This window comes from Pelodiscus sinensis, chromosome 18, assembly GCF_049634645.1.
Source record: "Pelodiscus sinensis isolate JC-2024 chromosome 18, ASM4963464v1, whole genome shotgun sequence".
Lineage (NCBI taxonomy): Eukaryota > Metazoa > Chordata > Testudines > Trionychidae > Pelodiscus > Pelodiscus sinensis.
In genome coordinates, this window is record NC_134728.1 from 1 (window position 1) to 110,799 (window position 110,799).

Consider the following 110,799-nt stretch of genomic DNA (forward strand, 5'->3'; position numbering starts at 1 on the left):
GTGCTCACTGGCACGTAGCGAGTTCGCCGGCGGGGGGCCGACTGCGCTGGCTGCAGGGAGCGCCCGGCGCACTCACTGCTGTGCCGGCAGCGCGCGGTCGCTTAGTAACCCACGCCGGGGGCGGGGCCACTGACCCACAGCAGAATCAGGCAGGCGGGCGGCAGCTGGAGCCAGCCCAGGCTCCCCAATGCTGGGGGGGTCCCATGTGCCAGGGCTGGATCCAGGCGAGCCGGGACTGCACCCTGCCCTGCACACACGGAAACCAGAACGTAGCAACCCCCCCGGGGTAGAGAACCGAGTGCCCCGTGGGTCTGAGCCCAGCGGGGACCCCGCCGTGGGGCGGGCACAGGCTGGTGGGCTGGCTCACCTCCCTCGCTAGGGCAGCCGCTCAGTGACCTCCTCTCGGCGCTCCGCCCGGGGCCAGGAGCACTGACCCGCCCGTCTCCCCGCAGGCCTGCAGAACATGCTGCTTGCTGGGCTGCGGCAGCCGCTGGCGGGGCCCGAGGAGCGGCTGGAGCTGGAGCGGCTGTGGGTGCTGTCCCTCTCGGCCCTGGAGCTCTTCCACCAAGACCTGTGCAGAGCCCATCACCTCTGCCAGCTCTTCCCCCTGCAGGGGGGCGGGGCGCCGCTGCTCCGCACCGGGCTCCCAGGGAAGGGCCCGGAGACCGGGCACAAGCCCTGGCGGAGGCCAAGCCGCAAGGGCGCCAGGAGCACGGAGCAGCTGGGTGGCCCTCCTGGCCTGGAGGAGCAGGTTGAGCAAGCGGGGGCCTTGCTGCTGGAGATGGAGACCAGAGTCAATGTCCCCGTCTGGACAGTGGAGGCCACGGACGAGGCCTGGCCTGAGAGCAGCGAGGCCTGTGAGGGGCTGGGCAGTGAGGCCTGGGCTGCAGAGGGGGCGGTGGGCCCCAGGGGCTGTGGGCAGAACCAGGGCTGGCCCGCACCCTGCTGCAGGCTGTGCTGAGCAGCACCCGCCCGGGGGGAACCCAGCACGGGCCCCTCAGCCGGGAGAAGCGAGTCCCTCGGCGCACACGGAGCCCAGGGAAGAGGGCCCTGGCTTGGGGCCAAGGGACCAGCTGGTGATGGTGGTGGGGGGGACTGCGGGGGAATAAACGCCGCTGCTCCCTCACTCGAGTCGGTCCCTTGCAGAGCCTGTTGGCCAAGGCCCCCGCCAGGGACATTCCCACCCCACAGCAGCAGTGGGGAAGGGGGTGCCTGGCGCGCGGAGGTTCGGGTGCCAAGGCGGGGCCAGGCCGAGGGGTCACCACGGCCCAACACCGGCAGCCACATGCACGAGCTGCGCCACGCCCAAGTAAAAACCGAGAGTTTATTTATACAGTCGCTGCGGGCCCCACCGCCAGAGTGAATGGAAAAGAGCCTATGATACAGAGTCCTGTACAGAGCAGGCAAGGACAGGTCCAGAGAGCGCAGACAGGGACGGACGGACAGACAGACAGACAGCTGCAGCTCAGGCAGGCCTCAGGTCTCCTGGCTCTTCGCCTGCTTGGCGTGGGTTTCCTGCAGGTATTTCTTGAAGGCTGGGGAGGGAGGGAGGGCAGAGCTGTGGGGAGCAGCGAACTCCAGGCCCCCGGGGCGCTCGGCCTGGGCTCTCCGCTCGGCCATTGTGGCTGCGCACGCGGCTGGCCAGAGCAGCCTTCGCAGGGCCCAGGAACTCACCCGGTCCCGGCAGGGCCAGGCTGAGCCCCCGGGGCCGTCCCTGGGGAGGGTGACGTCACCCACGCTGGTCTGAAGGCAGCTCAGCCAGCAGAGCGCGGACCGGACGGGAGACACTCACCTGCCTGGTTCTTCCAGAGTTCGGCCGCGTGCGTGTTCAGGGGGCTTTCAATGTTCGGCTCTGGCGGGTGAGAGACAGAGCGTCAGCGCGCAGCCAGGAGCCAGCTGGCTTCTTGTGCAGCATCACCCCCCCGCCACTCCACCCGCGCACCTGCCCCCCCCGCGGCTAGCTGCAGCGGCCAGTCTACCACAGCAGCGCTGAGGAGCCCAGGCGCGGAGGCCTCGCACACCCGACCGCTGGCCCTGCCCCTGAGCGCACGCGGGCAGACGGGGCGCAAGGACGCGATGCCGCCCAGCCCGCGGGCAAGGCGCAGCCAGAGCCTCGGCGCTGCGAAGCCCACGCAGCCTCACCGCCCAGCAGGCTCTGAATGGACAGCAGGATGGTCCGGACGTCGTAGAGCGCAGACCACTTGTCCTTGAGGATGTCCAGGCAGATGTTGCCCTGCGTGTCCACGTTGGGGTGGTAGCAGGGGGTGAGGAACTTGACCGTGGGGGCGTTGTAGGGGTACCCGTCGGGAAACTCCAGGGAAAGCTTGTACCTCAGGTCCTCATACACCTAGGGCAAGGCAGGTCAAAGCACGGTGAACGCAGGCCCCTGTGCGCCCCAAAGCAGAAACCCAGCCTCAGTGCCCACCCCATGGGGCTCTCGCTCGCCTGCCCCCCGCCCAACCCCCCTGGGCTCACCGTGCCAGCGGCGCCATCAATGGTTCCGATCCATCTGAAGAGATTGTCCGACTCGGGGAAGGCAGAAATCCCTTTGTCGCCAGCCATCTGAGCAGAGAGGGCGCAGGGTTACGAGCCCCGGGGGCGCTTGCACAAGGGGACAGGGGGACAGCGGCCCTCCCCCTCAGCAGGCCGGGCCCAAAGGAGCTCTGGAGCTGCAGCAGCAGACACAGCACCCCAGGGTGGGCCTGGGGCCACCTGCCATGGGCCCCGCAGCCTCAGGGTGAGACCAGCCCCCGCCAAGGTACCAGGGAGCCCCTGCTCCACCAGCCTTCTGACAGACGAGAACCCAGGCCCCCGCCCGCTCCGTGTCAGCGGCAGGGAGGGTCCGCTTGTGACCGGCTGCTCAGGTGGGGGGGGACCTCTGGGAGTCAGCTGAGCCCCCGCAGGGAGCGGGGTGGGGCGGGCCAGAACCCCCCCAGCCTGGACCAGCATCCAGCAGTGCCTGCTCACCATCAGCGTCATCAGCTCCTGCTGCAGCCTGCGGGGGAGAGTGGGCTCAGGTCAGTGGGCGTGGCCAGCAGCCCCCCAATTCACCATGCGCATGGCCAGCAGCGCCCCCTCCACTTCCCCCTCCCAGGGCGGCCCACAGTCCCTGCATCGGTCCCCTCACCCCTACGGGGCAGCCCGCAGCCCCCCCCTGGTCTCTCCCCCTCCCCCAATGACCTGCAGCCCCCCCCGGTCTCTCCCCCTCCCCGTCAGCCCCCCCCCCGGTCTCTCCCCCTCCCCCAATGACCCGCAGCCTCCCCGGTCTCTCCCCCTCCCCGTCAGCCCCCCCCCCGGTCTCTCCCCCTCCCCCAATGACCCGCAGCCCCCCCGGTCTCTCCCCCTCCCCGTCAGCCCCCCCGGTCTCTCCCCCTCCCCGTCAGCCCCCCCGGTCTCTCCCCCTCCCCCAATGACCCGCAGCCTCCCCGGTCTCTCCCCCTCCCCGTCAGCCCCCCCCCGGTCTCTCCCCCTCCCCCAATGACCCGCAGCCCCCCCGGTCTCTCCCCCTCCCCGTCAGCCCCCCCGGTCTCTCCCCCTCCCCGTCAGCCCCCCCGGTCTCTCCCCCTCCCCGTCAGCCCCCCCCGGTCTCTCCCCCTCCCCCAATGACCTGCAGCCCCCCCCCTGGTCTCTCCCCCTCCCCGTCAGCCCCCCCCCGGTCTCTCCCCCTCCCCCAATGACCCGCAGCCTCCCCGGTCTCTCCCCCTCCCCGTCAGCCCCCCCCGGTCTGTCCCCCTCCCCCAATGACCCGAAGCCCCCCCCGGTCTCTCCCCCTCCCCGTCAGCCCCCCCCGTCTCTCCCCCTCCCCCAATGACCCGCAGCCCCCCGGGTCTCGCCCCCCTCCAATGACCCGCGGCCCCCCCCCCGGGTCTCGCCCCCCCCATGACCCGCGGCCCCCCCCCGGGTCTCGCCCCCCTCCAATGACCCGCGGCCCCCCCCCGGGTCTCGCCCCCCCCCCAATGACCCGCGCCCCCCCCGGGTCTCGCCCCCCCCAATGACCCGCGGCCCCCCCCATGACCCGCGCCCCCCCGGGTCTCGCCCCCCCCAATGACCCGCGCCCCCCCCGGGTCTCGCCCCCCCCCCAATGACCCGCGGCCCCCCCCGGGTCTCGCCCCCCCCATGACCCGCGCCCCCCCGGGTCTCGCCCCCCCCAATGACCCGCGCCCCCCCCGGGTCTCGCCCCCCCGGTCACCTCCTGCCCACGGGCCCGCGCGTGGCGGCGCTGCCGGGCTCGGGCCCCTTGCGGGCGGGGGGCCGGGCGGGATCCGCGTTCTGCGAGGCCATGGCGGAGCCGCTGCCCCTCCCGCGCCCGCGCCGCGTTTGAATGTTTCAAACCTCCGGGCGCTCGGCCAATCAGCGGCCCCCTCCGCTCCGCGCCGGCCAATCGCGGCTCGCCGGAGACGCATCGCCCTGGCAACCGGCCTGCGGCTCGATCGGCCCCCGGACTGGCCCGACGGCCCGTCAATTACCGGGCTGGGCGGCGAGTGGGCACGCAACAGCCAATCGGCCGGAGGGGCGGGGCCGGGCCTTTAAAGGGCCAGGAACCAGCAGCGCCGGCGACTCTTGCAGCCACGTGCCCCCCCCCCCCCGTGTCTTGAAGTGTAAGGGGGGGGGGGGGGGAGAGGAGACACGGCTGCGGGCGCAGGGACTCGTGAGACACGCGCGTGTGCAAGGGCGTGACACTCCTGCAGGCACCAGCGGGCGTGTTACACGTGGGCGTGCACGGCAGGACGAGAGCTCGCTCGCCAGTGCCCCTGCTCTCTGCCGGGTGTCTGCGAGGGGACCCCGGAGCCGGGGCGCTGACCCCCCCCCCCCAGGGGCGCCGACCCCTTGTCCCCCCCCCAGGGGCGCCGACCCCTTGTCCCCCCCCCCCCCCCCCCAGGAACTAGGTCAGGCAGGATGCGCCGGCCGCAGGCGGTTTGAAATCCCAAGCAGGAAGCAGGGCGGCGCTTTCACGCTGAGGGAGGGCAGCAGCCCGGCTGGAATAGGGCAGGCCTGGAATTCTACTACAGAAACTTTGCCCCAAGGAGGCAGGAGCAGCTCCTGGGGCCTCTTGCCCAGCTCCCAGAAGTGTGTGTGTGGGGGGGTCTCACTTCCTCATTAGCTCCATGTAAGCAACAGGTCCATACACCCTTTTTCCCGGACAGCGACCCCCCCCCAGTAAATGCCTTTGCATAGACACAGCAGGTGTATTTATTACAAATCAGTTTGTACAGGGAGAGGATCCAAAACAGGAAGTTCACACAAGCGAAAGCTCAGCTCTGATGAGAAGCAGGAAACCGCCAGTGACTCTGCTTTCTGTGCCAGCCACCACCAATTAGGGGACTGGCCCCAACAGCTCCCAGGAGGTTCAATTACAGCTGCTACCCTGCTTTCCCCTGGGGGCAGCTTGCTGGTACCCAGGCCACTGAAACCACAGCCCCTCTGCCTTGTGAAACACAGGAAAATGAGGACGCTCCTGCGCCAGTCCATGCCGTGACACCGTGTGGGAGGGAGGGCGAGGCTTCTTATGTTTCATGAGTTCCCTCTGGAGGCTGCGGGTCCCCTTCCCGGCGAAGCGTCTCCATGTACTTCTGCATCTTTTCAGTCATCCATGCAGGCGGGATAAAAGGTTTTAGTTCCTCCAGCTTCAAGTCAACAGAGTCCCTGGCGAGCAAGCGGGAGACAGGAGTGACCGTGGGGGGAGGGACAGACAGTTCAGCCCCACGCCCTGGGAGAACCCCAACGTTCAGGAGAGCTCAGCAGCCTGTGTGTGCCCATGATGCCGCATCCCAGTGGCGAGTGTGGGCACAAGGCCAGCGGGCAGAGCACAGTCCTCGGCAGGGTCGCTTGGCTGCCTGGCCCCCTCCCCTCCGCTCCCCAGCTGTTGGTTTGGTAAGAAAAGAGGGCAAGAGGTCAGCACCGCTAAGTCTTGGCTCCTCGCCTCACCTGTAATCGTCACTGGCAGCCAGGTCCTGAATATCCTCCTCTAGGAGGAGGTAAGCCTGCAGCAAGGGCAAACGAGAGATGGTTGGAGCCGTTCCACTGGGCTACTCAGACAGATCTGCTGGCACCAGCTCTCTACATAGCACCCGCCCCCCACACCTCTTAAGAGACTGGGCCTGCTGTGAGCAGCACTGCTCCCGCCACTCCAGGGGAAGTGGGCTCTCCGCATTCGCTCGCACAGCCACCACGGCACAACGGACGCCTGCCCGGGCTGGAGCCCCAGGAGACGAGGCGCAGAGAGCAGCCTCACAGATGGCGCTGGGACGCGCCCGTCAGCTCACTGGGGACCCTGGAATCCCTGGCTTCTGCTGATTTGTACCCTTCGATTCTGAGCTGGCTTCCGATTCTCTCCCCGTCCCCACCCAGGTCGGGCCACACTCACCATCTTGCCCCCCGTGGCCCGCATGTGCTGCTGTTCTGCCAGCCAATGCTTGTCCTGTGGATCGGCCGCATACTGCAACAGAGCAGCCAGGTCAGAGCCCCACAGTGCCCTCCGTAGCCCCACCACGGGCCAACGCCCGTGAGAGACACAGGGCCAGGGCCAGGCCTTTGGGGAAACCTGGGCAACCCCATGCCTCCCAGGAAGAGAGCTGCCTACGAACAAGGACTTGGCCCCCTCTTGCTTACGCCTCAAAGCAAAGCCTCCCGTGCCAGGCAAATACACCAGACTGCTGCTGTGTGATGCCAGCTCTGGTGTGAGCTGCCACCCACAACGAGCTGGAGTCCCTGCCCCAGGGGGCAGCCAGCAACGCGGGGAGGGCAGAACGTACGAGCGCAAACACACACCTCCCCCACCCAGAGCACGTCTGGAGCAGTCCCCCTCCCCCACCGCAGCATGTCCCGAGCAACAGCTCCCCCCCCCCCCGAGCAAACCCCAAAGGAGGAAGTGGTGCGCTGCCATTACTGACCTTAAAGAGGTGGGGGTGCTTGATGTAGAGTCGCCCTCTGGTCCCGCCCATCCCAAGAGCCCTGAAACAGGAACATGGGGGGGGGGGTAGGGTTAGGCCTGTGCAGCAGGGCAGCTCAGCTGGGGGATACGGAGGCTTCCTCCCCCCCAGAGCCGTGTCCCGCCTGCTCTGCTCCGGCACAGAGAGATGTGACTCGGGAGGGAGCAGCCCCCCGCCCCCAGACCCACGGGGCACAGAGCCCGCCCCCCGCCGAAGCCTCCTTACTTGTTTGCTCGGGATCCCAGCACAAAAGTCGTGGACTCAGTCAGTCGGGATGGATCCCACTACAGTGCCATTGGGAAAGGGGCAGAGATTAGAAACCCAACAGATCCCGCACCTGCTCTGGGAGCCTGAGATTTCTGGAGGAAACTCCAGCAGGGGCCCCACTGGTTTGGGGGGTAGGGGGGTCTGACTAGCTGCAGGCTCAAGGGTTCCATGGAGGGAAAATACAGCTCTACCTATCGACCAGGCTGGGCGGTTCTCTGGCCCTCCCAGCAGAACGCGCTGCCCTGGGACAGCTCAGTCAGGAGGGGGCCAGATGCTGCACTGGGGACTGCTCGCAGGCTGTGGGCATGGGCACAGCAAACAAAGGCCTCTGCCCAGCCCCACACTCTCCCCCTATGGGCGATGACCTCTATCCTAGCCCCCCTTAGTCTCCTAAGCCCCAGTCTTTTGAATCTCTCTCCATACGGGACCCGTGGCAAACCCCTTGTCACTTTGTTGCCCTTTTCCAGTGCCAAGAGATCTTCTCTGAGATGAGGTGACCACGTCTGGACGCAGGATTCCAGATGTGGGCAGCCCCTGGTTTTATACAGAGGCAATAAGATATTCTCTGTCTTATTCTATCATTTTTGAAGGACTCCTCACATTCTATGTGCTCGTTTGCTCGTTTGCTCGCTGCTGCGAGGATGTTCCCAGAGAACTGTCCGGAGGCTCCAGGATCTCTCCTGAGCAGCTGTAGCTACATGGCTCCCCACCCTTGCTATGCCTACTTTGCCAATGTCATCTGCCATTGGGGCCCAATCACTTCGCCTGCCGAGATCTTTGTGCAGCTCCTCAGGCGGTTTTGGCCTCTGGCCCTGTGGGTGGCAGGACGATCACAGCAGAGGCAAAGGGAGAAGCGGGGCTCCACAGAGCTCTGCTGAGCCAAGCCCAGGGCCAAGCCTGCCGGCTGCACACCGTACCTTCGGCCCCTCCCGCCGCACTGGCTCACAGGACTTGAGCTTCCATCTGTTGGAGAAAAACCCAATAGCACCGAATTCCCAGGGGCTTGTGCTGAGAGGCTGGAGTTTGAATCAACCCTGGCTCAGACCCTGTGGGGCGGGAGCTGCCAGCCTTCGATTTTACTAAGCTAGGCTGCCTACAGCCTAACGCGATCCTGCTCTCCCCAGAGAGGCCGGTCACGCCTGCCCACTTCTCTGAGGCTGGCATCTCCATCGCCCCATGAGACTCACAGCCCCTGCGCTCTGCCTGCAGCCTAACCCTGCCAACACAGCCACGCGGACGTCAGCCCCTCCAAGCCCGGCCTTCCGGAGGAAAAGCTGCGATGGCCTTGCCCCCAGAACTGCACGTGTGGGCCAGGAGGAGTCTGAGCCGAGCCAGACACCTTGCCGAGTGCCACCCCCACCAGGAGTTTTCCTCCACATCCCTTGTGGCTGCAAATCTGCCAGTGCCAGCGGCCCAAGTCCTACGCGGGCCCCACTGTCTCGCCGAGCTTCGTCCCCTCCACTTCTGGAGTTTCTCTCTCTACGGCTTCTCCTGTCTCCAGCACGTGTGCTGGGATTCTGCCTTCTGGACAGGGAGCGGGGCCACGGCCCCCAGCCACAGGCTCCTCACTGGCGTGTCTGAGCTGCCACTGGAACCCCTCCGTGGCCAGGCTCCCGCCAACGCGTCTTCCCTTCCCTCGCCTGAGCCTCCCGCTTGCCAACATGCACGAGTGCACCTCAGCCACGACCCTCCCCCTGCGCGGAGCTGCCTCCCGGGAGGGCTTGAACTCAGGGGGGACAAGTCACCCTCAGCCGAGAGCGTCTCCCCCACTTGGCCACCCATTCGCCAGAGGCACCAGGAGAGCGGGGCTGCCCACCCCGTTCTCAGCCAGCCCCGGGCCTCTGTTCTCCGAGAGCATCTCCCCCACTTGGCCACCCATTCGCCAGAGGCACCAGGAGAGCGGGGCTGCCCGCCCCGTTCTCAGCCAGCCCCGGGCCTCTGTTCTCCGAGAGCGTCTCCCCCACTTGGCCACCCATTCGCCAGAGGCACCAGGAGAGCGGGGCTGCCCGCCCTGTTCTCAGCCAGCCCCGGGCCTCTGTTCTCGGGCTCTCACTTACGCAGCCACACCCGAAGCTCCACGATCGTTCTGCAGGCTCTGCCCTGGAGGCCGCCCCTTCCTCTGCAGGAGAGAAGTCCCCCGTTAACGCCTCTCTCAGCAGGCCCCGAGGAGCTGGAGCAGCTAGGAGAGCTGGGCCTGGGCCGAAGGAACCAGCACTGCTGAGCAGGGTGATGGCCACAGGTCGCCCTGGGGGCTGCCCCTTCCCAGCACCCAGGAGGGAGCCACCGTGAGGCCTGCGCAAGGAACAAGGGCCAGGCTTCCCCACGGGGCAGTGCCGGGGTGGCCTCCTTACCTTTTTGGGAACAGGGCTTCCTCGCCGACTCACTTCCTCTTCCGCCTGCCGGGCACGCTGGCAAAGCAACGAGCAACAGGATGAACGCGGCCCCTGTCCATCCCAGGAGCGCCCCGGCCACTCTTCCCGTGCACCGAGAAGCGCCCGGCGCTCGAGAGGGACAGCAGCCCACCCTGATCCAGGAGACGGGCGCTCGGGTCCCATCTGCCGTAGGGAGGCCAGACCTGGGTGCCTCCCTGCTCCGGCCAAGCCCCCTGCTCTCCCCAGGCCATTTCCTTATGGAGACTAGGAACCCACTTACCCAGGGGCGTGACGAAGGACAGACTGGCTAGGAGATGCCTGCCCGCCCCACTGGTCTCTAGCAGATAAGAACCCAGTCCTGCTCTGGGGCTCTCCTAGCTCCTGCCAAGCCCCTGCTAGAGAAAGGGGGTGAGAAGCCCAGCCCCCATGGCCCAGCCCGCATCCCTACCTTTGGCACTGACTGCTCATGGCTCAGTCTGGGGATCACCTTCTTGCCATCCGAGAACAGCAGCTTCGCCTGCGGAGAGGGAAAGGAATCGTCCTCCAGCAGCTGCTGCAAGGAGGCGGCCGGACGCGGCATTCCCAGCTGCTTTGATTCCCATGACCTCATCTCTGGGGCGGCGCACACATTTCTGCTGAGCCAGGCCACACGCACAGTGCTTGCTTGCTCCAGATGGCTCAGGCCTTTCCCTTCGTGCCGCCCCTCGATCCGTGCGCCACCCGCAAACTCGACCAGTGGGATTTCAGGCTGCCTTTCGGGTCGTGGGTATAAACGTTAAACATGTGGGGCCAGGAACCAATCCCTGTGGCATGCCCCGAAAAGCACAGCCCTTGAGGAGGAGCCTGCTTAGTGCTGCGCGTTGGTCTGACGTCCACTCGTGGGCACCACACTGCCTCGGAGAATCCTCGTCTCAATCAAAACGCGTGGTGCCCAGTCAGACTCCTTCCCGCCACACCAGTCCCCTTATCCTTCCCAGCCAGACCCGGAGCCTCCTCCAAGGAGATGGCACGCCAGGCCCAGGCCCTAGTCCGTACAGGCCCACGCTGCCGGGCGGGGTCCCAAGGAGGGCCTGATGATAGAAACAAGCCCGCGCTGCAGCCCCTCAGTCCACCCCACCCCCCGCAGAGATGAAGCTGTGCTTCAGTGCAGGGAGCGGCAGCCCCGCTGGGTGCAGCAAGGAGGAAGCGCTCTCCAGGTTTCGGGCGCTCTGGCTGCTCTCCTGGGAGCTTACAGCGCCTCGCTTCCTGGCATTGGGAAATCCAATTAAGAGCCAGGTACTGAGAGAACAGAGACGCCTCCCCCGGAACGCAGGCGCCCCAACTGGTAATTAGCATCACAGCCCGGCCTGAGCAGCATTAATCATCCGGCCAAGAGGCAGGCAGCCACCTCCCCACCACGCCCTCAGTCAGGGAAGCAGAAGCCCCGCCCCTCCAGAGGACTGGGCCTGGGCCTCCAGGCTCACAACCCAAGAGCAAGTTCCAGAGTCCCAGGCTCTCAGACCGTGCCCTGCCAGCCGCCCTCTGTGCTCTGTACCTAAGGGAATCCGGCGGAGCGCCCCCCCGCAGAGGCTGAGGGAGACATGTTGATCCCCAAGACAAGGCCAGTCACAGCCACAGTGCCCTGTAGGCTGCACCTAAGTATTTAAGACCCGCCCACCTCGTTAGCAGAGCCCTTCAGCAGTGTTCCTGCAGCCCTGCACCCATGAGCACTGCTGGCACCGGAGCTGGAAGTGGGAACAGGTCGGGGGGGGAACAGAGGAAGCTGCTTTACAAAAAGCCCGGGCAGCCGCTCAGGCAGCTCTATGTCCCCTGCCCTCTGCCGCGTGTTTTGTTGGGCTGCTTTAAAAAAAGGCTCCTCTGCCCCCTTCCCTTTCCCCCAGGTAACTCCAGCTGCTTGGCTCCTGTTCAGAGTGCAAGGCAGGAAGGCCCCTAAGAGAGCAATCCGCATCTGAGAACAACTCGACTCCGTGCTAACCTGCTGCTACAGTGAAGCTCGTTGTCCACCCATGCGATTCAGACACTGCTCAGGTGCAGAAATAAAACTTAACGAATAAAACCCGAGGAAGGATTTCATTCCTCTTTCCACAGAGCTGAGTTACGCCAGACTTGTGACGTGTAAACCACTGAAATATTAAAAACCCTGTTTCCTAGATAATAAGGGAGCAATATGTGCACAAAAGTCCTTGGAAATGAGCCCATTACGTAACCATCTTTAATTTCAAGCATAAAGTGTAACAACCAGTGCTTTTTTTGTGACAGCACGCACCTTTTTGGGAGCACTCGCGCCACACCGGAAGGAAGCCCACTAGGGACGTCCAGCAATTAAAGGAGCCACGACCGCATTTTGGCCGTTCACCCCCCCCCTTTTATTTGCTTGACAAAACCATTGGTAACCCTATTACCGGCACACATACGTATATATATATATATATATATAAAAAATGTATTTTTAACAAAAAAAAAGCACTGGTAACAACTATTTCATTGCATGTATCAATACTAATCAAAATATTTTGTTTGCTCTATCAAGAAAATGGACAATTTTATTTTATGCCTCAAAGGAAAAGATACATGTAAGATACCAAATGGCTACTGAACATTTTGCAGTATTAATTTTAGAGAGATCTATCTATTTGCTAGTAACCGGCAGGTGCTGCGGCGGCACATATGACCTCAATATTGGTGCACATAACGAAACTCCCTCTAAGGTTATCCATCCGTGAGTGGAGTGAACACTGGTCTGAGGCTACTTACTGCTGCGGAAGTAATACCTAGCACCTTAGTGTTCACATAGAGACCGACGGGGCAGCATGGGTCACATGCTCCCGGAGACGTGCCCCGCTCAGGAAGCAAGTGGCTGCATTCTGCACCAGTGCCAGCCTCCGGCCAGCTCTAACAGACATCCCACACAGGGCTCATTGCAATAGTCTGAAACTGGTGCCAGGCCTGGAGAACAGCACCAAGGGTGGGACGTGAGAGGGAAGGTGCCACCCTCCGGCCAGGCACTGAAGGTGTATGGCTGTATGGGTTACAGCTGTGACTGCATCTCCCACCGCTGCTGCGGCCTAGAACCACCCCTGGAATTCCTTGTTGCTTGGCTTTGCATAGCAAAGGAGTAGGAGACAAGCAGCTCTGTGCTGGCTCTATGCCCCGGCCCCTCAGCCGTGCCACACTTGCAGCCCACATCAGCTCAGTGGGAGAGGAGCACGTAGTGCCTCCCGTCAGACCCGCTGCTGACTGAGCCATACAACCACCTCTCCCCAGGCCGGCAGCTCTCAGATGTCCATGCTTCAGGAGCCAAATTACCCGAGAGCTGCAGCAGCGTGAACTCACTGCACAAGTCACACAGCAAAGTGACCGACCAATGCCAGTCGGTTACTGACACTGTAGAAACATCCCGACTAACAACGAAACCACACGCATTTTAATACCACGGCTGCCCCGAGCCGCTGGGGCATGTTAGGGAGTGGCAGCCCGCGTATCACTGACCTGAATCCAAAAGCCTGTTTCCAGGGACTCTTTGCACTGTGAGGTCCTGGGAAGCCAGCCTGTAATGCTCTGCACCCCCAGGAGACCATGCAGCAGGTATTTCCTTGCAAGGCTGGTCCCAGAGGGCGGTGGCAGCAGGTGTGTGGCGCTGGCACATGCCTACCTGTTCTAGGCAGCTCCGACACGTTTCCTGGATGAGCTGCTCTGGATCCACGTCCTCCCCGACGTTCTCTCTCACGTTACCTGCTGCCTTCTGGAAAAACTGGGAAGGGGCCCAAGGAGAGAGTTAGCATGACGCTGGCTGCTCTCAGCTCTTTCCACAGAAGGCTGCCTCCTTGGGACAAGGCTGTTCTCTGCACAGACAAAAGCAGGGTCTGGCAATTCCAGGGTCCACCTCTGCTCATGCCACAACCTAATACCATCAGGGTCAGCACTGAGAACACGGGACGTAGTCCCATTCGGAAGCTCCATATCCTTTGGGAGAAGACTCCATGCTCTCTGGTCCCTCAGTGCCCTCCAGCAGAACTCACTTTTACAGTTCTGTGGATTTCAGACCAGGAGTCCTGGAGTGGGACCCTTTCAGGGTTAGGCAGAGCAGCCTTCACCTGCCCCTCTTATTCAGTTCACAGGGTTGGGTTGTGTATGTGACTTGGCCTATGGGGCAGGGCTTTCACAGTGGCAGCACCTTCCAGCACAGGCTAGAGGCAGGGGAAGGATGATGTCCGTCCAAGAAATTTCCCTCTTCCTGTGAGCTTTACCTTCATGTATTTATTGAAGACAGTCTGGATCTCCTCATTAATACTAGGCTGCAGAACAGCTCGCAGCAAATCCATGGAGACAGCAGGGTCTGTAAAGCTGAATGAGAGAGAAATGACTCCACCTGGCTTTCCTGCCACACCTAGCACACCACCCAGACAGTCCCCAAAGCCCCACGCGGCAGTGCTCTCCCGAATGCTCTCACCCACGTGAGTGTCCGCCAGAGTTTACAGGCGTCTGCAAAGGACACAACACAGGCTGCAAGCTGATTTCCACTCCAAAGCCAGCAGCGGAATTACCCACTGATTCCAACTCTAAGTCTCCCAGCAGAGGAGAACACAAAGTGCCTCTGGCTCCAAGTGTCAGCCCGAGAGGAGTGTGGTTTGCACGCAAGTGATGTAAACACACAACTGGGTTCAACAAAGAACGAGATCGGTTCCCAGAGCACAGGCCGATCTCTGGCTATTAGCCGAGATGATCCTAACCCTCGTAACTGCCAGAAGCTGGGCCTGGATGACAGGGATGGATCACTCGATACATTGGCCTGTTCTGTTCACTGCCTCGGATACATCTGGCACTGGCCACAAGCTGAAAGCCAGGACACTTGGGCAGACAGATCTTTGGCTTGGCCCAGTATGAGCATTCTGATGAATCCCCCACTTCACCAGGATCAAACAACCTGCCACGGCCCCTAGAACGCCGGATATCTCACAGTGTGGCCTCAACCCCTTAGCAGCTAGGGAGCATTTCCAGCCCCAAAGAATATCAGTTCCGTGGGTAGCGAGCCCCACTATACAGATCGAGCGCCCCACATTGTGGCTGGCCCAGGGAGCGGGTGGCAGAGGCAGGACCAGACTTCACACGGAGCCTTTCTCTGGCCCCGGCATGGCCCTGGCAGGAGCCTTGCCCGCTGGGATCACACAGCGGGTGTCAGAGGAGACTTGTGCTGCTGGGAGCGCGGCCAGGGCAGCTGTTACCTCGTGGCCATCTGGGAGCGTCGCCCGCGCCGCTGCACCTGCCGGTGCTTGATCATGATGTTCCAGGGGCTCTGCGGGAGGAGAGGCAGGGTGAGCTCGCAGGGCTCGCCAGGCAACCCCCCCCGCCTCCCCCGGGGGGCTCGCCAGGCAACCCCCCCCGCCTCCCCCGGGGGGCTCGCCAGGCAACCCCCCCCGCCTCCCCCGGGGGGCTCGCCAGGCAACCCCCCCCGCCTCCCCCGGGGGGCTCGCCAGGCAACCCCCCCCGCCTCCCCCCGGGGGGGGGCTCGCCAGGCAACCCCCCCCGCCACCCCCTGGGGGCTCGCCAGGCAACCCCCCCCCGCCACCCCCCGGGGCTCGCCAGGCGGCCCCTCCGCCCGCGCTCACCGGCTGCCCATCCCCCTCCTCGAGGCCCCCTTCCCCCGGCGCCTGCTGCTCCGGGTCCCGGGCCGCCCCCATCGCGGATCCCGCAGCGCCCCCGGCCCGCCGCACCCGGAAGCAGCCGAACGGGCCTGACGTCATCACGCCTGCGACGCCGCTCCAGGAGGAAGCGCGACGGCTGCTATGGCAACCGGCCGCCATCTTGTTCTGCGAGGGGCGGGGCGGGCTCCTCCCCACGGGCACGCGCCGGGCCGGAGCCGCGCGCTGCCGCCGCGACGTGCCCCCCCCCCCCCCCCCGCCCGAGCCACACCCCGCTGGCCCGCCCCCGGGGGCCGCGCGCTCCCACGTGCCCCTGCGGCTGCCTGAGCCCCGGGCCGCCCCGTGGCCCCAGACCCTGCACGAGGGCCCGGCCCGGCCTCAGCCGCCGTGGGGGGGGCCCGGCCTGGGGGGGGCCCGGCCCGGCCTCAGCCGCCGTGGGGGGGGCCCTGCCGGGGGGGGCCCGGCCCGGCCTCAGCCGCCGTGGGGGGGGCCCTGCCTGGGGGGGCCCGGCCCGGCCTCAGCCGCCGTGGGGGGGGCCCTGCCTGGGGGGGCCCGGCCCGGCCTCAGCCGCCGTGGGGGGGGCCCTGCCTGGGGGCCCCGGCCCGGCCTCAGCCGCCGTGGGGGGGGCCCTGCCTGGGGGGGCCCGGCCCGGCCCTTCCCCCCCCGCTCCGCGCCTGCGTCTTGTCTCAGGCCCCAAGGGGCAGAGCCGCGGGGGGGGGCAATGGCTGCCCCAGCGTGGGAGGAGGGAGGCTGCCCTGGCAGGGCCCTGGGCCGTGGTCCCCAGCGTGGCGCCCGTGGGTGTTTGTGTCCCCGTGGAATGGTGTGGGCGGCCCTGCCCACGGCGTGTGCGGTGCTGGCTCCTGGACCATGGCGCGTGGGCGGCCCCGCCACCCGGCACGTGGCCCGGGCACGGCCGCCCCCCCAGCCCGGCAACCCCCCACTGCCCTAGGGTGACACGCTCCAGTCCAGTCCGTTCCTTCTGGCAGTCTGATGACCTTGGGCCTGTCCCTGTGCTCAGGCGGTGCCGCAGTCAGGGTCCCAGCTAGTGCGTCATGTTGGGGAGCGGGGTTTGATGAAGCGCTCGCTTTCGTTTTCTGCATAGCCAAGCCCACTTGTTTCCATTTACTCGACAGGAAGTTTAGGGGGCACAGGTACTCCTGCGACTGCAAGCTGCCCAGACCATGCAGATCCTGTGCTTGGGTGAGTCCTCCTCATTAGACGTTTATTCACCTGCCTGCGCTTTCTTTCTCTCGTCTTTGGCAGCACCATGCCAAGAGGGTGTAGAGTGAGCTCCCAACAGGCTGTGTGGCCCAGCAAGGGGAGAGACTGACAGTGCATCTGATCAGTACAATGTGAAATAGAATTCCCTGTGAGGACGTGAATTCAGTTGCTTATTTTTATGTTCCAGGAGAATGTTATTACTTGTCTGCGTAGCTGTAACTTGGAAGGGAGTGAAATTTATTCTTAAAACCAAATGAAGTCTTCGCCTCTCCTCTAATAGTGTCCTCTGTTATGACTCTTTTTGCATCCTGTCGGTGCCAATAATACGCTACAGACATGGGGAGACACAGCCTCTGCCCCAAGTGTCTCTGAAAGAAAGACGCAAGATGATTTTGTGGTTAAGAAGATTTAAGTTCTGTTCCTGGCTGTTCAACAGACTCAATTTGAGACCTCGGGCAAGTTGCTTAATCTCACCTAGGCTCGGTATCCCCAACTGGAAAATGGGGATAATATTTTTCTAGCTCCAGGGAGGTTGTAAGATGAATACATTAACGTTTGTGATGTATTCAGGGCTCTACACTATGAAACGCTTAGTGCGAGGTCTGTGTGGCCTGTTAGTGCCTGACAGGCTGTGCTGTAGATTTGCACCCTGGCCTGCCATTTGCTCAGGTGCATCTACATTTGGAGCTGCAGTGATAGTTCTCAACTCAAGGAAACATACCTATGCTTGCTCTGATGGAGCTTGCATACTAAAAATAGAGTGTTGCTGAAGCTGCGTGACTGGCAGGAAGGGCTGGCGGCCCTGAGTGAGATCCCTCCAGGACACACGGTGCATATTCTGAGTAGCTAGCTCCACTCACCGTGTGTTCCGCTCTGGCTACACTCTTGTTTAAGTACACTAACTCACTTTGAGCTAGCCTAGGGCTGGCTCCATGAACTGGGGAATTTACACTTCTAGCTCAAAGCATAGACTCAGTCTCCATGTAAACAAGACGCACGATGCAATTCCTTGCTCAGCCACAGACTTCCTGTGTGATGTGGAGCAGGTCACAGTCTCTGTGCTTTAATTGCCTGAAGTTTCTTTCAAATAAACTCATGGCATCTCAGAGAAACAGCAGTCACTTTTCTGCAGCTCCTCTGAAAGCTCAGCAAAAGGACTCAGGGACAAGGTGTCTCACAGAGCTGGAGAAGGTGTACTGGACCCTTTGAGCACCAGTAAGTGCAGGAGGTATATAAGTAGGCAGGCATAGAACTAACAAGAAATCCTCCCAAGGTGACCTCGGTTCCAGCCCCAGTGGAAACAGCTCCTGTTATAAGGAATTCAGAAGCGGATTTATCAGTGGCTTTTCCTGGATATAAGCAGCGAGGAGTCCTGTGGCACCTTATAGACATCTGACGAAGTGGGTCTTTGCCCACGAAAGCTTATGCTCCTACACTTCAGTTAGTCTATAAGGCGCCACAGGACTCCTCGCTGCTTTTGCAGATTCAGACTAACACTGCTACCCCTCTGATACCTGGATATAAGTCTCTCTTGAGAATACCGGTGTGTGTGTGTGTGTGGGGGGGGGGACGGGACGGCACGGCACGGCAGTAGACTACTCAGAACCCTGATTCTCTCCTTTCTAGCTCTTTGTTGCCTGTGGCTTCTCCTGCAAAGAACAGCTGTGGCAGCTGGGTCTGTAAGAGCCCAGTGTGGGGAAACTGCACTCCTACCATGTCCCACTGCTGCTGGAGGGATGCACAACTACTGGGCCATTGGCTGGTACAAGGTAACTGTTTTATTAACCGTCCTGGAAAGTCGCAACCTTTCTGAGCAGCAGCAAATTTCATTATGAGCTTCTCGTGGCCAGCAAACCAGGGGTCCTGTCCTCCCTACCTTATTTCACGTGCCATGACTTGTGGGGTGGGCAGGCACAGACCCAGAGGGGTGTGACAGTGCTGCTTTCTGTCTTACTCCTGGAGGAAGTGGTAGTTTCTCCAGACAGCTGCTATGGACTCTCCCTTCAGCAACAGGAAAGTCTGCCTCTTCATGTCCAGCTTCCAGGTTTGAGACCATTTTAGCGGGTTGTCGCCAATTGGGCTGCACCTGTTTCCCATGAAAGAAACATTGAGCTTTGCTAGCAGGGGACTCAGTACCTAATTTATACATGCAAACGGGGCATTGGTGTGCATAAAACGGGGTCACCCACATTAATGCCACGGCTGCTCATGCCAATGTTTGCACAAGTAGAAGTCAGATGTTTGGGATCGGTGGCAGCATAGTCCACAGCTTGTCGCTGATCGCTGTTGACGTGCTCACAGGGCTTCTGTTGGGGCATTGCAGGTAGCCAACGAGAGTCATGAAATGGGGCTGATCCGGAGACATGAGAATAGCACCCGCCTGTATTCAGGGACCCAGCGGGAGTTCCTGATGGATGAGCAGCAATCCTTGGTCATTCCTGAGGTCCAGCCGGAGGACTCTGGCGCCTACCGCTGTTCCCTGTGGGCCAGAGTTGGGCATTTCAATCAGCAGGCAGACATCATCCTGCAGGTAGCAGGTGAGGCGGCAGCGCAGTGTTTGGATCACAGTCAGACTTCACGGGGATACAAAAGGGTTTAGACAAAAGACGTTGTGCCCTCCCCCAGCCAAAGGCAATGGGCCACGCAAATGAGTGAGACTCGGATTGATCACAAGGTGCAGGGGCAGAAAGGAGGTTCATTGTAGTTCCCAGGGCTGGACAGCCTTTCACCTCAGCAGTACAGAGCTGTGCTCTCCAGCAAGGTCCTGTGATTCGGGGACTCTTCAGTCCTCTTCTGCTCCCCCTCTTGCAGTTGGGCGGGGGAGGAGGGATTTGAACTGTGATACCACTTGAGCATGCAGCTTGTTGCTCCCTCATGCCTGACCAGGCTCCAGAACTCTGCTCACTTGCTCCTGGATGCTGCCTCTACTCTGTCCCTGAACCTGGTCCCCTGAAGGTCCCCCACAGGTGGGAGGCCTTGCTCTCCTGCATAGCTATGCAGAACCAGGGAACAGTCTCGCCCTGTGCTAGTGAGATCAAGGTGCTGCTAGATTCAGCACTCCGTAAGGAAACGGTTGTTTGAATTCTAGAGCTTCTAACGCACAAAAAGCATTCACAGAGGTTCCAGACTGTTCCCATGTGCACAAGTGGGAAAAGGGTGCAGGCGGCAAGCCTGTGACTGGCTCCTGGCACTGCAGGATTGTGCCCTCCCAGGGAAGGGCCCTTGGACTCCTTTGTGGGACTGTCCCCCGAGCGGCCAAGTGCAGCCCTGGTGTAAGTGAGTGCCACGTCATGGAAATCAGTGAGTCACATCTGCTCAGGGCTGAATTTGGCCCCGTGTCTTTGTTTGTTGCATGACTAACTTGTGAAAGTGCCCTGGGGCAGGCGGAAGGAGTTGGATTTGGGTTCCAAGATGTCATTTCCCCAGAAGACACATGCAGCCAAGCTTGCATCAGAAATCTCCGTACCACTTTCTAGTCACCAGTGACGCAGCACAACAAATACCTGATTCATTTGAAAATCCAGGTGGGAATCCAGGGAGTCAGGATGGAATTCCCTGCTTTGGAATTTGGCCAAGAAGCCAAGGCAAACACCCCTTCTCTTAAGAAAAGGGTCCAGGGAAGAAGGAAAATCCAGGGAACTATAAACCCATCAGCCTTACCTCAGTCCCCAGAAAAATCATGGAGGGGAGCCTCAAGGAATCCATTTTGAAGCACATGGAAGAGGGGAAAGTGATCAGGAACAGTCAGCATGGATTCACCAAGGGCAAGTCGTGCCTGACCAACCTGATTAGCTTCTCTGACAAGGTAACTGGCTCTGTGGACATGGGGAAGTCAGTGAATGTGATAGACCTTGACTTGAGCAAAGCTTTTGATACGGTCTCCCACAAGTGAAGGAAGTATGGATTGGATAAATGGACTGTAAGGCGGACAGAAAGCTGGCTAGATTATCAGGCCCAACAGGTAAGCAATCAACGGCTCGACATCTGGTTGGCAGTCATTTTCAAGAGGAGTGCCCCAAGGAACAGTTCTAGGGCCGGTTTTGTTAAACATCTTTATTAATGACTTGGATGACGGAATGGATTGCACCCTCAGCAAGTTTGTGGATGACACTAAGCTAGGAGGAGAGGTAGATACACTGGAGGGCAGGGATAGGGTCCAGAGTGACCTAGGCAAATTGGAGGATTGGGCCAAAAGAAATCTGATGAGGTTCAACAAGGACAAGTGTAGAGTCCTGCACTTGAGACAGAAGAATCCCAAACATTGGTACAGGCTGGGGACCGACTGGCTAAGCAGCACTTCAGCAGTAAAGGACCTGGGGATTACAGTGGATCAGAAGCTGAATAAGAGTCAACATGGCACCCTTGTAGCCAAGAAGGCCAATGGCACATTAGGTTGTACTAGGAGAAGCATTGCCAGCAGATCTAGAGAAGTTATCCCCCTATATTCGGCACTGGTAAGGCCACATGTAGAGTTTTGCGTCCAGTTCTGGGCCTCCATTATAGAAAGGATGTGGACACGTTGGAGAGGGGCCAGCGGCGGGCAACCAGAATGATGAGGGGGCTGGAGCATATGACCTAGGAGAGGGGGCTGAGGGATCTGGGCTTATTTAGTCTGCAGAAGAGAAGAGTGAGGGGGGATTTGAGAGGAGCCTTCAGCTTCCTGAAGGGAGGTTCCAAGGCTGTTGTCGGTGGCAGGTGGCGGAACAAGGAGTAATGGTCTCAAGTGGGGGAGATCTAGGTTGGATATTAGGACAAACAATTTCCCTAGGAAGGTGGGGAAGCGCTGGGCTGGGTTCCCTAAGGAGGGGTTGGAATCTGCATCCCTAGAGGTTTTTAAGTCCTGGCTTGACAAAGCCCTGGCTGGGATGATTGAGTTTGGGTTGGTCCTACATTGGGCAGGGGGCGGGACTCGACTCATGAGGGCTCTGCCCGCCCTTGGATTCTGCGATTCTATAGGGACCTCCAAGGATGGAGCCTGAGTTCTGAACTGATCCAGAAGGAAAAGTATCATTACTCCTGCCACTTCCTGCAGCTCCTGGGTTCTCTTGGGGGTTTCTCATCCAAGTAGTGACCCGGCCAGGCCATGTTTAGCTCTGAGATCTAGCACCGTGCCTCAGGAGTGTGGCTTCAGGCTGTGGAGTCTCATTACGTTGAAGCCCGATGGTGTGAGCCATTGCTGGGGTAGTTTGACATTTCAGCCCAGGAGCTGCCTGTGTCCAGAGCAAGCTTTTATTTGCTGCAGTTGCCGCCTCCCAGAGCCTCAACCAACTAGCTGGAGGAATTAACTCAGTGGTGTTTTCAGTCCGGCAATGATGATAACAGCCGGGCAGGACAAACAACCGACTGTCTGGGATGAAAGCTCTGAAGCTGCAAGGTGTGGATACTGGAAATGCAATAGAAGAAGGTGGATCACTCTGTGCTGGCACCAGAATTGAGCCACAGCTGGGAAGTGAGGTAAACCTGTACTTAAAACCTGCTTCTTGCAAGGAGCCTTCCCACAGAGATTTCCCCAGCAGCCTCCCACGCTGAGTTGCTCTGCCTCTCACTGAGTCTGACTGCAAGCGCTTTGAGGCAGGGATCTTGTCTTTCTAGGCTTCACGGGAAGAGCCGCATACTGGTTCGGAGGTTAGAGAACTAATCCTGGACAGTGGGGAGGCTGGCACCCCACCCATACTCCAGCCTCTTTCCCATGGGTAGTGTTCTGCGAAGGGGTCTGGCAAGCTGGGAGCTTTTCACTTGTGAGCGAACAGATCCACTCTGGGGCAGACTCCCCAGGCTGCGCCAGCCTGCCGCGAGAGCCTGCAGGAGCGGTCAGAATCGCCATAGGAAGAGGGGAGGAGTTGGAATAATGTCCAGTTCCGACCAATTTCCCTGCATCCCTTGCTGCTCAGGGTTGGGGGGAATAAGAACGATTGGCAGCCAAGTTGCAGCTTTCACACTTCAGCCATTTCTGAGCCTGGTGTCCAGTCTCCTTGTGCCGGCGTGTTTGTGTCCTGTGCACGCTGACCACTAGGCCCTTCTGCTGTGTCTCACCATTCTCTCACCCACCCTCCTATTGGCGGGAGGGATGTTTTCTCTACGTGTCTGACCCCCAAATGCTCTGGGTCAGAGTCTGGTTTGAGTCACACTTGTGTAAACCTGGAGTAACTCCATTTCCACCAGTGAATGTCCCATAACGGAAGCCATGGTCTGACCCTCTAATGGGTACGGCTTGGAGATACCCCTTGGCCTGAAATCTCCCTCAAGGAAAAGGAGGCTCAGTTTGGGGAGGGGACATTTAATTGTTAATAGACTCACGAATAACGAGCCACCAGGTTCCCTGGTGGTGATTAGAGGTGGGGATGCTGCCACACTTGTTGCGGTTTGTCTCTAGCGTGTGGCAGTCCCATGGAGAGTCCAGCTCCATGGAACTCTCTCCCCCCAGCGGGAAGTGTCGCTGTCTGTGGGAGGGGTGGAGGAAGTCTGTCTGACGCCGCCTGTGCCTGGCCTTTTGTCTTCCAGAGTGCTCAACTGCCCGGTCGATCTCATCACCCAGGGGGACTATGCTGCTGGTTTCAGAGCAAGGAAGCAGCGTGAGCCCTAATTCCACCTGCTGCTGGGGGAAACCGGTTCCTGTCCTTGCTACTGCCCTGGGGCTGTTGGCTCTCAACCTGGGGAAAGGGCTGCTCAGCCTTGCCTTCACTCCGGTGAGTCCTTGGAGCCTGGAGGGTTTTACAGCGCCAGCTGCCCTGGGCGTGAAGGTGGGAAGGAGAACTCTCACCTCATCCCTCTGCAAGGGATTCCCAGCCGAATGGGAATGAGTCTCCACTTAGCTTGGCTAGAGGAGGCCAGGGAGCAGCTTGCTGGTGGGATTTGAGAACATCATAAACATGCTGCACTTGGAATCAACTTGCAGACGGGATGCAGCTGCTCAGCCCCCTCGCCCGGGCTGCCCAGAGATGGTGCCTCCTGGAGGGGTTGGTAGAATGGCTGGCCTGTGGGGGTAGGTGTTTCTCCCCTGGGTGCTGCACTACAGCCGGGGGGCTCAGACGGGCAGCATGGAGAGGACAAGTAGGGAGGGCGTTGGGGATTCACTGCTGCAGGATAACCTTTGTCCTCATTAATCCAGAAGCCAAAGCTCAGGGGTTGCAGCAGCAAAGTGTCTCTCAGCCTGGAATGCTCTGGGCGGGCTGAGGCGAGTCTCACATGGAGGGCCCTGGTTTCCAAAAGGGGCTTTCATCTTGTAAATGCCAAACTACGGTAAGAGCTGCTTGGACGTGGAACCACAACATAAATGCAAAGGTGACTTGCCTTTGCCAGTGGGCGAATTAGGCTTCAGCATCCGGCTCTGCCTGTGCAAATACGCTCTTACCCAGAATCTGAGGGTGAGTGGAACCAGCTGAGCGTGTAGCCTTTAAGGCTGAGGCCGTAATCTCAGGAGTTACTGATCTCTCTGCTTTAATGATTCTCTTTAGGTGATTGTCGTCATGCTGAAAGGAAAGAGAGGGAACAAAGCGGGAGAGAGCTTCTAAGTGTGAAGATGATGGAAAGAGAGAGATTTGCTTTGACCGAGAATTTGCAGCTTGTGTGCAGGAACTAGGAGCAGCTGCATTTGTAGCTTGAGCCTTGAGCAGTGAAAGGAGGATCAGAGCTTGAATGATTCCAGAAGCTTGGAATGACGTCAGGTGCACTACATGGCCCGTAGCCGCTCTCTGCTGCCACAGGCCCCCAGCACTGCTCCTTTTCTCTCTCCCTCCCCATGTCCTTTGCCTTGTTCGATACAGTGGGGTGTAGTTCCTGGGCTCCAGTTAGACTGTAAGATCAGGGCAGAGGCTGTCTTAGTCTGTGCTTGAAAAGAGCCCAGCACATGGGTGATGTTTGGCCTGAAACACCAGCTCTTCAGACAACTACAAGCCTACTTTTAGTACATCCCTTTGGGAAACGCTGCCTCTGTCTTGAAGGACCCAACTTGAAGCTCAGGTCTTGGGTGATGTGCAGATCCTGTACAGCCAGACCAAGACTCTCAGCTGCCTTGGGGCGGGGTGAACATGACCTGCAGAGAAGTGGGCAAAATTGGAGAATGAGAGTGGAGCTATCTGCTCTGTGGGACGTGGCCTGTGGGGGCTTTTCTCAGTTCTGTGTATTGTTTTAAAATACAACTGCTTTCCTGAACATGTGAGAGCCGGCATGTGCATGTCTGAGTACTGGTCACAGCGCTCTCCCAGGGCAGCTGGGCAGCACCTCGGGGTGGGGGGGGCGCACTCTGCTTTGGGGGTAACGCTACACTGGCTTGCCTCCTTCAGAAGCCTCTCTGCACTTCCTTTGCACTGGTAGGTCACGTTTGTATCACCTCCCCCTCCGAATGGTCCCAGGGAGTGGGAGAGACACACTGGAGCTAGGGGGCCTGCCCAGAGCTGTCTGGGTACCCCATGGAGTGCTGGCCAGAGTCGCCAGGACAGCCCTGTCTGTCGAGGTTTGATGGCGCAACCATTGCTCTTCGCATGTCTTCGGGCCCCTCTGTCCAATGCATTCATTGGAGGAAACCTGCCCCTGGATGCCAGACCCAATGTGAGCAGAGCTCGCGTTGCCTCAGTTTAAATGAGGGAACGAATAAACCAGGAAACTACAAGTCAGTGAATCTAAATTCAGTTCTCAGTGAAACTCCGAGACATAAGAAGGGGGGAGGGAAAAGGTTGAAGGGACAAAAATTATTAGCAGAAACTAATTTGGTACATGACAGAGTCAGGGCCATCCCTGCTGACACACAAAACTCGCAGCTGCAGGGGGCACCACAAAGACGAGGCACTAAATTGCCTCATGTCAGGGTGTCCCCATGCTCTGGCCAGCCCCTCTGCCCCGTGCTCTGCCAGCTCCATCCCTCAACTCCACCCCACGGCCGGGCTCCCCCCGCAGGCTGCGCCCAGCCCCTGCTCCCCAGGTGGCAGTGAATGGCGCGAGCATGGGCCGGAGGTCTCAGGAGGAGCAGTGGGCGTCCACACAGTCAGTGGTGGGAAAGTCCCCTTCAGAGCACCACTTCTCTCCTGCCGGCTGCACAGCCTCTCTGCTCCAATGGCCTGTGCATGTGCTGTTTGCTGCCACCCACACTTCCTGCCTGCTTCCTGAGGAGGAGGTGAGCCTCCCCCCCTCCCTGTCTCTGCCTAGGGTAGCCAACCAGTCACATCCCTATTCCGAGCTAGACGGGCCAGATGCCATTTCTGGCAGTGGTGTCCGATTGGGGAGAGTCGGCAGCCCCCTGTCCCTCTCAGAGTGGCTGTCCCCCCTGTGACGGCGCGTTGGGGGTCCCCTGCCTCCTGCACCCCCGAAATGGCACGAACAGACTCCGCCAGCCAGTAGAATAGAGGTGGTTTATTGCTTCTCCGGGATACTGCACAGCACAGATGTCATCAGGTTACAGGGCAGGCCTAGGATGCCTCAGCCCCCCTTGATATGGGGGGGGTCTCGGCTTCTAAACCCCCCAGCCTGTTGCTGAGGCTGCTTCCTCCATGCTCCCAGACAGAAACGAAACTAACTCTCCTCCAGCCCTGCCCCCCAGCCAGGGGCAGCATCCACCTTCCTTTGTTTCTCCCCATGGGGGGTAGCTGGTCAGACAGGTTTGGAGCCCCCTTTGCATAATGACCAGACAGCAGAGGTCGCCACAGCCCTAGCAAGGCCCCCCCACTACATCACCCCCCATGAGGAGTGGGGGGTGCTGGTGCTGGGCTGCCTAGGGCACCAGCGCCGATAGCATTGAACAGCCCTGGGGAGAGTGATGTAATCTCCTGTTGAACAGGCCCAAGAGGCTACTATTGAGGGGAATGTGGATAATGCTGGTTATTGAACGTTGTCTTGGGTTTTCTTTGTCTGTTGACTTCACTGGGGCACTGCTCCAGGGCTGCGAGGTCTGGCCCCTAGATGCAGGCGTTAGTCGACGTGCCTCACAGCCTGCACACGTCAGTCGACGTGCCTCACAGCCTGCACACGTCAGTCTGGGAGCAGAAGTCAGGCATGTAAACGGGATTGCGGAAGCACCGTTGGATGGATGACAGTGGCAGGAGAAGGCCCTGTGAATAGCACCAGCTCTTACAGCAGAACGGCCACAGCCACTGTCCAGAAGATTTCAACCCGTTACAGGGAGAGTCTAGGCAAGAGCTGCTGGGCATAACAGGCAGAAACAGGCAGTCATCCATGTGGACGAAGGATAACCTTGAAAGGGACTCCGGGGATTACGTTCGCGTAGCCGGCTGCTGCTCGCTCAGCTGCAGCCCGAAACACCGAGGACTGTATTCTGCATCAGAAGGAGCATTGCAAAGCAGGCAAGACATGGTATAAAGTCCTGGCTGACAGGCCCCTCCTGGATTCCTGCATCCAGTTCAGGGCACATCATCACCCCAGGGAATCCCACGTTCAGGAGAAGAGCTGCTGAACTGATCAATCTATGCAGAGTTAGTTCTGAGCACAGGCTGGCGATAAGAAGGCAGTGGTGGGCAACCTATAGCCTGTTGGGTTCTGGGGGAGGCCCGACATCTTGTGTACTGTTGCCCATGCAGGGTTGCCATATTTTGCTGGTTTCCATCCACATGGGATTTTTTTCCTACTGCTATTACAAAAGTGGCATGTGTGTAGATCAAGGGCACATGGAGTGAGGTACGTCCGATTGCTCACATCAATCCAGTCCCAGCACTGCTGCGGTTCTCTTGGCACCCTGTGCGTTCTAGGTGGGCAAGCAGGAGACCGACTTGGTTACGACAGTCCTGCAGCCCCCTCCCGCGGCCACTGTCTAGCCTTGGTTGCCCATGGCTGTGCCAGGGTGTGGGAAGGAGAATGTGATAGTGTTTCAGCACCTTCCAAGTACTCGGGTGAGGACGGGGGTCTCCTGGAGATACCTGCCATTAGGAATGCCAAAGAAATGATACGTGCAGTAAACATGCACCGAGAGCTTTTGCTCTTTCCAAGCCTCAGCCCGGGGCAGCACTAACAGAATCCATCCGACTGGGCCTCAAGGGAAGCGGACAATGGTACGAGTGCCTCTCAGTCCTCAGATGGGATCAGTATCCTAATCTGTGCATGACCCAGTGCAAGACAGTATGGTTCTTGCTGCTTCAGAAGAAGTTCCCTGCAGGAGCATTGGAGGTCTGAAGCCAGGCCTGTCTGTTGGACTCAGGTGGGTCTAGTCTATACGACCCGTTCTCTGCCCTCACCAATGGCCTTAGGTATTGATGGGTCTCAGTCCCTCTACTTTCCTCCTGAGGGCTCTTTGCTTTGCCTTCCAGGGCAATTTCTAAACATGACCAAGTGCTGATTATACCCTTCTGTGTGGGCAGGGACAGATACCTGGAGCTGGCTCCTTGAAACATTGAATTAGACTTAAACATGGGAGGTGCTTCTAGATCACCGTGCGCTGCTTCCTCCCACGCTTGAACCAGCTCCACCTGGGTGTGACTTTAAATTGCAGACTGGCTCCACTCTGGGCACTCAGACCCAGCTCTGGCAGTACCATGAAGTCAGGGGGCCTCTTTCTCCTCCTGGGGCTCGTCACCCTCTGGACAGCACTACAGGGGGCACCTACAGAAAGTGAGTATAGGGAGCGCAGGGCCTAGAGGGGAGCCCTAGGGGAGGGGGCATGGGCAGTGGGAGTGGGGGCTTGGAAATACCAGACACGTTAGGGAGTGGGTTGGTTTGTCTCCTCAGTGACCCGATTCAGGGGCCAGTAGAAACACATCTCCACTGTGGGTGGCACAGGGACAGGGCTGCCATTCCCTCGGAGCAGCAGACGGAATTACAGACCATCTGGACCGGCCAGACTCTGCAATTCATGTGTTGCTGAGGGGCAGGCGTTGGAGGGGCAGGCTGGCAGCTCTGGACTGCTTTAGCTGGAGACTTATCGTCTAAATATTAGGTGCCCAACCTCTGCACGACAGCATCCCAATGACACCTTGATTTCCTTGTGGGGGATGATGGTGTAGAAACTCTTAATATCCATGGTAAAAAGAAGACAATCATTGAATTTGTTAAATTCTTTGAAATCTTAAAGAATTTGTAGAAAAGGTCCTTCACTTACGTAGATAAAGATTCAACAAGAGGTTGAAATGTATTCGAAATTTGGAAATTATTTCTGTTGGGTACGAACAAGCAGACACTATAGGTTCTAGGTAAGCTGTAAACTGCATAATCCTCTTGAAGCACTTAGATGTAACTTGCATGATGGTAAGTTTGCAGTGATTGTATGTATGTATGTGTGTGTGTGTGTGTGTGTGTGTGTGTGTATAAATATATATATGTACACAGATCTTTTCAGTGTGTAATTTACAATACCTTGGAAAGGTAAACCACAATGTTATTTCTTACCTTGCATGTTACAGTTTTTGACTCAGTGGGACTTTTGGCAATCCTTGTTTTCAACGATCCTCTTAAAATCTGGCTTGTGTTCGGTTGAGGCCATCGAAGTAATTCCCTCACGTGTGTGTTAGAACAGATCGATGCTTCGATTTCACACGTTTCAATGTAGAAAAAACTGACTCACAAAGGTATGTTGATCCAAACATTGACAGTAGTCTGAGCGCAGCCTGTTTAATATTGTGGTTTTTTCCCATCGGTTCAGTTTTCCAGAATTCAAGTGTTCTTTCCTTTAGAAAAGACTTCAATCTATCGTCTTCTGACAGTTCAGTCAGCTCAATCTGAGAAGTTGCTTCATCTGTGACCAACAGGGCTTTCAAACAGTCAGACTCCGCAGTGAAATGGTCGACCAGGAATGAAATCTGTGGCCTTTTCAATTGTAGATCATAGAATCTTTCTACACAACTATCCTGAAGTTTTTCAACAATGTTGCATACTGTGCTGTGCTTTTTTTCCAGGCCTCAGCTGCTTGTTGACCGCATTTAACAACGAGGGAAAATGTGTCAGTTCCTGCCTTTGAAGTTGTGCCTTGAATAGCTTGAGTTTATTGGCAAACACAAATACACTTTGCACCAGGTCAGGCAGCATCTTTAATTTCCTTTGTAGTAGGTCAGGTTAAGTCTGTCCAGATGACCCAGTGTGTCCACCAGAAACGCCAAATCTAAAACCCAATGTGGGTCTGAGAGTTTGCGATATTCCTTATGCTTCTCTACCATGAACAGTTTCACGGCATCCAAAAGTTTAAAAAAACCGAAACAGCACTTTGCCTTTCAAAAGCCATCTTACAGTACAGTGCAGTGGCAAGTCTCCTGGAAGACCTTGGTTGAGCTCCGCAATGAGATTCTTGCATTCTGTGGTTAAGAGCATGTATACGAATTTAACTGACCATTTCTAGGACGGGTTTTGTTACATGGTCTAAATTCAGGTTTTTAGACACCAGTTGCTCCCGATGGATGATGCAGTGAAATGTCCAGTACTCAGGAAACCTGTCGTCAGCTCTACATAGCCCCACAAGTCCATTCACAGATCCAAGTTATTTACTTGCTCCCATAACACAAGAACTAGGAGTCACCAAATGAAATTAATAGATAGCAGTTTAAAAACAAACAAAAAGAAAGTATTGCTTCACACAACCCAGAGTCAACCTGTGGAACTCCTTGCCAGAGGAGGTTGTGAAGACCAGGACTTTAACAGGGTTCCAACCCCCCACCCCCCAAAAATAAAAACTAGATAAATTCAGAGGATAGAATCATAGGGCTGGAAGAGACCTCAGGAGGTCATCGAGTCCAGCCCCCTGCCCAAAGCAAGACCAATCCCAACTATCTTTGTCGAGCCGAGTGTGGCGCAGTGGGGGGTGTCTGCTCTGTGACCCGGGTCCCCCTGCGCTGGGATGGGAGATTCTCACTGACTCTCACAAATGTGGATTAACCCAGACACCCAGGCTCAGCCTCCCAGGGAGGGAGACAAAGGAAGGAGGGCGAGACCAGCACCTGGCTGGGGGCAGGGCTGGAAGAGAGGTTTTTTTTAGTTTCTGTCTGGTATCATGGGGGGAAGCAGCCTAAGCAAGGGGCTGGGATTTAGGGGCCCAGGCTCCCCCATCTCAAGGGGGCTGAGGCATCCTAGCCCAGCTCTGTGACCAGATTCCATCTGTGCTGTGCTGTATCCTGGAGAAGCAATAAACTCCCTCTGTTCTACCGGCTGGTGGAGTCTGTTCGTGCCACTTCGGGGTGCAGGAGTTGGGGGACCCCGACTCGCTGTCACACCGAGACTTAAAAACTTCTAGGGATGAAGATTCCACCACCTCCCTAGGGAACCCATCCCAGTGCCTCAACATCCTCCTAGGGAAATCATTTCTTCTAATATCCTAGGAACCTCCCTCACTGCAACGTGAGCCCATTGCTCCTTGTTCTGCATCCGTCACTACTGAGAACAGCCTCTCTCCAGCCTCTTTGGACCCTCCCTTCAGGAAGATGAAGGCTGCTCTCAAATCCCCCCTCACTCTTCGCTTCTGCGGACTAAATAAGCCCAAATCCCTCAGCCTCTCCTCGTCGGTCATGTGCTCCAGCCTCATAATTATTCTGGTTGCCCCCCGCTGGACTCTCTGTAGCGCGTCCACATCCCTCTGTAATGAGAGGCCCAGCATTGGACGCAATACTCCAGATGGGTCCATCGATGGCTGCTAGCCAGGAGGAGTAGGGATGGTGTCCATAGACTGTTTGGGAAGGTGACAGGATTCCCTGTTCTGTTCATTCCCTTTGGGGGGCACCTGGCATTGGCCGCTGTGGGCGACAGGACCCTGGGCTGGATGGTTCTTTGGTCTGACCCAGTGTGTTCTCCACCAGAAGTGGTAGGAGTCTGACGCTGAGGCCTCTGAGACTGGAGACCGTGGCGGAACTGAGGTTCACGTCATTGAGCGCTTGGGGGGTGCCGAGACTCTCCACCTGAATGGGCTGGTGCGGAAGGATGTGGAGAGGGAGCATGGCTGGACACCATTGCTGGCCTCACTCTACTGCACTTGCGGGGGGTGGTCCTGCCAGTTCTGGAGGTTCCTGCCACTGCCTAGAGGGCAAGAGTGTCACTGGAAGGGGCAGCAGGTCCTAAGTGGTTTCAAACTCTTCCAGTGCTGAAGGAAGTGGCAGCTGCTGGCTCCTTGGGACCGGTGAATGGGGGGGGGGGTCCAAACTCAACTGCCTTGTCTGGACAGGAGTCAACGTGGCCCTAACGGGATCTCAAACTGGCCCACCAGGATCTCACTTCCTTAGATTTGGCTGGAAGTGACCAACAGCCCAGCTGCTTCTTTTTTTTTCCTGGGGCACCAGCGACTGAGACCAGAGCTTGCTCCCCACCAGGCCTCAGGAGGCGCCATGCTGGTGCTAAGCATCTCGGGACAAGTCTTTTCTCAGCACTGACCTTGATGATGGAGCCAGAGTGCTCTGTGCCAATGGGAAAATACTAGGAGCCAAGTCCCCTGGACGAAGGTCAGAATGGGGGCTGTGCCAGGGTCAGGCCAGAGGGGTACAGGAGAGTAGTAAAAGGGAAGTATATTAACCCTAGACTGAGTGGCTACGTCTAGACTGGCAGGATTTCCCAGAAATGCTTTTAACGGAAAAGTTTTCCGTTAAAAGCATTTCCGGAACAGAGCGTCTAGATTGTCTCGGACGCTTTTCTGCTAAAGCACTTTTTGTGGAAATGTGTCTGTGCCAATCTAGACGCGCTTTTCCGCAAAAAAGCCCCAATCGCCATTTTCGCCATCGGGGCTTTTTTGCGGAAAACAAATCTGAGCTGTCTACACTGGCCCTTTTGTGCAAAAGGACTTTTGCCTGAACGGGAGCAGAATAGTATTTCCGCAAGAAGCACTGATTTCAGACAGTAGGAAGTCAGTGCTTTTGTGGAAATTCAAGTGGCCGGTATAGACAGCTGGCAAGTTTTCCGGAAAAGCGGCTGATTTTCCAGAAAAACTGGCCAGTCTAGACACAGCCAAGAAGTCTCTGTCCTCAGGGTAAACTAACAAAGCCTAATTCAGAACCAGCAGGAACTTTCCAGAACCAATTGGGGCAATTAAGTCATCTGGAGCCAATTAGGATGTTTACAGAGTCAAGTGAATCAGACTATTTAGACCACCTGGGGCCAATGAAGAATCAGTTGAGACCAGTTAAAAAGGGCTCCTCTTCAGTTAGCGTGCAAGGAGTCTGAGGAGAGTCCGGAAGAGAAAGTGCAAGCAGGTACCAGGAGGAAGAACGTGTGGTAAGGTTGTTGCTGGGGAAGGCGGTGGAGAAGTGGCCCAAGGATCGTAGCTGTCACACAGCGGTTACCAGAGACATTACAGACAGCTGCTATCACAGGGTCTCTGGACTGGAGCTCAGCATAGAGGTTGGGCCCCGGGTTCCCTCCTCCCCAACACCAAGTCCCCATTCCAGCACTACAGAGACTGGCTTTGGTACAAGTGCATGTCCTACCCTGTATCACTAGGAGGAGCCACCGAGCCTATTTCCCTCTTTTCCCTGTGCTGGCCACGGATGAGAGTAGCTCAGCAAAACAGCAAGTCAGTGTCTAAACTGAGGGCTGCTGGGATCCTCTGAGCCAAGTAATCCACCTGAAAGTGTGGGACTTAAGAACATCAGAGCGGCCAGACGGGGTCAGACCAAAGGTCCATCCAGCCCAGCGTCCTGTCTGCCCACAGCGGCCAGCGCCAGGTGCCCCAGAGGGAGGGAACCGAACGGGTAATGACCAAGCCACCTCTCTCCTGCCATCCAACTCCACCCTCTGACACACAGCGCTAGGGACCGTTCCTACCCATCCTGGCTAACAGCCATTAATGGACTTAATCTCCATGAATTTAGAGACCAATCAAGACTAAGGAGGAGCTTTGTCACAGGGTGTAGGCTGCCTCCATGAGGATCACTTGAAGCCACTGCCCTCTATCTCTGAGAGGTCCAGGGCAGAACTTGCAGCAGGTCTTCCAGTGATCCTTTGGGTGACCCTACCAAATGCGGATCACTCTTTGGCATGTGCTTCACGCAGACCACACATTCTAAAGTCTAGCCACTAGGACATGCCACGAGCCTGGGGATCAGAAGGGGATAGAGACCCCCACAACTCTACCTACTACTTAGATAAACGACGTACAAACCAGGTGAACGTGCTTGTTAAATGAAGGGCTATGGGAAGTTCCAGTTTGCTGTCACTGATGGTAAGAAGGAACTGAGGGAGGAGCAGGTTGGCAGGGTTCTATGTTGAGTGCCATGATCCACGGGGCCTGTGGACTGACCTGACAGATGATGCTATGGGGAAGATCTTCCCACTACCATGTACAAATGCGCACACCTGATTGGAGTCAACGTGAACAAGCACTCGAAGAAAACCCCCATTTTTTCTTGCACTCAAATACCATCTAAAGGCCAGAAAATGCATGTGGGCATGGCTGAGAAAACTGGCTATCAGGGAGCCCGTCACAGCTCCCCGGTCCTAGTCTTGGTCCTGTGCTCTCCCCCATCTTGCTTAGAGCAGCTCCCTTTCTCTTCTCGGGACTGCTGGAGCACAGAGATCTCTGGTCATGCCCCTTTCTGGGCCCACAATACCACCTAGGAGAAGGGATATAGAAATTCCTCGAGGTGGAGATCCAGCAATTTCTGTGCCTGGGTTGAGCCTCCCTGGTCTGGTATTCTTGGGACCTGACCAGTCCCGAACCAGGGAATTTGCTGAACCAAGGGAGGTCAATGCTGGCCCCCAGGGTGTTGGGGCTCACTCCCAGCCAACAGCTCTGGGGTGCAGCGGCTCTGCTCCTGGCTGCCAGCCCTTAGGGGATGGGGCTCCACTGTTCCCTACTCCTGCAATGTTCCTGGTCCCAGCCCATCAGGTTTTCCCTGTGAGTGCTCCCTCCCAGAGCATCCTGACGATGTCGGACCAGGGGTGTTGCTGAATTAGGGACATCCGGATTACAGAGGTTCAGTATGTAACACTAGGTGTATTTTTAAAAGCTCATACATGCATCCCATTGCAGAGAGATGCTCTGATGGCAGTGCCCTTTGGAATCTGTCCTCTCCAAACACCAGAATCCATCTTCCCCGCAGCCCCTTCACAGAACACGCTAATCTGGACTGTCCCTTGTTCCTGACTTGCTGAATTCTAGTTTTTAAAGTCTCTTCAGGACAAGAGGAAATTAACTCCGTGCCCCACTGAGCATTGAAGATTTCTGTCCACATCCTGCTATGGCCCTGGATTCCCACTGAAAACTCACACGGAGTTATCTTGCTCTAGGTTTCCTGTGGACTGGGAATAGAAGGCCTCCTATATGTGGAGTCCATGATCTCCTAGGAGGCGAATGGTGCCCTGTCGAAGCAGAGGGGCATGTTGAAGCAGAGGCTGAATAGTGAAGGAAAGGTCCTGGGTGGAGAGGGGCTGGAGGGCGAAAAGCAGGAACTTGGATGTACGATGGTGCCAACATGCCTGATGCAGATACAGCTGGAGCTCTACCGTATGGCGCTGTGATGACGTGGAGTCAATGGGCATGGCTCAGGTGTAATGTAGCTATAACTTGGGTCTGAATTCGGCAGCAAACTAGAAACCCTGTAGCCAATTGTGAAAACCTCCATTGCAGAATTCCCATGTGTAGTGCCGTCCGTGTAGCATTCCTTGGGTTCTTATTTCGATACTGAACTCGGTTTTACTCTGATTTTCCGTTTTCAGTGTCCCACGGACTTTTGTACCGTCACTCAGTACGTGTAGGAAGTGCACGCCCAGTAGAATACGTTGCAGGTAGACGGAGGCTTTGACAGTTGCAACAGAGATGACATGTCAGGTTTATTTTTGATCATCTAAACTGCAGTTGACACTAGGGGCCTGGGGAAAGACACTAGGGGGCCATCTACTCTCACCACCCTCTTTCGGGCAGGTTTGGACGGGGAATGGAGAGGCTTCCGTTCATCCCCCACCCCAGCCAGCAGCCCTGGACAAGCTGTCCCACTGCACTCCACGGTAGTGTCTGCCACTATCAGATGATGTCAGATAAGCACATTAATCTGATGCTTCTGCTTAAGTGACCACCCTGGAGTAGATGTGAAGATTGGAATTTAGTGTGTTCTCACTGGGACTTAGAAGGAACCTACCTCAAGATTAACAGGTACAGTTCAGATTGCTCAGCAGCAGCATTTCAAGCTCCCTGCAGACATGAGAGTGAAGCTTTTGACATTTGCTGCCTGTGTGTGAGGCAGAGTGGGCTGGTGGGAGTGGGAAGGAGGGGTCGGATGTTTGGCCTTTTCATTTCCTCTGAAGCAGCGCAGCCTCCTGCTAGGAAAGGCCTTACTAACTAACTCGCACAGAAGGCAGGAGGAGAAAAGATCACCTACATCCAGGAAGTCTTGGGCTGCAGGGGTCTGATCCCCTCGAGCCAGCGAAGAACCAACCTGCCTCCATGAGCTCAGCACATTCATGCCACAAGCACGGGATGCCCTGAAGGAGACTTGAGCAAAGACCTGGGAGTTTGATGCTTGTCCTTCCTGGCGGCTAAAAGAGGCCACAAGTCACAGGTGCCTCTCCTGACTGAAGCAGCTAGTGCCTCCTGTACAGAGGAATTCTCCCCTCCCCCTTGCAAAGTCACAAGAGTCCAGCTGGCACTAAAGAAACCTCGTGGATGTTAAGCTCTCTCAAGGCAGCGCCTCCAAGTCACAGTTCCTGCTGTCTTGGATGGTCTAGGAGACTCCTTGCCATCTTTACAGATGAGGACTGGGTCTCAACCTCACTTCAGTGTGTCCAAATGGGTATTTCCTATAACATTTATATGAATCTGCTATACATCCGTTTCCCCCACATGCTGCATTGTTACCAAGTAAGGGGGAAAGGATTGTCTGCTCCCCGTGCAAGCTAAAAACATACATAGGAAAGTTGTCTCGCTCTCTGGGCCTCAGTGCCCAGATCAGTGGAGTACTGAAGAAAACAGTGGAAAATGCAGTTACCAAGTCATAGACACCTGGCGATCAATGATGCAGAGGGATATAGAGTTCTCCATCTCTCATCAGGAAAGCTGAGCACAATTCCAGAGCTGGAGAATGAAGGACTGCAGAGATGTGAGGCAGGGGATAAAAGTTGGCAGCTGCAAGCAGTTGGGGCTCTCCTCTAGAGTCTGGCCAATGGGCCAAACAGAGACAGTCAAGGTTTGAGCAACAGGTGTCAATTGCATTGCTAACTGCACTTCTGAAAGGTGTTCTGATAACATGGGGATGGGTGCAGTGTAAGAACCTGACTAGAATAGAATTGGGTACCGTCTGTGTCACTACATAGTGTCTATCCCAGTGAAGAGGCAGTGCCGATACCCTATAGACAGGTTGCTGCAGCATGAAGAAGGTATATAGGGTGGATTGGGAGCAGACATGTGCCAGGCATATTTGGGTCTCTAACTTTCCTGTTTTCTCTGCTATTTTTAGAAATCCCTGGCACAGCTTCTCCTGTCCATGGCAATGACCCAGGGAAGCACACATCAGAAGCTGAGCTGAAAGAAAAACCTGTATTGGGGGTGTCTGGAGCAGAACCTGTGTCGAGTGCAAATCCTGTACCCAGTGAAATACCTGTGACTGCTGTAAAATCTGGATCTGATGAGCATCCTGTGTCTGGTGGAGAAGATGATGATGCCTATGGTGGGAGTGAGGAAGACTCTTTCCTGAGGGATAATGGCTTGGATGGGAATGACAGTTTCATCGGAGGAGATATTTCTGACCCAAGGAATAGTGACTTTCCTTGGGCTGATGACTTTGCTGGGGGAGATGAATCTGATATGAGGAATGGTGATTTTCCTGGGACTGATGACTTTGTCAGGGGAAATGAATCTGAAGTAAGCAATGGTGACGTTGCCGGGGCCGATGGCGTAGCCGAGGGAGATGATGGTGCTGACCTGAAGAAGGACGTCTGTGCCGAGGGAGATGATGACACTAAAATAAATGAGGATGACATTGCCGAGGGAGATGACACTGACCTGAGTGAGGATGACTTTGCTGAGGAAGATGATGGTGCTGACCCGAATGAGGATGACTTTGCTGAAGGAGAGGATGAGGATGACTTTTCTGAGGGAGATGATGACACTGACCTGAGGGACTAGGGATCTGATGATGTTGACTCGACAGATAAGTTTGCCAGGGGAGTTGACTTTGATGGGGCTGATGACCTCGATGGGGGAGATGATGATTCTTCCCTGAGGAATAGAAGCTCTGTTGGGACTGATGGTTGTGCTAAGTGAGATGATTATGAGTTAAGGGATGGTGACACTAAAGCAGCTGATGGTGAGGAAACCTTCTGATATAAGATCGACCTGCAAACATGTTCCTAACGACAGCAGCCTTTCTTTCCTCTTTGATGTTTTCCAGCTTTCCCTTCTCTTTTATTGGTGGTTGACTGGCAACATACTGCTTCATCAAATGACGGGGTTACTGCCCAGCGACTGGTCTTTGGATAAAGGAAACCAGTGTTCAGGGGTCTGTGTAGGGTGCAAAGGGACAGTAGGGTTCTCTCTCTAGGTTCTTACTCTAAGCTCATCACCATAGTATCTGAGTACTTTGATTCAGTTTCCAGATACTTTTTTTCTTGATACATTTTTTTTCTTATTACATCTTTCCAGATGGGTTAGCCTGGGCCTTCACATTGATGTTATCCACTCCTAGCAGTGTTCCAGGTTCAGGCCAAATTCTTCTGAAATATGTGTCCCATCGGATTGTGCACCCAGAGCCATACCCTCTGGACATCTTCAGGCTGGGTTTGGGGACAGTATTCTCATTTGGGAGATGGAATTCTGAGCGGAAGGAAAACTCCTTTAGTGAAACATTTCCCTTCTGCTGTGGCTTCCTCTGCCCCGAGACCTTCTGGCTAAGAGTAATCTGTGATGGGTTGAACCACAGAAGTCCCCTTAGGGTTATCCCCTGATGTACTGATCATGCCTCTGATGCCTGCCTTCCTGCTCTGTGGGGCTCCCCACCTCCTTGTCCTGCAGGGCCATATCCTCTGGTATCCCTCCTGACAAAACACAGAATTGGGGTTAGTGTATCCTTGCAGAGCAACACAGACACAACCAGTTCAGGAAACCCCAGAAACCAGTCTGCAAAAAGAACCAAAATCCCCAATAAATCCATATTACCCTGTATAAAAGTTTTATACAGAGAAAGCTTACAAAGTCAGCTCCTTTTATCAATGAAAGAGAGAGATGCACCATGGTTGTTCCCCCTGCAGGTAACATGTGATGGGCTGGACTAGGCCCCAACGCACCCTACAGGAGGCTAGCAGCCTTGCCGCCCCCCATCCCAGCAGGAGGAATAGAGAAGAGGTCCTCCAGACATTATAGAATGCCTGTCTCTGTGGCAGCCAATCAGGACCCAGCAGAGGAGTATAAAAGAAACTGCAGGACTGGGGCCTGCCAGTTCCCTTCAGGAGCTTGACCCAGCCAGGACTATACCCTGGGGGATCAGCACTATGGCTAGCTTCCAGTGTGAGCTGAGCCTAGATCTGGGTAAAACCCAGACCCACTGGCAAAAGACCAGCCACAAGCAGAGACTTACTAGCACCGTGGACAGGGCTAGTCAGGCCTGGTTCCAGGACTTTGAGGGCAACCAGGTAAGGATCCTGCACAGCACCACTTGGCTGCGGTAGGGCACTCACCAGCCGGTGGGCCCGTTACGTAAGAATTATTTACACTAGGCTTGATAAGAAACAAAAATGTTTTTATTAAGTACAAAAAATAGGATTTAAGTGATTGCAAGTGAGATCAAAGTAAGTTACTAAATTAAAATGAAAAAATTGCTTAGCTAGTTCTAATCCAGTAAGAAACCTGTTACATGCAAATTCCTAACTTAAACAGCTGTTCTTATCTCAGGTAAAGAACTTCCAGTCAGAGTTGATCTTTACTCTGGCTTGGGTCTACAGCTTTTCAGAGTTCTTTAAGTATCCTCTTGGGCCAGGTAGTTTCAAAGGCCAACTGAAGACCAAAGGTGATGGCTTCTCGTTGCTTAAACACACTTTTTCCCAGGGTGGGAACCCTTTGTTCAATATACCCCATCCTCATTGAAAAATATCAGATTCAAGATGGATTCCAATACTAGGTGGCATGGCTGCATGTCTTTCTAGGACCAACTACAGTTTAGGCTTACAGGACAAAGAAGACAATTCACATGTCCTTGGTTTGAATATGAGTCATTAGGTACCTGAATTATCACTAAGGGGCCTCTTTAGTACATTTAGAACTATAAACAGATTCACGCTTCATATTTCTAACTTCATATGCAAGAACGATAGATGCACAAAAATAGGATACACAGATACAGCAGATTACCACAGTAAATTGATGTTAAATGAACTGTTTTGCATAAAGAATCTTCATTACAAATGAGTAGTTCTGTGGCACCTTAGAGACTAACACCAAAAGCAATCATTTTTTAAAGTTACAGACTAACATGGCTACCCGTCTGAGACTTCGAGTTATGCATATTCATAAGCCAATTTTCATAAATCATAAGGGGGCTGTAACATAATCATAGCCTTTTTAGTGACTAATGCTCAGCTGGCGCCCCGTGGAGTGAATGGGCGAATGAGTCTCCAGTTACTGTGTCTCTCCGTGTTCTCGGTAAAGGCAGCACTATTGCCACTCATACCAAACAGTCGTCCCCACTGGCTGTGTCGTACAGCCCCACTCGCTAGCAGTGCAGCAGGTCACTCTAATGCTGCACTGTCCTTGTCAATGGCAGCTACAACAAAGACGCCCACATGCCTAAAGCCATGTTTTAAGACGGCCCCTCCCACTGTCTAGTCAGCTGCTCTCAAGCAATGTGGTCTGAGCACGTCAGAACGTAGGGAGCCGCAGCAGCAGTCCGGAGATTTTTCTGGACAAATTGCAGGGTTCTGCCTGGGACTAATTCTGCTGCGATAATCCACACTGAGAAGGCTCAGCACCATCTGTGGAGTCTGGAACCAGCAGCAGGTGCCACAGAGCCCCACTGAAATGCCTCGACAAACCTGGAAGACTGAAGAGAATTCCACTGAGCCTTGACCTGCTACCAACTCACTCCACTAGCTCGTCACACTCATTCCGTGCTAAGCTGCTCTCCAGGACGTAGGCCCAGGAGACAGTCCATTGCCAGAAAGCATCTTCTCTGGCCCCTCCACAGGTCTGAGTACTTACCTGTGGGAGGTTTCTAGCAAGTTCCCTCTCGTGCTGCCCCTCATGACAGGAGCATGTGTGGCTCTGGAACTCTAGAACTGGAGGTTTGGCTTTTGAAACCATTTGTGCAGCTTGGGTGGGCCTCTGCTGATCCATTCTCCTGGGGACAATGTAGCCCTGAGGTAGCATGTTGGAAGCCATACGTATGGCTGAGTTACACAGCTGTGCACATAAAAACTGAGGTCCATTTCTGGAAGGGCACGGAGAAAGGACTGTGGAGTGAGCAAGTGGCACCCGACGCCAAGATTAACTATGTGTTTTAAGTCACGTCTTTACTCAACATGCCAAAAGAGAGGCAGCATGGCCTCGTGGAGGATTGGCACTGGGTATGTCCCTCTGTGCTCTGCTTGTGTTTGTAATCTCAGCTGAGCCCATGTGTAACTGTCTGGACATTGCCTCTGGGGATAGGTTTCCCCAGGTGTGGAATGGGGACCTACCTCGTGCGGCTATGAGGAGTCACCAGTGCGGCTACCAGAAGGTAGGGGAGGAAACTGTGTAGGGCTGATTCTCCACAGTTCCCCAGCCCAACACTAGATGCAGTTGCAGGCTGCCTGTTTTCCATGCACAAACGTCGAGGACGTACCTTCAAGCTGCGCCAATGGCCAGCTGGGTGTTGACATGGCAGGCTAATCTCCATGCTTTGCATGGGCAGGCACCCTAAGGCAGCCTGCAGAGTAGGGGCACAAATGTGCAGGTGCCTAGGCTAGCAGGCCATATGCAGGAATTTCTGGTATGTGTGTGTATGTGTGCGCGTGTGTGTGTGTGTGTGTATGTGTGCGCGTGTGTATGTGTGTGTGCGTGTGTATGTGTGTGCGTGTGCGTGCGCGTATGTGTGTGCGTGTGTGCGCGTGCTTTTTTTTATAAATGTGGAATGCAATTTTTAAAAATATAGTTTAAAATATATACTTCCTACTGCTGTTTTCCCTCATAGCAATATTTAAATCTGTTTGGAATAAAAACCATCACAATTGGAATATAAGGGACCATTTCTTGTAAGGGGTTTTATTTTTAAATAGTTTTCATTTAAATTTAAAATGGTCCCTTATTTTCCAGTTAAATTCCAGTTGTGCCTAAAAACCAATTTAAAAAATAAATACTAATTTAAACTAGAATACTATTAATATAAGGAATCATCCTAGTTGCAGTGAAATTGCCTGTATACAGCCATTTCAAAATAAACCATCAGTGCTGGAAAGCTAACGCGAAAGTTTCATCAGTTTGTCTACTGTTGCTTTATATTGGCATCCTAACTGGTAGCCATCTTTGCAATGAAAAGAACAACAATCTGCTACCAAGCAGCACTAATTGCCTGTGGGACGCCTCGCAGGGCCCAATTATATCCTGTATCTTGGGTATCCAAGACATCGATCACAGTTGACTGGTTGATGTCAAGCAGATACCGGGAAGAATCACAAGGAGGAACGAGCGACAAAGGAGGACCCCTGACTTGAATGGAGAAGGTCGGGCAATCAACTGGCTATCTAAGGGGTTTGTACACAAATGCAAGAAGCCTGGGAAACAAACAGGAAGAATTAGAAGCCCTGGCCCAGTTAAAGAACTATGATTTGATTAGAATAACGGAGACTTAGTGGGATGACTCTCATGACTGGAGTCATGCAAGGGGATAAACTGTTCAGGAAGAACAGGCAGGGGAGAAAAGGAGGAGGAGTTGCACTGGATGTAAGAGAGCAGTAGGATTTCTCAAAGCTCCAGTATTTAGAGGGAGAAAAGCCTGTTGAGACTCTATAGGTTAAGTTTAGAGGTGGAAGCAACAGGGGTGATGTTGTGGTTGGTGTCTGTTATAGACCACTGGATCAGGTGGATGAGGTAGACGAGGCTTCCTTTGGACAATTGAGAGAAGCTTCCAGATCGCAGGCCCTGGTTCTCGTGGGGGACTTTAACCACCCTGACATCTGTTGGGAGACCAATACAGCAGGACACAGACAATCCAGGAAGTTTTTGGAGAATGTTGGGAATAATTTCTTGGTACAAGAGCTGAAGGAACCAGCCAGGGGCCATGCACAGCTTGACCTGCTGCTCACAAATGGAGGAACTAGTAGGGGAAGTAGAGGTGGGTGACAACCTGGGCAGCAGTGATCATGAGATGGTCGAGTTCAGGATCCTGACCAAAGGAAGAAAGGAGAGTAGCAAAATACACACCCTGGACTTCAGAAAAGCAGACTGTGACTCCCCCCGATAACTGATGGGCAGGATTCTCTGGGATGTAACATGAAGGGGAGAGGAGTCCAGGGGAGCGAGCAGTATTTTAAAGAAGCCTTATTGAAGGCACAGGAAGAAACCATCCTGATGTGCAGCAAGAAAAGCAAATATGGTAGGCGACCAGATTAGCTTACCAGGGACATCCTTGGTGAGCTTACACACAAAAGGGAAGCTTACAAGAAGTGGAAACTTGGACGGATGACTAGGGAGGAGTATAAATCTATTGCTCGAGAATGCAGGGGAGTGATCAGGAAAGTGAAAGCGCAATTGGAATTGCAGCTGGCAAGGGATGTGAAGGGGAACAGGAAAGGTTTCTCCAGGCATGTTAGCAAGAAGAGGTGATCAGAGAGGGTGTGGGGCCCTTACTGGCTGAGGGAGGTAACCTGGTGGGAAAAGCTGAAGTACTCGATGCTTTCTTTGTCTCTGTCTTCACGCACAAGGTCAGCTCCCAGACTAATGCAGTAGGCAAGGCAGTATGGGAAGGAGGTGATAGAAATGTAGCCGTGTTAGTCTGGGGTAGTTGAAGCAAAATGCAGGACAATGTAGCACTTTAAAGACTAACAAGATGGTTTATTAGATGATGAGCTTTCGTGGGCCAGACCCACTTCCTCAGATCAAATCTGGTGGCAGCCATCGGTGGGGAAAGAACAAGTTAGGAACAATTTAGAAAAGCTAAACATGCACAAATCCATGGGCCCAGATTTAATGCATCCGAGGGCACTGAGGGAGTTGGCAATTGTCGTTTTGGAGCTTTTGGCCATTAGCTTTGAAAACTCGTGGAAACTGGGAGAGATCCTGGATGATTGGAAAAAGGCAAATGTGGTGCCCATCTTTAAAAAAGGGAAGAAGGGTTTGGGGTTCCGTAGGTGTCCAGCCCATGGCTCCCCTGGGAGCTGCCCTCCCTCCAGACTGAGTCCCCGTGGGTGCAAAGCCCCGAAGGGCCCCGAGCCCCCAACTGCCTCCTGCGCGTGCAGGGTCCTGAGCCCCATGTCGCCTCCTCTCACTGCTGGCACACACGGTGCAGCCCAGCCTGCTGCTGGGGGAGGGGGCGTGCTGGCTGCTTGTGTGCCACGAGAGTCCCCCTCTACCGGCTGAGTCCTGTGCAGCCCAACCGGCCGCCTGCCCTGCGGGACCAACTGAGGGATGCGCCGCTCTGACCTGGCAGCGGCGCTCCTCCACGCGTAGCTCCGTGGCCCGCACAGGCTGTGCGTGAGTTTGCTGCCTGTCTGCTGGCTGGAGCTGGTGCTGCAGCCTCACAGCCGTGTGCCAACCACGAGGCGGCAGCGCGGGCTCCCTGCTGCACGGGGGAGGAGAGGGTGGTGAGCTCCCACCACGAACCACCTGGGAAGCGGCCGCAAGTCACTAGTGATCCGTGGACTGCACTTGAAGAGCCACCGGCCTAGGGTAAAGGCGAGAATGCTGTCTCCAAAGGCCGGGAGGCACCAGTCTCTACCAGAGGGGGAACAGACTGAGGGAATGGACTCAGACACGAGTCAAGATGGCACGAAGATGGGCCCATGTTAAAGGTGTGCGACTCAGGGCGTGCGACTCAGGGCGTGCGACTCAGGGCGTGCGACTCAGGGCGTGCGACTCAGGGCGTGCGATTCAGGGCGTGCGATTCAGCCGGAGGGCTGAGTTGCTGAAGAGGCTTCAAACCAGAGTGCGCTTAGTGGTCTAGCCGTGAGCAAAGCTTTCACCCTTCCCTTCCCAAACAATATGGACGGTGCAGCGCACAGCGATACCCAGAGGGATGTTACCGTCGGCCAAGTCCAGATTCCCATACGAACATCCCCAGTGGGCCTACAGTTGGCCAAAAGCACATTCCAGTCATTTTTCACCTGCTCAGCCTGTTATTGAACTGCTGCTTGATACTGTCAAGGCTCCTCGTGCAGGGCTTCATGAGCCACGGCACTACAGGGTAGGAAGGGTCTCCAAGAACCACAGTGGCATCTCCACTTCCCCCACTGTGATCTGGTTTGGGAAGAAAGGCCTCGCTTGCAGCTTCCTGAACAGGCCAGTGTGTGTCATGCACCTTTCCGGACCAGCCTGGGTGAATGTCTGTGAAATGCTGACAGTGAGCCCCAAGTGCCTGCAGAACCATGAAGAAATACTCCTTGAGGTTAATGTACAAGATGGTCTGGTGCCAAAATTGGACGGTGCATGGCCATTTACTGCTACACCACAGTTTGGGAAAGTCAAACCACAATTTCACGCATGTTGCCCAGAGTCACGGTGTTTTGGAGCATGATGCGATTGGTGACCCTGCACACTTCCATCAGCACAAGCCTAACGGTCGACTTTCCCACTCCAAAATGGTTGGCGACCCAAGCGAAAGCTGTCTGGAGTAGCCAGCTTCCACAGTGTGATCACTTTCAAGAGCCTTTGTAAGTCCCGGCCTGACAAAGCCCTGGCTGGGAAGATGCAGATGGAACTGGCCCTGCTTTGGGCAGGGCGTTGGATGAGGTCTCTTCCAGCCCTGGGATTCTCCACTGGCCGGGCAGCCTTTATTTGCACGTCCTTGTGCTGCTGGGTGGGGTGAGCTCAGCCACGGCCCCATGAAAGTGACTTTCCTCATCTGAAAGTTGTGCAGCTCCTGCTTGTCATCCCAGGCTTGCACGACTGTGTGATCCACCCTCAGTGCTTGTTTCCCGAGCCCAGAAGGGGGTCAGCACCTCTGTGAATGCCCCAAGAAATCGTGTGTTGTGCAAATTCTGCTCCGACTCCCCATTGTCGCTTTGCAGATTCCGGAATAACTCGAGGGCCATGCACGATGTGCTAGTGAGACCCATCAGCATCGCAGGGCTGCTGGGTTGCAAAGCGATGCACCATGGGTCATTGGGGCAGGACCCAGGATGCCCTGCCTCTCCACAAGCCTCTGCAGCAGCAGAGGAAGAGCTGCTCCGTGGCACAGATGCCCAGAATGCACCACTCCAAAAGGCACTGCAAGCCCTGTGAGTGTGGTCACCCTAATGCGCTTCCAGCTGATGGCGTGGACACCCCAGAGCATTTTCCTGTGGTTACTACTAGGGCTTGGCATCTGCCAGCGTGGACATGACCTCCGCTTGCTCCATTCCCTCCATAGTAGTTGCCCTCGGGGCGGATGGAATAATTGCAACGGGAGGTTGCCCGTCTCTTTTTGCAAGTAATGTGTCACTAATGTCAGCATCCTGCAGTTGGGCTTTTGCTAGTCAGCAGAATTGAGCCTGCGCAATGGAGATTGGCCCAGCACAATATAATTCACTGAGGCAGATGGCCCGCTCTCAGAGGGCAGGACCACTGGCTCTGCAACGCAGCCATGAAGACTCTTGTGGGCCTCTAACTTCCATTGCAGATAGTGTTTATACCATCCATAGGAATCACAGGGATTTCCAATGGCAGCAGCGGATGGGGCGTGTCTGCATCTCCCTGACTGGGGATGAATGCTGAACTCGTAGCTAGCCCAGGCGGCCTCCCATCTCTACCCCGCAGCATCCAGTGTAGCACTTGTCAACACGTACGTCAGTGGATTGTTGTCTGTCCACACCATACGAGCAGCAACCTGGCATCTGCACGTGGGGTGAATGGCTTGCTTGGGTCAGCAAAGACTAAGACAGGAGCATGAGTCAGGCAGTTAACGATTTCTCAAAAATCCCTCTCACGGCTCTTGTCCCATCGTGGTCTAAGGACTCTGGAGCCTAGTGCTTCTGCTTGGGAGACCTCCCCTGACCTTTGAACTTATACTTGTGCTTGCTGGATGGGTATCCCCTAGGAAGATCATTTAGAGGCTTCAAAACGGCAGCATAATTCTTCACAAACCTGCGACAGTGTGACGGCGCGTCGGGGGTTCCCCGTCTCCTGCACCCCGAAATGGCACAAACAGACTGCACCAGCCAGTGGAATTGAGGGTGGTTTATTGCTCCTCCAGCACAGCGCAGCACAGATGGAATCTGGTTACAGGAACTGGGGCTAAGAGGCCTCAGTGCCCCCCCTTGAGATAGGGGAGTCCCAGCCCCCTCCCCAGCTCCTTATTCCCTGCCTTCCAGATAGGAACTAACTAACCCTCTCCAAGCCCTGCCCCCCAGCCAGGGCAGCATCCACCTTCCTTTGTTCCTCTCCATGGGGGGTGTCTGGCCACTGGTTCAACAAGTTTGGCATTACCTCTGCCTAGTGAGGTTTTCCCTGCTGGGTCTTGCTCCAGACAGCAGGGGTCACCACAGCCCAGCAAGTACCCCCACTACGTCACAGACAGTAACCACTAAATCCGAGGAAGGTCGTAAGCTCCCTGTAAGTGCTGGGGCATGGCCATGCTTCTATTTTACCTGGATCCGTACTCAGACCTCACTCATACTGATGTTCTGCAGAACTGGCTCCTAGCAATGGAAAGTGCTGGTCCATAGGCTTCCGACATGTCCTGCCCTTAAGAAATCGTCCTTCATGTTCCTCCAAGGTTCTTGCAAATCCATCCCCATTCCCTGTGGCAGTTTCCTGGCCCCTCCCAACTGATCCTCAGCTTTCCATACACTAAGCAGGGATTTTCCTCATTACAGCAATTGGCAGCACTGTGCCCATCTTGACCACACGGTAGCAGAACTGTGCTTTCCCCTTTGCCTGGCTCTAAATGTGGACTTCTCCATCGTCACAGCCTGGGACTCCTTGTTTCTGGACATCTTAGTGTGGTCCATGGTGTGTTACGATTCAGCCATCCGTTCTGTTAGGGCTTACGCTTGCTGGGCGAGTTCCTCTCTGGTGCTCACCATCAGTACACCGGCTGTTTGCAGGGGAGCTGTGCTGGCTGGCTCAGATGTCAGGGCTTCCCACGACTCACTGGCGGCCTTTCTTCCTCCTCTCTGACCTCTTGTATTAGCTGGGGTAGCCTGGGGGGCATCCCCGTGAGTCTCTTAGCTGTTCTTCTCGGCCTCTTAGCCGGAGAAGTAGTAGAACTGGGTTCCGATCTTGAGTTCCTCTTACAATCTGAAAACAACAAGCGGTCCCGCGGCACCTCAGAGACTGACATGTTAGGTCATGATCTTCCGGGGGTAGAGGCGTTGAGTGGACACTCAGAATCCAGTGACCTGCAGGACCTGTGTTAATGAAGCTAGTTGTCAGGCTGGACGTGTTCCATTCCTAGCTTCTGATCTGGAAATACGAATATCAAAGGCGGGGGAATCCAAACCACGAGATGCAGTGACCCAGAGCCTCTCTGGGACACCAGCCTGGCAGGGCAAGAGCAGCCCCACAGGGCGGGGGGCCTGGGCATCTGAGGGACTGGCCTGACCTGCCCACGCTGGCCGGGGCCCTGCTGGCACCCCATGCGCTCACCCTTCCCGAGAGACTCGCCCGCCTGGACTCAGCCTGAACTCAGACACCTGGAGAAGGTGCCTGACTCACCTGGCAATGGCACCCAGGCCTGATCCCCACAGCTGGCCTTGCTGGGGAGAGGGGACACAGGCTCTGAGCTGGGTCTGCCCTACCTGAATGACACCCCCCCAGCTATGGGGAGGGGCTGATGGGAAAAATCCACCCCAACCCTTCCCCTCCAAATCCCTATTCCATAGACAGTCTGGAGTGTGTCCCTGGACCCCATCTCAGAGGTGCTGCCTGGGGTGCTGCGGAGATAGCCCTGCTCCCCCAGGGTGTGGACGGACTGTGCCCCCCCCCCCCCAGTAATACATGACACAGGACCAGCCCAGCCTCTGGGGCTTAAGAAAGACAGAGTCCCAGGGCTGGCAGAGACCTCGGGAGTCACCGGGTCCAGCCCCCGGCCCAGAGCAGGACCAGCCCAACTCAACCAGCCCCGCCAGGGCTTTGTCCAGCCAGGACTTAAACACCTCTAGGGATGGAGATTCCACCCCCTCCCTCGGGAACCCAGCCCAGCGCTTCCCCACCCACCTGGGGAAATAGTTTTTCCTAATCTCCAACCTAGACCTCCCCACTGCAACTTGAGCCCATTGCTCCTGGTTCTGCCACCTGCCCCCACTGAGAACAGCCTCTCGCCAGCCTCTCTGGACCCCCCTGCAGGGAGTTGCAGGCTGCTCTCAAATCCCCCCTCACTCTGCTCTTGTGCAGACTGAACAAGCCCAACTCCCTCAGACTCTCCTCACTAGTGAAGTGCTCCAGCCCCTAATCATTTTGGTTGCCTCTGCTGGCCCCTCTCCAATGCGTCCACATCCTTTCTGTAATGGGGGGCCCAGTTCTGGATGCAACACTCCAGATGTGGCCTCACCAGAGCTGAATAAAGGGGAATAATCACTTCCCTAGATCTGCTGGCAATGCTCCTCCTAATGCATCTTAATATGCCATTAGCCTTCTTGGCTACAAGGGCCCCTGTTGACTCATCTCCAGCTTCTCCTCCACTGGAACCCCCGGGGCCTTTTCTGCAGAACTGCTGCTCAGCCAGTCGCAGTTAAACACAGGAACACCCCCAGCGTCTCCCACAGGCAACTCGGCATCTCTCTCTGGATTCCATCTGGCCCAGAACTGGCCGGCCCAGTCCCGAGGTGGAGGGGAGGAGGCAGAGATGCAGGAGAAGGACAGAGCTGCTCAGGGTGTGGCACTGAGACCCTGTGCCAGCAGCTGGTCTAACCCCACTGTGCTGCTGGTGGTGATGGCCACGGCCCCCGTCTGTGATGTGGCAGACGGGATTGGGGGTCACCCGGGGAGAGCACACAGGGCTGGATGGCCGGAGGAGCACACACGGAGAGTCCTGCCTCCCCAGGAGCCACTGTCAGAGGGGGGTGCCCCTAGATAAGTGGGGTACCCCCACCCACCCGTTGTGCACCCCACTCCGTCCAGAGCTTGTATTCTCTCCCACATGTTCCTGCCCTGCCCTCTAATTACCTTCCCTCTGTAGCCCCCTAACTTCCTCCCAGAGCCTGCACCCAGACTCCACCCCAGAGCCAGCATCCCTCACCTTGTCCTGCACTCACATTCCCTCCCAGAGCCTGCCCCTCAGGCCCCCTAGAGCTCCACCCCTCACTCCTCTGCACCCAGACTCCCTCCCAAAGCCCATGTCCCTTCCCACCAAGCTCCCCCTCAGCCTCAGGCAGCTGGTGGTGGGGCGGAGAGTCTGAGTTAGGGAGGGGTGCGGGCTTTGCACATTCTGGACACCGCGAAAGCTTTTGCAAACCTGCCACCCCCGATGGCATCATCTCTCTAGGCCAGAGCTTGACCGGAGCAGGAACAAGGGTCCTGGCCCGCAGAGAAACGCTCCCGCCAGCTGTAGAGAGGTGCTGGCGTCGGGGAGCTGGGAGCGGCGGGGTCGGTCGGACTGTGCAGCGGAGCCTGCAGTGCATGGCTCTCCGGGGATGGTGCAGCTGAGGGCCCTGCACAGCTCCTGAGCAGCAACTACACCTAGAAACTCCCAGATGCAGGTGGTGGCTCGGCCCGGAGGGAGGGGAGCCCTAGGAGGAGAAATCTGCCCCTTGACTGCATGGTGCTGCGGGAGTGTAGCCGTGCTGTGGCCGTCTGGCCTGGGACAAAGGTGATCCCTGAAGTAAGGCTGGTCCCAGGCTGGTTTGGGTGGCAGAGAGCGACAGGCAGCCGGTGCTGATCGCGGAGCAGGGGTCTCACGCTCCCGGAGACGTGCCCCGCTCAGGAAGCAGGTGGCTGCGTTCTGCACCAGTGCCAGCCTCCGGCCGGCTCTAAGGCGCACCCCACACAGGGCTCGCTGCAATAGCCTGAGACTGGTGCCAACCTGGGGAGCAGCGCCCAGGGCGGGACGTGAGAGGGACGGTGCCACCCTCCGGCCAGGCACTGCAGGTGTGTGGCTGTCTGGGTTACAGCTGCGCCTGCGTCTCCCGCCGCTGCTGCGGCCTAGAACCACCCCGGCAAGTCATAGATGACTCTCCCTGCATTAAAGGCAAGATGTCTCTTCTGTCGGCTTCTCCCCCATTCAGCGCTGCCTGGGCTGGGCCGCAGCCGGCGCCTCTCCTCAGGCCCCAGGCTCAATGGGATCTGACTGCGGAGTGAACTGCTCTGTCCATGGCAGGCGAGGCAGAGACCTTCACTGGGTGCCCCAGGCCAGGGGCTGCCAGGGCTCCGGTGTTGACCCGGACAGTCTGGGATTTGTGCTACTGCCCGGTAAAGGAATTGAGAAAACGCCAGCCATAGGCAACGGGGGGGGGGGCAGGGGAGCAGCCCGGCAATTAACGGGGCTGCGACTTCATTTTGGCAGCCAGACGCTTTTTTTGGGGGGTGTCCGGTGTTTTTGGTGACACCATCCGGCAGCCCTACCCAGGCCTCCTCCTTCTCCCACTGGCCTCAGGCTGGGCAGGAGCAGGGGCTACAGAATGCCCCCGGGCAGCAGCCTGCACTGGGAAGGGAGTGATTGTCCACCACGAACGGCTGAGACCCCAGAGTCAGGAGCAAAGCCAGCGGTGAGCAGCCCCCCAGACTGCAGAGGTGGGTCAGCAGCACCTCGGTCTGATCGTCCAGCCCCGACCCTCGAGCTCCATTTCTTGGCAGGAGCTGACCCAGGAGCAGTGCGGGCTCTGCGCCGGAGCCACGGCTGGGTAGCTCAAATGCAGCCTTATGCAATGGAGTGTGCCTCAGTGTACCTGGCCATCCATCCGTCCCCATTAGCAGAAAGGTCTGGCCCAGCGCTGTGTTTGCTATTAGTGTGAAGAAAGGAGGGGGCCTCATGACTCACTACTGCCCTGAGACCCGTCCAAAGTCATCACTGTGACATCATTAGCAGGACGGTGTGCGTGTGCGCGTGTGTGCGCGCGTGTGTGTGCGTGTGAGCGTGTGCGCGTGTGTGTGCGCGTGCGTGTGCGTGCGTGTGTGCGTATGCGTGTGCGTGTGAGCGTGCACACGCGTTCACTTTTTACTTTGTATTCTCAATAAATGTGGTGTGTTGCCTTTCCCCCACAAGGATCCCGTGTGCAGCAGGGGCAGCAGGGAGACGGGGCGAGAGTTTTCTCACTGCATCAGGGTCCAAAGAGGAAAATGTGACCCCAGGCCAGGACGGGGCGAGCCGCCAGCCAGGGGCTGCGCTGATGCTCCTTCAAAATCTCTTCAATGAGCAGCGCTGCCCCGGTTCCTGAGTAAAGGGCCCTGCCAAGAAGGATGTGGGTTGTGGGGCAAAGGCCTCTCGGCACCTCTAGAACCTCAGGGAGCAGCATCTGCCGGCTCCCATCCGGCGGGCCAGGGCTCGTGTGAAATCCTGGAGGGCTGGTGTCCTTGTCGCCTCCCGAACAGGCACTGCTCCCCAGGAGGCAGAGGCTGGGCTCCAGCTCAGGACGACTGCCCCGCTTCCAAAGGGGAGCTCTTGAAGCTGAAGGCAGGCCACCTCTTCTCCCCACTTCCTTGTTCTCCCGGCCATCTCCCCCGCCCACTGGCAGGAGGGTGAGGAATGAGGCCCCCACCCAGTGCCGACCTGTTCCCATTATTCCACCTCCACAGCCACCTGAGAATGAAAGCACACCTCCCACTGGGAGCAGGATTTGCATGCATTGCACATTCGTCCTCCGGGCCAGGCGGCCAGGCCAGGAACTAGGGCACCGAGTTTCACCTGGCAGGACGGCTCTGCCCTCAGCCGAGTCCCCTCGCGAGTGACGTGTCACGGCTGCTCCCCCGCTCGTGTGCCCACCACGGCTGAGGTGTGAGTGCCGCGCACCCCTGCCCTGGGAGATCCGGCCTGGCTCCTCCCGGGAGAGCCGCTAGCAGGGAGCGAGCCGAGAGAAGGCGCCGCAGGCTGCCCTGGTGCTGCGGCTGGCCGGCTGGCAGCGCCGTCGCTGGGTCTGGGAGCTGGCTCCGAGGCGGCACTGCCCAAGCTTCAGCCCAGCTCCAGGGACCAGACTTGTTGGGGGTCCCCCTGTGGCTAGAAATGTGTTTCCAGCACGGGGGCGTCCCGGCGGGTGGGGCTGGGCTGCGAGCAGGAAGCCGTCTCGTCAGGGCAGGAACCAAACAGGGAGGCAGTTTCCCCGGCCCCAGGACTCCGCTGAAGAGAGACGCAGGAAAGGCCCCCAGGTCTCTGGGGACACTTGCCAAGTCCCTGTTGTCGCTGGCAGGGGAGGGAGCTCACCCCCTGGGGCTCGGCAGCGCAGGGGAGACGTGTCCCAGGCCGGGGAGGGGAGCTCCCCTCAGAGGGCAGAGCTGCCTCCCACCCGGTCCCGTCCAGGAGAACAAGGGGCCAAGAGATCCCAGAAAGAGGAATTGGCCCTTCGCCCCGCGGGGGCAGCCGGGTTTCCAGCCATGCCACCTGTGTCTGGTGAAGGGGAGGGAGGGAGCTGCAGAGCGGCGCAGCCTCCCCACCCGCCAGAACTTTCCCGTCCGCCCACACAGGGTGCGGCTTTCTCCACCAATTTCCTCCACTCTCTGCATGGCCGGTTTTCTCCCTGCCACGTCCTAGCGTCTCTATTCCACTGCCATGTCCAATGGACTCTCGTGGCCAGGCCACGGTGTTTTAGTGTTGGCTAGTATTGGTCAGGAGACTAAGTGTGATGCCCGATGATTTGAGGTTATAAGTTCTGTAGCTTCTCTCTCTCTGTCTCTCACGATTAGATAATGTCCCTGGAAGGCCTTGCTCCCTCTTAGCATTACAAATTGAGTCTTACTCCTTGTCTGTGTCACCAAGTTGTGTCATTTAGTAACTATTCTTGTCTGAAACTGCTCAGTTGTGTGGTGTGAGTGGAGGGGGGGTGAGTGTGGCAGCCAGCACGGATGCCCAGGTAATCAAGAAGAAGTGGAAACTTAGAAGATAAGGAGGAAACAGCCCTTGTGTCTGTGGCTGAATTACATGAGCAGCACTGACAACCCCGGACACAGGCAGAGACCCCCCGCACCCCGCGAGTGAGACACCGCTGGGCAGCCGACAGTCCTCGCAAAGGATAACTCTGGAAAGACAGACTGACTCCCCAAGGATGGAGGGTTGCAGCCTGACACTGCACCCACAGCCCCAACCGGGAATGTACCTGAGAAGAAGGGGGGCTCTGGCCATTGGGACTCTGGGTTCAGTCCTGCAAGCCGAGCCTCAGAAGAGTCAGAGGAACCCCGACCCCTCGCTCTGTCAGCCTGGCCTGGCCAGTGACACTGACTTGAGCCATGACAGACTGGTAACTACGCACCATCTGAAGGACCCGTCTCTCTCTCTCTCTCTCTCTCTCTCTCTCTCTCTCTGTGTGTGTGTGTGTGTGTGTGTGTGTGTGTGTGTGTGTGTAGACTACATGGCTCATCAACGGAGCCATGTAGGTTAGTTTACTAGACATAGCAAACTGAAGCGGTGATTTAAATAATTGCCGCTTCATTTACATCAACATGGCCGCCGCGCTGTGCCGATCAGCTGTTTGGCGGCACAGCGTGGTAGTCTGGACGCGCCGCGGTTGACCAGGGAAGTCCACGAGGCATAATGGGGCGGTTGACAAGGGCTTCCCTAGTCAACCACGGCGCGTCCAGACTACTGCACTGTGCCGCCAAACAGCTGATCGGCTCAACGCGGCGGCCATTTTGATGTAAATGAAGTGGCGATGATTATTTAAATCGCTGCTTCATTTTGCTATGTCTAGAAACCTAATCTACATGGCTCCGGCGATGGAGCCATGTAGTCTAGACACACCCTATGGCTACGTCGACACTGGCATGATTTTCCAAAAATGCTTTTAATGGAAAACTTTTCCATTAAAAGCATTTTCGGAAAAGCGCGTCTAGATTGGCAGGATGCTTTTCCACAAAAGCACTTTTTGCGGAAAAGCATCCATGGCCAATCTAGACGCGCTTTTCCGCAAAAAAGCCCCGATCGCCATTTTCGTGATCGGGCCTTTTTTGCGGAAAACAAATCTCTGCTGTCTACACTGGCCCTTTTGCGCAAAAGTCTTTCGGAAAAAGACTTTTGCCCGAACGGGAGCAGCACAGCATGTCCGGAAAAGCACTGATGATTTTACAGGAGATCGTCAGTGCTCTTCCGGAAATTCAAGCGGCCAGTGTAGACAGCTGATTTTCTGGAAAATCTTGCCAGTCTAGACACAGCCTAGATGTATGTGTGGGCTTGTCTTTATGCTAACGGCTTCGCCACTGTCTTTTCAATAAATGTGGTGTATTGCCTTTTCCCCTGAAAAAGATCCCTTGTGCTTCTTATAAGCTTACCACCGGTGTGGCTGCCCTGCGGTGGGGTTCATGCCCTTCTGGACAGCTTGGGTCTGCCCCTGCCAGGGCTGCTGGGCTCTGGATAAGCTCACCTTGGTAGAGTCAAAGGGACTCTGAAAGGAGTCATGCAGGGAGGGGACCCTCTCTGCCAGCGCTCTCAGGTTTCTTCCCCTCCCGCCGGTCCGTGGGGAGCAGTGGCTACACCAAGCCCAGAGGGGCAGCCTCAGTGTGCTTGCTGCCTTCGGCGTGGGGTCCCAGGGCAGTCTGCTGGGCGCCACGCTGGGCGGTCAATGCCAACCCAGAGGTCTGAGTTCTCAGAGGGTCGTGAGCTCACCGGGGGTGCCCAGCAGCAGCACAGCTTGCAGAGACCCAGCGCGACTGGCCCTGCTCCAGCCGTGTGTCTGGAGGGTGAAGCTGAGCGTAGGGTAAAACGAGGAAGTTTGAACGGCCTGTCCACGCGGCTCAGCAGCTTGCAGCCTATCTCCCTGCATTCCAGGTGCTCGCGGATCCCATCACCACCAGCCCCTCCAGGGACATGGCCCCGCTGGCTCCAGTCTCGCTGCTTACGAAACCTCTTCCCCCCTTCACAAACGTGCACCTTAAGACAAGGCTCCGACAACCAGCCCCCACCCTGTGCCCCTTCCGCCAGCCGCTGCTGGCGCTGAGCCGAGCCGGGGTCCTGTCTTTACCACATTCTCAGCTGCTTACAGTCTGCTCTCAGCAGGCAGCCCCATGGAAGCCACCTGTCTCTATCTCCCTTCCTCCGGCTCCAGCAAACCACGATCCCTGTGGCATCGCTCCTCCCTCCCTGTGGGGCTGGCCTCCGGCTGCTTCTGCAGCTGCATTCGGGCTGGGCTCTATCCTTGGGGGCTTGCAGGGCAGCGGGGCTGCTGCTGGCTGGTAAGTGTCTCCTGAGCCTTCGTATCTCTTGTCTCCCGCATGCCGTGGGGGCTGCTGCACCCCCCGAATATGGTCCTGGTGTCCCGCTAAAGTCTGGCTCCCCACCGCAGTGCCCATCTCCAAAGCTGGCGGGTGACTGGCTGGCCCGTCATACCCCACTGCCTATTTGCTCTGATTGTTGGCTCTCCCCTCGGTGGAATCTCCCCCCTGCAACAGGTCTTCCCACATTGGCACCACGGGGTGGGCCTTTTGCCCGTCAGTGTCTGTGCTGGACGGTTTGGATCCCCTGTGAAGAGACATTCCTGTGTCCACAATGTTAACGAGGGGCCTGAGCCAGAAGAAACAGCTTGTGTGAGGGTCTCTTAGCTCTTATAGCCGAGTTGATCTGTGCATTCCCCGGAGGAGACGTGCTGGTTAAATTCCCATTTGTGGGCAAACTTCCTGATTTCTTCCTAGGCAAACTGGGATCTGGTGTAGTGAATGCCGTGTCTGGAATAGCATCTCTCACCAAACGGGCCTTCAGTTTGCCAGGCACCGAATGACTTCTTGTATCGGGCAAGGCACTGACCTCCCGCAATATGGATAGCAGCTGGTGTTTAACTTGCAGGTAAATAACTCAGCTCCCACACTCTGCTGGCAATTATCCCACAACTGGCCGTGCCACGCCCCGCTGCGGAGGAGCAGAGCTGAGCACGCGGTCCTGGCCAGCAAGCACTCTCTACGCCCATCCAGAGAGCTGCCAGTGCTCAGGCGTGAGGCATGTGTTGTTTGCACGACAGCCCTCCGTTCGGAGGCTCTCTGTGCACAGTGCGATTCCAGCCCACACGCTCAGCTGGGTTTTAATTTGAAAATGCCCTTCTGCTCCTCCGGGCCCTGGTGAGGATCCTCTCCGGGCTGCTTGTGGCTGGATGCCTGAGTCTGTAGCCACCTTCATTTCCAGCAGTAGAAAGTGGGAGATCATGCAGCCTGACCCCCTTCCCGCAGCTCACCCAGGGGCACTGGGCCGCTTGCTCAGGGTGTCACTAGCAGCAGTGGCCATCCTGAACCATGCTTGCTTTCTGCCACCAGCACAGGCGGTGTGTCAACACGTGCAGCAATCTATTGGTGCACTAAGGCAGGGCCTTGCCAGATGGTCCCTGGGTTTGGTGGGCTGCCGGTGCTATTGCTGGCTGGCTGTAGCTGTGCTCGTGGAGCTGTTTTCCCCGGGGCAGTGGGGCGTCTAGGGCAGCCTGCGGCAGGGCTCTGCGGGCACAAGCCATCAACTGCTCCTGAGAAAGAGCCGCCCTGAGCCCTTGCCTGAAGCATCTTCTGGAGCATCCGTGGCTCTTCTGGTGGGCAGCAGCGCCGCACAGACACGGCCCTTCGCAGTTGGTTCGGCACGTCCCAGGCTTGCTGCTGGGGGCGTGTCCAGAGCCGCCCTCATCCTGCCTCGGGAGCTGACATCTTGGTTCCCCTTCAGCAGCTGGGTGTGGACAGAACTTGGGCAGAAAATGGATCATGCCTACGAAGGGCCGAGTCCCTGTCACGCCCACCTTCGCCCAGGCCCATGTGCCCAACCCCCACCTTCGCCCAGGCCCATGTGCCCAACCCCCATGGGTCACGTCTCCGACGCAACGATTCTGGCTGTGGCGAGGGCCATCAGCTCTGGGCAGTGGTTAGCGGCCTCTAGTCAGTGCCTGGTTCAGAGGCTACGATTCCGGCAGGTGCATAGTCTCCCTGATGGCGTCTTTGCCTCCCCCATGTTGCTTACCCAGGTTGTACTGGAGCAACGATCCCTTGGCTCTGCAGCTTTCGAGCTCCTTATGTACTGAACAGCGTAGAGCCATGGCAGATTGGAGGGAGGGCTCCAATGGGCTTCTACAGGCTTCTGTTTTGGGTACAGCCTTGTTTAAAATCTGAATTCATGACCAGGATGGAGATCTAAAGAGCAGACTGATCAAATTTGCCAATGACATAGAGCCAGGGAGGGGGGGTTGCCAATACTTTGGAGGACAGAGCTAAACTTCAAAGGGGTTTTGATAGGCAGGAGAATGGGGCTAGAGACGGCAAAAGGAAATTCAACAAAGACAAAGGTAAGGTGCCTGTTTCGGGACGGAAAGCCAAGCACACAAAGACAGACCGGGGAGAGCCGGGCGTGGCTGCCGCGTGGCTGACAGGAGCCGGGCGTTGTCATGGGTCACTGTCTCGGCACACGGCAGCACGGCGATGCTGTTGCAAAAGAAAGCAAAGGCAAGTCTGGCTGCATTGACAGCGGCCCAGTCCTGGGAGGTGACTGTACCGCGCAGCATGGCACTGGCGAGGCCTTGGCTGCAGTAGTGTCCAGTTTTGGTCCCCAGTGTCTACGAAGGGCGTAGAGGAACTGCAAAGGGCCCAGAGGCGAGTGACAAGGAAGATCAAAGGGATGGATGCTGCCGGAGGAGGAGAGGCTGCAGTCACTGGGCCTGTTTAGTTTAGTAAAGAGGAGATGAAGCGGGGGGGGGGGGGGTAGAGGGTCTTCAGCTGGTTGAAAGGCTGCTCCAGGAAAGCCGGCGAGCCGTTGCTCTCGCTTGCCACAGAGGGCGGCCAAGAGGCAGCGGGGTCCAACCGCTGCACAGCAGGGAGAGGAAATCTCAGGGGAACGGCCCAGCTGTGAGAACAGGAGGCCCATGGGACAGATGCTTGGGGAGGGCACCGCGGCTCCTTCCCTGGAAGGCTCAGAGGAGGCTGGAGCCGCCTGTGGGATGGTTAAGACACAACAGATCCTGCATCCCGGCAGGGGGTTAGATTATATATCCCTTGCAGCAGGGCTGACAGCCACTGCAGGCCCTGGGGCAAGGTGGGAGGGGCCCTGGCTCCATGCCCCGAAGGAGCAAGGCCAAGGGTGTAAGGGGCAGGGCCTAGGACAATCAGCCCTTAGCGCCGCCTGGACCAAGGCACTGTCCCCCCCAGCCATCAAAGCCACGGTTCAAAGGGGCCTGGGCTTCCAGTCACCACGGCTGCTGAAGTAGCAGCAGCAGCAGCTGGGAGCTCCGGGCCCCTTTGAAATGCCAGGCCCGTGCAATTGCCCCCTTTGGCCCCCCACTTCCCCATCGGTGGCCTGCTCTTTTGTGGGTCCTCCTAACCCTACGGTTCTAAGCGCACAGATTCCCTGTGGGGTCTATTTCCAAATGCAGCTTTCCTTCGAAGCACCTGCTGCCTTTAAACATATCCCCAGATGCTTTCAAAATGGCGTCCATTGTTCATGGGGCTGCTCCTTTGCTTCTTGCACTGCAGCTATAACATTCTGGGGCTGTTGGTTGGATTAAATTGGAGGAAATCTACGGGCCCAAAGTGTTAACCGTGTTTAACGATCCAGTCTCAATCCAACATTAAAACCATCGTAAACAACCTGCTTATACCATTACTGATACTCCTTGTAACTTTTCTTAAAGATACTGTTAAGGAGGAAAAACACTTACAGCCATTGAAAGCAACATATTGAACAAGGCCTCCATTTTCACCGCATCCCTTGTTCCCTTCCCCTGTAGAAGGGGAGAGTTTTTGGAAGGAACCCCCTTTGTCTGACAATCTCTTACCTGAAAAAACTTAAAAAACAACCAATGGTCCTGCAGTACCTAAGGGTCTGTCTACACTAGGCACCCTAGTTCGAACTAGGGTGGCTAATGTAGGCATTCGAACTTGCAAATGAAGCCTGGGATTTAAATATCCTCCTTGCAGGAGGAATAACGGTAGTTCGAATTAGGAGCTGTAATTCGAACTACCTAGTCCGTGCTGCGTGTCGCCGTGGGCAGGGAGTTCGAACTACGGGGCATTTAAAAATGGTGGCACCCGGGAACATGCAAATGAAGCCCGGGATATTTAAATCCTGGGCTTCATTTGCAAGTTCGAATGCCGACATTAGCCACATTAGTTCGAAGTAGGGTGGCAGTGTACACATACCCAAAGAGACTCACAAAAAATGTAGCTGGTATCATGAGCTTTCATGGGGACAACCCACTATCATTCTTCCGCTCTGCTCTGCGCTGATCAGGCCTCAGTTGGGGGATTGTGTCCAGTTCTGGGCATCGCATTTCAAGAAGGATGTGGAGAAATTGGAGAGGGCGCAGAGAAGAGCAACACGAATGATGAAAGGTCTAGAGAACATGACCCATGAAGGAAGGCTGAAAGAACTGGGCTTGTTTAGTTTAGAAAAGAAAAGCCAGGGTGTGGCTCAGTGTGCTCCCAGGTAGATGGAGGAGCTGGCGGACTTGACTGTAAACAGGAGGTGGTGGGAACTGACAATAAACGCACGGGTGACTGCACCAGACCCAGGGGCCTGAGCGGGGACTCCACCCCAGCCAGGCATTGCTCTCTCCATGTGGGTGAGCTGCTTTCAGCCCAACGTGCCCATTCCACAGACTTTCTGGGGAACACGGGTCTCTGGTCCCAGTTCCACTCGCCATGGCATAGCTCAGGCATGGCCATGTCCTGTCAGACTGGTGCTCAGCCTGTTTTACACACCGGCACTTCTAGCAGGGTGTTCTGCCGGCTGCAGTGCCCAGCACCTGATGTTCCACATGAAGGTGAAATGCACTATGGCAGCTGAGCAGCACCACACCAGCCTCCTTTAGGTAACGGCAGAGACCAGGCATTGCTGGGGAAACACAGGGGCTACGTCTAGACTGGCGTGATTTTCCGGAAATGCTTTTAACGGAAATTTTTTTCCGTTAAAAGTATTTCCACAAAAGCGCGTCTAGATTGGCAAGGATGCTTTTCCGGAAAAGCGCTTTTGCACAAAAGCATCCGTGCCAATCTAGACGCGCTTTTGCGCAAGGAAGCCCCGATCGCCATTTTAGCCATCGGGCTTTCTTGCGCAAAAATGTAGGTGCCTGTCTACACTGGTCCTCTTGCGCAAGTATTCTTGCACAAGCGGGCTTATCCCTGAGCGGTAGCGTGAAAGTATTTGTGCAAGAAGCACTGATTTGGTACATTACAAAGTCAGTGCTCTTGCGCAAATTCAAGCGGCCAGTGTAGACAACTAGCAAGTTTTTGCACCAAAGCAGGCACTTTTGCACAAAATCTTGCCAGTCTAGATGCACCCAGGTATTGCATCCACCTGTACACTGCTGTTCTGGGACTTCCTCGTTAACATCACAAAAGTAGAACTGCTAGCAGTCAAGATTCATATTGTGTGTTACAGGGTCACGGTCCTGGGCCTTGCACGCAGGCAGCGCTGTGGTGCTGACATATCTCAAGGGAGCAGAAAGCAGTTTTTCTATTAACCGTGACATGACGTCTGTTATCCAAATACCCTAACCTTAAAACACACAGAGAGTGAGCTGTCCCCAAACACAAGAAGCCTCCTGGCACTGCAGGATTGTGCCCTCCCAGGGAAGGGCCTTTGGACTCCTTTGTGGGCCCAGTGCAGCCCTGGTGTAAGTGAGTGCCACGTCATGGAAATCAGTGAGTCACATCTGCTCAGGGCTGAATTTGGTCCCGTGTCTTTGGTTGTTGCACGACTAACTTGTGAAAGTGCCCTGGGGCAGGCGGAAGGAGTTGGATTTGGGTTCCAGATTATGGAAATGGTAGTCTAATTACTACCACCAAGCGCTGACTTCTGATAACATTTGTCATACAATGCGCTTGACGGACAGTTTAGGCCAGTATAGGAACATAGATGGATGTCACGTCCACAGGAGCCCTGTGCAGCCAAGCCTGCATCAGAAAGCTCGGTATCACTTTCTATTCACCAGTGACACTGCACAACAAATACTTGGTTCATCTGAAAATCCAGGTGGGAATTCAGGGAGTCAGGATGGGATTTCCTGCCTTGGAATTTGGCCAAGAAACAAAGACAAACACCCCTGCTCTTAAGAAAAGAGTCCAGGGACCTCCAAGGATGGAGCCTGGGTTCTGAACTGATCCAGAAGGTAAAGTATCATTACTCCTGCCACTTCCTGCAGCTCCTGGGTTCTCTTGGGGGTTTCTCATCCAAGTAGTGACCCGGCCAGGCCATGTTTAGCTCTGAGATCTAGCACCGTGCCTCAGGAGTGTGGCCTCAGGCTGTGGAGTCTCATTACGTTGAAGCCCGATGGTGTGAGCCATTGCTGGGGTAGTTTGACATTTCAGCCCAGGAGCTGCCTGTGTCCAGAGCGAGCTTTTATTTGCTGCAGTTGCCGCCTCCCAGAGCCTCAACCAACTAGCTGGAGGAATTAACTCAGTGGTGTTTTCAGTCCGGCAATGATAATAACAGCCGGGCAGGACAAACAACCGACTGTCTGGGATGAAAGCTCTGAAGCTGCAAGGTGTGGATACTGGAAATGCAATAGAAGAAGGTGGATCACTCTGTGCTGGCACCAGAATTGAGCCACAGCTGGGAAGTGAGGTAAACCTGTACTTAAAACCTGCTTCTTGCAAGGAGCCTTCCCACAGAGATTTCCCCAGCAGCCTCCCACGCTGAGTTGTTCTGCCTCTCACTGAGTCTGACTGCAAGCGCTTTGAGGCAGGGATCTTGCCTTTCTAGGCTTCACGGGAAGAGCCGCATACTGGTTCGGAGGTTAGAGAACTAATCCTGGACAGTGGGGAGGCTGGCACCCCACCCATACTCCAGCCTCTTTCCCATGGGTAGTGTTCTGCGAAGGGGTCTGGCAAGCTGGGAGCTTTTCACTTGTGAGCGAACAGATCCACTCTGGGGCAGACTCCCCAGGCTGCGCCAGCCTGCCGCGAGAGCCTGCAGGAGCGGTCAGAATCGCCATAGGAAGAGGGGAGGGGTTGGAATAATGTCCAGTTCCGACCAATTTCCCTGCATCCCTTGCTGCTCAGGGTTGGGGGGAATAAGAACGATTGGCAGCCAAGTTGCAGCTTTCACACTTCAGCCATTTCTGAGCCTGGTGTCCAGTCTCCTTGTGCCGGCGTGTTTGTGTCCTGTGCACGCTGACCACTAGGCCCTCCTGCTGTGTCTCACCATTCTCTCACCCACCCTCTTGTTGGCATGTTAATCGAGTCGGGAGGTTTTCTCTACGTGTCTGATTCTCATTCGCTGGGAGTATTTCTGACATCACCAGTTTTGTGCAGTTGCCAATGGCCCTAGACATTGATGGATCAATCCCTCTACTTTCCTCCTGAGGGCTCTTTGCTTTGCCTTCCAGGGCAATTTCTAAACATGACCAAGTGCTGATCATACCCTTCTGTGTGGGCAGGGACAGATACCTGGAGCTGACTCCTTAGAACATTGAATTAGACTTAAACATGGGTGGTGCTTCTAGATCACCGTGCGCTGCTTCCTCCCACGCTTGAACCAGCTCCACCTGGGTGTGACTTTAAATTGCAGACTGGCTCCACTCTGGGCACTCAGACCCAGCTCTGGCAGCACCATGAAGTCAGGGGGCCTCTTTCTCCTCCTGGGGCTCATCACCCTCTGGACAGCACTACAGGGGGCACCTACAGAAAGTGAGTACAGGGAGCGCAGGGCCTGGAGGGGAGCCCTAGGGGAGGGGGCATGGGCAGTGGGAGTGGGGGCTTGGAAATACCAGACACGTTAGGGAGTGGGTTGGTTTGTCTCCTCAGTGACCCGATTCAGGGGCCAGTAGAAACACATCTCCACTGTGGGTGGCACAGGGACAGGGCTGCCATTCCCTCGGAGCAGCAGACGGAATTACAGACCATCTGGACCGGCCAGACTCTGCAATTCATGTGTTGCTGAGGGGCAGGCGTTGGAGGGGCAGGCTGGCAGCTCTGGACTGCTTTAGCTGGAGACTTATCGTCTAAATCTGTAGGTGCCCGACCTCTCATGACAGTGTCCCAAGGACACCCAGTTTTACACGGTCTCCGGGGCCATGCTCCACTGTCATGGCTGGCATGCCAGTCAGCTCCATCATCTCAGACTCCTCAGCCACGCTAGCACCTGGCTCCTGCTGCCTTTGGCACGGAACATCATGCCTCGCTGGCCTCCCAGTTCCACGTTTGGAAGGTGCCTGTGAGCTGCACCTGTGGGCTCTGGGAGAGCCCTCCCTGGAAACTGAGCTGGTTGTGGACTGGCAGGCAGGAGTCAGCAAGGGGGCAGGGGAGTCGGAGTTGGAGGGACCCAGCTCTGGATGGGGGTGAAGGGGGTAAGTGCTAGACACGGCACTTCACAAGAGACCCAAGGCCCTGAACTCAGCCTCTTGTCTCACATGGATACTTGGCAGGAAAGCTCATCAGACAGCCTGGTTTGGGCTGGGTGCTCTGGCTCCTGAGGACACAGCCCTGCTTCCAGCGTGCTCCCTCTGTCCCAGGGTTTGTTAACACCAACCAGGCTCCAAGCCCATCGTGCTAGGTAGTCCAGTTGGAAATCAGCACACAATCGCCTCGCCCCTCCAGGTACCGAGGCCCCTGCTATATTGCCTTGTAGTGATGGAACCATAGCACCATGCGCTGCTTCTCTGAATCACCTTTCCCAGCGAGGTCTTCCCGGGCTGTCAGAACTCAGCCACGTCGCTTAGCCCTGTGGCCAGGCTGATGTGCTGGCTGCCTGATGGGCAAACTGGTTTTTCATAAGGAAGGCTGACTGCATCGGGTTACTGAGCGGCAGGGAGAGGGCTTGTGTGTGAGGGCTGGGCAGCTGTTATTTTACTGCAGTTCATTTAGCCATTTGCATTGCTAACTAGAGAGACTTTATATTCCAACATAAAACACGGACCAGCCTGTGACCACCAGAGAGACCTGCCAGTGCTGAGCTGAGCTGATGTTAGAGCCACTGGCCTCTGGAGCTGGAGGTGCAATTTCCAGCCGGGGGAGACGTCCTGGCACTAGCTATGACTGAGCCTGTGCGCTGAAAACAGGCCTGGAGCTGTGGCAGGATGGGCAGTGGGACAGCAGCGGCTTCAGGAAGGACACACACAGAGATCTCCCATTTCTCACTCGCACTCACACGCCGGCTCATCCTGGGAAATGTGTGGGTCCAGACTGCGTCATGGGCACAGCAGAAAGGGCTGAGCCTCAGGGAGCCAGTCACCACTCTGCGCCCCTCTGCTCTGTCCTCATTGCTGAGAGCAGCCCCCGTTGTCTTCGAAGGAGAGCTGGAGCACAGAGGCCTCTGGCCGTGCCCCGCCTGGGCCCAGCCTGCCCCCGAGGGTTGTACGAATTCCCAGCAGGGGAGAGCCAGCTATTTCTGCTCCCTTTAGTGTGTAAGGTTAATAACACGGGGGGTACGTCTGGACTGCAGGGCTCCGTCCATGGAGCCATGTTAAATAGTTTACTCGGCATAGTCAATGAAGAGGAGATTTAAATAATCCCAGCTTCATTAAAATAAAAATGGCCGCCGCGCTGTGCCGATAATCAGCCGATCCGGCACAGCGCGGCAGTCTAGACACGGTCACCAAGGGAAGCCTTTGTTGACCGCTCCGGTTTGCCTCTAGTAAACTAGACGGAGCCATGAAGTCTAGACGTACCCTGGGTGTGTTTTAAAAGCTCATACATGCAAGGGGAAGGGGAGAGGGACCTGGGGCCCCGCCAGACCTGCCCAGACTGCCCCTCGCACGCCCCAGCCTGGCAGGGCTGGCACCAGGGGGCCCTGCTCTGGCGGTGCCCACACGCCCTCAGGCGCCCGACCCCTAGTCCCCGTCTGGTCACAAGCCCCCCAGCCCAGGCTGCGAGGCCTTATGCCTGGGGCATGTGGCAGCGCTGGGCACCCAGCTACAGACGGTCCTAGCTGCAGCCCTGCCCCATAGCATCTCCCCCCCATAGCCACAGCTCAGCCCTGCCCCCAGCTGCAGCCCTGCCCCATAGCATCTCCCCCCCATAGCCACAGCTCAGCCCTGCCCCCAGCTGCAGCCCTGCCCCTCAGCATCTGCCCCCCAGTCTCAGTAGTTTGCTGCCCTGCTGAGCCTGTGTAGTTCTCAGCTCACTTGTGACCCTAAAGTCCTAAAGCTGACGTGGCTTTGGCACATCTGGGCCTCGCCCTGGGAGCTTTTACCCTCTTGCACCTCACAAGAGGCACTGTGCAGGGAAAGCAACCTGGGAGAGCTTTGCTGTGCATGGGACAGGAGTGCATCTGCCCCCCCGCCACAGCTCAGCCCTGCCCCATCTCTGCCCCACAGCAACTGCCCCCCTGCCACAGCTCAGCCCTGCCCCATCTCTGCCCCACAGCATCTGCCCCCCAAGTCACAGCTCAGCCCTGCCCCCATCTCTGCCCCCACAGAATCTGCCCCTCCGCCACAGCTCAGCCCTGCCCCATCTCTGCCCCACAGCATCTGCCCCCCAAGTCACAGCTCAGCCCTGCCCCCATCTCTGCCCCACAGCATCTGCCCCCCGTCACAGCTCAGCCTTGCCCCCATCTCTGCCCCACAGCATCTGCTCCCCTGCCACAGCTCAGCTCTGCCCCATCTCTGACCCCTTGGCATCTGCCCCCCCGCCACAGCTCAGTCCTGCCCCTGTCTCTGCCCCATAGCATCTGCCCCCCCGCCACAGCTCAGTCCTGCCCCTGTCTCTGCCCCATAGCATCTGCCCCCTGCCACAGCTCAGCCATGCCCCCATCTCTGCCCCACAGAATCTGCCCCCTGCCCCAGCTCAGCCCTGCCCCCGCCCCTTCTCTCTGTACCCATGGGGCAGTGGCCCGTGCCCTGCAGACGTGGGGGTTACACCAGTGTGGCACGTGGGAGCAGAGGCTGGCATGGAGCGGGGCCCTGGGGCTGAGCCGAGCAGTTGAGAGAGGGGGGCAGAGATCTGTCATTGGGCCCCGCTCTTCCAGCTCCTCCCTCCTCCTCATGGAGTTGTTACTTGGCTGCCGTGCGCGGCCTGTGAGACTCACCCATTGCCTGGGCCTGCGTGGCTCCATGGGGATGAATCAGTGAGAGCACAGTGGCCACAGGGGTGTGGTGGCGAATACGTGGCGGTTACACCTCTGGATTCTCCCAGAAACTGGCAGGGCTCAGGGGACAAGAACGACCTGTTCTATTGGAGCGTCGTTGCAGCACCCTGATGCTAATCGGTGCTGAGAAACGCGCTGGCCAAGAAACCTCACGCAGACACGCAGCAGGGCAGGCTGGCTGGGTCTGGGAGGGCTAGAACACTGCAAATGGTCAGACATAGGATCCCATTGCCACAGATTGTCACTGCCTTCCAGATACGACTCAACCCACTGGCCCAGCCTCAGCCTGCATCTCCCCTGCCCAGCAACACAGCGGTTCTTAGCCAGTCATAGCCAAAGCTTGCAGCAGGGACAGACACGGGCTGTGTCTAGACTGGCCACTTTTTCCAGAAAATCAGCCGCTTTTCCAGAAAAACTTGCCAGCTGTCTACACTGGTCACTTGAATTTCCGCAAACGCACTGACTTCCTACTGTCTGAAATCAGTGCTTCTTGCGGAAATACTATGCTGCTCCCGTTCGGGCAAAAGTCCCTTTTGTGCAAAAGGGCCAGTGTAGGCAGCTCAGATTTGTTTTCCGCAAAAAACCCCCGATCACGAAAATGGCGATCGGGGCTTTTTTGCACAAAAGCGTCTAGATTGGCCACGGACGCTTTTCCACAAAAAGGGCTTTAGCGCAAAAGCATCCTGCCAATCTAGACGCTCTGTTCCGAAAATGCTTTTAACGGAAAACGTTTCCGTTAAAAGCATTTCCGGAAAATCCTGCCAGTCTAGACGTAGCGCCTGTGTTCTGTGTCAAAATCTCTAGTTTGCACTCAGTACCAGATTTATGCACGAGCTAAATAAAATACAGTTTAGGTCCTCAGAGTATGAAGGGCCTCCAAATACAAAAACATTACGAAATTTCATTTTTTGTAACGCTATGGGGCCTCTTAAACCTCATATATCTTAGGGTCTCAGCAAGTCTTAATCCGACCCGGTCTGCTCTGCCCTACCTCTGGGGGCCCGGACTGCGGCTACTTTCTGAGCAGCGAGGGGTCTTGGAGCAGAGGCTGAGCAGTGAGAAGAGGAGTGGGGAGCGAAAAGAGGACTCTTATAAGAGTCACAACAGGCCAGGGGCCATTTTTCAGAGTGAGCCTTTTGCTGCTTATTCCTGGAGAGTTTGGAGAGTTTTGTACCTGTTTACAGCCTTTGTAGGTCCACTTGCTGAGATCAGGGCGGTCAGATCTCAAGGACAGCAGCTGATCCGTGTGCTATCTGGAGGGGGGTTTACTCCCACAAACATTTCACAATTTATCGAGGATTATGCTGGAAGGTTTCTCCCTTTCTTGGATGCATCAAGTGAGAGCTGCTAACGGAGGCAGGATATGGGTCTAGAGCCACCAAAAGATCCCAAGTTTCAGTGAGAGTGAAGCTTTTGACATTTGCTGCCTGTGTGTGAGGCAGAGTGGGCTGGTGGGAGTGGGAAGGAGGGGTCGGATGTTTAGCCTTTTCATTTCCTCTGAAGCAGCACAGCCTCCTGCTAGGAAGGGCCTTGCTAACTCGCACAGAAGGCAGGAGGAGAAAAGATCACCCATCCAGGAAGTCTTGGACTGCAGGGGCACGCCTGCACCGGAGGGCAGAAGTCAGCTTGAGATACGCAACGTCAGCTGTGTCGATTGCATGGCAGAAGCCAGAATAGCTGAACTCGGCTTTTGGCACCGTCTGCACAGCAGGGGATGGAAGGAAGAGCGCTCTTCCCCCACCTTCCCCTTCTCCTCAGCAGCTGGAGTAAGAAGTCCTCCGGCTCGACAGTATTTCGAAATAACGGCCTGCTCTGTAGATGCGCATTGTGATATTCTGAAATAACATCAGTTCCTTCAAAATAACACTGCTGTGTGGACGTACCCAGGGGTCTGATCCCCTCGAGCCAGCGAAGAACCAACCTGCCTCCATGAGCTCAGCTCCATCATGCCACAAGCACGGGATGCCCTGAAGGAGACTTGAGCAAAGACCTGGGAGTTTGATGCTTGTCCTTCCTGGCGGCTAAAAGAGGCCACAAGTCACAGGTGCCTCTCCTGACTGAAGCAGCTAGTGCCTCCTGTACAGAGGAATTCTCCCCTCCCCCTTCAAACTAAGGCTTTGTCCACATGTAAAAGTTTAAAGCTCAGCATGCAGCACTTGAAACTGGAAGTGTGGCCCTAGCACGAGAGCTCTCCCTGTGCTCTGTGGAGACCACCTCTGTCAGGGGAGTAGCGAGCAGCACTGGACGTACAGCTCCCAGCACCGTGCATGGTTCACACTGGCGCGTGACAGAGCTGTAACTTGCTGGCATCGTGGGAGCGGGGGGATGTGGTTTTTTTACACTCAAGCCAGAAAGTTACAGCAGCTCCCCATGGGTCCAGACCCTTGACAATCCCCTGTCCTTAGTGTGACGCAGTCTTGCCTCTGCCTGCTGCCAATCAGCTCCCTGAGTTCATGAGTCTCTGGCAGCACAAGCCCTGCCTTTCAGGTCCTCACAGGCCTCGTTCTCCCACAGAATGACCAGGTCAGTTATTCCCAAAGGACCAGCCCGACCCAGCTCGTAAGAGCCAACCCAGGGTCTGTCTTAAGGAGTTTATTACAAAGTTCTCTTCACTGTTTTCGCCAAGCCTGGCAGAGAGGCCTTTTTCATGTCATTGTCTTCCCCAGCGCAGTGTTCCTGAGGCTCCACCACGCTCCCTAGAAGTGGAGCAAGCCTCTGAAGTGCACACCAAGATAAGGGACCCTTGGCCACTACGTTTCTCTTCCTGAGAGTCCCAGCGTACAGTCCTTCGTTTGCATTTACCACAGACTGCTGGGAGGTTCACTGTGAATGAGGCAATACCCATTTTCCATGTGAACAGAGCGAGGAATAAACTCGTCTTACATGTCGGAATGTCTGCTTTTCACCTCTGCTGCTGGGCAACCCTCCCCACGCCTCAGTGTACCCTAGATACATAACTCCCCAGTGTGTGCACATCCCTTTCACAGTGATAGTTAGAACCAATGAGACACTGGCTTTCAGCTGAGACTCACATGGTATTTGGTGAACCAGAACATATCCACCATTATCAGGAGCTTTCTGCCACCCTCCTCCCCATCTCCTTTGGCCACTTGGCACTGAGAAGTTCCTGAGTCACAGTCTGCTTGGCACCACTGGTTCCACCCCCAGGGGAAAGCTGATGTGTCCAGAAGACAGAGCATTTCTCAGGGGTCAGTCCAAGACTGGAATGGACACCTGCAGGATTTACATCCCCCCTTGACGCTCACCATTTTCTGTTTCTAATACCAAGCTTGCCTGTTTGATCTACTTTCAGTAACAAACACAGAGCACAGCGGATAGAGAGCAAATAGTCACAGAAAACACAGTCTCCTCTCTGGAGAGGAAAGGTGAAACCGAGAGAGTCATAGTGGGAGACACAAGTCACGTTGTTTTCTGCCTTTCCAGAAGGTGCTTAGATATCATAGGGATGGGGGTGGAGCATTAAGAACTTAAATAGAGAGGAATAGAGTAAAATGTGGTACCATATGTACAGCTACCTATCCCAGGGAAGACAGTGCCTGATCCTATACATAGGTTGCTGCAGCCTGAAGCCAGTATGCAGGGTGGATTGGAAGCAGATACATGTGAATTGAGTCTCTGACTCTTCTGTTTTCTCTCCCATTTTCAGGGATCTCACACGCAACTTCTCCTGTCTTTGCTGTTGACCCAGGAAAGGACGTAGCAAAAGATGTGCCCGAAGCAGAACCTGGATTGAGTGAAAACCCTGCAACTGTTGCAAAAGAGTCTGGCGCCGGAGGTGATGGCTCTGATGGGACGGATATTCGCACTTATGAGAATGATGACTCTGATGGGGATGAGGAGGACTCCCACCTGCGAGTCGGTGGTTCTGATGTGGGAGATTCCATGGGGAACAACAACTTCGATGGAGCTGATGCTGATGCTGGCCTAAGGGATGGTGGCTCAGATGAGGCCGATGAGTTTGATGGGGAAGATGATTCTAATGTGAGACGTATTCGCTCTTATGACGATGTTGTTGGGTACGATGACTTTGACGGGGGAGATGACTATGCTGACTTGCAGGATGATGATACCGATGACTTTGACGGGGGAGACGACGATTCTGACTTGCAGGATGATGATACCGATGACTTTGACGGGGGAGACGACGATTCTGACTTGCAGGATGATGATACCGATGACTTTGACGGGGGAGACGACGATTCTGACTTGCAGGATGACGGCGCCGAAGGGGACGAAGATCTAGATGGGGGAGACGACGATTCTGACTTGCAGGATGACGGCGCTGAAGGGGACGAAGACCTAGAAGGGGGAGACGACGATTCTGACTTGCAGGATGATGGCGCTGAAGGGGACGAAGACTTTGACGGGGGAGACGACGATTCTGACTTGCAGGATGATGGCGCTGAAGGGGACGAAGACTTTGACGGGGGAGACGACGATTCTGACTTGCAGGATGACGGCGCCGAAGGGGACGAAGACTTTGACGGGGGAGACGACGATTCTGACTTGCAGGATGATGGCGCCGAAGGGGACGAAGACTTTGACGGGGGAGACGACGATTCTGACTTGCAGGATGACGGCGCCGAAGGGGACGAAGACCTAGAAGGGGGAGACGACGATTCTGACTTGCAGGATGACGGCGCCGAAGGGGACGAAGACCTTGACGGGGGAGACGACGATTCTGACTTGCAGGATGATGGCGCCGAAGGGGACGAAGACCTTGACGGGGGAGATGACGATTCTGACTTGCAGGATGACGGTGCCGAAGGGGACGAAGACCTTGACGGGGGAGATGACGATTCTGACTTGCAGGATGATGGCGCCGAAGGGGACGAAGACTTTGACGGGGGAGACGACGATTCTGACTTGCAGGATGACGGCGCCGAAGGGGACGAAGACCTTGACGGGGGAGATGACGATTCTGACTTGCAGGATGACGGCGCCGAAGGGGATGAAGACCTTGACGGGGGAGACGACGATTCTGACTTGCAGGATGACGGCGCCGAAGGGGACGAAGACCTTGACGGGGGAGATGACGATTCTGACTTGCAGGATGACGGCGCCGAAGGGGATGAAGACCTTGACGGGGGAGATGACGATTCTGACTTGCAGGATGACGGCGCCGAAGGGGATGAAGACTTTGACGGGGATAGTGATAATTTTGAGTTTTGAGGGGAATTTCTTCAGACCCCACTGACCTTGACACAGAACCTATCAGATCATCTTGCAAAATATTCCTTCTACATCACTTAAAGAGCCTCGCTTTCCTGTGTGATTTTTCCAGCTCTCACTTTTCTTTTACTAGTGGTTGCCTGGGAACATGCTGCCTCATCGATGATGGGGTTACTGGTCAGGGATCAGTCTCTGGGTGAAGGAAACCAGTGATCAGGGATCTTTTCTCTGGCCTGAGGAAGGTGCATTGGGGTTCTCTCTCTGGGCTCTCACTCCAAGCTCGTCACTGTAGTGTCTGAGCACTTTGGGTCAGATTCCAGCTCATTTTATTCTTGAAATAAATTTTCTTTCTTATTGAATCTTTCCTGATGGGTTGCCTGGCCTCTGCGCTGATGTCCTCCACTCCCAGCAGTGTTCCAGGTTCAGGCCAATTCTTCTGAAATACCTGTCCCATCGCACGGTGCATCCAGATCCATTCCCTCCAGACCGTGTAGGCTGGGGCTTGCGCCAGTGCTCTCATCTGGGAGATGAAATTCGGAGTAGAAGGAAAGCTCTTTTACTTAATTCCCCTTTTACTGTGGCTTCCTCTGCATAGGTCAGCCAGACTTTCTGCTAAGAGTGATCGTAGCTTTGGTTTAGTGTCTGGTACCTCCTCTGCTGGTGCCCTATGGAGTAAATGGGATGAACAAGTCAAGGGACTTTTCCATCTCTAATTTCTGGGACTTTCTTTTCCAATGGACTGTATTCACTGAGGGACAACCTGTCCTCAGTTCTCAGCTACTGAGGGTGCACTGCACTTACTGCTACTGTCAGTACAACCACTAGTGAGGGAGATACCCAAACATTTGGATGCTAATATCTAAACTGAATCCTTACATTTGTTAACCATAATTGGGGATATAGCAGATTACGTACTATATTGATGTGATGGATTTTAAGCCAAATTTTGTACCTTGGGATAATTTACGCATTCCACCCAGACGTACAGATGCTCTGCCCTTAACCTGTGTATCAGATCATTTTAACATGAATGTTAATAAAATCTTTAAATCTGACACGTCTGCTGCTGGCGCCCCGTGGAGTGAATGGGCGAATGAGTCTCCAGTTACTGTGTCTCTCCGTGTTCTCGGTAAAGGCAGCAGTATTGCCACTCATACCAAACAGTCGTCCCCACTGGCTGTGTCGTACAGCCCCACTCGCTAGCAGTGCAGCAGGTCACTCTAATGCTGCACTGTCCTTGTCAATGGCAGCTACAACAAAGACGCCCACATGCCTAACGCCATGTTTTAAGACGGCCCCTCCCACTGTCTAGTCAGCTGCTCTCAAGCAATGTGGTCTGAGCACGTCAGAACGTAGGGAGCCGCAGCAGCAGTCCAGAGATTTTTCTGGACAAATTGCAGGGTTCTGCCTGGACTAATTCTGCTGCGATAATCCACACTGAGAAGCCTCGGCACCATCTGTGGAGGCTGGAACCAGCAGCAGGTGCCACAGAGCCCCACTGAAATGCCCGTCCTGACACTGCTGCCCCAGCTGACAGTCCCTGGCTTCCTGTGGGAACGAGGAGGGTGCAGGAGGGAGACCCTGGAGCTTGGGCGAGAACCTCCATGCGCAGCTTTGGCAGAATCTCAGAGCTGCTGCCTGGGCTATGGGGGGTCACTCTGGCCTGGTTAATGGGGTGGCAGGCCTGGCCCTTCACTCAGTGACTGATTCCCCCGGCTCAGCTATGGGGATATGCAGGGCTGCAGCTGAGTTAGCAGGTCTCAGGGCCCTCCGGTCCGGGAGTGCAGATCAGCCCCCATATTGCCAAACCTGCCCTGCAGGACGGGGTGACCCGCCCTGAGCCTCACCGTGCCCACCAGACTTTCGGAGTCTCCAGATTGTTCTCACTCCCATCGCAGCCTCCATACGTGAATTCCTCACGCTTCTTGGCTGGCCTGCTGCAAAGCCAGCAGGAGTCCTGGCATAAGAGGCGCCGAGGGGCAGAGCAAAGCAAGCGACTGTCTGCCAGGGCCTTGGGCTCCCGGGTCGCGAGCTGGGTGTACGGGCCCAGGAGCCTTGCTCAGAGGCAGGCAGGAGTTGTGTGGTAGAACCATTCCCCAGCTGAACTGGGACAGAGGTTCTCAGTCCTCCCCCTCCACTGCCTGCTGCCCGCACTCACCCCCAGCCCGGGGCAGAGAGCCCCAGGAAGAGGAGGATGGTCCCTGACTTCATGCTGCTGTTGGGAGGCCGGGCCAGTGCCCAGTGCTGAGCTGGGCTGGGATTTAAGCCCAGTGGGGATGGATTAGAAGGGGGAGGCGCCTGCAGTGACCCAGTGGCCCAGCTCCAGCTGCCAGCACAAGCTGAGAATAAATCAACCCCCCCCATGGAATGAGGAAGCAGCCCAGATCCTGGGGGGTGGGAAACCCCCTTGAAGGAACCTGGAGAAACAGGGAGGCCCAGGCCCAGAAGTCCTGTTGGTTGCAGCTCAGAGACTGCGGGGGGCCCATGCTCACGCCTAGGACGCTGCCCCGCTCCGTGCTCCAGAGAAGAGGGGTCTTTGGCCGGTGGCGCTGGGGGTGCATGCCCCTCGTTCCTTGCTGGCCCCCGGAGCAGACAACTGGCCTTCGGGGGACTGGGCATCACCCTCTCACCCCAGACACGGGCTGGGACCCAGGTCATGGCCCCACCCCCACTGCATTCCCAGTCCATGGTTCCACCAGCCTCCTGGGGCCCCGGAGTTCAATTCCTGCAAAGCCCACGGACCAGCTGGCTGCCTGGTGGCCTGGCTGCATTAGCCCAGGGGAAGCCAGCCAGATGGGACCGAGGGATCCTGCCACAGGCTGAGCCTCATCCCTTCCCTTTCCAAGGGGGACCCCTGCCCGGGGGACGAGGACGTAGCCAGAGCCAGGAGGGAATCACCTCGGGGACCACTGGGCTTGTGTTGCTGCCCTTGTGAACTGCCAGAGCCTGACACGGGCCCAGAGCCTCACATACTGAGCGCTTTGAACTGTTTGTTATTGCAAATGACATTAAAGAAGAGAAGACGGTGCCAATATTTTGAAGTGTTGTAGGGGCTAAGACCTATTCTCTGCTACGCAGTTTGCTGCTCCCTGTTAAGCCAGAGACCAAATCTTACAGCGACATTGTGGAAATCCTGGGGTCACATTATGCTCCAAACCCACTGGTCATTGCAGAAAGGTTCCATAGCAGAGACCAAAAAGAAAGTGAAACCATTGTACAATTTGTAGCCAATTTGGAAAAGCTTGCTGAACACTGTGAATTTAAGGAGATGTTGAATGATGCCATACGTGACAGGTTAGTGTGTGGCCTGCACAGTGAAGCTATACGGAGGCGTCTGTTAACAGAAGCTCAGCTCACCCTACAGAAGGCCATTGATATTGCGGTCTGCATGGAACTGGCCACACAGGAGGCACAATACCTGAGTGCGCCCCCGGGGGTGCATAAAATGTCCCAAGAACCTACTCACAAAACAGTGGGGAGCCAGGAATGTTACTGCTGTGGTAAGCCAGGTCACCATGCCGCAGAATGCTGGTGTAAGAACCTAGTGTGTCGACAGTGTGGAAAAAGGACACATTGAGCGTGCCTGTAAACAAAAGAAAAAGAGGCCTGTGGCCTGGCGGAACAAAAAGGAAAATCTGCATCCCATCGAGCAGATGCCTGATGATCAAAGCGACACCTTGTCTGAAGAAGAAGTGCCCTGCTGTGTTTTGTCTTTGGAAGGGGGCTCCCATGAATACTGGGTAACCCCACTGTTGGATGGCAAACCGGTACGCATGGAAGTGGACTCTGGTGCAGCAGTTTCATTGGTCTCAGACTCGGTGTATAAGGAAGAGTTGAAGCATCTTCCACTTAAGGCAACAAAGATCATTGTGAAGACATACACCGGAGAAGCAGTACCCCATTGGGCACTACTGATGTTAAGGTGGAACTAAATGGACGGACTGCAGAATTACCACTGTTTGTGGTGAAAGGCCATTACCCAGCCTTAATGGGGAGATCATGGCTTAGGAAGATCCCACTGGACTGGGCAGAAGTGCACCGGATGACTGAAGAAGAAACAGGCCTGACTGATATATTAAAGAGACATGCTGCTGTTTTTGGAGAGGATCTGGGAAGTATGAGGGGAATCACCGTGAAACTGAACATTAAACCTGGTAGCCAACCAAAATATCTGAAGGCCAGAACTGTGCCATATGCGATCAGGCCAAAAGTTGAAGCAGACCTGGAGCGCCTAGTCAAAAATGGAGTCCTAATACCAGTTACCCATAGTCCATGGGCAACTCCAATAGTTCCGATATTGAAGAAAGATGGTTCTATTTGGATTTGTGGGGATTTTAAGGTCACTGTTAACCCTGTTTTATGTGCAGAGCAATACCCCTTCCTCGCATCCATGCTATCTTTGCGGGCCTGGCTGGGGGACAAAGGTTCAGCAAGATTGATCTGAGTCTGAGTCAAGCATATTTACAGATGCCAGTTGATGAGGAATCCCAAGAGCTGTTGACTATTGTGACTCATAAAGGGCTTTATCGTTACTGTCACTTACCCTTCGGAATAACTTCTGCCCCAGCCTTGTTCCAGAGAGCTATGGAGCAGATCTTGTGTGGCTTGCCAGGAGTTCAGTGCTATCTTGACGACATCCTGGCCACGGGTGGGAATGAGGAGGATCACCTTAAGAACTTGAGGCGGTCTACCCTCATTTCATAGTTAGTTTTTGTTTTCTTAAAGGGACGTTTTTATTAAGGGGGGAGGAATATGTTGTCTATTGGGTCGTAGATCTAGATCTTGTTGTTAGGTAACTGAGCAGGTCACTGGGGTCAGCCCAGCTAGTCTGGGCTTGTTCTAGTGAGCTCTGTGCTGTGCAATAAAACGGACACTTGCACCTACTCCAGCTCTCTGCCATTCCGCTGATCTCTCCCTATGCTGTGAGACTCCCCACGACATGACACTGCCCTGTCTGAATAAATCAGGGACCCCGGATGGAAGAGGAAACAACCAGCCCCCAGGGCGTGGGAAAGCCCCTTGAAAGAACCTGGGGAACAGGGAGGGTCCTGGCTGCAGAGCGCCTTGTGCGGGGGCTGCCTGTGCAAAGTGAGGCTGGCGGGGAGGTGGGCTGGACCAGGCAGCTAGTGCAAGGGCCCAGGGGGCATGTGGGCAGGGCATGGATATGGGGGCATGCAGTGCCAAGGTGGCGGGAGACATGGTGTCATGCCCTGCTGGTGGCGGGGCGTCCCGCTGCCTTGCTGGAGCTGCGGCACAATGGCAGCAGGTGCCAGTGCAAACGTCGTCCCTGCCAGGCCAGTTGGATGCCACACCAGGAATGGGGCTGAAGCTCTGCCCACGGCCAGGGACAAGCTCCTCTTGGATGCTGCCTCCGGCTGGGGCCCTAGGGCAGCACGCAGTCTGGAGGAGGCGCACGGCTGCTATGCACAGGGCAGCTACTGAGGGCCTTAGAGATCTGAGCCCTGCATGGGGAGCAACAGCTCTGGGGGGCAAAGGCCTGAGCAGGGTCTGCAGTGAAACAGGAGCCAGGGGGCACGTGGGCACTGCCGGGGATGGAATCCACCTGGGGACTTTGCCTAGAGCCAGTGCCGTCTTGGGTGCTGGGCCACAGCGGGGCTGGCAGGGCACCGGGCACTCAGAGGGCAATGGGCCATGTCTGGGTGAAGGGCGATCAGCATTCCCGCAGGATGGGCTGGCTCTGTTCCCCCACCACTGCCTGGCTACGACCTGCACCTTGGAACCTGGGTCTGCCTGTTCTCCAGGTTCCTTCGGGGGTTTCTTAGCCCAGGGGAGAAGGTTTTTTCCTCATTCCATGCAGGGGATTTGCAGGTGGAACGGGTTTTCTGTGAAATGCCGTGAGTTGGGTGCTGGGGCAAGGCAGAAGCCAAGAGGTCACGGTGAGCCAGAGAGGGTATAAATCCCAGCCCGGCGCAGCGCTGGGCACTCACACCTGGCTCCTGGCAGCAGCATGAAGTCAGGGACCATCTTCCTCCTCCTGGGGCTCCTGGCCCTCTGGGCCGAGCTGCCGGCGGCGGCTGGAGGTGAGTGTGGGCAGCAGGCAGAGGAGTGCAGGGGGCACCAACTGAAAGGGAGTACAGAGGGAAGGGAGCAGGGCCCGGAGGGGAACCATAGCATGGAGGGGGAGGGGCAAGGGCAGCAGGGGCTTGGAAAAACCTGGCATAGCAGTACGGTTGTCAGATGGTTTAACTAAAAATACCGAACACTCCTCCCGGCAAAAAAAATTCAGTTGAGAAAAAAAAAAGGGGGGAAACCAAAATTATTGAGAAAAAAAAGGACCCCGAGAGTTATTAAGCAATGGCCCCTTTAAGAAAAGCCTTTGAAGCTTTTTGCCTGCGGCCATCTTGTTTTCCTGATCGAGCCAGAAGACAGCTTCCTTGCGGAGCCAGGTAAGTGGAGGGTCCGGGGAGCTCGGGGGGAAGGGTCTGGGGGGCAGGGGCCGGGGGCTGGGCCCGGTTGCTGAGTGAGTGTAGGGTTCCCAGGCGTCTGGTGTTTTTGCCTCCTGGCACGGAAAAAAAATCAGAAAATACAGGACATTTTAGGTGTCTGGTATTTTCTGAATTTTTTTTACCGGTCAGGAGGCCAAAATACCGGCCTGTCCAGGTCAATACCAGACACCTGGCAAGCCTACATCATGTCAGGGGACAGGTTGGTTTGTCTCCTCAGGGAGTGATGCAGGGACCAACAGACACGCGTCTCTGCTGTCGTCACTGCCTGGGGACAGGACTGACCATGGCAAAGACCGGGCAGGGATGCGCTTCCCTCAGAGTAGCAGACACCGTTGCAGGCCAGACGCTGTGCGTTCCGGAGATGCTGAGCAAAGTCACTGATGGGGGCGGGTGTGTCAGGCTCAGGCCTGGGCATCAGAGTGGTCCTAGCGCTGTGTAGAGGCCTCAGATGAGCACGGGAGGAACGGCCCCTGAGGGAGACGGTATCAGCTGGCCGAGCGGCGCACTCCCAGGGTGAATTCTCTTGAGACGCTGGAGAGAATTCATGATGTTCAGGACAGGCGGGCGAAGTCCTGCCCGGGGGAGCCATGCGCCCCCCCCGGGCAATCGCAGGCTGGGCAGCCCTAGCAGACCACACATGGCATGTGAGTCTTGGAAAGGCCCCAGAATGGGAGTCTCCCCCCTGCTTTGCCCAGCACCGGGCGCTCTCGGCTAGAGCCGGTGCCCAGTTCTGGGTCACGCCTTAGGAAAGACGTGGAGACACGGGGGAGAGGCAAGAGGGTGAGAAAACCTGACCTGTAAGATTAGCCACTAAGCCCGTGGGGCCCACGCCCAGGGCCCCAGGCGGTTGGGAGGCACTGGAAAAATGGGTGTTCACCCGCCCCAACTTGTTCCGTCTGCCCAACCCTTCTGCTGGGAAGTGGGAAGGCCCTGCACCCCGATCCTACTTCCCTAGCAGGAGTGCTGGGGGCCGTGGGGGCTGCTGGTGGGAGGGGTGGAGAGGGGCCCCACTTGCTCTGGCCCTCTGCCTGCGAGGGAGGCTGACAGAGCTGGGCACCGTGAGTGTGGGAACGGGTGGCGGGGGGAGGGGGGAACGAGCCGCCCCCACACCTGGGTGAGTGTGGGAATGGGCGGCGGGGGAGGGGGGAACGAGCCGCCCCCACACCTGGGTGAGTGTGGGAACGGGCAGAGGGGGGAGGGGGGAACGAGCCGCCCCCACACCTGGGTGAGTGTGGGAACAGGCGGAGGGGGGAGGGGGGAACGAGCCGCCCCCACACCTGGGTGAGTGTGGGAACAGGCGGCGGGGGGGAGGGGGGAACGAGCCGCCCCCACACCTGGGAGGGCTGTGGCGAGAGTCGGGGGTTCACTGTCCACGGGGGAGAAGGAACCGGCCTCGTCTGCAGGACGGGAGGTTTAGCTTCGATTTGGGGACGGGGTTTCTAACTCTACAGCTCGTTCCCTCGGGAACAGGGGGCGGGGGGACCCCTCACGGGGCGGTTAAGAGCAGCTGGACACATGCCTGAGCCCCAGGGCTGCTCTCGGTGTGTTTGGTCGGGGAGGGGGGGAACTTTCCAGGCCGGAGGCTCTTGGATCCGGCTCTGCCCACCACTCGCAGGGCCCTGTGGGGCGAGTCTTCGGGGAGTGCCTGGCCCAGACGCAGGGGGCTGGCTAGTCCAAGCCATTTCCAGCCAGCACATGCCAGCTCTGCATGGCACTGGTGGAGGAGCCCAGTGGCCCTGGCCAGGCTGCACCGTGGGCTCCAGACGGCTCCGGAGAGGGGCCTCCGCTGTCCGTTCTGGTCTGCAGGGACCCGGAGAGCCAACCGGCCCTGCGGCTGGCCCCCACCTCTGCTGAGAGGCAGCGCCACGTTCTCCCTGCTGTCAGCGCTGCCCTTTGGCTCCGGCTGAGCTGGGCCACCCTGTGGGGACACAAGTCTCCTCCGGGGCGCTCCCTGGCTGGGCTCTCTGCACCCCGGCTTCCCTCGGCGGCCCCTCTCGTTCCCACAGGGAGCTGGGAGCCTTAGCTGGGGGCGGGGCGCTGAATGGCAGGGCTAGTGTCTCACGGCCACACGACCCATCTGTGTCCCAGGGCGCCATGGGAGCTGCCCAAGGCCGACCGGCCCTGGGCTCTGTGTGGAGCTGTGTGGCGCTGACGGATCCTGCAGCGAGGGAGAAAAGTGCTGCAGTAACGGGTGTGGCCACCAGTGCATGCGAGTGTCTGGAGGTGAGTTTCATGCCTGGGATCCTTGGCTGCCAGGGCCAGAGGGGAGATTCCAGGGCCCACTGCGACGGGCTGGGTTTCTACGGGTGGTGCACACGCCTCGGTGCACATACACATTATTCTGCATGTGGACTGGAAAAAATCCACACGTGGCTGGAAAAGAGCAGCGGGAACACTGAGGTGGGGATGTGCTCGCATCCGAGTGGGGGGGAGGAACTGGGGGACAGACCAGGACCTCAGCCCCGTTAGCCAGCCTCTGTCCCAGGGCGTGGAGTCCCACCCTCACGCCTGCTGCGGCGTCACACCGGTGTAGCTGTCCCCACCGGCACAGCACTGGTGAGCACAGGGCGGCCCCGGTGTGCAGGCAGCAGTGATACGGGAGCGGGACTCTGACGGCTTCGTGCTACTTCCCAGGGTCTCCCTAGCGCCCGCCTGCCGGAACCCCGACGCCAGAGGGGATGCGCCGCCTCCACCCCGCTGACCGGCGCAAGGCGACTGCTGAGATCGGCTCGTTCTGCAGACAAAGGCCCCACTCCCAGCGCCCCACTTGCTCCACCACCCTGCCCAGCCCCTTTGCCTGCTCCAGCGCCCTCGGATAGCATCTCCCACAAGACCCCAGCGGGTGCCTGCAGGCGCAGGAGGCTGGTGGCTATGGCGGGGGAACAAGCGTGTGCCCAGCCGCTGCCCGGCTCTGCCTCGGAGCAGCCCCCCGTGAATGCCTCAGTAAAGCCTGTCTCTGTGTAACAAGCTGTGTGTGTGAGCTGCGACCGCCCGGCTGCCTAGGGCCATCCCAGGTGCCAAGTGTCTCTCGTGGCAGGATGATGCTGGAGGAGCCGGCAGGGACCAGGGCTCTTCCCTCCGCTCTGCATGGCCCTGGCCCATGGGGGCCGGTCGGGGTTCTGGAGCAGCCTGGCTGGTCAGTCAGGAAGGGCAGGTCCTGAGGTGCTGACCCTGCCCTTTCCCCGTCCCTCCCTGCACGGCCAGTTCCTTCTCCCCAGCGGGAGGGCCGCCCCAGGCCTGGCGTGTTGGGAAGTGATGGCGCACGGGTCCCCTGTCGTCACTAGGGCAGCGCAGCGCCCGGGCCTCTGGCGCGCTGGCAGCGTGCGTACCACCCCCCCGAGCCAGGCCCTGAGCTGGGCCTCCGGCGCTGGGCCCGGTGCTCCTGCGGACCTCTCAGGCAGGGCTCAGGGAAAGGGCCTGCCCGGGGGCTGCTGGGAAAGGGAGGGTCCACATGCCCGAGACGCCGAGGCGTAGCCAGGCTCAGCTCCCAGCGGCACCAGCAGCCTTGGCTGGCCCGGTCGGGAGTCGGGCTCTCCAGGCCCTGTCCCATCTGTTAGATCGCGGGTCTCCTCGGGGCCTGCACTGTCTGCTCCTCCGTGCACCCCACTCAGGCTAGCACCCCGCGGAGACGTCCGGCTGCCACAGCCTGCTCCACACGCAACAGGGGCATCTTAGCTGCTCCGCCCTCCCCGCAGCGCCTGGCTGGCCACGCGGCCGTCACCGCTTGCCGAGCACGGCCAGCCACGCCCTGGCTCAGGGCCTTCCCCTGCCTGGCCAGGAGGAGGGACGGGGCTTAGTGGGAGCTGCAGGCCCCTGCTTGGCACGTCCATCGTCCGCTGCCCCAATGCAGAGTCGATCTCAGCCCGGCTTGTCTGGGCGCTCAGGTGAGCTCTCAGGAGCCCCACGAAGCCGGGAGCCATGCGTCGGGGGACGGGGGAGCCCCCATGCCTATGCCAGAACCCAGCCCTCTGCTTGCCCCATTCCTGCTGGAGGTGCTCAGGCCTCCTTGGAAGCCAGGGGAGGCCGGTCTGGGCACTCGGGAGAGGGGAGAGGGCCGGGCCGTGACCTGGCACGTTGTGTCCCCGGACAGTAGCACGTTGTCACAGGACAGCTCCACAGACGGCCAAAGATCGCACACCGGCCCGTGGCCTCAGCCCCACGTGGCTGCTGGGGTGGCAGGCGGGGCCCCTCTTGCAGGCAGTGCTCATGGCCAAGAGGGAGCAGTGTCAGATTCAGCTTTCACTCAGCCCCCCTCCAGGCCCAGCCCAAGCCCCAGGGGGTAGGCCGAGGGCCGGGGGGTGCGCACTGAGTCAGCTCCAGGGGGAAGAGGCACCGTGACAGGGCGCTTGCCCTGCGCTGGCCCTTTAAGGGCAAACCCCAGCCCTAAGCCAACCGAGCCCCAGGAGGCAGCTCTGGCTAAGGAGGCCCAGCTGGGGGCTATAAAGCAGGGCTCCCGGAGGGCACGAGATACTGGCCTGCTGCCCTGGGCAGAGAGCAGGAGGGGCCTGGGGGCAGGGCAGGGCAGGGTAGGGCAGGGCAGAGCAGAGCAGAGCAGAGCTGGGATGGGATGGGATGGGATGGGATGTGCTGTGCTGTGCTGTGCTGTGCTGTGCTGTGCTGGCCGAGCAAGCCGAGGCTGCCAGGGCTGTAGAGAGGCAGCTGGGGCGGGCGGGGCAGCAGGTCCACCCCTTTGCCAGTGATGAGTGGCCAGTGCAGACTGGGAGGACCAGGGAGGACCCTGGAGCGTGCAGCTGGGTAACCCCCCCCGGGAGGGGGTGCAGACTGGCGCGGGCGCTGCCGGGGGGCCGTGCTCAAGGAGGACGCGGGGAGACACCGGCAGGCGTCCAGCGAGCCAACAAGCTATTCGCAGAGCAACCCGCTGCAGGCGCCGTGGCGGTGAGTCTGCCCCGTGACGCCCCCTCCCGCCTGTGGTTGCGTTAGCTCGGCTCACGCTGCCTCCTTCCCAGCCCGCTCAGACTGTGCCCAGGGCTCGGCCGTGGCCGGAGACTCGCTGGGGAGGGGCTGATGCCCCTTCCCGGACCCCTGGTCTCTGGGGCGGGACTGGGCGGGCAGGTGGTGCCCTCCGTGTGCTGGGGCTGGCCATTGTCCGCAAGGGGGTGAAGGGAGGTCACGTGTCCTGGGGCTCCTGTGGGGGGAAGAGGCCTGGCTGGGAGGGACAGTGAAGCCACCGACCCCAGGCCCTGGTGACGAGACGGCCCAGGCCTCGCACTGGAGGGACAGTGGCAAAGCTGGCTTGTGACCCCTGGGATCTGGGGGCCAGCCATGGCCTCGGGGCCAGGGCCCATGACGAGTGGTCCCAAAGCGAGGGGGCAGCCCCCGGCAGAGGTGACCTGCGGGGCGTCCGACGTGCCCCAGGGCAGCCCGGGCTGTATCACCAGGCAGGCCTCGTGCACGGGGCTCGCTTCTTCCCTGGTGCAGGCAAAGGGGGGGGAGGGCGGCGAGGGAGAGCCGCTCAGTCTGGGCTTGGCTCCGCAGCCCCCCGCTCTGTCCGGGCTGAGGCGGATGCTTGGCGCCTGGGGCGAGGGGGGTTGGGATCTAAGACCTGGCCCCTTGCCCGAAAACATTTGTTGAAACCACTCCCAGCGCCTGCTGACCCCCCCTCGAGCGCATGGCCTCCAGGCCCCCCCAGACTGCCCCTGCACTGGGGCTGGGGGCCACACACCAGCCCTACTGTCTCCGGTGCGGGCCCTGGGGCCCGTGGCCAGAACTGTCCGCTGGCACGCAGGGCAAGGGCATGGCCACACTGGTGCACACTGAGCCCCTCTCGGCTCCCTGGGAAGCGGGCTGGGCCGGCTCCGTGCGTCTCCGCTCTGCCCAAAGCAGCAGCCTCCGCCAGCGAGGCCAAGTGCGTCACCTCTGCGCAGGCAGCGGGCGTGGGCCCATCCCACGGGCGTGGCCAGGGCTGGGGGCAGGCATGAGGCGCCTCTGGGAACACCCAGGCCTGTAACAGGTTCCCTTCCTGGTGGGGATTCCCTGCTCCAGGGAGCGGCTCAGTCGCCACGTGAGGCTGAGCTGACGGTGTGCGGGTGGCCCCTCCCGCCAGCTGAAGGGCAGCTCCATCAGCCCCCACCCGGGCTGAGCCCCGACTCCCGACCGGACGCCAAGGCTAGTGCTCGCTGGGAGCTGTACCTGGCTACGCCTCAGAGCCTCGCGCGCGGGCCCCTTCCCTTCCCGGCAGCTCTAGGACAGGCCCCTTCCCCGAGCCGCCTGAGAGGTTCCCACGCGCTCCGGGCCCAGAGCCTCCGGGATCTGGGCAGCAGAGGGGCCCCTCCCTGTCTCTGCTCCCTGCAGCTCCCCTTGCACTCCGCCAAGGTGAGCCTGTCCAGGGCCCAGCGGCCATGGGGGGCAGACGCAGGCTGCCCAGATCCCTCTGAGGGGAGCTCCCCTCCCCGGCCTGGGACACGTCTCCCCTGCGCTGCCGAGCCCCAGGGGGGTGAGCTCCCTCCCCTGCCAGCGACAACAGGGACTTGGCAAGTGTCCCCAGAGACCTGGGGGCCTTTCCTGCGTCTCTCTTCAGCAGAGTCCTGGGGCCGGGGAAACTGCCTCCCTGTTTGGTTCCTGCCCTGACGAGACGGCTTCCTGCTGGCAGCCCAGCCCCACCCGCCGGGACGCCCCCGTGCTGGAAACACATTTCTAGTCACAGGGGGACCCCCAACAAGTCTGGTCCCTGGAGCGGGGCTGAAGCTTGGGCAGTGCCGCCTCGGAGCCAGTGCCTGGACCCAGCGACGGCACTGCCAGCCGGCCAGCCGCAGCACCGGGGCAGCCTGCGGCGCCTTCTCTCGGCTCGCTCCCTGCTAGCGGCTCTCCCGGGAGGAGCCAGGCCGGATCTCCCAGGGCAGGGGTGCGCGGCACTCACACCTCAGCCGTGGTGGGCACACGAGCGGGGGAGCAGCCGTGACACGTCACTCGCGAGGGGACTCGGCTGAGGGCAGAGCCGTCCTGCCAGGTGAAACTCAGTGCCCTAGTTCCTGGCCTGGCCGCCTGGCCCGGAGGACGAATGTGCAATGCATGCAAATCCTGCTCCCAGTGGGAGGTGTGCTTTCATTCTCAGGTGGCTGTGGAGGTGGAATAATGGGAACAGGTCGGCACTGGGTGGGGGCCTCATTCCTCACCCTCCTGCCAGTGGGCGGGGGAGATGGCCGGGAGAACAAGGAAGTGGGGAGAAGAGGTGTCCTGCCAGTGTTGAGATGTTTTATCTCCGACTGCCCCGTTATCCTCCTCAGGTTGGGACAGTCGTCTGAGGTGCTGGCAGTCCCAAGTCTGCAGCACACGACCAGCCCCATGACGGGGGGGGGGGGGGGGCTGGATTGCAGCAGCAGCAGCAGCACCTCTAAGTGAGTCTGCCCCACTCTGGGACAGTTTGTGCATAGGGTTGCCAGATGGTTTAACCAAAAATACTACACCCCCCTCCCAAAAAAACACCAGGGAAAAAATTCTGTTGTGGGGGATGGGAAGGAAGGGGGGAGACCAAAGTTGTTGAGCAAAAAAAGGACCATGAGAGTTATTAAGCAAAAAAAAACAAAGCCAGCATGGCCCCTTTAAGTGCATGCAGAGGCAGAATAGAGCGCGAGAGCGGTTGAGCACTAAGACCCAGGGATGGCATTGCTTCCCCTTGCTTCAGGTCTTTAGGCTTTTTGCGGCAGCCATCTTGTTTGGTCAAGCCAGAAGGCAGCTTCCCTGCGGAACCAGGTGGGCGGGGGCCCCGGGGGCTGCGGGTCCAGGTGGGCTCAGTCCGGGGGGCTGAGTATGTGTAGGGTTGCCAGGTGTCTGGTATTTTCGCCTCCTGGCAGGGAAACCCCCGCCCCCCCCCCCCGAAAATACAGGACATTTTAGGTGTCTGGAATTTTCTGAATTGTTTTACCGGCCAGGAGGAGGAAATACCGGACTATCCGGGTCAGTACTGGAAACCTGGCAACCCTATTCGTGCACCCTCTTCTGCACACGCACCGGGGCAGGGCCCCTGGAGGAGGGCAGGCCCCACGGGGCAGGCAAGCCCCCAGAGCAGAGTGCGGGGTGTCGAGGGGCTGAGGCCGCACATGGGAGCCTGGGCCAGAGGCCAGTGGGCCCGGCACAGCCAGGGCTCACGGGAAATGCAGAACTTCCCCGCTGCAAGAAAAGGGCAGAAGGATGGACACCTCCTGGGGACCGCACAGGAGCATCCGTGGGCTCCTCGCTCATTGAGCTTCCTGCAGGATTTGGCTCCCGCGGGAGAGGCCCACGTCAGGATTCGAGAACACACAGAAGCTGGCCCGATCCGTGCCCCCTCAGGCCTGCCTGGGATGGGTCCAAAGGCTGATACCCTTTGGGCTGCAGCCCAGCCCGGTGAAGGGCTGTCGCAGCTGTGGGAGCCTGAACCGGCCCATGGTCCAGCCCAACCACCAGCTGGCTGACACGCAGGTCCCTGGGTGCTGGGCAGGCCTGGGGCAGCTCTACCCAGGGCTACCTTGCAGGGGTGACCACAGCACGCTCCCACCACCAGCCTTTCCCCAGAGCCGCCTGCCTCGAGGTGCCAGACGGCTCCTGGAGCCCGCAGAGCAATCCTCCACTGGCTTGCTCCTCAGCAGGGACAAAAGCACATGGCAGCTGCATAACTTCCCCGCGAGCCTGGCCCTGAGCCGGCCTCCTGTCAAACTCAACCCAGGGCGGTGGGGACGGGGTCTGGGCAGGAGGAATAAAGTTGCAGAGTTACCGACAGACAGTGAAGACCCTGTCTAGTGGCTAAGCCACAACTCCACAGCCATCAGCCTTGGATCCAGGTAGCTTTCTTGCCAACTTTTCCTTCCCAGCACCTCCCGCTGCAGTGCAAGGGGCCGGCTTCCCTTGTCTTCCCTGGTGAAAGAGCTTTGCCTAAGCCGCTGTCCCACCTACGTTCAGTGCCCAGGGCCTTGTTTTGTACCCGAGTGGGCACGAGTTTCACTGCAGACACACGCTGCCTCCTCTCCTGGCTGGGAGTAGAACCTGTTTGGCAACGCCCCGGCCCGCCTTGCTTATACAGCTCCTAGTCAGACTGAAGCCAAACATGCATGAGGCTCCGGGATGCCTACGCAGGCATTTCACAAGGGGTTTCATCACCAGCCTCTCGCTGGCTTTCAGAAGAGCCCTTCCTTGGCACCCTTCTCTGCCACGGTCCCCTTTGGGGGCGATTGCCAGATCCCCTGTTGTAGCCCAAAGTTTCTCTCTCCTGGGGTGTAGATGCCGCCCTGTCCTCCGTCCTGCCAGTCAGCTTGCTAGCACTGCCTGCTTCCCAGTTCAATTGCCCTTCCTTCACCCCGGGCTGGGCTCCCAAAGGACTACAGCCCCCTTGCTTTGGCTAGGCAGACAGATCTGCTTGCCAAAACCACTAGGCCATAATTCAAGCTCATCCAGAATGAATTGTGCACGGTCCGCGCCCCAGAGCATTAGGAAGCTGGGAGGTGTTTGGTTTCCAGGGGTGTCTCATGTCTCCTTTTAGCCATAGAGCATCACAGCAGTGTGCTGCGTGGAGCGCGTCTTGCCTCAGAAGAGCTGCTGGCAACTCACCTTTGGCTCCAGCGCCAGGCCGTCAGACGTCGGGACGTGGAGGTTGTTCAGCCCTTCCTGGGGCGGTGCTGGGGCTGGGCAAACAAGGGACTTCAGCCAATGAATCCAGGGCTCCCAGTTTAAAGGCTGATGAGGAAATAGCCGCGCGCCTTTATATAAGTTCCTGGTGTGCCCCCCTCGGTATGGTGTGGAGAGCCGGTCGCCCTGTGCATTAGAATTTGAAAAGTACAGAGGAGGGCATCAGACTGGCTCTTCGGCCTGGAAAAGGGATGCGCGAGAGGGGACGTGCTAGAGAGGTCTATGCAGTCGGGTCTGGGGTGGAAAACGTGACTAAGGAAGTGCTGTTCCCCTTCATGTAGCACCAAAACCCGGAGCCAGCCGGTGAAAGGAGTAGGCAGCAGGATTAAAACAAGCCGGGGGAAGCGTTTCCTCACACAACACAGCCCGTGCGACACACTGCCAGCGGGTGCTGTGAAGCCCAAAACTATAATGGCTGAAAACAGAGCGGGCTAACTGGACGGGGGTAGACTCGCCTACGGCCGGTAGCCAAGAGGGTTGGGGTCAAACCCCCAGTTCTGAGTGCCCCCAGCCGCTGGGTGCGGGGAGCGGGCTGGGTGGCAGGGGATGATGGTTCCCTGTTCCGGTCACTCCCTCTAGGGCACCCGGCCCTGGCCACTGTGGGCAGCCGGGCCCCTGGGCGAGATGGGCCTTTGGGCTGGCCGGCGATGGCCTCTCTGGTCTGTATGGGGCCCCCAGAGCAGACGCTAAGCCACACGCTCAGGAACGCGGGTGCTTTGCTCCGGATGTGGCCCCGCTGCCGACAGCCGTGGCCTGGGATTGTAGCCACAGCCCTGGGTGTCCGTCCACAGCACGGCGTTTCCAGCTCCCTGCCAGGAGCCCGGCACAGCGGTGTGTGCCCAGAGGGGCCGGGCCCGCACGGGGCGCGTTCTGGCGCGGCTGCCACTGAAAGCGGGAGGACGAGGGGGGCTGGCTGGGGCTGCGCAGGGTACACTGGGTGCGTGGTGGTGCCTCTCTGTCCGACTGAAGCCACCAAGTGACTGCGCCTGGGCTCGGGCTGCCCTTAGTAAAGATGGCCGCTGTCTCCCATAACAGCCCATCTGCAACAACTGATTCCAGCCGCAAACCAATTGTCTTCCGCCCGCCCCCCAGTGCCCTGCTTGCTTCTGAGCCCCCCGTGCTGCTCCTGGGCCTGGCATGAACTTGGCCCTTGCTCCCCATCTCCTCCTCAGCCCCCCAGGCCCTCGCTCCCTGCCCAGGACTGGGGGGCTGGCCGGCACCCGAAGCTCTTCACCGTCCCGTCCCCCCTGCTCAGGCTGGGGGAGGGGTAGGAAGAGCTGCCTGGTATGTGCTGGGAGGGGGAGCTCAGCCTGCTCCATGGGCAGGGGGCCGAGGCAGCCCCCCCAAACCAGCAGCCAGGCCTGTGCAGCCCCAGGGAGGTGCCATCCCACGGGGGCAGCGTGTGGCTGGATCTCCCTTGTAGGCCCCAGGCAGAGCGGAGGGGACAAGAGCTCACAGGCTGGTAGACCGAGGGGAGAGGCAGGGGTGGAGACGCCGGGGGCAGGAGTGCTGGGATAGCGCCCCTGACCCCCTCCCCTTTGCCATGGCTCCTGCTGGGCAAGCAGGGGGAGGGGATTCAGAGAGGCCCCCGGCGTTGGCCTAAGTCCTGGCACTGGGAGCAACATGGAAGTTCCTTGTGGCTGGCCACCGCCTAGCCCGGTTCCCGAGTCCCTGGGGTGGGGCAGGGTGAGCCCGAATGGGCGCCACGGGTATGTCTTTGTGTGACGTAGTGGGGGTAACTTGCTAGGGCTGTGGCAACCTCTGCTGTCTGGTCATTATGCAAAGGGGGCTCCAAACCTGTCTGACCAGCTACCCCCCATGGGGAGAAACAAAGGAAGGTGGATGCTGCCCTTGCTGGGGGGCAGGGCTGGAGGAGAATTTAGTTAGCTTCATTTCTGTCTGGGAGCATGGAGGAAGCAGCCTCAGCAACAGGCTGGGGGGTTTAGAAGCCAAGACCCCCTCCCCCATATCAAGGGGGGGCTGAGGCATCCTAGGCCTGCCCTGTAACCTGGTGACATCTGTGCTGTGCTGTATTCTGGAGAAACAAGAAACCACCTCTATTCTACTGGCTGGCGGAGTCTGTTCGTGCCATTTCAGGGGTGCAGGAGGCGGGGGACCCCCAACGTGCTGTTACACTGGTGTCAGCAGTGGGATCCACTGCACCCCGTGGATGGAGCTTCCAGCGGTGAGCGACAAGGCGCAGTAGAAGCAAGAGCCCTGGAGCCAGACAGAGCAAAGCGGTTCCTGGGAATCATGGGTGCTGCAGCACTAGACTGGTGAGTCTGCACCAAGGGGCCCAGCAGGCAGATGGCCTACGCCCGACTCTTGAAGGCAGAGCTGGTGGGGCTGTGCAGAGAGAGGGGCTTGCCTGTGCAGAAAGCAACCAAGGCCCAGCTGATTGCCCAGCTGGAAGAGAATGACCAGCCACAGGGCCAGGATCCTGTCCCCAGGGGGAGCAGTCAGACCTCCTGTGACGGCGCATTGGGGTCCCCCGTCTCCTGCACCCCTGAAATGGCACGAACAGACTCCGCCAGCCAGTAGAATAGAGGTGGTTTATTGCTTCTCCAGCATACAGCACAGCACAGATGTAATCCGGTTACAGGGCCGGCCTAGGATGTCTCAGCCACCCTTGATATGGGGCAGCGGTCTCGGCTTCTAAACCCCCCAGCCTTTGCTGAGGCTGCTTCCTCCATGCTCCCAGACAGAAACTAACTCACTCTACTCCAGCCCTGCCCCCCAGTCAGGGCAGCATTCACCTCCCTTTGTTCCTCTCCATGGGGGGTGGCTGGTCAGACAGGTTGAGACCCTCTTTGCATAGTGACTCATCGCTTGTCTTGCTCGGTGGTGCTACAGACAGCAGCCAGTGAGTTAGCAAGTTACCCCCCCACAATGTCACACCTCCCCTGGGAACATGTCAGACGCTGAGGGTGGGCAGAGTACTGGAACCCACCGGAGAAATGAGACAGCTTCCCCCAGGAGGCCTGCAAGCTGTAGCCCATCTAGGGCAGGGGCCAGCCCAGCGGAGCTGCGGCAGCTGGAGATCCAGCTGCAGATGAAGGAATTGGAAGTAGAGGACCGAGAGAAGGAGCACCAAGATCGAGAGAGGCAGCGACAGCATGAGCTGGCCATGGCAGAGCGGAGAACCTGCGGGGCACCGGCTGTGCCAAGAGCGGATGGGCCCCAGGGTCCCGGGACTGCCAGACGCTTGGAGAGGCTCGTGGTGGCCCAATTGAAGGACGTGGGCGACATAGACGGGTTCCTCAGTGCCTTTGAGAGGGCCTGTGGACTGCAACGGGTTCCCCCAGCTGACTGGCTGCAGGAGCTCATCCCCGCACTGAACCAGGAGGCGGCCGGAGTGCTCAGTCAGCTGGAGGACCTACAGCCAGGGGATTACAACCGAGTCAAGGAGGCCCTGCTGCACAAGTTCGGGCTGACCCCCGAGATGTACAGGAAGAAGTTCCAGGGGGTGCAGAAGGAGCCACAGCAGAGCTATGTGGACCTGGCCTCCCGCCTGTCGCAATACTGCCGCAAGTGGGTGTCTGGAGTCGGAGCCCAGGCCGCAGAGGAGCTGCTCAAGCTGGTCCTGATGGAGCAGTTCTATGAAGCGTGCCCACCCAAACTGAGGCTGTGGCTCAAGGACCGAAGACCAGAGACCCCCCAGGAGGCCAGGAGACTGGTGGATGAGTTCACGGAGAGCCGGTCCGGGTGTGAACGGGAGTCCCGGAGAGAAAGGGAACCGCGCAGAGACCGGATCTCAGCTGAGCGATGGAGGGAGTCAACCACGAGGCGAGCCCAAGGAACAGGTCGTCTGTGCCCCAGAGAACCAGCCAGGGCCTGGACAGAGACAGCCCAAAGCCTAACTTGCCATCGCTGTGGGCAAAAAGGCCACAAGAGGGCTCAGTGCACCAGGTCCCAGGACCGGGGACTTTCCAGGGTTAACTGGCTGGGGCGGGAGGAAGGGCAGGCTGCCCCAGAGGCAGGGGCTGGCAGGCAAACCTCAGCTCAGAGTGGGGGGAAGGATGCTCAGTGCACCTCCCCTGGGAGGTCTGATCCTCAGGAGGCGGATTTCTCTGTGTACCGGGTGGGGGCAGGATGGCCCCTGCGGAGCGAGTGCCTCATACCCCTGGAGGTGGATGGTAGGAAGGTGACGGGTTTCTGGGACACGGGGGCGGAGGTGACTCTGGCCCGATCCGACATAGTGGCCCCAGAGTGGATACTACCCCACGCGCAGCTGACCCTGAAGGGCATAGACGGGTCCCCGTTTAAGGTGCCTGTAGCCAGGGTGCATCTGAAATGGGGGGCCAAGGAAGGTCTTAAGGAAGTGGGGGTGCACCCGCACTTGCCCACCGAGGTGCTGATGGGGAATGACCTAGAGGAGTGGCCCCATGAATCCCAGCGGGCTCTAGTAACCACCCAGAGCCAGAGCCAACGAGGGGCCGGCAACCTGGGTCCAGAGGAGGCCTCCCGACAGGGTCCTCAAGGTACCATCATGGTGGACACGGGGTCCAGCCAGGCTGGGACTCCGGACCTAGGCAAAGGTGGGGGACAGGTCCCGATCCCTGCCTCAGCGGCTGAATTCCAGGCTGAGGTGCAGGCAGACCCCTCCTTGCAGAGGCTGAGGGACCAGGCTGGCCTCTGGGCGGCTCAGCCTCTGGGGGGAGGTGGCCAGGAGAGATTCCTGTGGGAGCAGGGATTCCTGTTCCGTGAATGGCTTCCCCCCAGGAAGGTGAGGGCATGGGGGGTCCAGCAGCAGCTGGTCGTCCCCCAAAAGCATCGCCTCAAGCTGCTGTATTTGGCCCACGACGTCCCTGTTAAGAGCAGAATGACCCTGCTCAGTTCGCTCTCGGAGGGGGGAGAACTGTCACGTAGTGGGGGGGAACTTGCTAGGGCTGTGGCAACCTCTGCTGTCTGTAACACGAGTCATTATGCAAAGGGGGCTCCAAACCTGTCTGACCAGCCACCCCCCATGGGGAGAAACAAAGGAAGGTGGATGCCGCCCTGGCTCGGGGGCAGGGCTGGAGGAGAGTTAGTTTCTGTCTGGGAGCATGGAGGAAGCAGCCTCAGCAACAGGCTGGGGGGTTTAGAAGCCAAGACCCCCCCCCATCTCAAGGGGGGCTGAGGCATCCTAGGCCTGCCCTGTAACCTGATGACATCTGTGCTGTGCTGTATGCTGGAGAAGCCATAAACCACCTCTATTCTACTGGCTGGGGGAGTCTGTTCGTGCCATTTCGGGGGTGCAGGAGGCGGGGGACCCCAACGCGCCGTCACACTTTGCTGACAGGCCGGCTGGACGTAAAGCTGAAGTTGAAGCGACCGGGCAGGCTGGTAGGATAAGAGCAATAGCAAGGTCCGGAGAGACAAGCTGAGACCAGCAAACGCCACTGCTTCCCGTCCTGCTTCCAGTCTCTCCGGCTGATTTGGACACACAGGCCGTAAAGTGGAGACTCTGGTTGCTTGGGGTCTCAGCAGGGAGCTGGCAAGTTACTGACAGCAGCCAACAGAAGGGGAAATACCCTGGCTTCTCCTGACCCCCCGGGAGTCTTTCCCCACGGCTGGGCCAGGCCTGCAGCCCCTTGTTGGGCTGAGTCTCTCTCTGGGCACAGGGGCTATGTCGACACTCGCGGCTTCTTGTGCCAGTAATATGCAAATGAGGCTAAGTGTGGACTATCGCCGAGCCTCATTTGCATACCTAATGAGCCGCCATTTTTGCAGAAGAGGCTGTTGCGCCAGAAGGAGCTGTCTACATGGCCCCCTCTTGCGCAAGAAAACCCCTCTTGCGCAATGCCGCTGTTCCTGAAAAGAATCGGCGTAGCAGCATCGCGCAAGAGGGGCCGTGTAGACAGCTCCTTCTGGCGCAACAGCCTCGTCTGCAAAAATGGCGGCTCATTAGGTATGCAAATGAGGCTCAGCGATAGTCCACTCTTAGCCTCATTTGCATATTTTTTGCACAAGAAGCCGCGAGTGTCGACATAGCCTTGGTGCCCTCCCTTTCCTGGCTCACGGGAGGGCCTCGCCTCTGATGTCATTGGACACCTGCCGCGGGAGGACTCGATTTCAGCTCCCGTCCTCTGCCACTTCCATGGGTCCCCAGCAGATGGTGATGGTGCACAGCAAACGCCTTCAGTTCAGTTCTTCTCGGAGGCTTTTTATGCTCCGCTCCTGCCAAGGCCTGTGATTCACGATTAGCCCCCGGTGCAGCCTGGAGCCCCCCCCCCCGACGCCATTCCTTTCAGTATTGCAGGGCGACACCTTGCACCTCGCAGCCGTTCTTCCTCTGACTGCCAGGGTGCAGCAAACTCCCTCCTCGGCCTCGGACCTGCCACCCCTGCGCTGGCCACACGCCCTTTCGCCTTGGGGAGGGCCGGCAATAGAACGAGAGGCGTTAGCCGCCTGCAGAAGAACGGGGCCCGGATTCACCAGGTTCTAACTGGGGATGAAAGTCGGATTGTCTCTGGTCTCTGACTCACCTCCATGTGTTTTGTGAGTCTCCGAGGAGCTGCAGGACCATTTGTGGTTGTTGACGTTTTTTCAGTGAGGGTCTGTCTACACTAGCCCCCGGTTCGAACGAGGGAGGCTAATGTGGCATTCGAATTGCAAATCAAGCCTGGGATTTAAATGTCCCGCGCTTGATTTGCATCTTCCCGGCCGGCGCCATTTTTGAAATGTACAAGCCCGGACTAACTCCCCGCGTCTACACGCGGCAGGGACCCCGTATTTCGAATTAAAGCCCTGGTTCGAACTACCTGTTATTCCTCCTGCAAGGGAGGGGCTAAGCGGGCAGCTACCCAGGGCGCCAACCTATGGGGGGCGCCTGACGGCAGCTCTAAGAGGCACCGTGCGGCCCCCGGCCCCTGGCGTGTGGCGCCTGATGGCAGCTCTAAGGGGCACCGTGCGACCCCCGGCCCCTGGCGTGTGGCGCGTGATGGCAGCTCTAAGGGGCACCGTGCGACCCTCGGCCCCTGGCGTGTGGCGCCTGATGGCAGCTCTAAGGGACACCGTGCGACCCCCGGCCCCTGGCGTGTGGCGCCTGATGGCAGCTCTAAGAGGCACCGTGCGGCCCCCGGCCCCTGGCGTGTGGCGCCTGATGGCAGCTCTAAGGGGCACCGTGCGACCCCCGGCCCCTGGCGTGTGGCGCCTGATGGCAGCTCTAAGGGGCACCGTGCGACCCCCGGCCCCTGGCGTGTGGCGCCTGATGGCAGCTCTAAGGGGCACCGTGCGGCCCCCGGCCCCTGGCGTGTGGTGCCTGATGGCAGCTCTAAGGGGCACCGTGCGACCCCCGGCCCCTGGCGTGTGGCGCGTGATGGCAGCTCTAAGGGGCACCGTGCGACCCTCGGCTCCTGGCGTGTGGCGCATGATGGCAGCTCTAAGGGGCACCGTGCGGCCCCCGGCCCCTGGCGTGTGGCGCCTGATGGCAGCTCTAAGGGGCACCGTGCGGCTCTCGGCCCCTGGCGTGTGGCGCCTGATGGCAGCTCTAAGGGGCACCGTGCGACCCCCGGCCCCTGGCGTGTGGCGCGTGATGGCAGCTCTAAGGGGCACCGTGCGACCCTCGGCTCCTGGCGTGTGGCGCATGATGGCAGCTCTAAGGGGCACCGTGCGGCCCCCGGCCCCTGGCGTGTGGCGCCTGATGGCAGCTCTAAGGGGTGCAGCGTGCTGGGGGGCAGGGCCACGCATGCGCTGTGCGCCCGGGAGCAGAGCCGTGCATGCGTCGTGTGCCCGCTGCCCGGGGCGCAGGAATTGCTCGAGCCGGCCCTGAGTGTTTGGGGTTGAGTACTGGGGCACCGGGGCGGTCAGGGGGTGGCAAACAACAGAGCCGGGGTGCAGGCCAATTCCTCTTAGGTGCCATGGGGGGCAAAGTGCCGAGCTAAAGATGCTAAGGAAGATGGCTATTTTCCAAGCCAACCCAAGAGCTGCACTGTCACTTGGCTGCAAACTCCCAAGGGAAGAGCCGATCTTGCCTAGGCAGCAGCCTGTGAGCCTAGGGATGCAGGCGGTCCAGCCGGCAAGGACCCGGCCCTGCACCCGGGGACGAGGCTGGGCTCAGAACCGCTGCTCCCTGGCTCGGGTTCTGGTCCCTGCGTGCTCTGCTCCAGGCACGTCGCCCTGCCTGGAGACGCAGGGTCCCGCTGGTTGGCATGTGCCAAGGCAGAGTCTGTGCGGGCCTTGCCCGGGGTCTTTGGAGGGGCCCGTTTGACCACCAGCTCCTCGGGGTTCTCCATGGCCAGTCCCCGCAGCAACGCCAGCAGCATGGGTGTGGGAGCAGCACCCGGCTTCCCGCGGCAGGGGCCGGGCGGCGCTCAGCAGAGACACGAGCCCTGACTGCTGAACTAGCACTCCACTGGCCCTGGCCACGCCAGCAAGGGGCAGGGCAGGGGCAGGCCCCCAGGCTCAGGTAGAGCAGTGCCCCCATGCCTAGCAGACAGCACCTGGGCAGGCAGCTGGCTTCCCCGAGGGGCATTCCCTCCCCGCAGCCCCTCTTGTCTTATCCTGGCTTCGCGCCCGCCTGGTGCCCTCCCCCCGCGCAGCACGGCCGTGTGCTCTGACGGGAGCGCAGGGCAGAGACCCCCTTCCCCTCCCGTCCCGTGTCCTTTGCATGGGGTGCTGGGGGCCGTGCCCACCTTCCCGGCTGGGCCCCCCTCAGACGCCCCTCCCGGGGAGCGAGCTGGCTCCTGGACAGCGTCCCATTGGGGTGCAGCCCATCAGGTGCCCACGGGCTCTGAGAACCACAGGACGGGGGGGGAGGGGCAGAGCCTCCCTCAGGCCCACCCTGCTGTTGGGAGCCAGCTCAGCCCTTGGCGCCTCTCAGGAGCAGGAGCCCAGGGGAGTCAGGGAGTCCGGGAGGGAGCCCCATGGCCGGCTGAGCAGGCCGATGGCTTCCCAAGCCCCCCTTGGTCTCCGCCCTGCCCGGCCTGGGCTCGGCGTGGAACAGGCTCGTCACGACAAACTGCCCGGCCTGCGGCTGGGTGTGACGTGGGGGGGGGGTCTGCTCTGTACCCCGGGTCCCCTGCGCTGGGCTGGGATCCCCACTGACCCACCCACATGGGGGTTGGCCCAGACACCCAGGCCCAGCCTGGGCAGGGAACAAGGCTCTTCCCGGGGGGGGGGGGGGGGGGGCGGGGGGCGGAGACACCACCTGGCTGGGGGGCAGGGTCTGTGACAAGCAGTTTCTGGCTGGGAAACATGAAGGGAACAGACTAAGCTGGGGGCTGAGGGTTGGGGGGGGCGATGGATCCCCCAATCCAAGGGGGCTGAGGCTGCCTGGCCCTAACTCCCGTAGCCACGTCACGTCTGTGCTGGGCGGTGTCCTGGAGAAGCAATAACCCCCCCCCCCCGTTCTACCGGCAGCAGAGTCTGTTCATGCTGCTACAGGGGTGCAGGATTGGGGGTGGGGCGCAGCGGGGGGGCTGTGGGGCGCAGCAGGGGGGGCTGTCTGCTCTGTGACCTGGGCCCCCCTGTGCTGGGATGGGGGATTCCCACTGACTCTCCCAAATGTGGATTCACCAGACACCCCGGCTCAGCCGCCCAGGGGGAGACAAAGGGAGGGGGGCGGAGACCAGCACCTGGCTGGGGGGCAGGGCCTGGGGGGGGCAGTGGCTGTCTGGGAAGCATGGGGAGAAGAGGCTAAGCTGTGGCCTAGGGGCGATGGGCCCCCACCCTGGGGTCTGAGGCTGCCTGGCCCTGGCCCCTGTAGCTGCACCCGTCTGTGCTGGGCCGTGTCCTGGAGGAGCAATAACCCCCCAGTTCTACCACTGGCCGAGTCTGTTCTTGCTGCTCCGGGACTGCAGGGTTTGGGGACCCGACGCGCCGTCACACGGGGACACAGGGAGCCCCAGAGGAGCGGCCAGGGAGGCTTTGCCACAGGGCTGGGCCGATGTACGACCTGCTTTCGCCGGCCCACGTGAGCTCTGCCGAGCGTTCCCGCAGGTGGCACCGGTCCAACCCGGCCCACGTCGAACTTCCGCCCCTCGCCCCCACGCAGCCAGCGGGGCTCCCCCCCCCGTGTCCCGCTGGGCGTTGTCGTTCCGGGGCCAGTGGCTGGCTGGGATGGGGGTAGTTCACTGACGCCGCGGGTCCCTTTCTCTCCCTCCCCAGGCGTTTACCCTATTCCCTCAGTGCTGGTCTGAGCACTGCCCCGGGGAGCCAGGCAGACCAGGTGCCCCTGTGGCGGGGGGCGTGTGTGTGCTCCCTGTGTGCAGCAGGCACCGCCCGGCGGCCAGGAGATCCCTGAGAGGCGCCCGGCCAGGGGCAGTGCTGGTGAGCCGTGGGCTGGGCTCCTGGTTACCGGATTGCACTAGGAACAGGCGGGCCAGTGCTGTGCCCTCTGGGGTGGGTCTGCCCCAGATCCTGGGCCGGGGCCAGGGAGGGGCTGGGACGCGGATGCTCTGCTGAGTCCCCGGTGGGACGTGTGCGTGGGGCGTTGCGCCCGCGGGCCTGCGCTGCTATCTCAGTGTCTCCGGGAGCAGCCGGCGTCGCCGCCTGTGGGGAGGGGGCTGCTCAGGGACTGGCTATTCCGCTTGGGCGAGGGGCCTGGAGCGTGGCCCATACGGGCCGAGGGAGGCGGCCGGGAGCCGGAGACCAGCAGGGACCCCCCGGCTGTCGCCATAGAAAGGACCCGGGCAGGGGAGGTGATCATGTGACCCGCTCCAGTTTGGGAGGTGCACAGGGAGCACTGGGGTGTCTGAGGGGAGGGGGGATGGATTATAACCTCTCCCCTGTGTAAGGGGGGCTGGGGGGGCACAGGGAGCGCTGGGGTGTCTGAGGGGAGGTGGGGGAGGGGTTATAACCTCTCTCCTGTGTAAGGGGGGGCTGGGGGGCACAGGGAGCGCTGGGGTGTCTGAGGGGAGGGGGGATGGGTTATGACCTCTCCCCTGTGCGAGGTGGGGCTGGGGGGGGCACAGGGAGCGCTGGGGTGTCTGAGGGGAGGTGGGGGATGGGTTATAACCTCTCCCCTGTGCGAGGTGGGGCTGGGGGGGGGCACAGGGAGCACTGGGGTGTCTGAGGGGAGGGGGGAGGGGTTATAACCTCTCCCCGTGTGGGGGCGCAGGGGGAGCACAGGGCGCTGGGGTGCTGAGGGGATTTGCTGGGGAGGCTCCTTGCTGGCCAGGGGGGCAGCGGTCGTGCTCGGTGGGGCTGGGCTGGTGCCACGTAGGGAAGGGCCCCAGGCCAGGCTGCCAGTTGCCCGGGTTCGGAGCAGTTTCCCCGATGGGACCCCTCGGCGGTGCCGCCCCTGGTGTGCGAGAGACGGGCCCAGTGGCCTGTGGGACATTGCAGTCTCCCCTCGCATGGACCAGGACCCCCCCGAGACGCCGTTTTAAACAAGCCACGTGTGGCCCCTCTGAGCCCCGCCCGTTGCTGGGCGCACACTGGTCGGACCAAAGGTCCCTGCATCGCGCTGCCGGCCTGGCCTCCTCGGGGGTCTGCGGCCTCTGGGGCTCGCCTGACTCTGCCTCCTGTTCGCCAAGCTCAGGCCTCAGGCCGCTGCTGCCAGGGCTTGTGCTGCCCTGCTCCCCGTCGCTCAGGCTGGGCCCAGCTGCTCGGAGCGTCCTGCCATGGCAGTTAGAGAACAAGCCAGGACACACCCTGGCTATCCCCTGCCAGCCGAGCTGCCCTACTGGGGCGTGGCACGTGACCCTGTGGAATGTGGGCTGGATCTGGGCCTGAGCCACAGAAACACGCCGTCCCTTCCTGGGCTCCCACTCTTGGCCGCCCTCCTTCCTGACAGCAGTGAGTTCCACAGGTGCGGCATGTGGAGTGGGAATAAACGTTTCCGCGTCTTGGCTGCAATTATTATTATTGCTCCCGTGTGTGGCCTCCCCATGGCTGCCACAGGAATGGGGCGTGGGTGACCCTGGCAGCGCGATCACCCACTGCCTCTGCACACAATCCCCCCGGCAGGGTGCACCCGCGGGAGAGCCCCTGGCAACCTCCGGGCCCAGAGCCCTGAGGCAGGGACGCAGGCAGGAGCCCACGCGCTGGGCCAGGGACCGGCTGGATGTTTTGTTCATGCCTCACCCCATGTCGCAACCTCAGCGCTCATGGCTCTAAACAAACCACTTACAGACCTTCCCTGCCAGGCCAGGTTCTGCCCCACCCTGCCGATTGGGAGCAGAGGGGCGGGGCCGAAAGACCCGGTTCTCTGGGAGGAGCCGGGCTGGCCCCGTGGGGAGGGGATGGACCCAGGGAATGCTGCCTGGGCGAGAGGGGGTGGGTGCACAGTGGGGGCGGCACGGGGCCCCTGGGACTATCGGCCCCCCGGGCGCCAGAGGGGAGGAGGCTGCTGGCCTGGATCGCGCCCCTTCGCCCGCTTTGCTCTCCCTCCCCGCAGCCAGGAAGCCGACCACGCCAGGCACGTGGCGCCTCCCACGCAGGCATGTGAGCGCGTGGGCGGGGCGGCCCCAGGTCGCTCGGGACTGGGGAGATCCCAGCCGAGGGGCGCCGGCGTGGGGCCGCCCCATGCAGCCGGGGCCTGCGCTGCCGGATGAGCTCGCTGAGCATCCTTCCCTCCTGCTGAGCTAGGCCTGGTGGGCCGCCCGCCCCGTCCCCTCATCCCCCCCGGCCCTCCAGCCCGCCCGCCCCGTCCCCTCATCCCCCCCCAACCCCCCCAACCCCCCAGCCCCAGCCCCCTCATCCCCCCCGGCCCCCCCAGCCCAGCCCCCTCATCCCCCCAACCCCCCTGCCCCGGCCCCCTCGTCCCCCCCGCCCGCCCCGTCCCCTCCGTCCCCCCCAGCCCGCCTGCCCCAGCCCCCTCGTCCCCTCGCCCGCCCCAGCCCACCCCCTCATCCCCCCCCAACCCCCCAGCCCACCTGCCCCAGCCCCCTCATCCCCCCCGGCCCCCCCAGCCCGCCCGCCCCAGCCCAGCCCCCTCGCCCCCCCAACCCACCTGCCCCAGCCCCCTCGTCCCCCCCGACCCCCCCAGCCCGCCTGCCCCGGCCCCCTCGTCCCCTCGCCCCTCACCCACCCCAGCCCCCTCCCACCCACCCGCCCTGGCCTGCCCATCCACCCCAGCCGCCTTGCCCCCTCACCTGCCCCAGCCCCCTTACCCAGGCCTGCTTGCCCCAGCCCACCCTTCCCGTCCTGCCTGCCTCCGTCCCCTCACCTCTGCCCACCCACCCCACCCCCCTCGCCCCCGCCCCGCCCGCCTGCCCCAGACGAGCCACCCTCCATCCACCAGCTTCTCAAAGGGCCTTTCTAGGTGCCCAGGCGGAATCCCGTCTCCGCCAGTTCCAGCGCGTCCCTTTGCGGTGCCCACGGTGACATGCCCACCCCACGGCCAGGCCTTGCGCATCGGCCCCTGCGCCGCTCCCGGCCCCTCCTGCCCCGCGGGGGCGTCCCATCGTAGCCTGCCCTGCTGCTGGGGTGGCCTGTTTGCACCGCTCTCCGGGGTCCCAGGGGAGAGCCGGGGGCTCGGCCGCAGGGAGGGGCGGTCAGGGCTCCCAGTGCAGAGACAGCCTCACCCGGCCCGGGCCGGCGGCTCCCCCCTTGGCCTGCTGTCCCCGGGGAGTGCGCCCGGCCGAGACCCCCCGTGCGGGGCGGGGCGGGGCGGGGCGGCTGCCTGGGCTGCCAGTGGAATGGGTTTGCTGGGAGTCAGACGCCGGCAGGTCCGGACGGGCCACTCGAGAGCCGGCCCCTCCCTCTGCTGCGCCTGCCGCTTAAAGCCGCCCCGCCCGGCCCGCGGAGCCAGACCCGGCGCTGCAGCACCATGAAGCCGGCGGGTGCCCTGCTCCTCGTGGCCCTGCTCTCGCTGTGCGCCCAGCTGCCCCCGGCGTGCGGAGGAGACAGGGGGAGCGCAGGGCACAGTGAGTGGGGCGGGGGCGGCACGGGGGGGGGCTGGGCTCCCTTGGGGGAGCGCAGGGCACAGTGAGTGGGGCGGGGGCGGCACGGGGGGGCTGGGTTCCCTTGGGGGAGCGCAGGGCACAGTGAGTGGGGCGGGGGCGGCACGGGGGGGGCTGGGCTCCCTTGGGGGAGCGCAGGGCACAGTGAGTGGGGCGGGGGGGGCTGGGTTCCCTTGGGGGAGCGCAGGGCACAGTGAGTGGGGCGGGGGCGGCACGGGGGGGCCGGGCTCCCTTGGGGGAGCTGCCGGGGGCCGTGCAGGGCGGGGGCGGGGGCGGCACGGGGGGGCTGGGTTCCCTTGGGGGAGCGCAGGGCACAGTGAGTGGGGCGGTGGCGGCACGGGGGGGGCCGGGCTCCCTTGGGGGAGCTGCCGGGGGCCGTGCAGGGCGGGGGCGGGGGCGGCACGGGGGGGGCCGGGCTCCCTTGGGGGGGCTGCCGGGGGCCGGGCAGGGCGGGGGCGGAGGGTGGCACGGGGGGGCTGGGTTCCCTTGGGGGAGCTGCCGGGGGCCGTGCAGGGCGGGGGCGGAGGGCGGCACGGGGGGGGCCGGGCTCCCTTGGGGGAGCTGCTGGGGGCCGGGCGGGGCGGGGGCGGAGGGTGGCACGGGGGGGCTGGGTTCCCTTGGGGGAGCTGCCGGGGGCCGGGCAGGGCGGGGGCGGAGGGTGGCTGTGCGGGGAGGGGCAGTGCCCCGCCAAAGCAGACGCGCCCCTCCTGTGCCTGCCCCCCCGCCCTGGGCAGGGGCCGGCGCTGACCCCTCTCCCCTTGCAGCTAAGGATGGCTACTGCTACCACCTGCCCCCGCTGGGGGGCGTGTTCGACGGGGACAACTGCACCGCCTGCCAGAACAGGTCCTGCTCCACCTGCCGCGGAGACACCGACTGCCCCGGCACGGCCAAGTGCTGCCCCGACGAGTGCGGCTACACCTGCCAGGAGGCCGTGACAGGTACGGGGCGCACGGGCCCTGCACCCCAGGGCAGCTGGGCCAGGACACCGCCTCCTCCTAGTCCTGGGAGCGGGGCTGGGACGGTGACCCCTAGTGAGCCATCCCCCCCTCCCCTCAGGCACCCCTGTGCCCCCCAGCCCCCCTCACACAGGGGAGAGGTTCTAACCCATCCCCCACCTCCCCTCAGACACCCCAGTGCTCCCTGTGCCCCCCAGACCCCCTCACACAGGGGAGAGGTTATAACCCATCCCCCTCCTCCCCTCAGGCACCCCAGTGCTCCCTGTGCCCCCCCTTACACAGGGGAGAGGTTAGAACCCATCCCCCTCCTCCCCTCAGGCACCCCAGTGCTCCCTGTGCCCCCCCTTACACAGGGGAGAGGTTAGAACCCATCCCCCACCTCTCCTCAGGCACCCCAGTGCTCCCTGTGCCCCCCCTTACACAGGGGAGAGGTTAGAACCCATCCCCCACCTCCCCTCAGGCACCCCAGTGCTCCCTGTGCCCCCCTCCAGCCCTCCTCACACAGGGGAGCGGCTCTGAAAACCAATCTCCCCACCTCGGAACAGGTTCTCCCAGTCCCCGGTCAATGTCTCCCTCAGACCTTCCCCAGAAGAAGGAAGGCGGGTTGAGAGTGAAATGGGGGGAGGAGAGGAACGGGCACACCCCGATCCCCACGGCCCTGGGCAGGCTCAGAGCAGGGAGGGAAGGAGCTGCCGGCTCACAAGCCTGTGGCGCACGTCCTGTGCTGGGCTGGGTCCTCAGTCCTTCCGGCTGGAGTGCCGACAGAGGGAGGAACCCCCGGGCCTCCATCCCCTGGCCCAGGAGGGGAATCCCATTGCGCTCGCAGTGTGAGTGTCCCAAGAGGGAGCCTGGCGCAGGAGCATGTCCCGGCTCCGGGGCCCCTCTAGGCAGGGGCCGGGGCCCTGCTTGACGGCAGGTCCCACCAGAATTGCTCCGATGTGGTTTGGCAGCACTTACGGGCCATTGCCAGGCAAGTGCTCAGTCACCGGACTCTCCGCCCTTCCTCCTAGGCGGGTGCGGCCCGGTGACGCGCGGGGGCACAGCTCTGGCACCCAGCAGAGAGCCGAGCCTCAGAGCATCCGCCCAAACAGCAGCAGGCGCGGGAATCGCACGGACGGGCCCCGCCGAGCGTCGGCCTTGGCGGCTCCTCCCCGGCCCCTGGCCCAGCACTCGGGCGAACGCTCACGCGGGGCTGTGCACGGTCACCTCGAACCCAGCAGTGTCGCCAGTGCGGGTGGGGGGGCTGAGCTGGGGAGCCTCGGGCCGCCCTAGTGCAGGCAGGGCTGGGCTGGCAGGCAGCCCCCCGCGTCCAGAGGGGCACGGGGCAGGGCGGCCAGGCAGCTGATGCACAGGGCAGGGATGGCGACTCTCCGTTTGCCAGGCTGGGAATGGGGGACAGCAACGGCCGGGCCCACGTGATGGCTGCTGGGTCCAGTCATTCCCGCGGGCGACCGAGCTGCAGCAGACGGGACGCTGGGCCGGGGGGACCTTTGGTCTGCCTCAGTGTGGCCGCTCTTAGCTCCTTGCGCCCGAGCCCAGCCTGCACCCCCGTCCCCCACTGCTCCCTGCAAGGACCTGCTGGAGGCGCTGGGCTCTGCACCCCGTCCCCGCTGCTCCCCACGAGGGGCCCGTGAGGACCTGCTGGAGGCGCTGGGCTCTGCACCCCGTCCCCTCTGCTCCCCACGAGGGGCCCGTGAGGACCTGCTGGAGGCGCTGGGCTCTGCGCCCCGTCCCCGCTGCTCCCCACGAGGGGCCTGTGAGGACCTGCTGGAGGCGCTGGGCTCTGCACCCCGTCCCCTCTGCTCCCCGCGAGGGGCCTGTGAGGACCTGCTGGAGGCGCTGGGCTCTGCACCCCGTCCCCTCTGCTCCCCGCGAGGGGCCTGTGAGGACCTGCTGGAGGCGCTGGTCTCTGCACCCCGTCCCCTCTGCTCCCCGCGAGGGGCCCGTGAGGACCTGCTGGAGGCGCTGGGTTCTGCACCCCGTCCCCTCTGCTCCCCACGAGGGGCCCGTGAGGACCTGCTGGAGGCGCTGGGCTCTGCACCCCGTCCCCTCTGCTCCCCGCGAGGGGCCTGTGAGGACCTGCTGGAGGCGCTGGGCTCTGCACCCCGTCCCCTCTGCTCCCCGCGAGGGGCCTGTGAGGACCTGCTGGAGGCGCTGGGCTCTGCACCCCGTCCCCTCTGCTCCCCGCGAGGGGCCTGTGAGGACCTGCTGGAGGCGCTGGGCTCTGCACCCCGTCCCCTCTGCTCCCCACGAGGGGCCCGTGAGGACCTGCTGGAGGCGCTGGTCTTCTGCTGTGGGGGGCTGACTGGAGCTGGCTTTGCCCCAGGAGGCAGAGCCAGGGAACAGCCCAGGCCTGAGGGGGGGGATGGGCTCGGTTTTCAGCTGCTCCTGAGTCTCAAAGACACTTTTCTGCAGCCTGGGGCGCGTGGCGGCTGGGCCCTTTGGAGGCGGGACCGTGGCTCTCACACTGGGGCCTCCCACCCCGAGCAAAGGCTGCCGCCGAGCCCCCCCCCCCCCCCACTCCGGGACGCCCCGGCCCTCTCGGACAGGCCCGTCGGCAGTTGCTTCCCACGCTCCAGCTGGCGGCTGGGAGGACACTGCCGGGTGCCGACGGCGCCCACTAGCCTTCCATGGGGAACGCTCCCCCAGGCCCTGGCTTCCAGCACATCACGGCCCTGTGCTACCAGGCTGCGGCGCCCCACTGCCCCCGCCCCCCTGCCTTCGGCTCAGCGCTCCCCCTCGGGGCTGGCCCAGGGCCTTTGCCCGCAGGTCTCCAGGCATCGTTCTGAGAAGGGAGCGGGGCCACGCAGGAGGCCGGGGGAGCGGAGCTGGGCGGGGGGCAGGTGCAGCAGAGCTCCACCCCACGGCGCAGGCCCCAGTGCCCGGTCCCACTGAGCACCCGCCCCCTTGCTTTGCAGATCTCTGCCACCTGCCCTCGGTGTGCGGGTTCTGCAAGGCCCGCTTCCCGCGCTTCTTCTACAACTGGTCCAGCCAGAGCTGCGAGGTCTTTGTGTACGGCGGCTGCGGCGGCAACCAGAACAACTTTGAGACGAAGGAGGAGTGCCAGGCCGCCTGCCGGTTCCCGGGTAAATGGCTCCGCGCAGGGCAGAGCCCAGGGCTGGCTCGGGCCTGGGCCTCTCCGCACAGGACCAGGCCAGGCCCCCACAGTGCTGGGGGTGAGCCCCCAAGCGTGGAGGGGGGACGCCGCCTTTGGAGCGCACTGGGGAGGCTGGCCTGACCACCTGCCTTTCTGTTGCAGACACTGCCTAGCCCTGGCTGGCTCGGGCGGGGAGCCGAGATGGCAGCTGCTGTTCCCAGCCGGTGACCGTCTTCCCGGGCACAATTCCTGTCCCTGCCTGGGAGCCCCGATCCCTGCTTCCCGGACGCTCCGTAGCAGGGCTTGCCCGGAGGGGCGCAGAGCCAGCTAGAGGCCCCCAGCTGTTCCGGAGCCAGGGACGTGGGCGTGACACCCGCAGGCAGAAGGGGAGGCTGTTGGCCCAGCCCGGGCTGGCCTGGCGGTGGGGCGCCCAGGAAAAGGCCCCTCAAAGCTGCTTCATTCTCCTGGGCCTTGCCAGGCCCGCGGGGAGGATTCTACGGCTGACCCTTCTCGGACAGAAGTGGGTTTGTGGCTCTGCCCCCGCCCTCCGGCTGCCACGCAGGCTCTGCCACGGCTTCCTTGCTGGAGGGACTCGAGCAGCTCGCGTGGCAGGAGGGGGCAGCCCTAGCACCTGGGCAGGAGCGTCCCCCGTGCGACAGACCCAGCACCATGCCCCGGAGCCCAGCCCGGGCTGTCCTGGGAGCCCCGGCTCGTGGAGCGGGGAATCGGAGCCGCCACTGAGCACGAGGACTGTGCGGACAGGCCTGGCGCCGTGGCTGGGTGTGAGCGAGGGACCCAGCGCTCACTGGACAGTCTCATGGGGTCTGAGGTCTCGCCGTGCCGCTCTCCTGGCTCCACCTTCTCGGGAGACCCACCCACTTCTACTGCTGGGCCTGCCCTGCCCGGATGCCCCCACCCTGCCCGGGAGAGGCCAGGTGCTGGGACGGGCGCCAGGAGACCTGGGCTCCAATCAAAGCACGGGGAGGCTGGGCAGGGCTCTGTGCCTCAGTTTCCCTGTCGTGCCAGGTGGGAGAGTGAGCTCCCAGGATCAGGGGCTGTCTCTTACCTGTTTGCCCAGCAGCCAGCAGAAGGGGCCCTGATCCTGTGGAGCCTTCACCTCCCACCGTCACAAAAATAAACCCTCATTTCCCCGACTCCTCTGGGCAGGTTGTGGTGCCTCGCCACTGGCACTGTGCAGCAGGTGTCCCTCGAGGGGTAGGGGCGTCACCCCCAGCGGGCGGCTCCCGCAGGAAAGAGCCTCTCCTTGGAGAGGGCAAGACCCAGCCAGGCCTGCTTGTGGGCAAGCCCCACTCCGCGCCCAGGGAGCAGCCGGAGCCCCCGGCAAAGGCCGGCTGGGCTGGGTCAGAGCGCGACACACACGGGTTTTCCAGCGCAAACCGAGCGCTGCTGGCGTCCCAGCCCTGGACGTGTTTCCCGCGGGCCCCAGCCGGCTCCCCAGCTCAGGAGACGGGCGAAGGCTCCGGCTCCGGCGCTCCCCGGGACGGGGGCTCTGCTCAGACTGGACCGCCTGGCCGGGCACTGGAAACGGGAAACCAGCCCCCCCAGACTGCAGCTCTGTTGTTGAAGCAAAAACACGCTTTTTTTTGTTTAGGTGGCTAACAACTGATTGCTTTACTGATTAGTAAAGCACAGTGAGCCACACGTGGTTCCAGCAAAGTTGGGCCCAGTAAAGCTGCTAATACAATTAATTTTCGTATTTTTATACCCTTAGCCAAACAGTTTGATGTTAGGGCATTTAATTACAGACATTTTTAATTAAATTTGGAAAAACAAAGCCTTATTACCAAGATGGCGGACAGGTATGAGGAAGTACATCTCCTGTCCCACACAGCCCAATGAACACATCCCAATAGCCCATCCTGGAGGCCTCTTCTCACGGGGTGACAGACAGTTCACTTTGGTTTACGTGCTTAAAAGAAAAGCTACAATGGTTTCTGATATACAAAATGGCTTTTAGCTAAACATAAAATAGCTTTGCACTGCCGGGTGCCTGCGGGGCAGGGGGCAGGGCGGGCCAGAGGAGTGGGGGGGCTGAGGGAGTATCCCATGTAGCAACTCAGATTTTGGTGGGGGCACAGAGGGTCTGCCCTGCGGCTGGGGGGCTGGGGAACACCCCCTGTAAATGCAGGTGGATTTCCGGCGGGGGAGGGGGCTACTGTCCAGGCCTGGCTCCCTGACCGACGCTCTGGTGTGCTGGGGTGTGACGGCGCGTCGGGGGGGCCCTGACCCTGCAGCCGGACAGGACTCTCAGGCGGCAGGTCGCAGAGAAGGGTTCTTGGTTCAAGGGACACGGCGCGGCGTGGGAGCGATGTTAGAGCCGGGATCGCTCCTCTCGGGGAGAAGGGCCCTGGCCCCCTTTCCTGCCGAAAGCCCCTTTTCTCCTCCTCGCCCAGCCGAGCCCGACTCTCCCCCAGGCCCTGCCCCCAGCCTGGCCTGGCTCCCGGCGGGCGGGACCTGTGGTCTGTGTCTGGGCCCGGCGCACACCTGGGGCGACTCCTGCTCCAGCCAGGGCTGCAGCTCCCCGGACAGCAGGACCCACCCACCCAGCCCAGCCCCACGCCGGCCCGTCTCTCCCCTGTGCAGCCCGGACCGAGCGGGGTCACAGCCTGTGTCCTGGGGAAGTGCAGATCCCATCCGCTGGGCCATTGGCGCCCCCTTAGCCTGGACCCTCCATGGCCGCGTCCTGCAGGAGCCGGCTCCACCTCAGTCGCCTGCTGGACGACCTTGACGGGGCCGACCCGGCTGCCTGCTGCTTGTTCTTCTGCACAGGGACGAGCGCCAGCCCCTGGCCTCCTGTGCCGCAGGTGTGGGCCGGTGCACTGCGGTCGTGCCACCCCTCCTCCCTCGGGCTCTGCCCAGGGGCTCTCCGACCGGGCCCTCGAGCTCAGCGAGCCTTTCCCGGAAAGCCAGGACGCCCTCCTCCCCCGACTCTCCATCCGGGGAGGCCTCCCCCTCCCATGTCTCAGCTAGCCCAGGGGGGCCTCCCCCTTCTGCACTGGCTCGGTCGGGGAGAGCCTGGCAGACCCTCGGGGCCCCTCCCTGTGTGCAGACAGCAGGGGGGCAGGCACTTGTCCCAGTCCTGCGGGTGCTGGTGCACAAAGGCCTCCAGCATCTGCTTCCGGGTCCCCTGGCACCTCCCCACCAGCCCGCTGGGCCGGGCGCCCTACACTGGGGTCCAGGTGAGCCGGGCCCCGCACTTCTCCCACAGGCACCGGAGGGGGGCCGACATGAAGTGGGACCCCTGGTCCGTGAGGACTCCTGGGGGAACCCCCCCCCCCTGCTGAAAAGGGCCAGCAGCATCTGCCACCGTGTCTGCCTGGACAGAGGGCAGGGCCACGGCCCGGGGGGGCGGGTCACCAAATCCACCCCCACCAGCAGGACGTATTTCTCCCCCGGATGGGTCGTCCTGCCGAGGGGCCCCACTCGATCCATCGCCACCCTCTGGAAAGGCTCCTCTATGATGGGCAGGGGCCCCAAGGCAGCTCTCCCCTGTCTCGGGCTTCCGCGCCCCCTGGAAGGAGTCTCAGGACCAGCAGGACAGCAAGGCTGAGAAGTCGGGCCGGGGGGCAGCACCAGGGTCAGGAGGGTCCCTTTGACAGCTCAGAGCCGGCCCTGAGGGGGTGGAGGCGGGGGAGGGGTGCGTCACCCTGGGTAATGCCCCTGCGGTCTCAAGCCCCTTCCCACGCTCCCCACAAAGACCTCCCTGTGGCCCAGCAGCCCTGAGCTCGGCCGTGGTCCCTACACAAGCCCCAGGGGGCCGTCGTGGGGCTCGTATGGCTGAGTGGCTCTGTGGGTTGGGTGGTTCCTGCTGTCCGGGGAGCTGCAGCTCTGGCCAGAGCAAGAGTTGCCCCAGGTGTGCACCGGGCCCAGACACCAGAGGGCCAGACACAGATCACAGCTCCCGCCCGGGACAGGAGACAGGCCAGGCTGGGGGCAGGGCCTGGGGGAAGAGTTGGTCTCGGCTGGGTTAGGAGGAGAAAAGGGGCTTTGGGAAGGAAAGGGGGGAGAAGGGCCAGGACCCTAGGAAGTGGGATACACCAGCACCTGCCTGCTGGGCTGCTGATGGGCTGGGACCTTGAGGATTGGCCAGAAGGACCCCACAGTGCCCTGGTCTCTACCCATAGCCAAAACCAGTGGGGGCCCTGTCACATTACCGAACTGGAGGGAAGCAGCCAGATCGCTGCTGCACCCCTAGGTGGGGGTGTTGGCCCCAGAAATTGGTATAAAAGGGAGCCATGTGGGGTATTGAATGGGAGCTTATCGTTTGCTGATCCTGCGTATGCTATTTGTGTGAGTGTATAATGTCTGTGTGTGTAGGTAGGAATCTGTAATCTGTGTGGAAGCTGAATATTTCTGTGAATGTGGTTAAGCATGGCTATGGACAGGCTGATTAGCCAGGCCCTGCGGGACAATGGCACTTGATGGGCCAAGGACACACCCAAAGAATGGGGGCTGTCATCTGAGAGCAGCCAGCAGGAAACACAGAGATTGGCCTCTGACCAGGTGACCTGCTGCAGCCAAGAAGAGGCCAGGAAGGGTATAAAGAGGCCATGTGGTCGAGGCCATTTTGTCTTCAGCTCAGCACTTCATCCCAGAGGCAGCACTGCAGGGATCGAAGAGCCAGGAAGACCTGTGAACCCATCCTGATCCTAGGATGCGCAATAAGAACTTTTAAACCAGCAGCTGTAACATCTCTGCTAGAGCCTGCATCGAGGACTGGGAGATTCGGTGCATGTAACGTACTGTACTTTAATAACCTTACTCTCAGGCTTTTCTTTCTTATGATAATAAACCTTTAGGGTCTGTCTACACTACCCCGCTAGTTCGAACTAGGAGGGTAATGTAGGCATACCGCACTTGCAAATGAAGCCCGGGATTTGAATTTCCTGAGCTTCATTTGCATAAGCGGGGCTCCGCCATTTTTAAATCCCCGCTCGTTCGAACCCCATGCAGCGCGGCTACACGGGGCACGAACTAGGTAGTTCAAACTAGGCTTCCTAGTTCGAACTACCGGTACACCTCGTGGAACCGCTGCACGGGGTTCGAATCAGCGGGGTTTTAAAAATGGCGGCTCCCCGCTTATGCAAATGAAGCTCAGGAAATTCAAATCCCGGGCTTCATTTGCAAGTGCGGTATGCCTACATT

The 110,799-nt window shown here is 59.3% G+C and overlaps 6 protein-coding genes and 1 long non-coding RNA gene across 8 annotated transcripts; 5 read left to right on the forward strand and 2 right to left on the reverse strand.

Annotated features, from left to right (window-relative positions):
* Nucleotides 1-445: 445 nt before the first annotated feature.
* On the forward strand, nucleotides 446-1,170 carry LOC142818882 (regulator of G-protein signaling 9-binding protein-like; the record flags this gene model as incomplete). Its single annotated transcript, XM_075901541.1, has 1 exon — nucleotides 446-1,170. A coding segment is annotated over one exon (516 nt), but the record flags the coding sequence as incomplete, so codon positions are not given.
* A 135-nt stretch (nucleotides 1,171-1,305) lies between these two features.
* Nucleotides 1,306-4,324, reverse strand: UBE2C (ubiquitin conjugating enzyme E2 C). The gene is made up of 6 exons (XM_075900775.1): nucleotides 4,190-4,324; nucleotides 2,968-2,995; nucleotides 2,476-2,562; nucleotides 2,143-2,347; nucleotides 1,793-1,852; nucleotides 1,306-1,535 (listed from the first exon to the last, which is right to left on the reverse strand). The coding sequence occupies exons 1-6, from the start codon at nucleotides 4,279-4,281 to the stop codon at nucleotides 1,477-1,479; spliced, it is 531 nt and encodes a 176-aa protein (XP_075756890.1). The 5' UTR covers nucleotides 4,282-4,324; the 3' UTR covers nucleotides 1,306-1,476.
* An 848-nt stretch (nucleotides 4,325-5,172) lies between these two features.
* DNTTIP1 (deoxynucleotidyltransferase terminal interacting protein 1) lies at nucleotides 5,173-15,384 on the reverse strand. Its single transcript, XM_075900777.1, has 13 exons — nucleotides 15,175-15,384; nucleotides 14,791-14,861; nucleotides 13,816-13,912; nucleotides 13,221-13,319; nucleotides 10,017-10,085; nucleotides 9,548-9,604; nucleotides 9,254-9,315; nucleotides 8,114-8,159; nucleotides 7,155-7,213; nucleotides 6,891-6,951; nucleotides 6,365-6,436; nucleotides 5,926-5,981; nucleotides 5,173-5,643 (listed from the first exon to the last, which is right to left on the reverse strand). The coding sequence occupies exons 1-13, from the start codon at nucleotides 15,367-15,369 to the stop codon at nucleotides 5,505-5,507; spliced, it is 1,083 nt and encodes a 360-aa protein (XP_075756892.1). The 5' UTR covers nucleotides 15,370-15,384; the 3' UTR covers nucleotides 5,173-5,504.
* Nucleotides 15,385-15,763: 379 nt separating this feature from the next.
* On the forward strand, nucleotides 15,764-24,579 carry LOC102461217 (uncharacterized). Its single transcript, XM_006118401.4, has 5 exons — nucleotides 15,764-16,407; nucleotides 18,055-18,197; nucleotides 18,752-18,965; nucleotides 22,930-23,114; nucleotides 23,883-24,579. The coding sequence occupies exons 1-5, from the start codon at nucleotides 16,389-16,391 to the stop codon at nucleotides 23,937-23,939; spliced, it is 618 nt and encodes a 205-aa protein (XP_006118463.2). The 5' UTR covers nucleotides 15,764-16,388; the 3' UTR covers nucleotides 23,940-24,579.
* Nucleotides 24,580-27,873: 3,294 nt separating this feature from the next.
* Nucleotides 27,874-72,721, forward strand: LOC102461634 (uncharacterized). Of its 2 annotated transcripts, none has more exons than XM_075900776.1 (2): nucleotides 27,874-27,978; nucleotides 70,141-72,721. In XM_075900776.1, the coding sequence occupies exons 1-2, from the start codon at nucleotides 27,903-27,905 to the stop codon at nucleotides 71,664-71,666; spliced, it is 1,602 nt and encodes a 533-aa protein (XP_075756891.1). In that variant the 5' UTR covers nucleotides 27,874-27,902; the 3' UTR covers nucleotides 71,667-72,721. The 2 variants fall into 2 exon arrangements, with proteins under 2 accessions (XP_075756891.1, XP_006118464.2); XM_006118402.4 differs by lacking the exon at nucleotides 27,874-27,978 and adding an exon at nucleotides 62,919-63,076.
* A 4,811-nt stretch (nucleotides 72,722-77,532) lies between these two features.
* On the forward strand, nucleotides 77,533-81,094 carry LOC102461881 (uncharacterized). The gene is made up of 3 exons (XR_331699.4): nucleotides 77,533-77,707; nucleotides 80,222-80,356; nucleotides 80,768-81,094. It is a non-coding gene; the product is annotated as an uncharacterized LOC102461881 (long non-coding RNA).
* A 20,291-nt stretch (nucleotides 81,095-101,385) lies between these two features.
* LOC142818806 (eppin-like) lies at nucleotides 101,386-106,787 on the forward strand. Its single transcript, XM_075900792.1, has 4 exons — nucleotides 101,386-101,544; nucleotides 102,345-102,518; nucleotides 105,455-105,622; nucleotides 105,796-106,787. Exons 1-4 carry the CDS (start codon nucleotides 101,448-101,450, stop codon nucleotides 105,804-105,806), a joined length of 450 nt encoding a protein of 149 aa, XP_075756907.1. The 5' UTR covers nucleotides 101,386-101,447; the 3' UTR covers nucleotides 105,807-106,787.
* The last annotated feature ends 4,012 nt before the right edge of the window (nucleotides 106,788-110,799 follow it).

Coding starts and splice junctions, on each gene's coding strand:
- UBE2C (XM_075900775.1), bottom strand. CDS start 4,281: ATGGCCTCGCAGAACGCGGATCCCGCCCGGCCCCCCGCCCGCAAGGGG. Junction 2,996..4,189: donor CGCGGGCCCGTGGGCAGGAG/GTGACCGGGGGG, acceptor TCTCCCCCGCAG/GCTGCAGCAGGAGCTGATGA. Junction 2,563..2,967: donor AGGAGCTGATGACGCTGATG/GTGAGCAGGCAC, acceptor CTCTCTGCTCAG/ATGGCTGGCGACAAAGGGAT.
- DNTTIP1 (XM_075900777.1), bottom strand. CDS start 15,369: ATGGCGGCCGGTTGCCATAGCAGCCGTCGCGCTTCCTCCTGGAGCGGC. Junction 13,913..14,790: donor CGCTCCCAGATGGCCACGAG/GTAACAGCTGCC, acceptor TCTCTCATTCAG/CTTTACAGACCCTGCTGTCT. Junction 6,952..7,154: donor CTGGGATCCCGAGCAAACAA/GTAAGGAGGCTT, acceptor TTCCTGTTTCAG/GGCTCTTGGGATGGGCGGGA.
- LOC102461217 (XM_006118401.4), top strand. Junction 18,198..18,751: donor GGGCCATTGGCTGGTACAAG/GTAACTGTTTTA, acceptor GGGGCATTGCAG/GTAGCCAACGAGAGTCATGA. Junction 23,115..23,882: donor TCAGCCTTGCCTTCACTCCG/GTGAGTCCTTGG, acceptor GATTCTCTTTAG/GTGATTGTCGTCATGCTGAA.
- LOC102461634 (XM_075900776.1), top strand. CDS start 27,903: ATGAAGTCAGGGGGCCTCTTTCTCCTCCTGGGGCTCGTCACCCTCTGG. Junction 27,979..70,140: donor ACAGGGGGCACCTACAGAAA/GTGAGTATAGGG, acceptor TCCCATTTTCAG/GGATCTCACACGCAACTTCT.
- LOC142818806 (XM_075900792.1), top strand. CDS start 101,448: ATGAAGCCGGCGGGTGCCCTGCTCCTCGTGGCCCTGCTCTCGCTGTGC. Junction 101,545..102,344: donor CAGGGGGAGCGCAGGGCACA/GTGAGTGGGGCG, acceptor CTCCCCTTGCAG/CTAAGGATGGCTACTGCTAC. Junction 102,519..105,454: donor CTGCCAGGAGGCCGTGACAG/GTACGGGGCGCA, acceptor CTTGCTTTGCAG/ATCTCTGCCACCTGCCCTCG.